General features: G+C 35.3%; 11 protein-coding genes, 1 long non-coding RNA gene and 4 other non-coding genes across 36 annotated transcripts; 9 read left to right on the top strand and 7 right to left on the bottom strand.

Moving 5' to 3' along the window:
- Window positions 1-1929: 1929 nt before the first annotated feature.
- On the bottom strand, window positions 1930-31189 carry LOC110617455 (importin-9). Of its 6 annotated transcripts, none has more exons than XM_043957289.1 (33): window positions 30758-31186; window positions 27804-27865; window positions 27407-27499; window positions 24699-24870; window positions 23573-23688; window positions 13180-13266; window positions 12964-13080; window positions 12811-12874; window positions 12568-12710; window positions 11491-11538; window positions 11331-11399; window positions 10906-10981; window positions 9965-10095; window positions 9172-9231; window positions 8994-9063; window positions 8810-8874; window positions 8666-8727; window positions 8460-8583; window positions 8322-8379; window positions 8115-8227; window positions 6741-6818; window positions 6568-6643; window positions 6368-6483; window positions 6174-6283; window positions 5382-5571; window positions 4816-4930; window positions 3996-4108; window positions 3837-3914; window positions 3384-3449; window positions 3176-3301; window positions 3005-3070; window positions 2843-2923; window positions 1930-2205 (listed from the first exon to the last, which is right to left on the bottom strand). In XM_043957289.1, exons 1-33 carry the CDS (start codon window positions 30879-30881, stop codon window positions 2155-2157), a joined length of 3120 nt encoding a protein of 1039 aa, XP_043813224.1. In that variant the 5' UTR covers window positions 30882-31186; the 3' UTR covers window positions 1930-2154. The 6 variants fall into 6 exon arrangements, 5 of the variants coding, with proteins under 5 accessions (XP_043813224.1, XP_021615915.1, XP_043813223.1 ...); XM_021760223.2 differs by having other exon boundaries at window positions 6368-6463; window positions 6581-6643; window positions 8810-8895; XM_043957288.1 differs by having other exon boundaries at window positions 8810-8895.
- Window positions 31190-31944: 755 nt separating this feature from the next.
- On the bottom strand, window positions 31945-33738 carry LOC110617499. Its single transcript, XM_021760325.2, has 2 exons — window positions 32948-33738; window positions 31945-32876 (listed from the first exon to the last, which is right to left on the bottom strand). Exons 1-2 carry the CDS (start codon window positions 33262-33264, stop codon window positions 32021-32023), a joined length of 1173 nt encoding a protein of 390 aa, XP_021616017.1. The 5' UTR covers window positions 33265-33738; the 3' UTR covers window positions 31945-32020.
- Window positions 33739-33890: 152 nt separating this feature from the next.
- On the bottom strand, window positions 33891-36012 carry LOC110617498. Of its 3 annotated transcripts, none has more exons than XM_021760324.2 (2): window positions 35174-36012; window positions 33891-35050 (listed from the first exon to the last, which is right to left on the bottom strand). In XM_021760324.2, exons 1-2 carry the CDS (start codon window positions 35408-35410, stop codon window positions 34235-34237), a joined length of 1053 nt encoding a protein of 350 aa, XP_021616016.1. In that variant the 5' UTR covers window positions 35411-36012; the 3' UTR covers window positions 33891-34234. The 3 variants fall into 3 exon arrangements, with proteins under 3 accessions (XP_021616016.1, XP_021616015.1, XP_021616013.1); XM_021760323.2 differs by having other exon boundaries at window positions 33891-35095; XM_021760321.2 differs by having other exon boundaries at window positions 33891-35451; window positions 35643-36008.
- A 3507-nt stretch (window positions 36013-39519) lies between these two features.
- On the bottom strand, window positions 39520-47995 carry LOC110617803 (choline/ethanolaminephosphotransferase 1). Of its 4 annotated transcripts, XM_021760810.2 has the most exons (21): window positions 47863-47984; window positions 47756-47781; window positions 47444-47582; window positions 46060-46069; window positions 45915-45965; window positions 45752-45829; window positions 45571-45646; window positions 45461-45483; window positions 45284-45384; window positions 45009-45103; window positions 44773-44841; window positions 43011-43080; window positions 42473-42536; window positions 42349-42389; window positions 42175-42259; window positions 41320-41382; window positions 40934-40992; window positions 40780-40832; window positions 40438-40510; window positions 40089-40136; window positions 39520-39973 (listed from the first exon to the last, which is right to left on the bottom strand). In XM_021760810.2, the coding sequence occupies exons 3-20, from the start codon at window positions 47578-47580 to the stop codon at window positions 40115-40117; spliced, it is 1170 nt and encodes a 389-aa protein (XP_021616502.1). In that variant the 5' UTR covers window positions 47581-47582; window positions 47756-47781; window positions 47863-47984; the 3' UTR covers window positions 39520-39973; window positions 40089-40114. The 4 variants fall into 4 exon arrangements, with proteins under 4 accessions (XP_021616502.1, XP_021616499.1, XP_021616503.1 ...); XM_021760807.2 differs by having other exon boundaries at window positions 47756-47995; XM_021760811.2 differs by having other exon boundaries at window positions 39520-39918; window positions 47756-47988.
- A 1872-nt stretch (window positions 47996-49867) lies between these two features.
- LOC122723875 (zinc finger protein 652-B-like) lies at window positions 49868-51988 on the top strand. The gene is made up of 2 exons (XM_043957776.1): window positions 49868-49924; window positions 51291-51988. Exons 1-2 carry the CDS (start codon window positions 49868-49870, stop codon window positions 51813-51815), a joined length of 582 nt encoding a protein of 193 aa, XP_043813711.1. The 3' UTR covers window positions 51816-51988.
- An 8846-nt stretch (window positions 51989-60834) lies between these two features.
- Window positions 60835-62671, bottom strand: LOC110616971 (protein STRICTOSIDINE SYNTHASE-LIKE 10). Its single transcript, XM_021759518.2, has 3 exons — window positions 62339-62671; window positions 61502-61771; window positions 60835-61398 (listed from the first exon to the last, which is right to left on the bottom strand). Exons 1-3 carry the CDS (start codon window positions 62608-62610, stop codon window positions 60897-60899), a joined length of 1044 nt encoding a protein of 347 aa, XP_021615210.1. The 5' UTR covers window positions 62611-62671; the 3' UTR covers window positions 60835-60896.
- Window positions 62672-76350: 13679 nt separating this feature from the next.
- On the top strand, window positions 76351-79049 carry LOC110617423 (S-adenosylmethionine decarboxylase proenzyme). The gene is made up of 3 exons (XM_021760177.2): window positions 76351-76676; window positions 77201-77346; window positions 77452-79049. Exon 3 carries the CDS (start codon window positions 77730-77732, stop codon window positions 78822-78824), a length of 1095 nt encoding a protein of 364 aa, XP_021615869.1. The 5' UTR covers window positions 76351-76676; window positions 77201-77346; window positions 77452-77729; the 3' UTR covers window positions 78825-79049.
- A 1202-nt stretch (window positions 79050-80251) lies between these two features.
- TRNAH-GUG lies at window positions 80252-80323 on the top strand. The gene has a single exon. It is a non-coding gene; the product is annotated as a tRNA-His (tRNA).
- Window positions 80324-80785: 462 nt separating this feature from the next.
- LOC110617060 lies at window positions 80786-82667 on the top strand. The gene is made up of 3 exons (XR_002488304.2): window positions 80786-81531; window positions 81620-81714; window positions 82401-82667. It is a non-coding gene; the product is annotated as an uncharacterized LOC110617060 (long non-coding RNA).
- Window positions 82668-87395: 4728 nt separating this feature from the next.
- LOC110617316 (protein NSP-INTERACTING KINASE 2) lies at window positions 87396-91395 on the top strand. The gene is made up of 11 exons (XM_021760036.2): window positions 87396-88153; window positions 88263-88392; window positions 88475-88546; window positions 88632-88775; window positions 88883-88954; window positions 89050-89109; window positions 89235-89326; window positions 89641-89790; window positions 89886-90227; window positions 90313-90692; window positions 90780-91395. The coding sequence occupies exons 1-11, from the start codon at window positions 88054-88056 to the stop codon at window positions 91098-91100; spliced, it is 1863 nt and encodes a 620-aa protein (XP_021615728.1). The 5' UTR covers window positions 87396-88053; the 3' UTR covers window positions 91101-91395.
- LOC110617317 (F-box/FBD/LRR-repeat protein At1g13570) lies at window positions 91142-94069 on the bottom strand. 4 transcript variants are annotated; one of them, XR_002488352.2, is made up of 5 exons: window positions 92859-94069; window positions 92582-92740; window positions 92161-92461; window positions 91771-91879; window positions 91142-91627 (listed from the first exon to the last, which is right to left on the bottom strand). XR_002488352.2 is itself a non-coding variant. In XM_043957445.1 (4 exons), the coding sequence occupies exons 1-3, from the start codon at window positions 93669-93671 to the stop codon at window positions 92168-92170; spliced, it is 1266 nt and encodes a 421-aa protein (XP_043813380.1). In that variant the 5' UTR covers window positions 93672-94069; the 3' UTR covers window positions 91142-91879; window positions 92161-92167. The 4 variants fall into 4 exon arrangements, 3 of the variants coding, with proteins under 3 accessions (XP_043813380.1, XP_021615729.1, XP_043813379.1); XM_043957445.1 differs by having other exon boundaries at window positions 91142-91879; XM_021760037.2 differs by lacking the exon at window positions 91771-91879 and having other exon boundaries at window positions 92859-94067.
- A 1525-nt stretch (window positions 94070-95594) lies between these two features.
- Window positions 95595-98060, top strand: LOC110616615 (pentatricopeptide repeat-containing protein At2g41080). The gene has a single exon (XM_021759045.2). It carries the CDS (start codon window positions 95997-95999, stop codon window positions 97977-97979), a length of 1983 nt encoding a protein of 660 aa, XP_021614737.1. The 5' UTR covers window positions 95595-95996; the 3' UTR covers window positions 97980-98060.
- On the top strand, window positions 95657-95775 carry LOC122723909. Its single transcript, XR_006351106.1, has one exon. It is a non-coding gene; the product is annotated as a U5 spliceosomal RNA (small nuclear RNA).
- A 1934-nt stretch (window positions 98061-99994) lies between the features above and the next one.
- Window positions 99995-100190, top strand: LOC122723907. Its single transcript, XR_006351104.1, has one exon. It is a non-coding gene; the product is annotated as a U2 spliceosomal RNA (small nuclear RNA).
- Window positions 100191-101748: 1558 nt separating this feature from the next.
- LOC122723938 lies at window positions 101749-101944 on the top strand. The gene has a single exon (XR_006351132.1). It is a non-coding gene; the product is annotated as a U2 spliceosomal RNA (small nuclear RNA).
- A 1606-nt stretch (window positions 101945-103550) lies between these two features.
- Window positions 103551-111762, bottom strand: LOC110617577 (inorganic pyrophosphatase TTM2). Of its 8 annotated transcripts, none has more exons than XM_021760459.2 (12): window positions 111640-111762; window positions 109596-109952; window positions 107531-107645; window positions 107182-107377; window positions 106988-107101; window positions 106604-106777; window positions 105840-106034; window positions 105173-105295; window positions 104983-105104; window positions 104747-104870; window positions 104357-104629; window positions 103551-104146 (listed from the first exon to the last, which is right to left on the bottom strand). In XM_021760459.2, the coding sequence occupies exons 2-12, from the start codon at window positions 109930-109932 to the stop codon at window positions 103937-103939; spliced, it is 1983 nt and encodes a 660-aa protein (XP_021616151.1). In that variant the 5' UTR covers window positions 109933-109952; window positions 111640-111762; the 3' UTR covers window positions 103551-103936. The 8 variants fall into 8 exon arrangements, with proteins under 8 accessions (XP_021616151.1, XP_021616150.1, XP_021616149.1 ...); XM_021760458.2 differs by having other exon boundaries at window positions 109596-109957; window positions 111640-111758; XM_021760457.2 differs by having other exon boundaries at window positions 111271-111754.
- Window positions 111763-142468: the final 30706 nt, after the last annotated feature.

Genomic DNA, 142468 nt, shown 5'->3' on the forward strand with positions numbered 1-142468 from the left:
ATTCAAAAAACCACAATCATTGATAATGTCAAGTGTATATTTGCATTGGCATAAGGAGATACCAGCTTTAGTTCTTACTACCTCCAGTCTTGAAAAGAATTTCAAATCATCGAAATCTTTTATCTTGAATTTATCATCAAGGACTTGTAAATCTATACCAGCCAAAATAATATCATTGACATAAACTAATTTCACAGAAATTTGAACTATCATATTTCTTAACAAAAAGAGAATAGTAAGAGATAAACTGCTTATATCCTAAGGAAACAAGAACAGTAGATAGTTTGGAATATTATTGTCAGCGTGCTTGTTTTAAACCGTAAATGGACTTTTTTAAATGACACACTTGGTTGGATTGAGAGACAATGAAACTTGGAGGAAGAGTCATACATACATCTTTCATGAATGCATTATTTACATCAAGCTGTTGTAAGAACCATCCATTAGCAGCGGTGAGAGCCAAAATAAGTTAAACAGTGGTCATCTTGGCAACAGTTAAAAAAGTATCAAAATAATCACCTCCTTCGGTTTTTAGTGGCTAAAAGAAAAGATAGGACAATCCTCAATCCTGTTTGTTTTCATCCACTTGCCAAGCAATTAGGGTTTCGCTCCTTTGTCTCTGACGTTTGCATAAAAGGAAAATAAAAGAGCTGGAAAGAAAAATAAATTTATTTTTATGATTTAAAAAAATGATGAGTGAAAAGAAAATAAATGAAACTTTGGATTTGTCTTTACCGTATAGATTATCATTCATACATGAAAACCTTGTTTTTTTTTATTTAGAATATATTATTATTTTAGTATCTATTACTTATAATTTTTTATTCAAATAAATTTTAATATCTTAATAAATTATTTATAACATAATAAATATAATTATAAAATAATTACATTAGCTATGATTTTTATTTTTATATGATAAAAATATTTGAAAATCATCCCAGCAATGAATAAAGGGCAGCGAATGAAAACATTACATGAAAAGAATTCAGTTCGAACCAAAGATCAATCCAAACCAAAAGTTCACACAAATAAAACAAGCAAGTCTCACAATACTAAATCAATCTAGAAGAAGAAAAAAAATCAAATCAATCAATGAAACCAGCGCCAAATTAAACCAAACGACACGACACGACAATACCGCCGCACCATCGATCCCACACATCAACCACCGAAGAGCACAACACAAAACTAAAACAAGCAACTTATCATAATTTTCTCTCTAAGTGGGGATAATATCAATAATTTTCTTTTTTCCTCTATTTTTTATTTTTTTTTCAAACGGAAAAAGGTGGAGATCCTTTTTTATGAAGATCGACAGTTTATGGAGCTTAGAGGCGATGATAGGTTAATAGGTGGTGACTGATTGAATATAGCCTTGAAAGATATGATTGGAACGCTGAAGAGTACATTATCTCCACCTTTGCTGTTATGCTTCGATCTACAGAAGTACCACGATCTGGAGGCTGGCTGTGTGATTTCAAGCTTTGTTGGTGTTCGGCTATCGTTGCAGCTTGATCTGGTGGTGAGAGCTGAGTCTCTTTGATTTAGTTGCAGGCAATTCCTTCTCTATGAGCGAGGGAGGGATTTGGAAAGATTGGTGGAGGCTCCTCCCATCGAATAGGATACTGGTCGACTCAGGGTTCCTCTAGGGCATGTATCTGAACTAGATTTTATCTTTGAGCGGAGCTTTTATCATATTCAAATTGGATGTAGGGCCTTGAGCCCTTTCTTTATATAAATAATTTCTCATATTTTTTAAATTTAAAGACTAAAAAATATTCAAAAATATTTTTTAAAAAATAACTTTATTAAAAAAAACACACTTTTAAAGTTTAAAAATCTTATTAATACTATTATATATTAATATTATTCTATTAGAAATATTTTTCCATGAACAAGTAAACCAAAATTAAATACAATGGATAATTCTAAAAAAAGATGAAGTAATAAATACAATCAAGAATGAAAATATATTTTCGCTTTACAAATTCATCTCACCATGTTCTTGTTCAACTTTTTGCCCCAATTCCACCAGAAAGCCAAGTAAATAATAATCAAATAATAAAAATAAATAAATAAAAATAAGGAGAAAATAGAAATAGCATCCAACATAGAAACCTCCATACTCACAAAGCACACCAAATCAACACCTCAACGATCTACTACTGTCCTAATGGCGTTTTGTTGAGCCTGAGTTAAACCCTGCAATTACAAATCAAAAGAAAGAAACTATAATTCCTTTTAATATCTGAAGGAAAAATTATTATTTAGTCCCTATGGTTAGTGAAACTAACTAATCACTCCCTCCACTTTCAAAAACACGCTAATTAAATCGTCTGTCTTTTCGAACTGTTAACTATTTATGTCCCCCCGTTAATTGCATGGATAAATAGTTGTTATTTTGGGAGTAGAATGACTAAATAGTTATGTCTTGAAATTATAAATATTAATTAAAAATAAGGGCATTTTAGCTATTTCACACATACTAACAGATTAAATAGATTAAATAGATGGAATGATGAAATAGTCGACTATCTGATAAAGAAGAGGACTATTTAGTTTGTTTTTAAAAATAGAGGAACTAACTAATTTTACTAAACTATATGGACTAAATAATAAATTTCCTAAACCGAAACTACTACAGAAACATGTGGTTGAAACCCTGCAACATTTTCCAGGGCTCTAAGCTTGCATTTGTATTAGACTATTTCACAAGGATTATCCTGGATAATCCTATTTATACCATACACAAAGGAGGACCTGTACGTCTATAACTGCCAAACTGTTATGCTCTTTAAGTATTGAATTGAAATACTTGAGACTGGGAACACTGCTTCACCTGACAAAGATGATCAAACAGCCCTCTGTCGCTGTGAGAAAACTTAGCAAAGAACTCTGCTAGATAACTTGCCAAATTAATCTGCAATGCATATTCAAGGAAGTAAACACATGTCTATTACTATAGGTGTCTTGAAGGCAAATAAATTGCATGAAACCCCACCTCATTCAGTGGATCAGCAACATGGAATAAGTCGTCATCGTCGTCCTCATCATCATCCTCTTGATTCTTGAAATTTATACAACATGAAAGTTTGTTTTGTTAGCATTGTTGGAGGTAGGAAAAAGGTGAAATACACATAGGGAAAGGGATGGGAATTTTGTGTCGACCAACCTCGCTAAAAGCTTGTGCCATTGCTTCAAGTTGATCATATGTGGTTCTGCCGCATGATGTACTGGCAGCAGAGAACAGATTTTTATCAGATTCCATGTCTCCTTGAATTTCTTCCCAGTCGCTCTCCTGCAAACAACTGTTGGTTCAGAGCTAAACCATTTCCGTAGCTATACTGACATGAAAAATAGATCTGTAAAGGAAAACCTACCTCCTCATCACCGACAGTCACTTGCTCTTGGATTTCAATTAATACATCAGCCAATAAAGCCATTATCTGCAAACATATGAGAAAAGAAAATACCTATAAATATTTGGTATCCAATATAACACGGAAATGATACATTAATAATTTGGAAAAACAGAACAAAACCCTGTAAAACACTAGCTGCAAGTAACTCGTGCACAAAATGTGAAGAACCATGAAACTATTCTGAGAGCAACAACCATATATTGTAACTGGGAGACAATAGCAATAACTTCTGCTTTACATTTTAAAAGTTTGTCCTATTTCAGGAGATCATCCATCTACTTCAATTAGCAAAATCGCGCACTATGCAAGTTGGCCTTGAAGAATATTGTTCCTACCACCATTTACTGCAAGATATCCTCTGCTCAATGATAGCACCTTCAAAATTCAAGACCGAAATTCATCTAGAAGTACCTTTTCAGGGAGTGGCACAACAGTCCACTGATCAGGAGCTAATTTAGCTTTTGAGCGAGTAGTTATCCCTGCATTAGACTACATGACAATGAGTAAATTCCTGAACAAAATAAAAAACATCCTTCACATGAATATTTTAAGCAAATGACCAACACCAACCTTCAACAAATGACCTCGCACATTAACTTTCCCCAGTTCAGCATGTCTTGTGGATAGCAGCAAGGCCAAGGCAGTGGTTGAAACCTTAATTTGATAGGCCCCTTGTATCTCCACTGAGCTCAAAAAGGATTTAGAGGTAAGTTGAGCTCACAATTGATTGCTTGGTGAACAAAGATGTAGGATAACAAAAACTATAAGATACTAATAAAGATAAAAGAAGAAAAAGAGGGCACCGAGAGACTGTTCAAAGTTCTTTGGCAACATTACAGCAGCAAAATACTTGATCCCTACTACAATATAAAAACAGAGTGATCTAAGATACTTAAGGCAATGTTGACGAAAGGCTCAGCATTACTACAGTGCTCATGAGAAGTCCATCTATTTTGTCACCCATACAAAATAACATAACTGAAATAGTTCTCATTAACCCCTTGTTTGGAATAGAAGATTTCACAAATATTCAATTCAATCCAATTCTTTTCTATCAATTTTGCTGCTTGGAATGGAATAATTCATTTCTCTTTTAACTTACAAAATTTTCATTTTTAAAAAAACAAAGAAATAATACATGATTTTGCAAGAATTCATTTGAACTCTTTTTTTGCAAAATAAATCATGTTAAACAGAGGGTAAAAGGAATCCTAAATTCTGATGAAGATCAGCTACAGCTAGTGCCAGTTCTTAGTATGAAGTGTGCTAAAACAACACAAATATTCTATATGGGGAAACAAAGGAAACTTCATACATAGAGCATTGGGGTGACAAAAGGCACAACATTGCCATCTTGGTAGTGTCAAGAGTATGCTAAGAAGGTGCTTACCTTGTTGTTTAGTCCATTCTGACAATACATAAACAAAGGAATTTTCATAGCCTTCAGCAGGGATACTGATCAGCATATCTATGAACTGTTCAATGTTAGGGACACTCATATGAACCTGTATTTTCAAGAAACAGAAACATTGGAGGTCAAGCCATGAAAACCACACGCAGTGAAAGCTTAACATTAACCCACAGCAGAAAATAGGAAATAAAAAGTGAAATTGGTAAATTTCACAATCAACTTGCAAGCATAAAAAGTACAAATTGCCAAAAGGGGGGAAAAAGGCAGTAATGCCCCTTTTATGCACTAAAAACATTGTCAATTCAGTTGAGAAAAACAGCTAGAGGTGTTTTCTATTTGATAGCCAGTTACAAATTCTCACGTTAAAAATAAATTTTCAGCCTCTAGTTTCATCAATTAATGCACAAGAAGACCATGCTACTAAAATAGTTACAATTTGAAATAAGGATGATTAACAGTATTATCCAGCATTGCTCCAGTTGAAAAAAGAAAATTGACAGTAGAAGTTTTTTGCACTGGAACTAATAAATAGTGAAGTACATTACCAATCTAGCAAAAATAAGTAACAAAGAGCTTCTCAATCCTGCTATTTGAGCTGACTGCATTCGCTTGACAAGAGCAGCAACAAGATCTCGGATATGCTGTGCCATTTGCAATGGCAGGTGTAAAATAAGTTGCAAAATGAAACGTCCAACAAAAAGAGATCCAGAGCTTTCCAGATCAGGGTCAAGAAGCCTGCATTTACCAGGAATTTGGTATCAAGAAACTACAATCTAAAAGAATTTTCAAGCAAAAACTTAGCAAGATGACCCATGATAATCACTTTCATTGTAAAATTTATTTGGGTTCTCGTCACAAACCATTTATTTCCAGTTATCATGAAAAATTGCACATGCATTATGCCACATAGCATTTGAATCTCTATCAACTTGCTGTCTATATATATCAGTGTCCAACAAAGAAGGTGAAGAAATGCTCTATATAAAAGAGTGAACACCTTCCACATTTACAAATAAGAAACCTCTCATCTTTGCTTGTGAAAACTAGCAGACAAATCAGCATCTTTATGACAGTAACTAGTGCTTCAATTTACATTTCATAATTTCAGTAGCAATTTTGTTTAACTATATTCAGAGATGGAGCACATTCATCAGCAAGAATGGTTTTAGGACAATTATGGTAGTAATTAAATTAAATATATTTCCAAGCATCACTATGATCCCTAAATACTCTCAACAAACTCCAAGTATTCATTCCCTTGCAAATTTGCAATATTGACAAGGATCAACACATCAGTAACTAGAAAAAAAAATTGTAGATTAAAAAAAAAAACCAACCTTGAAGCTGCATCAAGCAAACTTCTCATTGTGAATCCAGCATCTGCAGCCCAAGCAAGTATTTCTTGCCTTCCACTAGATACAAAAGCAGCCAAACATTCTGTGGCATTCTGATTAATGATGCAGAAGCAAGACAAATGAGTCATTTATCTATTCAACATATGCGAAAGCAAAGCATAAGTAAGAATATAAACCTGCATTTCGCTGTGATCTTCACTTTGAAGGACTATCCGTATGACATCATTAAAACAAACATCATATACAGCTTTTACTACATCATTTGGAGCATTCTGTACAATTCTATCATAAACTGTAATTAGCAAAGCAGGTATCACAATTATGGTGTTGCTTAAAGTTGGATGAGCAAAATTAATACAAAAAAAAAAAAAACAACCTTGATAACTTGCCTTTAAAAGCATAGTAACCAGATCCAACGATCCAGCTACCAGTCCATCAGGCTGTTGGTATGGCTGATAATTACCAACAACATTCATCAAGAACAATCCCTTAAATCACTATTAAGCAACTAAGACAAAATTTACTTCAACATCATTCTTATGACCATACGTTATTTAGGATTGGTCCAATATCCGGCAAAATTCGAGAAACCAATGGACGAATACAGCCAGGAGAATTTTTTATTGCCTACAGAGAATTTTAAGTGAAAATAATAAGCTACACAAGTAATATACAATCAAATTGCTAAAGAAAATAAACCATTTAAGTGAATGTATGCATGCATGCGTGTGCAGGCATGTCACAGATATGATCAATCCAGAAAAGTTAGATAAAATTCCACCACCAAAATATTATGTCCTTTTATTTTTCTCAAACTGATTCAAACAAGTATTTGAGGATGCTAAATATGAGGATCCAGCATTGCCATAAATTCTTTGGGTTTAAGTGGCTTTGAACAGGAATATTGATTGCTGAAGTAAGAACAACAAACAAAGAGTAGGAAGAAACTAAATATGAGGACAAATTTGCAACCTAGATTAGGTGCAACAACTGGAAGCAATAAAATAACGCCAGCTTTATCTTTGCAGAGAAGAAGCTCTAACACATGCATACGCCCACCTCTCTTCCCCCAGATCAAACACAAATATAATGAGGAATTTTAGTACTGAGTATGAATATTTGTTACAAAAGAACAGGGAAAATCACCAAACATTCCTCTACTTTTGATGTTTGCTGTGAGTTGTATGGCCAGAAAACCAATAGTGGTATTACTAATACCATACCAGCCAATGTCCTAATTTCTTGTGCTGCAGTTTTAAGTTATGCTATTTTCAGGTCAAATTAGTACACAGAATAATTGAACTTAATGCATAACTTCTAATTATTAAAAGAAAGAGCCTCAAAAATTCATAAACAAGTTGAAATGGAAAACAATGAATTAACGGAGCTCTGTTTGATTAGCTGAAAATGGATTGCCAGTGAAATTCATTCTGTATAAAACATTTGTTGTTTGGTTGTAATACATTCAACTATAAATTATTTCTCAAAATTTGAAACAGACAAGTAAAATAATTTTCAAACAGTTGTTCTGCTCCAATAAGAACTCTATATTAGGACACCTGCCCCAGGCTCCAACTATTGACACCTCATTATTTCAGAACAGGCTTAGAATACATAAAAGTAATAAAGCATGAAAATCACAGATTGAAGTACTTAAGATTTCACCACCGGCTTCAAGATATGTTCTCTCTTTGCATTTGGATATTAATTCAATTTTGATGACCTACCACAACAATCAATATAAAATATGTATTACACCCAAAGTAAATAATACTAGGTATAAAAATAATAACTCATTTAACTTATTGCGATCCAATCACCAACACAATTCATCCGATATGAATAGATGGCCCCTAATGTTGAAAGCAAGGAAATTATTACAGGAAGAAATAGAAAGCAGATGCAAAGAAGGGTATGTGTTACCTCCAGAACATCAATGGCATCAATACTAATAAAGGGATCAGAAATATGTAATGCCCATGTATGCAGGATTACAGGAGAGACAATGGACTCCACCACTGCTGATGCTTCGTGAGCTACAACCAGCAAATATAAACAGTGAGGCAGGCAACAGCAAAAATTAAATGAAGATACGATGATAGTAATGTTCACATTTATATCCATGCCCACCTGCCTTAATTGCTGCCTGCAGCGTTTCAAGTACCAGGTGTAAAGTTTCTTCAGATGCCTGTGAAGTAGAATTATAGAACAACTTATAAATGTCAGTATCAAACCTATAATTTCAGGAATATATTTGCAAAGCAGTACCTGACGAAGAAGATTCGCAAGGGATGTGAATAAACTCATCATATGAGGCTGGACAAGTCCTTTGTTAGCTTCAGGTAGGAGTTGGGAAAGTGCCCTGCAAGCACCTACTTTCACAGGTGGCGGCCTGTCAAGATAACAAATGTCACAAGATTCATACCAATCTCTATTGTAAAGATAAATATCACAATGTCATTAGGTTCACTAACACATCCATGTCAACTGCCCGGATTGCAGCAGAGAGATAGTGTTCAAGAACTCCATGGCTGATCTGTAAAATAATGATATTTAGTTGCAATTTTTTTCAAAATATTGATAGTTAGAGAAAGATAAGCAAACATCACAGCAGTTACCACGGTGGAGAGCTTAGCAACTGATGTAAAAATACGAGCGTAAAGAAAGGAATATTCATGCACCCCTGCACAACAAAACAATAGAACTAAATATTTTGTACCTATTAATATCCATGTCACTATTGGCAAAAAGAAAATAGTGGGAGGGAAAAACACAGAGAGAAAGAGAGAGATAGAGAAGCACCTGTTCCAACGTCTTCAGTAATCATTTGCTCTACAAGATTTCCTAAGCTGATATTTGTCAGACCTGAAGCCTATAAAGAAAAGCTTGGTACTTAGGAAACATGATGTCATATCACACATATAGGGGAAAAAAAAAAGAAAGAGATGTTACAACTAGAGATAGTGTCAAAACTACAAACCTCAGCTTCAAGCAATTGATCTGACAGAGAAGCCAAAGCAAAGAGAGTAGATTCCCTCATCTGCCAGATGTTACCGCACAAAAAGTTAATATGGCAATTTTTTTTAAAAAGGAATAATAAACAAAACAGTATAAACTTTTTTGATCAGTACAGTTTACTGAGTTGCTGCATCAAGCCACAAACAATTTCTCCAAGATGTTAAAAAAACATGTGAAAATAATAATAATAAAAATAATAATGAAACCCAAAAGCAATCCTATTTTATGTGCAAGCAATAGAGTACTGATGGAGAAAACAAAACAACGAAAAAAAAAAAAGATACCGAGAGATGGGTTGTTAAGAGTTCAGTGGGATGCTCTGTTACTTTATTTGGAGATTAAGGAAAAAATTCACCCAAAGAAACGGAACTTCACATGATACAGTAACTTTCAGAATAGTCGCAGTAATGACTAGGAGCTAATGAGGATGCCTATAAATTTAAAGTATCGTTTGACCAGTGTTTATGACCAAGGACTAGCATAGTTTATGGAAGACTTCCTTTTGAAAGCCATTAGTGCAGTAGCTAAATGACTGCTGCAGCTGCATTCCGCAATGTATTCACTGGAGAAACTCAAATCTTGAAAGGAGAAAACTACAAGGTGTACATTGCGTTTGACGCATTGTACATATACAGATAATGTCAAGAAGGAGAAAGTTGGCCAGAATTGAAGTGTCAAGGGACTAACTACAGGTACTCGGTTATATCCTTTTGCAACATTAATCCTTCACCAAGCAATAAAATTTCTTTGCTTACCCTCCACCAAACTAATGAACCAGCAGCTTTTTCTTGTCGAGACTCATTGAATCTCTCTCTCACAGCATCCATGATAGCATTTGTTCCTTCTCCACCAAAAGAATTCACCACCTCCTCTAGCAGAAGCACACCTGCCAGAAGCAATTTTGAGGAAAAACTCCATTATAATAGATGCAGCCAACAAAGTAATTATAGAACTCAGTAGAAACTCCAGACATACACACACCCATATACAATAATTATTGTTACACATCCACGTGCTGATAAAGGATCTACTATATATTGAATTAAATAAATTGTGTTATACAATTAACTTAATCCGTGGCATTTCAGAAGATAAATTTTATAATGATTAATGTTTCAGTGAAGGCATATATATTGGGCTTTACCTACTATCTCAAACACAATTCTATCCTGAAGACACATGCTTTTTTCCATTTTTCCAAATATTATCTAGAATCCAGAATCCTAGAACAGTGTCCCCAAACCCATTTTATTGGGACTAGAAACATATAGGCTAATCCTTCTCATTGGGCTGTTGAGTAAGTGAAGAAAATCAGCAACTGGAGAGAGAGAGAGAGATAGTGGCTTTAAAGACATAACTGACGGTAAAAGTGCATTGAACTATAAATTGAGATATTAAACTTTTCTAATATCGTTCTAGAACTCCTAAGCTAGTTTCCAACTTCCAATATTTTTATATAAGAATAAACATAACAATATCCCTATGAAGTAGGAAAAAAAAATAGTCAAAATCCAAACACTGAAACCGCCTTTGTAAAGACATTGCTTGTTTCCACACATTCTATAGTTATCATAACTTTGTTTTCAAATTAAGCAACTAAATCAATAAATTCATCCTCGTTTTCCAGTCAGTAATTTTGCAATTTATCATGAGGGGCACTAAATAACTAGTATCTAAGTGACATAAAGCTGCTTACCAGAAACACGACAGCTATAAGTGGCATCATCCTCATCAGCAACAAATTGATTAGCATCCCTTGACCATGTATGAACCTACTCATTCAACATCACAAATGAACCAAAGCAACCAATAGAAAAAAGATAGAAAAACCCACAGTTTCAAGGCCACAAATAAACGGAATATTTGCAGATTCAAACAAGTTGAATAAAATTGATAGACAAAGGAAAAAAGGAGGGGAAGGGAGGTCCCAAGCATTCAGCTTGATTAACAAATTGCAGAAAGCCCAAAAGTTCATCCCAAAAACAAATATAACACTCATCATGGAATTTGTACTTAATAGGAGAGGGCATCTATCCTAGAGTAAATGATCTTCCACAATGATCACTATATGATACACGTAAAATGGGGAAGAAGAGAACACTGAATTGAAATGTGCAATACCTGTTGTTCTGTCATTTGCAGAAAAGCAATGGTGTAATAAACCAACTCCTTAATATTGTTTCTAACAACCTACATAAAACAAGTATCATAGATCTAAATGTAATGTTTGAGGTAAAATGAAAACTGTAAGTGGAGGAAACAGTTGAAAGGTTGTATTAACCTTCATTAGTTTTGCACTGCCCACAACGGTCAGGAGAAACTCAAAAAGCTGCAAGTACAAAACACTAAGAAATCAATTATTTAAGAAAACAAAACACAGCATATGCAAATGTATTACCAATTTACCTAGAACATAGTCACACATAGGGAAAAAAAGATCTAGATTCTAAATTTACTTCTGTGTTCAGTATATCACATGTTTAGAGAACATGCTCTGCTTCCAATCTGTTTTTCCAGCATCAAATTGAAACGAAAAATGCCGTGTTAGAGAAAACATATCCTATGAACATGAGAACAATACGTTTGTTTCTATCTACTCTCAGATTCTTCAAGCTTTTGAGGAAAAATAATAGTAATCTTATCATAATTGTTCATAATCTAACCACCACCACCTTTGTGGTTCAGGTTAACCAAAATGATAACTTTTTTGCTCTAACATCTATTTCATTGAAGGAATATTTATTAAATTTGAATAACTAGCCCAAACTGCTCACCATTTGGGAAGAATTGACACGCGCGCGCACACACACACACATATAGAACCTTGAGGTTTAGCACTTTGATAGTTAAGGAAACAAAGAATTATTTGTCATTTTACTACCATTTTGACTAATATTATTAAAATTATGTTTGATTAGTATCACTAAATTGCATAAATAACTCACTACATGAAATTAAATGCTTTGTTAATGATATTTGTATCATGTCTAAGAAAGGTTGCCCGTCCAAAATTCCTAGCCCCATAACAGAGATTATAGTTCAAATTACAAGGAAGCTATAAAACAAACAAATGTTTGTCAAAAAATTAGAAGGAAAATGTAAATGTAGAAATATTTAGACATACAAAAGAAGACTGAAAAGAGGAAGCACCAGGAAGAAATATAATTGTTATGAAGAAATAAAACTGAGATGAATCTTCAGATATATATTCTACAACTAATATTGAGTGAATCAAATTAATCAAACAATACAATAGATCTCACAGCAGATAACATGAAACCAACTAAGAAAATTTATGATCTGATCTAATCGCTACTTAACAACATATGTAATATAAAAGTACCAGGAATATTATTACCTGGATGACAAACGAATCAAGACTTATCTCCACACCATCAGAATCATAACTACCCTCATAGGGATCTTCTGTACCTTCAACTGAGGACCGCACGTATACTCTTAGAGATGTCACAAAAGTTTGCCACAAAGGTCCCACAACAACTGCAACAACATGGACTGTTAGAGGGGCAAACTCTGAAACAGATAACTTCTAAACAATTGGGATGTAAGTTTACATGATAATACAAAATGACAAACCTACCTACAAATTCACTTTCAGTGAGGCTAGGAAAATTCTGAACAAATTGATTTAAGCACTTTAAAACCTAATGAACAAAGCAATAAAACCCATTGGAGCACTTATTCCAATCAATAACCAAGAGGACATAAAATTAGAACAAAAAACCATGCTAACCTCCATTCTCATGCTCCAATCATCAGGATCTTCAGGTTGCACAGACTGTCCTAAGATTGTAGAGAACTGATCCATCCATGGTTTAAGCATCGTTGTCATCAATGCACTGGTCTCTGTCTGAAGAATGTATTAGTTCTTTCAATCAATAATAGAAGAAACAAAAGTGAACCACACTCCAGAACCATTCAGAAATAAGATAAGTTGTGAAGAATATACCTTATACACACCACTCATAGTCCCAAGCATGGATGTGCAAGAATAAACAATTGAAAGGGCTTTTGCTCGCAAATAATTGTTGTATATCTGCTCCAAAAATGTCAAGAATGTAACAGTAAGTGAAGGATCATGTTGACCAACATAAAAGATTGCTATTTAGGAGGATTCAGATCTTTGGATCCTAATTACGCTTGATTATAGAGATTTTATTCTTATTGTAAATATTCCTAATTTAAGTTATTGACCAACATAAAAGGTTTCTAATTAGGAGAATTTAAATCTTTGGGATTCTAATTAGGCTGATTATAGGGATTTTATTTTTATTTTAAGTATTTCTAATTTAGGTTAATTTTTTGTGTATGAATCAATTCAATTGGAATAGAATTAAAAATTTCTCTCAAAATTCTGTGGCATAAGAGCTTTGTCAACATTATTTGGTATAAGGATTCTTGGCACTGATCATAAAATTAGGGTTTTTATAGGTCAAGCATCTAGGAGACTCTAGAGGGAGAGTTGGCTGTTACTGCATGTACCAGGAGAGAACCTATAAGATTTCCAGCCTATTCCCGGCATCGCACCACTGCTCCGGCCACATGCGTGACCTCACACGCCACCACCGTGCTCTTTCCGGCACTCCGTCCCATTGACTCTTCTTTCCGGAAGCCACCCCTTTATGTCATGCCTCTAACTAGCCCGTACCCATGTTTTTTCGACGGTGAACAACAGTTCTTTCTTTGGTGAACAGTAATTTTCCGCTATTTTTGTTTGACAAAAAAGGGTGTTCTTTTGTCAGTGACTTATATGAGTAATGTAAGGACTTCTGATAATACTCTTGTTTCGTCTCTTGATTATGCTCCATGGATTATTGATTTTTGTGCAAATATACACATAACGGGCTCTTCTAAAAGTTTCCTTGATTATCTTCCATGTTTACAAAAGGATACTGTTAGAATCGTAGATGGTTTTTCCCCTCTTATTTCTGCCACCAATTATATTATTTGAACTCCAAATATTAAGCTATCATCTATTCTTCATGTTCCTTGTTTCCCTATTAATCTTTTATCTGTTAGCGCTCTCAGTAAGGCATTTAACTGTAAAATTAATTTTTTTCCTGACCATTGTATTATTCAAGACCTTCAAACCAAGAAGAGGATTGGCAACAGTACACTGCATGATGGCTTATATATGTTGAAAGGAAATCTAAGTTTAAATTCACCTCGAGCTCTTTTTAGAAAAAATTAGGATATCACCCAGAAAATCATACAATGACATCAACGGTTATGACACTCATCGTTCTTGTTTTAGAAAAACTTTATACTAATTTATTTTTTGAAGAATTTTGGGGAAAATTTTGAGTATTCTTGTATTTCACTCTTAATCTTTACAATTGATCTATATGACTATTTATACACAGAGAATCATATCTAAACAGGAAGCAAATAATCAAATAATAATTACAGAGATAATTAAGGATCCTAATCAGATCAAATCAAATCTCTAGAATCAGCTAGGATTAGTAAATAAGTCAACACTCCCCCTCAAGTTGGTGCAAAGATGTCACACATGCCCAACTTGCAAATCAGATTATGGTAGATCTTGTTGTTAAGTCCTTTAGTAAACACATCCGCAAGTTGCCCCGTAGAAGTCACATGTACTAGGCTCAAAATACCATCTGTTAATTTTTCTTTAATGAAGCGCCGATCAATTTCAATGTGCTTGGTTCGGTCATGTTGGACTGGATTTTGTGCTATACTTATAGCAGCTTTATTGTCACAATACAAGGTTATCTTGTCTCTCTCGAACAATCTCAACTCTTCCATAAGAGTTCACATACTCCTTGGGCCATTGCTCTGTATTCTGCTTCCGCACTAGTTCAATCTTTGATATCTTCCAATATCCACGGACTCACTAGTTCCTGCTTTCAGCTTGTGATTGCTTTCAATGGGAGATTCTGCTGGTTTACACCCCATCATACCAGTTTCTTCCAAAAGATCCAGAATGTACTTTCTTTGGGAGATGAAAATTCCTTTTTCTAATCTAGCCACCTCGATACCTAGAAAATATTGCAGTTTTCCCAGATCTTTGATTTCAAATTCCTGGGCCAACAACCTCTTTAGTTGAGCCATTTCCTCTTTGTCATCACCTGTCACCACTATATCATCAACATACACAATAAGAAGGGTGACCTTACCCTTATGATGTTTGATAAACAGAGTATGATCAGCATTGCTTTGTTGGTAACCAAAGGACAGCATGGCTCTGCTAAACCTGTCAAACCAAGCTCTGGGAGATTGTTTTAGCCCATACAAAGCCTTTTTTAACCTGCACACCTTTCCTTGTGTCTTCTCATCAGCGAACCCAGGAGGAATTTCCATAAACACTTCTTCCTCTAAATCTCCATGGAGGAAAGCATTCTTCACATCAAACTGTTGCAAGTCCCAGTCCAAGTTGGCTGCGCAAGATAACAAAACTCTGATTGAGTTCATTTTTGCAACTGGGGCAAATGTCTCTTGGTAATCCACTCCATAGGTTTGGGTGAATCCTTTAGCAACCAATCTGGCCTTAAACCGTTCAATTGTGCCATCAGCTTTGTGTTTCACTATGAACACCCATTTACAGCCAACGAGTTTCTTCTCAGGTGGGAGAGTGACAAGCTCCCAAGTCTCATTTTTAGCCAATGCTTTCATCTCTTCAATTATTGCTTTCTTCCATTTAGGATCTGCAAAAGCTTTCTTCCAGTCCTGTGGAATAGACACAGAGGAAATAGACAAGGCAAAGGCTCTATAGGAAGGAGATAAAGATTCATAAGAAACAAAGTTAGAAATAGGGTGTTTAGTGCAAGATCTGACCCCTTTTCTTTGTGCAATAGGTTTATCTAAGTCATTGAAACATTCAAGAGTTGTGGGTAACTCACCAGAAGAAAGAGTTGTGGGTAACTCATCAGAAGAAGATTCATGACTGGGTAACTCACTAGGAGAAGATTCTTGACTCTGAGTAGACTGCATAATGGCTTCTTCTGCCTTGTCTCTCCTTGAATACCTTCTCAAATCTGGCTTGTCCAAACGACCAGTTCTCTCTCCCTGATTGGACATCTCCCCCTGTCTACTAGAACTCAAACTTTCTAGTTGGACCATATCATTCAGAATCACAGAATTCGGGATCACCTCTTCTTGCTCATTATTCTCCCCCTGAAGAGGTGAGTGGGTGGTGCTGAAGTAGGGTTCAGTTTCTCGGAAGGTAACATCCATACTAACGAAGTATTTCCTAGAGGGAGGATGATAACACTTGTATCCTTTCTGTGTTGGAGAATACCCAACAAACACACATTTAAGGGCCTTGGGATCCAGTTTTCCTGCCGTCTTAGTATGGACAAAGCAAACACACCCAAATACTTTTGGTGGAACAACATATGAATTCTTCCCTTGTAGAACCGCCAAAGGACTCATAAAGTCAAGGGTCTTGAGAGGCATTCTATTGATAAGATAAGCAGATGCAAGAATTGCATCTCCCTAATATGCTTTGGGTAGATTCATGGTGAACATAAGAGATCGAGCTACCTCCAATAGATGCCTATTTTTCCTCTCAGCAACGCCATTTTGAGCACTAGTATAAGGACAACTAGTCTGGTGTATTATCCCATTACTCTCCAAATAAGCAGAAAAGCTACTATTCATGTATTCTCTTCCATTGTCAGTTCTCAAAATTTTCACCTTAGTATCAAATTGAGTACAAACCATCTTATGAAAGGATTGAAAACAATAAAAGACATCACTTTTAGCTTTAATCAAATAGACCCAAGTCATTCGAGTACAACAATCAATAAAGGTGACAAACCATCGATTACCAGACAAGGAGACAGTTTGAGTAGGCCCCCAAACATCAGAATGAATAGTCGCAAAAGGAATTTGACTTTTATTATGACTCAAAGGATAGGATGTTCTAGTGTGTTTAACATACTCACAAGCATCACAAAATAGAGAATCAAACTGAGTTCTAGCAAACAAATTAGGATAAAGTTTTTCTAAGGCAAAGAATGATGGATGTCCTAACCGTCTGTGCCATTGTATTATTTCCTGATTGACATCCTTATTTTCTCCAAAACAGGCTTGAGATATCGAAGAACTTGGATCACCCTCCAACATATATAAGCTATCGTGCAGTCTACCATTGCCAATCCTCTTTCCTGTGTGAAGATCCTGAATAACACAATGATCAGGAAAGAATTCAATTTTACAATTAAGGGCATTGGTGATAGCACTAACAGATAAAAGGTTGACAGGAAAGTGGGAAACATGGAGGACAGATGATAATTTAATATTGGATGTGCAAATAACAGAACCTGTTCCAGATATGGGAGTAAGAGAGCCATCAGCAATTTTGACACTATCTTTGGTTAGGGAAGGAAAATAATTGAGAAAGCCTTTAGAAGAACCTGTCATGTGTCTATTCGCACCAGAATCGATAATCCATGGAATATTATGAAGAGATGAAGCATTACCTGACTTTACAAAGTCAGATGTGGCACTAAAGAATGAGGAATCAGAGTTAGGAATCGAGACTCTTTTACCTTCTGCTATTGACACCCTTTTTCCTTCTGTCATTGACACCCTTTTACCTTCTGCCATGGTAAAGGTTTATAAACTGTGACAGAATAGAAGGTATCCAAGGTTGTACACACAAGAGAGCCCAATTGATTCACCAAAAAGACCGGGTAGCAGCACGGGAAGGCCGAAAAGATGATCGGAATCGTCGCTGGAGTGATCGGAGCAGCAAAGCAGTGACAGATAATGGGTCACGCACCGGGAAGCAACGGGTCACGCGCCGGGAAGGGGTGGCGCGTGAGCCTCACGCGCAGGCTTTTCCGGCGTCGGAGCTGGTCGATCGGCCGGCGGCAGTCCGGCGGTTCTCCTGGTGTCGGCGGTGAGAGATTGAGAGGCTCCTAAATGGGTTAGTACCAAAAAGGTAGATCTAGGGTTTGAAAACCCTAAAGAGGAAAAATTGAATTTGGACCCAAAAAATCAGGAAAAGGCTCTGATACCATGAAGAATTTTGGGGAAAATTTTGAGTATTCTTGTATTTCACTCTTAATCTTTGCAATTGATCTACATGACTATTTATACACAGAGAATCATATCTAAACAGGAAGCAAATAATCAAATAATAATTACAGAGATAATTAAGGATCCTAATCAGATCAAATCAAATCTCTAGAATCAGCTAGGATTAGTAAATAAGTCAACATTTTTCAAGACTCAGTGTGATTCTTTAATATGTGATGCTTGTGAATACACTACATATACAAGAACCTCTTATCCATCAAGTATCAAGCAACAATAACAGTGTGATCCCTTTTGTGACCATCCATTCTGACGTTTGGGGACCTACTCAAATAATCTCATTATCTGATAATCGTTAATTTATTACTTTTATTGATTGCTGCACTTGTATGACTTGGGTTTATTTGATAAAGGCAAAGAGTGATGTGTTTTCTTGCTTTCAATCTTTTCACAAGATGGTTTATATTCAATTTGATGCTAAGATAAAAATTTTGAAAACTAATAATGGCATAGAATACATGGATGGACGTTTTACTTATCTGGAGTCTAATGGGATATTATATCAAATTAGTTGTCCTTACACCAGTGTGTGAAATGTATTGTTGAAAGAAAAAATAAGCACATGTTGAAAGTAGCCCGATCTCTCATCTTCACTATGAACCTTCTAAAAACCTATTAGGGAAATGTAGTCTTAGCCGCAATTAATCTCATTAATAGAATGTCTCTCAAAGCTCCTTACCTTTAAAAACCCTTTAGAAGTGCTACAAGGGAAAAATGTTTATACTGTTCCACCAAAGATGTTTGGGTGCACGTGTTTTGTTCATACTAGGACAAGTGAGAAGCTAGATCCGATGGCTCTTAAACATGTGTTTGTTGGTACTCTTCCATACAGAACAAGTGTTATCGCCCTTCATCAAGAAAATATTTTGTTAGTATGAATGTTACGTTTAGTGAGACTGAACCTTATTTCAGTACTACCCCATCACCTCTTTAGAGGGAGAACAATGAAAAAGAAAAGATGATTCCTAATCCTATAACTCTAGAGTATTTTACTCTAGAGGAGACTACTATATAGAAGGAGACTAATGGTGATCAGGAAAAAATAATTGAGCATTTGGACAAATCAGATTTAAGGAGATACTCAAGAAAAGACACAACAGAAGCAGAAAAAGCCATTGTGCAGCTTATTCAGTGTCATGAATCTTTCTTTTCTCCGTCTGGTGAGTCATCCCTAGACCTTGAACCCATTGATGATCTAGATAAATCAATTGCTCAAAGACAAAGAGTTAGGTCTTGTACAAAACACCCTATTTCTAATTTTCTCTCTTATGATTCTTTATCTCCATCCTATATAGTCTTTACTTTATTTACTTCTGTTATGTCTATCCCACAGGATTGAAAAGAAACTATTAAAAATTCTAATTGGAAGGGAGCAATGATTGAAGAAATGAAAGTCTTGGCTAAAAATGAGACTTGAGAGTTGATGTCTCTTCCACCTGAAAAAAAAAAAACAGTTGTTGTAAATGGGTGTTCACTGTGAAATACAAAGCAGATGGATCAATTGAAAGATTCAGGGCCAGACTAGTTGCTGAGGGATACACTCAAAAGTATGGAGTAAATTACCATAAGATATTTGCCCCTATTGCCAAAATGAACTCAAAGCAGAGTATTACTATCTTGCGCTGCCAATCTTGACTGGTACCTACAGTAATTTGATGTGAAAAATATATTCCTCCACGGAGACTTGGAGGAGGAAGTGTATATGAAAATCCCTCCTGAATTTGCCGATGAAAAAACACAAAAAAAAGTGTGCAAGCTAAAGAAGACTTTGTATGGGTTAAGTTTGGTTTGATCAATTTAGCATGATTTCCTTTGGCTATCAACAGTACAATGCTGACCATACTCTATTTATCAGACATCACAAGGGTAAAATTACTCTTCTCATAGTCTATAGTCTATACTGATGACATAGTAATGACAGGGGATGACACTGAAGAGATGACTCGACTGAAAAAGCTTTTAGCTCAGGAATTGAAAATTAAAAATCTAAGAGAACTTTAATATTTCTTGAGAATTGAGGTTGTCAGATTAAGAGAATCTTTATTTTTTTCCGAGAAAATACACTCTAAATCTTTTGAAAGAAAATGGTATATTAGGCTACAAAACCAGCAGAAATTCCCATTAAGAGCAATCACAAGCTATAAGTAAGGATTGGTGAATTAGTGGATATTGGCAGATATTAGAGGTTGATAGGCAGACTAATTTATCTTTCGCATATCCGACCAAACATACATATGCAGTCGGTTTAGTCAGTCAGTTTATGGCATGATCCTCGTGAGTCTCACATGCAAGTTGTTTTTCGCATTTTGTACTACTTGAAGTTTGCTCCTAGAAAATGTCTCCTATTCTCTAAACAAGATCATCTCCACATACACACATTCACAGATGCCGATTGAGCTGAATCCCTTGATGATAGGAGGTTGACTAATGGTTACTGCACACTTGTAGGAGATAACCTTGTCAAGTAAAAGGCAAAGTGTTGTTGCTTAATCAAATACTGAGACGAAATATAGAGTGATGGCACAAAGTGTTTGTGAACTCCTACGGTTGCAGAGATTGTTGGAGGAATTGAAACTGTTGGAGAGGGACAAACTCCTTTTATACTGTGACAATAAAAATGCCACCAGTATAGCTCACAATCCGATTTAACGTGACCGAATGAAACACATAGAAATTAATCGACACTTCATTGAAAAGAAGTTAATAAATGATGTTTTGAGATTAGATCATGTGACTTCCGATGAACTGCTAGTTGATGTGTTTACCAAAAAGCTCAGCAACAAGACCTACCACACCTTGGTTTGTAAGTTAGGCATGTGCAATATCTATGCACCAACTTGAGAGGAGTGTTGACTAACATAAAAGGTTCCTAATTAAAAGGTTGCAAATCTTTGAGATCTTAATTAAGCTTGATTATAGGGATTTTATTCTTATTGTAAATATTCCTAATTTAGGTTGTTAACCAATATAAAAGGTTCCTAATTAGGAGGATTCAGATATTTGGGATCCTAATCAGGCTTGATTATAGGGATTTTATTCTTATCGTAAATATTCCTAATTTATGTTGATTCTTTATGTATAAATACTCAAACCTTATAAAGATCAATTTAATTGGAATAGAATTAAAAATTCCTCCCAAAATTCTTCAAATTACAGTGTTAGTTTATTTGCAAAAGACCAAAAAACCTTAAAAAGATGATAACAAAAACTATGCATCAAGCATTCAAAATGCACTAGATTCGTTCACTCCAAGTCCAAACTATCAAATCAAAACAAAATCTCTAACAAATTTGTGTGAAGGAAAATAGAAAGTTAATTGGGGCTTCTCAAATTGCATGAATCTCCTTAGCATGTTGTTGATAGCCAACCAATTCACCTAGCCAGAGTCCTCCAAGAATTTTTGTCAAATCCTTCTTTTCCTTCTTTTCTCCTTGAGTTGTACATTGCTAAACTACTGAGTCATAGAAATAAGGATATTTGACATGATTGTTTACTTTGGGCAACATTATGTCTTTTTTATTTTCAAAGTTATTGTTCATAAGCCATGAAGCATAATTGCTCAAGTGTCTATGTCTAATACCCCTAACATAGACCAGTGCCTAATACACATCCGTATGCATGGGGATTTGGACAAGGCAAGGATGAAATGATTTTTTATCACATTAGATAATTTTTTTTGTACATGCCAACTATATGGTAGATTATCAGATCATTGTGAACCTTTTTAAAGGATATGGTTCCTAAATTCTATTTGATTGACAAATATGATGGCCAAATTTTCAATCTGTAAGTATGTGATGAATATCGTTAAAAATGAACTAAAACCATGTTTATGTGATATATAAATGCCTTTCACTTTAATCCCATCATTTAAATTTTAAGATATATATAATGTGTCGTATCCCAATTTTTTAAGTATATACCACGGTTTTAAATAACGATCGTTACGCTATGTAACGGTCGTTCTTTATAGGTTTTGGAGAAGGTTGTGGCCATTAAGTCTGTTGTTATTTAACTGCTATAAAATTTTGTTAGAATAACGGCCGTTACGGGCGTGAGTTAACGGCCGTAACGGGCGTTACTTTCTTTTCTCTACACGAATTTGCAGAGAATGTTGCCTTTTTGCTAGGACGGCCTTCTTCATGTGATGTTTGAATAATTGAAGGCTTGAAAACTCTCTTTTCAGCCTTATCACTTCATTTTCCCAAGCTAAATTGCCAAAACTTCTAAAAAAACATTAGATTTCTCTCAACACAAATAAGGATTGCAGATTCCTGTGTTCACTTCTTCAAGAATCAAGAACTCTATATTTTAGAGTGGTTTCAAAATCTATTGTGTTTTTATTTTTCTTTTTAACAAATGTTAAGATATTTTTTGAATCATTGTTGAAGTTAATGCAAAAATAAAAATAATTAGAAGTTAGAATGTTAGATAACTTTGATTACAAACTCAGAACTTAAGTTTTATTATTTTTCAATAATTTTTAGATTTTTTTTTAATCCCTTTAGTTTTTACTTTGTAATGAATGCATAAATAAAAATGATTAGAAATTAAAATATTAGATAACTTTTATTAGAAAATCAAAGTGGATCTACTCAACAACCCGCCAAACGCTCATTCTGATGGTAATTGAGGTTAATTATTATGCACAGTGTTTAAAAATTGTAAATTTTGTGTTTATTTGATATATTTATATTTATCATTAAGTTCTATAACTTAGTTTTGATTGCACTTTTAAATATTTGTCAATTTCAGGAACTTTGCAAATTTTTTTAAAAAAAATTTGTGTAGCGATAGGCTGTTACCATAACGTTATGGTTGTTACCGTTACGTTATGACCGTTACAGGCTTGTTTCCGTTACCCGTGATTGCGAACGTGACCGCGATTTAAAATCATGGTATATACATGTTAGAGTGTTGTGTCAAATGATAAACATGTGCCACATCTGTGTCAACATCCATAGCCAGGGCTCAAAGCTTCTATGTATACACCATAATAACTAACTCGAGTGTGGTAAATGTAACGTCTTTAACCATTCACTGACCAAGCTCTACACCATAGTCACCTAGCGGTGATACAAAAGGCAAATACAAGGGGATAACCCCACAAATATTTCTGAGGTCCCCATATTTACACATATGAGTTAACTAATGAAAACAGCAGTCACCCCACCTACAAATTACAACTAAATAACCAGCTTAAACAAGACAATGAAATATCAAACAAAAACCATCCTAGAAGCAGTAAACATCTAAATAATAAACCAGATGCTAACCTGAGGGGAAGACACAATTGTGTGTAAGCATGGAAACAAAACAGGGACTAGTGTCGGCACCATTGTATCATCCAAGTCTCCAGAAAGAAGAGCCAAGCACCTTAGAGCTCCATGTACTACAAGTTTTGATACAATTATCACATTTCATCTAAATAAATTGAAGCAGGATCCATCAAACACCTTATCAAAGGAAACACGAACACAGCTGAGATTAACCAAGTAGGTAACACCCACAATAACAAGAAAACACAAGCAGGAATTTGAAATTCTGATCTTTAGACTGGTCGAGATTCACAAAGCTCATACGTTGCTATTGTGGTTAGTAAAATTGGCATGATCCGGTCTTTCATTCAAAAACATATGTTCATCTCTTTACTAGTACTTATATGATTCAGGTCTTTAATTCAAAAACATGTGTTTATCTCTTGGTACTTTTAGAAACTCTTGAACATAGATCGAATAGTTAAAGAAATATATATCCTCAACCTCTTTTTTATTTTCCAAATCATGCAATGGCAACTAAAAGTTATATCTTTCTTCAGCTATTCTTTCCCACATTAAATTTGGAAAGGTTAATGCTTAAATATGAGCAGGATAAATACAAAGATCCTGGAATTAGGAATTCAGTTGGAAAAAGAGGAGCTCAAAGGATAATTCTTTTCCTACCCTCGAATTGACATGAAATTCAAATAAGAACACAACTATCACATTACAAGGGCTTAGAACATCAGGCTTTCTTAACCAAGCATGTGTAAGTTCTGAAGTTCTTAGAAATATTTTGGATGATGTGAAACTTAATTTTATTTGTTGGAGAGAATTTAGACGAAGATAAGACAATTATGTCGTAGGCTACTGCAAAGAAATTCTCCTAATAGTTGTGCAAAGTCCCCACCAAGCTACTTTCTATAAATTGTTTCTTCTATTCTACCTACTCACAGGTTTTAGTTTAGCATTTCTAGGCTCAAGCTTTACGTCCTAGTTGTGCCGAACTTGTATTCTTCGTAGTATATTGCTGCTCATACCACTCAAGTAAGTGTATTGAAATTAATTCTTACGATTTGTTAAAAAGAATATGATGAAAGGAAAGAAAAAGATTCAACTGAAGAGGAACATTCCAAAGGTTTACCTCTATTCATATTGGTTTGATCAGTAATCAACTTCAGAAGAGAAGGCAACAGGTCAGGCCAACCCTCTGGCCATTCATATGTAGCAATTGATGCTATAGCCATACTAATGGCTGTGCAGATTTTCCTGTGAGAATCATCCAACGAAGCTAAAAGAAGTCTTCGTATAACTTCCTGATAACACAACAATGATCCACATGTGAGAGGTTACAATGTATAATAAACAGTAAGGCCTAAATAGAAGTGGAAATGAGCTGAAAAAGATTATCAAAGCAAAAGTGAAAAAGCATAAGCTAAATACAAGTTATTTCAACTAAACTAACATAGTTTTCAGATTTGTTCTTTAAGCCATAAAACTTCCAAAAAAATTCAATATGCACCTTTCCTTAAAACTCGAGGAAAGGGAGAAGGGATGTAACTGATGCACGACAGCCTTCAGGTCTTAGACCTAATGTTGAAATTTGAGGCTTTATGATGGCTAAGATGAGCTGGAATTTAGGTGGAGAATGAGGGTTTGTGAAAGAATGGAATTGAGAAGTGAATTTAAACAAGAGGAGAAAATTTGTGGTCTGTGAACAGTAAAAGAAAAGGTTTAGGCATCATACCAACCGTTCCATAGGCATCACGGGTGGTGTTGAATCACATCACACAAGTTAAAGCATAATCTAGAATTCATATTGATCAAAAACTTCAAAACAACGTATGTAATGTCCTATCAAATTGTGTTTTGCAGATTTGGTTTCCCAAGTGATACTTTCAGTACAATATTAGAAGTGCTACCGCTCACCAATAGGGTTTCAGGAAATGGAATTGCATCCCATATTTTGGCCATAAAAAAAAAGGTGGGCCCCATATTTTTAAATTTTAAAGATTGCCATCTAGGGGAAAAATAACAATAGAACTCTTTATTTCAATTGTCCGAAAGGTTGAAAAAAGACAAGATTTCAATTTCAACCTTCCAAAAGTCATATCTCCAAATAACAATATTTGAACACTAATATGCCTGATTGTTGAAATTCAGGGGTGAAAACTTAGCAAAATAAGTTATTATTTTGGCTTTATTGATGTTCCTTACGATAGTTGTCAATCTAGATTCGAGTCTAGAATCGAAATCTTCATTTCACGAATCGAGAATCAAATCGAATTGAATCGCAAGATTCACTAGAAAATCCAAAAATCAATTTAAAATAACATATGTCTAAAAGTAAGTGAAAAATGTATCATAATGACATATTTCGATAAATATAGAATTATAATTTATCTAATTAGAAATATTCTTAATAATAGAATAATATGTATGTACGTATTATGTATGTAAATATTATGTTATATAGTTTTATATTATAAATTATGAACTTTAGAAGTTTAGACAATAGTTATCATGATACATACACTGAGACTAATTTAAATTTAATTAAATAGTAAAAAAAGGATATCAGATTATAATATTATTAATACAAATTGTTATAACTTGACAACTATAATTAGTTAAGTAAATTAACTAAAAAGAAAAAGAAAGAAAGAAGAGGGAGAGGGAATAGAATGATTGGTTGAAGAAAAATAACTAACAAAGGGTTTTATATACACTTTTTTATAGCAAAAACGAATCAGACCTTAGATTTTGAAAATATAATATCTAACAAACTCTTTATACATAATTAATTGAATCAGGTGAAAATTTAATTGGTTCATATTGATTCACCTAATTCAGATTGAGTCACAACTCATGTATCCTATAGATTTAAATTGCTAGTATGTAGAATCAAATCAAGAATTATAAGGTTCAAATCAAGTATCGTAAGATAAAAGATACATTTAAAATTCACCCTATAGATTCGAATTGATTTGTTGAAAAATAGATTCGAAACAAAAATCGTAAGATTCTAACAACAGTGCCCTTTACATATTTGTCTAAAATATCAACAAGTGTTAGATGCACAAGATTATGATTTTATTTAAGAAACATGGTTTCACCGACTCAGTGTAGTGTAAACATGTAACAATTTACCTTTATTATAATATTTGATTAAATAAATCAAGAGTATACAAAAACAACACCTATTGCAAAGAATATGAGTTGAAAACATTGAATAGATTATTCATAACATGGGAAGCGACTTAATATATTTCAAGTATAAGTACAAAAAATTATTAAATTTTCTTAATTGCAGCATACTTAATTTTATTATTTTACAAATAAATTTAATAAACATTTTTTCACATAAATATTTATAGAGCTGAAGTATATTTTAGGCCAAGCCTACATTGAGCTAATCTTAAGCTTTGCTACATATTTATCAATAATTTTTATTTGGATTTTATTCAAGTATTTAATTTTATAAATTAATCTAATAGATATTTCTTATCTATATTTGTGGAATAATTTAAGTTAACATATTGTTTTAATATTGATTTAAAACATTTATGGACTTCCAAAAAGAATTCATGTTAGCTTGGCACAACAACATGACACCAAAACTGATACAGTATATCAAATAACTGCAGGTGATATAATTTAAGGGGTGCAATTGAAGGCAGAATTTTGACCTCACAAGTTGTTTAAGAGTAGATAGAAGATTAAGTCTGCATGTTTGCAGCTTCTTTTTCATAGGAGGCAGCATGTTTGTATTAAAGGATAGGGCTGAAGAAAATGTCTTATATGCACTTTTCTAAAGAGGAAAAGGAGGAGGGAAAAAAAGATCACAGGTACCTTTTCTTCCATTGACACAACAGGATGTTCAAAAGTGTCTTCACCTTCTTGCCAGTGTTTCTTAATGAATTGCTTTAGAAGAACAGCTGCTAAGTATACTATGTTAAGTCTCACAAGAGACAGAAGTTCCTCACTTGTGCCACGTACAGGAATTATTTACTAGTGGAAAACATGCAATTTGTACAACTATTAAATCAGAGAGAGAGAGAGTGAGAGAGAAGACAGCAATATGCCACCAAAGAAAATATTGTCCTTCTCATCAAATAAGATAATAGGCACATCACCATATATTTCTGGAAGGCGATTATATGAAGAATAAGAGGGAGAAAAGAAGAGGAGATTATCATAAAAAACAAAGCAGCATAATATAACATAGAACAGTAGTGAAAAAGGATATCTGTCGCAATCCCAAAGAAAGCTCCCTGTTTGCAGCAACCTTGGATAGTGCACCTCCAAAACCTTCAGGAAAAATAAGTAATTGTAAATTACAGAAAGGCGGAAATTTTAACTAAAGAGAACAGGGAGTGATATGATGTACAAAAGCATAATAAAGACACAACATGAACCATTTACATGACAAAATCAATTAAGCCTATTACAACATGTTTATCTATAAAAAAGCGATGAGCAGTAGATTGTAACTGTGAAACTGAAAACTACATTGCTTACAGTCTAAAAATAGTGAGTGGGATAACTGAAAAAAAAATTATCATTCCCATACAAAATTAAGTGCCCTTCAAGTCCGAAACTCTTCCACCACTTAAAAAGCAACGACCTATTAGGTGCCTGTGGATGTATAATTTAAGCTGACCATATGTAATTTATAATTTCACATAAAATGATGATTGATTTAGTCCCTGTTTTAAATAAAGCATCCACTGACCACAGGGTTTTACCAGTTTTAAAGATTATAAATGGTGAATTTCCTTCCAAGCAAAAAGAAACTTCAGAATTTGTTGCAAATTTGTCCACTTAGAAAGTTCAGGGTTTTTACTCCTATTAAGAAATTTTTGCTTTCATCATGAATATGTTAGTTGTTGAGCAAGTCAGTAGGCAGTTAGAGAATTAGAGGGAATTGTGTATAAAAGTATGCTTCCATCTTCTCTCTCTAAATTCTCTCTTCCTACTCTCTTTCTAAATCTTTCTTTATATTCCATCTCCTTCTCTCTCTAATTCTTTTTCTTCCTCTTCATATCAAGATAACTGCATGTTAGTATCAAGACAGCAAATTTCAAAAGTAGTTGGCTTCCTATTTATTACTGGGTTAAAACCTTCCTATGTAGAGACCCTCTTCCTAGTAAGAAGTAAGATTAGTTATTAAATCTTTAGAATATGTATGAAGCAAGAATAGTTATTAAATCTTTATGAAGATACACTTGTAGCTAGCTAGTTTCTTAGGTTTCTGGAAATGCAATTTCAGATATTTTAATCTCGTAAGGCCCATGAGCCCAATTTCCTCTGTTCCACTCTTCTTTCTCCCTTCTGCCATAGTAGCTCAGAAATTGTTTTCTCGCTTTAATCAGCTTTATTTCAAATTCTAAACCTAATCAATGCTACTACTACTTGAGTACTTCCCACACAAGAAAGCATTAAATCCAGCAACTTGAAATTCAATCTTAATTTTGATCCAAAGGTGGAGGGGGAAGGATAAAATACCAATTGATATATATATTGAAACAGGATCTAAAAATGAAAGCTGGGACATGCTTCTTTTGTGCTAAAGTCACATTTCAAAGAAAGATGTAGTTCCCTCAACCACTAGGAGTTGAGGCAGAGATATCTTACAATGAAATGCAATTACGAGTGGGCTTGAGACAGAGATCGTGCAGTATCTTTTTGCGAATGGAAATTAGTAATATATCTATGTCTTATGAAAAAATATATATAATTAATCAGCCAAGGTACTTAGAACTTCTATCCATTAATCCATCCATGTCATAACTTTGATTATATGAATAATAGGCTGTCACGTCTTTCCAAGGTATTTTAGTCCAATCTTTTCCTTCCATTCTGCCTTCTCTAACAGACTTCATATCACACTTAATCATGTCCTCTTATAGATTCAGATTAAAAGAAAGAAAAAAATACTCCTTAAGCACTAATAGGTCTATGTTGCACCAAATCCAACCAAATGAGAAATCTGTCCTTCCTACTTGATAGAACCATCTTCATCTTCTTCTCTCTTTATGTCTAGGGTGGAAAGATAACAGCAAACAACAAATGTACATAAAAGAAAAGCCTAAAGCAAATGCATAAAATTAAATAGAGAAAATTACAATTAGATCCCTGAGTTTTTAAAAAATTTATTAATTCGTCCCTATTTCAAGATTAGACAATTAACATCCTTGTATTTTATATATTTCAAACTATTTAGTCATTCTGTCAAAAAAACTGTTAACCACCTTGAATTTTTATACTGTTTGAGTCCTCATAATTTTAATTATACATATTATTTAGTCCTGGTAATTTTAAATATCCACACTATTTAGTCCCTCTGACTAATGCTGAAACAAGTTGACTAATGTTTCTTGACAGAAAGAATAAAGTATTTGATTCTTCAAAATATAAGGACGTTTTAATTGAGAGATTTTGAAATAGGAATGAACTAGTAATTTCTTAAAAACTGAGGGACCTAATAGTAATTCTCACAATAAAAATAACCACATAAAAATTTTGAAATGCCAAACGATCTTCTAAGTAGAAGAATTAGGGAGTAAAGCATTCCAAGAAACCATTAGGAACAAAGTTCTCATAAGAGGCTCCACTTTATATCATATCTACGTTTTTTCATGTCTGAGTACAAACTCTTCTAGTGTTCCAACTATAAACCACATTAAAAATGTAGGTTCAGTTCTCCTACCTCTCTGGCTTTTCCAATATCCCTTGGTTCAATGCCACCAGCCTCCTAATCCTTCATTATCTTTTTCATTTTTCACCTTACCAACATACTTAACATGTTATATTTTACAACCTATAGCACATAGCATCGAATCTGTGATGCCTATTGGTAATGTTGTTTCTGCGGATTGAACTATTCCATTTTTCCTGATCACAAATGGAGATATAAAGAAGACCACTTTGAAGTGAGCCAATGTTGAACAGCGGCCAATTCGACCAGCATTATAAACTTCAATACAAAGAACTCCCAAGTAAGACGCCTCCAAATCCAAGTTCATTTCAAGCTAAAGTCGCTAACTTTGCACACTATGTGACCATGGACTCAATTTTAAGGAAACCCACAAATAAAAGCATCACCTCAAAATACAATAGCATGCATCTTTTGAATCAAAGCCCAAAAAAAGGGAAAAAAAGAAAAAAGGATGATTTAAGAGAAAGAGAGGATGAAGGAACCTGGTTGAAGAGAGGCCTCATTAAGAGAAGCTTCAGCGAAAGAACGGACTTCCTGGTTGGGGTCAAGAGTGGCAGTCAAGCAGTTGAGAAGCCATTGCTGATCTTGATCAACAATGTTTGCCATGAATTTCCAAAAGTAAGGTATCTGTTGGGGTTTAGAAAGCAGAAGATTATTTGAATTGCTTTTGAAATTCCTTCCCCGCTCTAAAAAGAGATTCTCAGAGGACAGGTTCTGGAAGTAAGATGAGCATTTATACAAGTGAGAGAGAGAGAGAGAGAGAGAAGGTAGTGGTATAAAATAATAAGCTTTCCTATGAATTTGCGTTGGCTGCTCTGGCCTCAGGTTCTAGGGTTTTGCTTTGCTTTGCTGCAATTGTCCTAAAACCCCACAGCCACAGGTGCAGCCTGACAGGGAGTCCGGTACCAATTAATTTTTTTTTTTTAATTAACCATCTGAAAATGTCACTAGTCTACTCGATGGATTTCCCAAAAAAACTCGATGGATACAAAATAATAACAATATTCACTTTTAATTTAAAGTAATTTGCACTCAGATTCTTAATTCGTTAATAAATATATTTTAGTAAATTTAAAAAAATTTATATTCGATTATCTCAATTTTTAATTTTTATTAAAAAAAATTAATAATTATTTTTAATAATTATTTTTTAATAAAAAATGAAAATTGAGGTAGTAATTTTATCTACATTACACTTGGAAGTAGCTAAATTTATGTTACACTATATATATTTTCAATGATAATGAGAAATTTGCGTTTACATTCGGTAATAAACTAATGAATGCAGGCATGCAGCTACTGTAAATTCTTTTTAATTTTGAGAATTGACCATGTAAAGTTTAGTTTCATCAGCCTTCCAGACTCCAGAAAATCATCTTTCTTTGGTAAGGGAACAATCTTCTTCTGGATTTGCTTTGTGGAGTTTCGTCTGGAGGTTGCTTAAATCCTACTGAGGAGGCCACTCTTTTGCCCAAAGCTCTGGTGGGTTAAGCCTAGCCACGTTTGGATAGGCTGGTTACATGAGAGTTTCTGGGTTGGATTTGATTTATATGTTTTTGGGATTCAAAATATGCATTTGGGCCTAAAAAATTTAAACAATCACGGATTTAGTCCAAAATAATAAATATTTTTAGTAACATTTTGATTTTATTATTCTATTAAAGAAATCAACATAGAAGGAGTGAATTAATAAATAAAATAAAAACATTTATGGACATAAAAAGAAAAAAAAAAAAAGAAAGTTCTCATTCCCATTTGCTCCTAATTTGGTGACTGTGCATGAAGTCCCAAATGAGCACCAAGCTTCCATTCATTCTCTTCAGTACAAATCTCTCAACCATCACGTAACATCCAAATTTTTTCCACCCACCAATCCCTCCAAATTCCTCCACTCTTTTCACCCTCACTCTCCTCTCTCCCTCACCATCCCATCCCCCTCTTTCTTCCTCCCACTTCATTCTCTCAACAACTCCCAAACTCAATCCCACACTCACTTCTCTGCCCTCATCATCACTGCTCCTAAGCCACACCACCCCACCATCTCCCACGTGATTTTCATCCACCGCAGCTTCCCTTCCAGCAACTGCAACCACTTCTTTCTCGCCAACAACATCCACAGCCACAGAGCTTTTGCCTTCAACATTATCACACTCAAAAATTCGTTCCCATCTTTGCTCCAGTGTCATCTTATAATACCTTGAACAGCTCATCTGATCTTTCAGCTTTCCTAATTCTTTGATGAACATGAACGGAATATACCATTTTCCTACTACCAAAGGTGCAGAAGTTTTTTCTGATAATGGGAAATTGAAATCCGGTAGGCGAGCACGGAGGTTTCTGTCAATCCCTGGTGCTTCATTCAATGTGAAATCATGCGGGGTTGAGGTTGACACTCGCCATCCTTTTCTCCTTAAGAATCCTGGAGGGTTGCCATCTGCAGCTACAGACTTGGCAACATAGCCTCCCCAATCTCTTTTGTGGACCTCAAATTGTTGATATATGTCACTGGGATCCAAAGCCTGTGGCTCCATGTCAGGAATACAGCAACCAAAGCAGCACATCTCCATGTTGTCCTCATCATTTGAGCTTGAATACGCTTTCCTGAATTAAAACATGTATAGATTGTCAACTTTGGACTGACAACGAGTTCATATTAGTGAATATAAGCATACCCTTTATCCGATCCCTTTCGCTCTATCACGTAGTACCGATTGGAAGAAAGTGGGAGATTAAGAACAGGAATAAAAAGAACACGGTTAACTGAAACATGGTTGTTCTGTCCACCAGATTCATAGCGAACTTGAAGATTCTTGTTTTGAGGGAAAGGCAGATTCTTGAGTTGATGGCTCTTGAGCAATCCAAAAAAACAGGTAGGCTCAGCTTCTTCATCTTGGATGACCAGTATACCAGAATTTGGGCCTTCAGGAGGTGGTAGTGAAAGAGCTGAAGGATCTCTTTTGTACATAGAAAGAGGCCTTGTCACATACATTTTTCTTTCTGCTATGGTTGTATCCTGTTTTAGCCATGTATTGATCTCAATATGTATGTATGGATATAAAAGAAGATAAGATACGAAAAGTCAAATGATGAGATGAACAAGTTGGACGGGGTTCTTCGAGGATTAAAAGTCAAAGAGGTCTATTATTATCGGTTTGATCTTTGCGTACCCAGACAGAAACCTTTTGACATTGATCTATTCTAAAATCGATTTTGAATCAAAACCAAATCAAATAGGAAGCAGCTGATTTGACTTCAGACCAAAACCATTTCAACGTTGGATTTTATTAAAATCTGGCCAAAGTGGATTGAATCAGAACTTGAACTGGAATTGGGCTTAAAGTGGAATCTTGGGAGTTTATACGGACCGATTCAGGTTCAATCCTTCAATGAACCGAAGCCAATGGTCATGTCTCCTTTTATCAATACTCCTTTTTCGAACAACTGCAACTGATTCTGCTTCCACAGCAACATCCAGGGTCACAGCATTATTTTCATTTTATAAGCCACAAAATTTCTAGCCATTGCTGGGTGTCATCTCTTAATAACTTGAAATATCCATCTGATCTTTAATTTCTCAAAACCTGATCAATATGAAAGCGCAGTGCCACTTGCCTTGAAAATCAAAGAGGATCCGAGATATACTCAACAACTAATCCCTACAGTTTAAAGTACATCCGAGGTATAATCAAGTTGGAAATCAAAGAAGAAGAGAGCACTTTCATCAGTTCACTTGTTCAATTGTGACTGAATAGGGCTAGCTGACCCCTAATTTCTTGCCTTTTTTGTTGCCCTAATCTTGATTCTTGAAGTGAAAGTCAAGCAATCAACTCATGCCTGTTAGCTACTTTTCTTTTGTTTTAACTTAAATCAAAATAACTACAGATAACAGAGACTTTGTGACCAAAGTAATACACATAAAAATACCCAAATTAAAAAAAAAAAACACAGAATAATCAAGTCTAAGCTAAGGAGTTGACCACAAGTTCCTCATCTTTCTTCCTTGCATTAAGATTGTGCCTGAAAATCCATCTCCAACTCTTGAAACTTTTCCTGCTCCTTTTGATTCCTCTGTCACTTACTGTGATCCTACATGAACCTCCATTTGTGAACACCCCATCTCCCACAAGACTCCCAAAAGGGCCTGCACATTGATCATGTGTCAGAAAATCACTGCTCCTCATGCTACCAAAAGCAGAATTTGAATCTGACCAAGCACCGCCAATCCTCGCACTGGGTAAATCTGCTTTGGACTCTGAAGAGAAATCAAACTTGAGGTCAATGAATCCTGAATCATCCATGGTTGTAAAGTTGCCTTCTTTAAGTGAAAACACACGTCTAGTGTTTGCTCCATTAAAACCAGGATCGACCTTTTCGGGATCTGAAACAATATTGGCGTCTTTCTTTTCACCGTCGAAGCCACTTCTTCTTGGCTCTGCTTCACTGAAGCCACTTTTTCTATCAGGATCAAAGAGCAGACCACCATTGACACCGGAGTTCCTTGCGGCTGAAATGGAACTCCTAGCGGCAGAAATAGAACTTCTGGCACCAGAAAAGGTTCCATCTTCAGAACCAAAAAAGCCACCGCCTCTGAAACTGCATAGAGACCTGGACCTGGAAACGCCCATGTAATCAACAACCCAGAGATCACTTTTTTCTTCGAAACCACCAACGCTGCTTCTCTCACAAGTACCCTTTTCCTTTTTCTTTCCAAACAGCTTGCCAATCCTCCAAAACCCACCTTTCCTCTTGATCTCAACACAGCTACTACTGCTTCTCTTCAGCAAGAACACTTCATCAGCTTTCTCTCCATTATTTTTGGGCTTAGAATTAGAATGGGAAAAAACTTCACTTTTTTTATCGTTTTCTATCAAGAATGAAATGCGACCAACACTACCTACCTCAACAGTGCAAGAATTGCGATTGGAAGAGATCTCAGAGCAAGAGCAAGAAGAAAGTCTTTGCTCTCCACAATCTGAACAGACCAGCTTGACTAAACGATCTTTGAGACAATAAGCACAAATACCAACTGAAGAAGATGACGGGTGTTTCTTGCATGGAAGATCAGATGATGAGATGCTGTAATCTTGGAACATGTCATTGTCGTACATCTCCACAGCTTTGCCTCTCTCTTTCATAGCTTCCCAAAACTCCAACACAACAATTCCAATACCAGAATCTGAAAGAAACAAGATGCAAAACGATCTGATTAAATAACTGAGCAATGAGCATAGAAAGAAAAAACTGTGGCCTTCTCCGGTGAGCAAAAATGGAAAGAAAAGAAAAGCGGGAACGTGGGGAAGTAGAGTTCAACTTAAAGAAGTAGAGAAAGAGACGAGAGACGAAGTAAACGAAGGTACAATGACACACTTTTTTGCAGTGATAGACAGACAGAGGCAGTAATAGAAAGAAGCGTTAGCTTTACGCTTTTGTTGGCAGAGAAGATCAAGCCAAGTGTAGGAAAAAAGAAAGAAAAGAAGAGAAAGAGTGATGAAGCAAAGCACTAGTTGTTTTGCAAGTGCAAGGTATAATTGTGTAGGGAAGTAAACGCAACAACAAATTGAGTAAAGCAGCAGGAGAAAATTATACACCATGATTCATTTGAATTTTTTTTTTTTTTTTCTTTAATGGAAGTTAAGATCAAATTAAACAGAAGAAGGGTTAACTAAATTTCAAGAAGCAGCAAAGCAAGAAAACTAGAACAGTGACAGTGGAGTGCGATAATTCAATTGCGGTGTCTTACATTCGAGATAATATTGAGCTTTCAGGTAATATTCGATTGTTGATTTTGTCTATTAAAAAGCTGTTATGAACTTATGATTGAAATATAAGCTTAATTTTTTTCTTACCCTCTTATCATTTGAGACATTCTGAAAAAATAGTTAAAAAATTTGTTAATAAAATTCAGTTCCTCTTTTCAAAGAAAGATAATATTATTAATGCTATTAAATTTTTTATATATAAATTTTATTTACGCTCTTTTTCTAATTAAATAAAAAAATAAAATATTTTTGGTATATGAATCATTTGTATTAGATAAGTGGAGCCGTAAAAATTTATTTGCAGTGCTAAAAGCATCCATCAATTGATGGATTGGTATCTAATTTGTCAAACTTTTTCGAAGATTTTCCACTTTGAGTATTGACTTTTCTTTACAAAACGACATGAATTTGCTTCCAAAATCCCAATTGTTAGGTCTCACTTTTTAATTACATTAAATGGTACATTTTTTTAAAAGTAACCATTCATAATTTTATTTTATAAAAAAAATAAAAAAGTTAAAGCTAAATATACTTGTGGTCCGTATATATAAATATTATTTTTTAATAAAAAAATAATAAATTGATAAAAGAAATTAATATACATGTTCAACTTTCAATTCTCTTATAGGTCGATTTTTCAAAATTTTATATTAATTATGGATGGATATATATAAATTTATATATTATCGAATAATTTTATAAAAATATTATAATTTTAATTTAAATTTAATGCTTACGATCACACATATAAATTTTATTTTTTAAAAAAATTCTCATAATTTTCACTGTTAATTATTCAATATATATAAATATCTATATCTATACTTCTGTAGTATATATAAAAATGGGAAGAGGGAGAATAATAGAATTTTTCATAATTTCCTTAAATTTTTAAATTATTTATAAATTAATTAATTTAATTATTTAAGTAGTTAATAATTTTATTATTTAAAATTAATTTTTAAAATATATGATAATTATATTTTTTAAAATTAATTTTAGTTAATAAATAAAATTTTGAAAGATATATAAAAATATAATAAGATTATTTTTTTTAAATAAGGATATATATTAAAATTTAATTTTATTATTTTAAATTAATTTTAAAGTTTATTAAAAAAAATCTAAAGTAAAATTATATCCTCGAGTAACATTAAAATATTTAAAAATTAAAATTTAAGGTATTTATTTAAATAAAAATTAAATATGAAACAAATTTCTCTAGGTTGTTTTTATTTATATTTATATTTAATTTAATTTTTTGAATATTTTATATAATATTCACAGAAACTGTGGTTAGAAAAAAAAAAGTGATTTTTGAGCTAAATATTATATTAATGAAAAAATAATATAATAATAACATAGCTTTACTATAAAAAAATTGACTATACCTTCATATATTTATTATATATAATATGATTATAATAATTTTTTAACATATATATATATAATAAAATATAGTTTAAAATTTTTTATTGAAAATTAATAATAATATTATAATATACAAAAAATTTAAAAATAAATTGAATATTTTAATGAATAAAAAAATAAGTAATACACATTGAATAAATGTGTGAAGGGAGAAAATACTCCAAATTTATTTAAATTAATTTTTAATTTTATTGATGAGTTTAAGTCATTTAAAAAAAATAAAGTTTCCTTTTGAGAAAATATTTTTTCACTTTAAAAATTATATTAATACTTATATATAAATTGATTAATGTATTTTATTTTTTAAATTAAAATTAAACCATAATTTTTTTTAAAACAAATAGATATAATTTTTTTCAAACAAATAAAATCCAAATTGTTGAGTTTTTTTTTTTTTTTTTTTTGTAAAAATGAATGTTAATGTCTCAATGATGTAAACTACTTTTATTCAAAAAAAAATTATGAAAAAGTCAAAGATTTTTGCTTTAGGGAAAGATTTAGGGATGGAAAGGGTTAGGCAGCATCGGCAATCATGTTGATGAGAAGTCTGATTACAGCCCTTTATGAAGGCATGCAGTAGCACTCGATCCCTCTAAATCTGGAACAGGTAACAGGGTGATGTTTACATGTGTCACATCCTATCTTTAATTCTATACACCCTTTAACGTGTCGTGGTGGAGTTTCCAACTCTCCCTCCCTTCTGTCTTTTAGTGTTTAATTATAGGACCCCATAAATTTTCCTAATGGTCCTTAAATTTAAGTGGTTAGGTCAATGTCATCCATAATAAAAATTAATTGTGGAAATATATAATAAAAAAAGGGTGTTAGTAATTTTTTTTCAAAATTCATAAGATGCCTTAATATTATTAAATTAATGTAATTTTGCATGGCTAAAGTAAGGATTTAAAAGTTTTTTTTTTGGTTCTTTTTCTTCTAATTGAGTAATTAAGAGGATGAGTAATAATTAGTTTGCATATCTAATCTTTATGGACAAAGCACAATTTTCTTTTTGGTGTAAAGCCATAATTAGCAATAACATGTCCCTTAAGCTTGCTGGGTATAGGCTACATGGGGAAATGATATTTGATTGGTAACTTAGTGTTGTGAAGCTCAAATTTAGGGCATAATAATGATTATTCCAGCAAATGATGACCATTGATTTAGTTCTGCTAAAACAAAGCCAAATTTATAATTAAACCATAATTTTACTTTTATCATATTTACTGCTTCAATTTTTCAATTATAAATTAATTTAATTTTTAAAAAGCTCAAATTTTTATAAAAAGGTCAATTATGCATTCGGCTTTAAAAAACAAATGAATTTTACATGTTGAGTACTAACAAGATATTAAAGTGAATTAATAACAGAAGAAAATGAAAAAGAGAAAAGGGAAAGCTCCTACAGAGTCCCACTGAGGGTCTAATTAGCCGCCTTGAAACCTTATTTTCAGAAAATTCAAGCAGCCCACTCTTAGTTATTGCTCAACTTTATATAATTTTTTCAGAGCTACGGCTTCAAAATTTGAATTAAATTGAAATTTGTGAATTCAAATTCAGAGGTTATATACCCACTTGAACTTGATATATTTAAATTTGAGTCTCCATACTATCAGTTTCCTATTAAAAAAATCAATTGAATCTATATTTTTCTTTAAAAACATTAAAGTTTTTAATTATTTGATTGACTTAAACCTATCAGAGTGAAATCGAATTAGAGGATGAACAAAACTTGCAATCAAGAAATTTGTTATTCAATTTAGAAGCCAATTTTACATAATATACAATTCAAATACTTTACCTTCAGTGTAAATAAATAAATAAATAACAATAACATTATTGTAATATATAATTTGTATTATTTTTCATGCTGTTTAATGAAGATAAACACTAGCTAGAAAATGGAGACCACGAGCCTGTACTCGGATCATCATGCATGCTTGTAAAAAACCATGTGAATTTGAGGGAGAAAAATAGGAATGACATGACTATGAGAGTAATTTCTGATAATTAAACACATATCTACTGATTCAAATCTCCAACAAAGCCCAAAAACCTAATAAAAAATGCAAGTCGTATAGAAGAAGCTCGTATAAGATCTGACTTGGCTGTTGCCATTAACCCAGTTGCTGTAAACAATTAGATGCTTTTAACTATTATAATCATACCCAATCCCTGCTACCATCAGTTCCTAAACTCATCCTACCACGCATCACACAGCAATCCTACCTCCAACCCAAAGAGAAAGGAAAAAAAAAAGAAAAACATAGATTATCATAAAATTTATGCATGCCTCAAATTGCCCCCTCTACTGTGATACTAAATAAACAATATGGTTGAACCAGATGTGGTGGCCTGAATCCAGTAACAACCCCTTCAATGTTATCAATGTTAAACCAACAAAGATAGATGTGCCAAATCATCAATTTTTGGCTGCATCGCTCCTGGCTTGCCAACTGAATCATTAATTGTGAATACAGAATTCCCATTAATCAAAAGCAGCCCAAACCACTGAAATATAGAACAAAGGCAAAGCCACACTTAAAACATAACAAATTAACTCCAAAAATTTGATAATTTATACAGCAAATCACAGGCACAGATCAAGAACAAGGTAATTGCGTACCCAAAATCAGAACCTGCAATCTTTTTTCAAGCTTCCTTCCTAGTTATCCTGACAATTTTGGCAGAACAGAACAGTGAGTAATAAGGGTACTGTCTTTGGGAAGAAGGAAATTCAGATGAGACTTGACCATTAACTCGGTGATAAATATACACGTCCCAGAAGTAGTAGGGCAACGGAACACCCAATCCAATTGATATATAATCTTAGCCAAATTGTAACAGCTAACTGAACAACCTCAAACATTCTTTTGAACATTCAAATGCCAAAGCCACCCAAAATAACAGTAGAAAGCCTGAACATTTGACCAGAGGCAACATTTTTAGAACATCCCAAAGAAGCAAATTCTCACCTGAAGCAATTAATGCCCAAGGCTGTTGTGATTTCATGAATGACTGATGTGGCAAAGTGTAAATAGAGTCCCGCTGGGGTCAGATAAAAAAAGAGGTGAGAAAAAAAATATAAGGATATAAAAGCATGCAATAAGAGCAATTAAAATTATTACAAGCATAACTCATAAAAGAGAGAGAGAGAGAGAGAGAGAGAGAGAGAAGAGAAGAGGAGAGGTCTAAAATAAGAAACAAAAAAGAATCCTTTAACATGTCAAGAGGATTTTTCAATAGCCAAACAAATTCACTCCATACTCCCAATATGGATAAATTCAAAAAAAAAAAGAGGGAAAAAGTTAACATGCCTGTGAATAAGCAGTAACCAAGAAGAACCCAGAACTCATCAACCAAAGGAACTCTGCAACAAGAAGGTGATTATAAATATTGCCATGACAGCCAATTGATTAAAAGAGATGTCCATTATGAACAAACAGCAGCTATAACTAAATCAACACATACCCATCATTCAGTTTGGCAGTGAGTGCATTTGCAATGGCAAATGGTAGATATAATAATGACTGCAGAAATTCAAAAACAAACTTTAACTCTTCAGTTAATTTAACTTAAAATATGTTAATATCTACCTCCAACAAATGGAACAAAAATTAAAAATGTAGTGTGTGAGTATATATATATATAAATAAAGTTCCTTGATGCTAAGGGACTGCCACAAACATTCATCAGAAAGCTCCCACAAGTACTATATACATAGACACTTTACCAAGAATAATTCTGTACTACCTAATTACAAGGAAGCACATATAAGGTGGACTTTAGACTAATGCATATGAATAGACAGTCACATTACTGAATATTTTTGGAGTTGAGAATTTAAAGATGCATACCATGCACATGTTAGTTTTCAATCCCTTTGGCTCATCACACAAGTGGGCCAGAATCATCCTTCCCTGCCAAATCAAACTCCATTCAGCAATAATATGGGAAATTTAATGGCTTGTGCTAATTTAGAAAATAAGTTAAAATTTTGACAACAGTAATTATGTGAAAAATGCACTATGATTATACTCCTATTTTGAGCAAACAAAAGTAAAGTTGGTCTACCATTACGCATCACAATATCATATGGAACTACAAGTATCATTTTTTAACCTTTCTTCAGTTTTCATTCCTATAACAGAAAAAGGTAGCAGTCACAATCAGAACACCTTACACAGTGGGACGCACACCCATGTACATAATACTCGTGATCATGTAAAAAAAGCTTCAGTTAGATGTATTTACGGTAATACTCTATTTGATAATAAGGACAAAATTCACAAAGTAACTGTTAAGAGAGGATGTATCAGGTTAAACATGGAATGATGAAACTAATTATCACCATTATATTGCTGCACAGTTCAGAAACATAGTGATCAAGTAGGACAACATTTTTCCTACAGTGTTCTGCTAGAATTGATCTGACATCAACAAACAAGGTCACCTAAATTGCAAAGTGATTGTCTTTTATAGATTAAAAGTGCCTATTACACAAAGTCAGCCTATTTGGAACAACTCAACAGGCCCGCCACCCACGTCAAGCAACATCTCCTTAACATGAATAAGTAAATGGAATTTCTACTTCATGATGTCAAGGAAATAGCACCTCGGAGACCATCAAATACATTACACCCAAAACTGCTGAAGTTAAAAAAATAAATAAACAAATATAAACAATAAATAAAAACACAAACACATCTTACCACAAGAAATCCAAATGCGAGTCCAGTCCCCAGAATAACTAAATGAGGATAGTTTCCCATTATATCAGATGGAGACAGATAATCCCTGAACAAGAAGTAAGATCCTCAATAAAGACCACAATGCACATAAAAAAATTGATTACGCACAAGATAATGTTGCAGGTTACATCGTACCACACCAAGACACCTCCCATGAGCACAATAAAAGGGTAAAGCTGACAATAAGAGAACAGAATAAGAAATCTTTCAAGAACAATAATAATTAAGAAATGCATGTCCCAAGAAGTTACAGATTTACCATGGCTAATGCCAGTAACATGTTGCCTTTTCTTGCCTGAACAACCTTGTGGACATTGCACACACTGCAAAAGAATACATCATATTACACAAGGAGATTCAAGAACGGCCCTAATAGTGTATGCATGACCTTCAGTCAAACCTCATAGGAAAAATGTCATAGGACATCACATGCTAATCATCTAAACATGAAGAAATCACACTAATTAAATTCAGACCCATAATGCAACAGCAAATGCCTCCCCACCAAACCCGCCACCGCACTAGAGAGAGGAGAGAGAAGAAAGGAAGAAAAAGGTAAAAAAAGAATATCATTTTCACGTGGACAAGTGAATAATACAGCAAATTGAACTATGCAACACAATTTAGTCGCATAATTGAATGGGTACACAATCAATTTAAGGAGGAGAATAATGTGCGAGTGGTCAAATAAGAGCAGGAAATATCATAAATATGAGTGTCAAAGTAAATCACTACAAATTAAATATGCAAAAGGGACTTGAAAGTTTCAATCATTTCAGAAGCATTTAAGTGCTTACTTGAATGCAATTGTCGGAATAACACCAAAAGCTATCATTAGAAACAGCACAGCTCTGAAAGTTGGGATTTCTGAGTCAAAAGAAATAAAAAAGGGTAAAACTTCATTTCTGACAACTGTTAAACATAAGACAGCAGCACAAAGGAAAGGGGATATAACAGCACATGTGAAAGACAATGTAATTAGGAAGCATAATTGCCAATTTTAATATGAAGTTCAGCAATCAGGATAGAGATGAATCACCAATCAAATAGAATTGTACATTATAGTAATGCTTATTTCAAAGCAATCAATAGAAACGCCAAAAATAAATTGCAGTGGAGCATTTGTAAAATAAATGCCAGTAACTTACTGAGCACCTACTTCAAATTCTCATGTGATGAAAAACAAAAGGGTTAATATTCAAAAAGAAAATCTAAAGCTTTCGTCAAATTTGAAAGCCAGTCCTGTTAAAAGTTGTAAGTCAATCCTTTCTTCAAAAAAATCTACTTCAATACACAACTTTTCAAATTGGTGTCAATCGTAGCGAAATTTAGAGGGCACATGCCAGAACTCCCAAATTACTAACCTGGCCTATATTTAATTCAAAAAAAAAAAAAACTTCAAGTAAGCATATTGAAGAGGAAAGTGGGGGGAGGAGAAAAAAAACCCTTAGAAAAAGAGTTCATACTTTTTAAACTTTTTTAATTTTCATGTTAAATAATTAATACTTAATTATTTTTTCTTATAGGTCTTCCACTCAAGTATGTTGTACAGATGCCAACATTAAAAGATTCTTCAATAAAAAAATATGTTATGTTTAGAAATTTGAGAGTTTTATCACAATGACCTTTCAAATTTGGCTACAATTAACACCAATTCAAAATGACAGTATATGATCGACAAAATGAAAAGAATTGCTCAGTAGTTACAAATTTGAACAAAAGGTTTAGTTTGGTCATTAACGCACAAGAAAATTATATAAGATTGAACCATAGAAACCCCATTACATATAGGAAAATACCAATAAATGACACAAAATGCAGGTCAGATCTTGTGATATATGTATATACAGCAAACAAAGAAACACAGGAGAAGTGCTCTTTCCAGAGTGCATCATGTAACAAGTATAAAGTGTAGAACTGTATGTTACATAGTATTTCACTATCATAGTGACTAGCCGGGGAAAAAATAAGTAAACCGTATTTTGGCAATGTGATTACTGTCTTCAATCTTCATGTATAGAAACTCAACCCAACTATCCCTTAGTCCCAAACAAGTTGGAGTTTTCAAGTATCGGAAATAACTAAAATGAATAATAAAAGTGAATCAACTGTAAGAATATTGCAGATATGCACAAATTATTTAAGCTTCCATGATGAAGTAACTACAGCATATATGTATAAAATTTAGAAAAAAAAAAAGGACAACATACATGACTATCATAATCCATCCATTCAAAAATAGTAAACAAACAAAAATCACACAAAAAGAGAAGACATTTTTTATGTTAAACATCACACAACTTCAAAAAGCAGTCAAAGAACAATACATGGAAAACCACATTCTTAAATTTAAGCACATGTTAAGACACAATTACAAGAAAATTTTCAGCTAAAAACTTCCAAAAGATTTCACTTCAGGGGTTCAACAGTAGACAAGAAACCTAATACAGTAAAATGTACATGAACAAGAGGATTGGAGGATGGTAAGGAGATGAAAAGGAGCAAGTAGTACATCATTAAATGGAGTGTCAAACATAGCAAGGGTTTCATAATTCTCACCACTGATAATTGGAACCCAACTTAGAAAGGGCAAAGACTTCCCAAATTGCTGAGCCCACCACTCAGCACCTAAAAAAGAAAACAACTCAAGTTAAATATCAAAGTGAAAATGGAAAATTGGAGAAAGAGGCAGAGAAAGGAACATTTAAGAAATAATTAACTATATGTAGTAAAGAAACTTCTAAAAATCCATATGTGAATTTTTGCAAGGGCAACAAAGGAACAGAAGGACTTACCAACTAGTCCTGTGAAAAAATGAGCTACATATATTAGCATCAGACCCTCAGTTGGTCCATTAATTGCAGGAAGAATAAGAGTATTTGTGAAAAAGCTGGATCAATGGAAGCAAAAATTCAAGCTATCAGTACAATATCAAATAGCTACTGCAATCAAAACCTAAGCTATATAGCATTTTAAAACAAAAATCAACATCTGAGAAAATTCTGTGCAGTAAAATATCATGTCATTCAACTTATACAAAATAAAGAACAAGCACATTAAGATCACTTACTGTTCCCATGTTGCGCTGTAAAATGGAACAGCAGAAATAACCCAAAACCAGAAAGTGTCCCTTCCACACATTGCAGTGCTACCAAAAGCCATGCTTTCAAACTGGGGAAAACCGAGATTAAATGTTGAAGAAACAGCACTCACTATAGTTAAAGAACCAAAGGTGGAAAATACATACTGCACATGCAAGCGCATCACATCCTGCAATACATTGGGGAAGCCAAAAAGATATACTTAAGAAATATTAACTATTAAAAAATGGAAAATCATGTAACAAAAGAAAATCACCATGGTCAAAAAGTTCTCCCAATGGGCTTGAGGAATTTGTCCGTCGTGCTTGTTTCCCATCAACAGCATCAAAAGTCTGTAAAATTAACAAGAAATTGGTAAGAGCCATAGTAAAAACACAGTTTGTCTACCAATGAAACAACAAAGAAAAGATTACTGCATGTGAGAATTTAACTCACACCTGATATAAAAATAAAAGTAATCCATGTGCAAAGTGAACCCATCTTGGTGGAGCCATATCCAAGTGAGGCGAATATATCTGAGATGCAAAAAGCAAATTAGGAACTGAAAAAATTGTCAGACCAACCTTCAGAAAACATAACCACAGAAAAATTCCTACTCACATAGCCAAGCAGTGCTGAAGTAACCAAGAACATGAATCCTGTAAGGGTGATCTAAGAAATCAAAGCACAACCAGTTAGTAGTCAAAAGCAAGAAAGTATCATTAACAAACTTAATGCTGCAAAAATACAAAGCATTTCATCTTACCATGTTGGGTCTGGAGAAGATCAGGAATCAGATAGTTTCGGAAAACCAAAAAAAAAACACATTAGGAAATATTAGCAAATCAATATAAAACTTTACATGAGAAAATTCAACATGAAAAATAAACAAAGCATGCCACTTAAGCACAAAGTCCAAACTGAAGGGTTTGCCAACAATGTAAAACTTTTATAGAATTTTACATAGAGGATGCTGATTAAGAGAGTTCCATCTTTTACCACCACCTGAGGCCTGCTCTAAGGTTTATAAAACTGACAGAAGTTGAATAGACTTATCAATGAGGAAATGACTCTGCCAATTGGTCATTATAAGGTACTCAATTGACTACTTGGATTACCTTCAAAGCTGACCACAATAAATAGTAAAATCCCAAGAAACCTAATACCAAGAACTTCCTGAAATAGCATCAAGCAATATCCAAAGAATAAAGTAAAACCACGTCCAACCATAATGGGGGTTTAAAAGAAACCAATTTTAGTGGGCATATGCCCAAGTTCAAAGATGACAATGATAAATAGTAAAATCCCAAGGAACCTAATATTGAGAGCTACCTCAAATAGTATCAAGAGCAATATCCAAAGAATAATGTCAAAGAAAATGTCCAACCATAATGGGGGTTTAAGATGAAAGCGAATTTAGGGGACATATAGCCAAGTTCAAAGATACTACAATAAATAGTAAAATCCCAAGGAACCTAATAACAAGAGCTTCCTATAATAGTATCAAGCAATATCCTAATAATAAAGTAAAAGAAAAAAATCCAACCATAATGGGGGTGTAAGCAGAAAACGAAATTAGGGAGCATATACCAAATTCAAGTAGGTGGTTCCAACACTAGAAGAAGGTACTAGACAATATTAAACAACTGCTACTATAACAGCCAGGACCAAGCAGTGCCTGGACTCACAATGAGAACCAACTGATCAGCACTCAACAGCTATTGTTATCATACTATGGGAGGCTACTATTGCATTCCTGAATTTTGGAACCCTTCAACTGCTACACCAAATATGCACAGTTTAAGCTTAGGGTCAAGTAGCATGTGGCTTTACAACCATATTTTCAACTTCATTCAACAGTCAGAAACTGGGTAATGACCACATCTAATGTATCATCAAATAAAGCACCCGCACAGTACAATTCACAATTAATTACACTGAGATTAATTTACAACTAATTAAAGCAAAATCAGCCTAAATTCCTCATTCCATCCAAAACCATTCTCCCATTATTCTCCATTTTCCAAAGCGATTAACAGACCATGAAAATTGAAAATATCTTAACCAATTAAAGCCACCAAATCGAACAGATATTGCAGAATACACAAAAGGAACTAAAAAATCCCAAAACAATAAAAAAAAATACTCACGGCATCCAAAGAGGGAAGAAGTTAACAAATTGACTCCAAAAGGGTTGCAACACATATTTAGCAACGTAAGAGTGATCAACTCCACTGTACTTATATCTGTGAAGTGCTGCTACTCCATGTGATCCTATATACCCCATTCCTTACTCAAAAAATAAAAAAGGAAAAAAAAAAAATCAGAAATATTGTTTAAAGAACCTGATTAGTCTCAGCAAAACTTGCTAGAAACTTGCGAATTTCAGATTATGTACTCTATTTTAACTGATTTTAAGCAAGTGAGTGAAAATGAAGTAATGGAGATAAGAGCATGCAAACCTGGATTGGCTAGAATAGAAGAGGGTCTGAAAATGAAAACAAGCCCAGATCTAAGGAGCAGAGAAGAGAGACTCTACGGAAACCAAAATGAAGTAATAAAAAGAAACCTTCACTTCACCGATTAAAATCGAGATAGAGTTGAGGGAATTTCTGGAAGAAAGAGCCTTTTGGTGCAGACAGAAAACGGAGAGAGAAAAAGCAAGAAATTTTTTTATCTCCCGCTCTAAGCTAGAGAATTAGGTTCTTTTTATTGGTTTTAAAAATATATATATAAATATAAAAAAAAAAAAAGAGATTCGTAGGAATATCTATATATAATAATAATATAATATTTAGACATTTATTTATAATTTTTTTTCATTTATAATATTTAATTTATTTTAATATGTGTTATTAAATTTATATTAGTCACGTATCTGAAATGATAAATTAATTGAGAGAAATTTAATTAAATTTTTAAAGTAAAATATTTTTAATATGTCAATATCTTAAAGATAAAATAAATTGTAACTTTTTATTTTTATTTTATTTACTTTATTTTTTCTTCAATTCAAAATTCAAATAAAAGAAAATATTTTTTTTTATTTTCCTTTGTTTTCCTCCAATACAATCTGGTAAGGTTAGGTTAAGCTACCCCAATTTTGGTCCATTTTTTTGGCATGTACTTATTGCTTGGTTGGTATTTAAAAGGAAGAAAAAAAATCCCTTCCGGGATAGAAACAGAAACAAAGCACACGCTAATTCATAAATTTTCCAATAACCGAATAATTTTGGATTTTTCTGTAAATAAAAAATTAAAAATTAAAAAAATAAAATTTTCAAATTCACTCAAATCCATTTTTATGAGATTAATATTGAGAATGCAATCCTAGTTATCAATATTAAAATTTAAATAACAATTTTGCCTGCATGAGAACCTTCATTAAATAAGAATCTTTAGAAACGAGTATAAGATTCCATATCAGATTGGCACTTTTTCCAATAAAAAATAAATGAATTGGCGTCACTTTGAATTTTCAAGCGTGTCGTTGAAGTTGAAAACGAAGAAGCATATTCTTCTTTATCTTTTGCTTATGCGCCTTTCTTTTCCTTTTATTTGGGACAAACGTGGAAACTACATTTTTCTTCAAAGACATTTTCTATTTCAAGTCCACAAAAAACTTTTTCAAACGCACCATTGGACGAAATGGAGACGTTCCTTTCATTAATTCATTAAAAATCTTTCCACCCCGTATTATTTAAGTTGGCAACTGCCAATGACCATTGACCCGTATTCACACCAAATGGCAAGTCACTGATTGGGGTTCGCACCACGTGAACATGAAGATGAATGTGTACAACTCTTGGTATATTGTATTTTATATATGTATATACGTACATGAATTGCATTAACCTAGTCTATTATAACAAAGGATTTTAGAAGTCCAGGAGAAAAGTATTACTGATTATTTATTCGGTTTAAATTAAAAAAATTATTTAAATTAAATTAATTTTAAATTTTAGTTTAATTTTTTATTATTTTATTTTATTTTAATTTTTAATTTTAAATTTTAAAAATTAATTATTTTATTTAATTTGATTTTTATTAAAAAATTAAAAAATTAAATCAAAATAATTATATTATTTTTAATAATATAAAAAATTAGACTATAATTAAAATTAAATTATTTTAATTAAATTTTTAAATATTAAAAATTTTATTAAATGGCTCAACTGATCAATTTGAATTAAATTAAATCGAATCGAATTATATTTAATTCAATTTAATTTTTAGATTTAATTTAATTTTATAAATATTAAAATTTTAATTTTAATTTATTTAATTTTAAATGAAATTAATAACCATGTAAAACTAGTAAGTAAATCAAATCATAAATCAAATCACTAATAAACTCCATTACACTAAAATCTATGAGTATTTTGGTTTTATTACCAGCACACTAGCCGAGAAGAGCCTTCAGTTTGCCACGGCTAAAATTGAGAAAATTGAAGCCTTTCTTGATTGACCTAGTAGCCCAACAAAGACTACAACTCCTAGCACTGTCAAAAACTATGTAGAAACTATCTCTTGACTTTTAATATTGTAAGCATGCTTTAAGGAGGTCGAGGTCGATGGACAAAGCTCACTTCTCAGTCTCATTTCAGCTTGAGTATCTCATTGTTAACGAGGTCCATCGACCCAAATATGTTTCATTAAATACCAGGTTGAGCTGTCCGAGTCCTACAGTTCTAATTCTCTCTTATTTTATTATGTGTTAGATCCTAAACTATTTTCTATGGGCCTTTTGAATGTGGCTTGAACTTATGTGTAAAAAGTTTAAACCTTTCTTTGCTTGTAAACTATAAGCCTTTTTTCATCTAAAAGCCCAGGGACCAGTTAGCAAATCAGACTCCGATAGAATGGCTCAATTTTAAAAAGTATTTTTAATTTGATTTCTTAATTAATAACATCTCTTTTAAAAATTCTCTAACTCTAATTTGAATATAGTATTTATTTGTCTATCTTTACATATATTTTTATATTTTCTACTCATAATTTAATAAATTTTAACTCTTTATACTAAAAATAAATCATTTACACTAATCACATCACATATAAAATTCATTTTCATTATTTTTAATTATTAAATATAAACTTCTCTCTTTTAAATAGTGTTAAAATATGTTTACTCCTTTTTTATCCGTATTTTTTTTATAAAATTGAATATTAAAAATAAATATTAAATTATAATAATTAGTAATGATGATTGCAAAAAATTTAAGTTAAAATAATTTAATTTTATACCTTTTCAATGATAATTTTAATTTTATTTACTTTTAAAAAAATTTTCTAAGCGCATATTAAAAAAAAAAATTTTAAGTTGAGATTTAAATTTATATAGAACAACTAAAAAATTTTCAATAGATAAATTAATTTATGAATATAAAATATTGGATATAAGTATTTAAAATCTTTTTTTTTTTTGAACTAAAAATGTAATTGCATTCAAATTTGGAAGTCCAACATCAAAGTATGAACAATCAATTGTGGAGGTGTGCTCAGCCACTCCATCCTGTCTGAAATAGTAGAGGCAGCTCTAGCTATAAGATATGCCACACTATTGGCAGATCGAGGAACAAAACTCACAGATAGGGCTGAGCAATTCTCGGTCTAAATCGAAAAACCGAACCGAACCGATTAAATTCGGTTTATCGGTTCGGTTAGTCGCAAAAATCGGTTTGGTTCGGTTAGTAGATTTAAAATTATTCGGTTTTCGGTTCGGTTCGGTTTAAACATGTTAAATAACCGATCAAACCGAAAAACCGAACCGAACCCAACCCAACCCAACCCAGCAGGCCAGCACCCCAACCCCCTCCATACCTTTCGCCGAACCCCTCCATCCCATTTTCCACATTCTCCAAACTCCAATCTCCCGATTCCCCCACCCCTATTCTCCCGAAAGATGAGGACGACGAAGACTACGAAGACGATGATGACTGATGAGGGGGGCGAGGACGACGAAGACGACGAGGTTCAGGTCTTACAATCCTCCAGAGGGCCACCGGTTCAGTTGGCGGACGAAGTGAAGGCGGAGACGACGATGACGATGGTGAAGGCGGAGACGACGATGACGATGACGATGACGACGACGACGAGGAGGAAAACGATGACGAGGATGAAGACGGTGAAGAAGAGGTAATATATGTCCAAATTTATATAATTTTCTGCATATACTTCATTTCTCTCATCTGGGACTGGGTTGCGTTCTCTGTTGGTGCCGGAGATATGGGTCCCACTTCATCGTCCGGTGTCAGTAACATGCAAGATCTCAGATGTTATAGCGCCTCCTATGCATCCTCCGTCTACCCAACACAATCCCAAGCCCAAACCCAGGTCGGCAACAATGATGTTCGGTTCAAAAAGGGCAAGTCTGCAAGTGGGTCTGTTTCTAAGAGCTGGAGTTTCAATGATCGGGAGCTGCAACGAAAGAAGCGAGTCGCTAGCTATAAGGTTTACAGTGTAGAAGGGAAAGTTAAAGGCTCTTTCAGAAAGAGTTTCAGGTGGCTCAAGGACAGGTGAACGCTTCTCTCATCTGGGACTGGGTTGCGAGGAGTTTCTCTCATCTGCGACTTCTGGCCATGGATTTTAATAGAATATTTATTAAATTATTTTGTTGAAATTAGAAATAAAAAATTAAAAAAAAATACAGATTTCGGTTTGAATCGAACCGAACCGAACCGAACCGATTTTTATCGGTTCGGTTCGGTTATACCTTCATAATCGGTTTTTTCGGTTTTATAAATTTTAACAAATCGGTTTTCGGTTTTATCGATTCAAAACCGAACCGACCGATTGCACAGCCCTACTCACAGATACTGAATTCATCTCTGCTATTAGAGATTTACAATCATCAACAAGGGACCCAAAACTAGAAAAATCAGAAGTTGAAGAAGAAAGCAAAGCCTTCACTACCGTAAGAGCATCTGATTCCAACACTATCTGATCATAACCCAGCCTCTTAATCCAACTCAGAACTTCTCTAATGGCAATTAGCTCAGCTGTTTTAGGAGAGAAGTAACCAAGGAGTCTATGTTGACAAGCGCCAACAAAAGAGCCATCATATGAGCGAAGCACTCCACCAACTCCAATGAAGCCATCAGGGAAGACTGCTGCATCTACATTAGCTTTCAAGAATCCTTGAAGCGGTGGAACCCAGAAATGTAACGGTGGAGGAGCTGGCACAGCATCAGAAGAACTGTCATCAACGTGTCGCGCATTACACCAATCGTAGAGGATTGTCCTAGCCCGATACACCACAGCAGCAGGGCTCGACCACTTCGAAGACCAGACCACATCATTCCGTGCCTGCCAAAGAGCCCAGCATATCATTACCACCATAGCTTGGTCTTCCTTTCTCACCAGCTGCAAAATTGAGCACAACCATGCCAAAAATGACGCCGACTGAGGAAAAAGCCATCCAATCGAAGACGCAAGCCATACCCTCTTGGCAAAAGGGCATGTAACCAGCACATGGAGCACAGATTCACTAACAGAATTACATAAAGGACATGAATTATGCACAGGAACATGTCGCTGTTGAAGCAGCTGCAAAACTGGTATGGCATTATTGGCTGCCCTCCACACTAAGTCGCGACACTTAGGAGGAGCCCTGACGTTCCATAATTTCCGCCACATCGCACTAATATGACCTCCCACAACTCCATCCCCAATATTAGTTAGGAATTTATAAACTGATTTAACTGAATATTGACCCTTTGGCTCCAACTTCCAGATCAATCTGTCACTAGCAACAAATCGAGGGAGGGGAATAGACAGTATGGCCTGCTGCTCTTCCGTACTAAAAATTGAACGTAACAATGGCAAATTCCAAAAACCATTAATCATCAAATCATGAACAAAGTTTACCTGTGAGTTAACAGGCTGCGATGTTTGCACCCAGGAGGAAGGCAAATTTGGGATCCAAGGATCTTCCTAGACTCGAATTTGCTGTCCATTTCCAACTTTCCAACACATACCGGCCTTAATAACAGATTGTGCTTCCCAAATGCTTCGCCAAAAATAGCTCGGATTGGACCCCAGACGAGCCGTGATAAAATTAGCATCAGGAAAATAACGAGCTTTAATTAACCTTGCCACCAAAGAAGAAGGATTAGTCACAATATTTCAAGCTTGCTTTCCAACCATAGCCAAGTTGAACTCCCTGAACTTCTTGAAGCCCAACCCTCCAACAAATTTTGGTTGACTCATCCTATCCCAACTCATCCAATGGATTCCCCTTTCATAGTTAATACCTTTACCCCACCAAAACATATTCATCATCTGTTGGAGGTCGTGACAAAGAGTCTTAGGGATTAGGAACATGTTCATCACATAATTAGGAAGTGCTTGGAGCACTGTTCTTAGTAAGATTTCTTTACCTGCACGGGACAAGCAACGACGTTTCCAGGAGTTAAGTTTCTGCCACACCTTGTCCTTTAAAAAACCAAATATTTCCCTTTTGTTTATGCCCACCACTGATGGAAGACCCAAATATTTGCCCAAACTTGAATGCTCTTCCACGCCTAACACAGAGCACACACCAGCCCGATCATTCTGTCTCGTGTTCTTAGAGAAGCATATGGCAGATTTAGTGAAATTTATGAGCTGCCCAGATGCCTGTGCATAAGTAGAAACCACCTCCTTCACAACCTGAGCTTCAGCAGCAGTGCTATGGAAGAAAATCAAGCTATCATCGGCAAAGAAGAGATGAGTTATCTCGGGGCATCTCCTAGCCACCCGACAACCATGTAAAGCCGAACTAGCCACCTTGTGCGATATAAGCTGTGAAAGTCCCTCAGTACACAAGATAAATATATATCGGGACAAGGAATCTCCTTGCCGCAATCCTCGTGTAGGCATAATTGGACCCAATTCCTTCCCATCATGAACACTATGATAGCTGACTGAAGTAATACAGTGCATGATCACACTCGTCCACTGTGTTGAGAAACCCATTTTATCCAAGACATCCGAAACATAATTCCACTCCATACGATCATATGCCTTGCTAATGTCCATCTTTAAGGCACCATAACTCTCACGACCATAGCGCTTGCCTTTGAAAAAGTGCATAAGCTCGAAGGCAATTATAGTATTATCATGGATGCTTCTCCCGGCAACAAATGCCGACTGTGATGGAGAAATAATCCGAGGCAGTAGCCTTTTAAGTCGATTTGCAACCATCTTGGACATTATTTTATAAAAGACATTACACAAAGCTATTGGCCGCAAATCCCCCATCGTCCCAGGAATTGTCTTCTTTGGAATCAAAACTAATGCTGTTTCATTTATCTCTACCGGGAATGTACCGACAGCCAACATTGAAATACAAGTAGATGAAACATCAGACCCAATAATATCCCAGTGATATTGGAAAAAACCTGGGTTGAACCCATCGAGACCAGGTGCCTTGTCCGCCTGCATGCTAAACACTGCTGCACGGGCTTCCTCAGGTGAATAAGGAGCAAGAAGAAAAGCATTATCTTCCTCAGTAATACAGTGAGGGATATGATCAATAATAGGCTGAGTATCACCCGAATTTGCCTGGAAGATATCCTGAAAATAATCAACAATAAGAGTGTCGAGAGCTGGCCCCCTCTCACACCAAACCCCATTGCTGTCTTGGAGCCGATGAATCAGATTCTTCTTTTTTCTGTTTGTAGCCATTGCATGAAAGAATCTAGTGTTAGAATCTCCTTCTTTCAACCAAAAGACTTTGGCACGTTGCTTCCATTGTATTTCTTTATCCCTCAACAAGTCATGGTATCTCTTCTTAGCCTCCTCAAACTTGCGAACATCAGCCAACGAACGAGAACCCCGCAAGTGCTGCATATCTAACTTACACTGTACCAACTCCTGCTTATGTAGATTTCGAATGTCCAACCCCCATCTATACAACAATTCTCCACACCGAAGTAATTTATTAAACACATCCACAGAGGCACTCGAATTCCAAACATTGGAGATCAACTCACGGCACTGCGGCTCTCTTCTCCAACTGTTCTCAAATTTAAATCTCCTGGCCAACTGGGTCGGAATAAAGAGACGTATCTCCAACAGTATTGGAAGATGATCAGATGAAGAAGCTTCCAACGAAGCCGCTCTAACATGGGAAAACAAAGAATTAAATGATGGAGAGGTAAGAACTCTATCTAATTTTTCTTCAACCCACCGATCTGAGCCCCTACCAGTTTCCCAAGTAAATTTATATCCGCTCATGGGAAAATCACAGATTCCCGCTGCCATTACAGCATTGCGAAACCCCTGAATCAATGCATTCGGTTGTCGTCTGCCTCCTTTCTTCTCATGATTAGCTAGAATGTCATTGAAGTCCCCCATACAGACCCAGGGACGTGTGCTCATAGTTGCTAAATTCTGTAGTAAAGCCCAAGACTCCTGATGATGATTACGGTTAGGATGTCCATAAAAGCCAGTTAGTCGCCAACTACCCACCGAATCTAAGTCAACCTCCACATCAATACATCTAGCCGATTGAAATAGAACATGCACAGAGTCAATAGCACGCCAAAGTAAAGCCAGACCACCACTATGCCCCACACAGTCCACAGAAACAAAATCATCATAACCCAATAAATTTTTTATTTCTTCAATCCTATTACGATAACAAAGAGTTTCAATTAAAAAAATAAAACTTGGCCTCTTTTCCCTAACAATTTGTTTTAGGAAACTAACTGCCGTGGGTTGCCAAGCCCACGACAGTTCCAGCTAAGGCAACTCATTTCTCTCGACGGGCCTGGTCCCCAGAACCCGCCGATAACATATTTTTTGGTGCAGCCCTTAAAAGTGTAGAATCAGGTCCTGCATTGGTACCACCATCTTGGGCCCTCTCCTCATTTAATGCCTCCTCCATACGACGCCGCTTCAGGTCCACAATAGTAAGCCCAGTAGGAGATTGCATTGCTGGGTGTACATGGGAATTAACAGCATGTTGAGACAAAATAGGAGACTTAGCTAAAGCAGCTCCAGTAACCACTCCCTTATCTTTTTCAAAATTTGAATTTAAATTAGGCTCGTGATAAGCGGCATAATCTTGATCAGTTTCCATAGCTGAACCACTACTACCTTCTGATCGGAAAGACCTCCCCGGCGTACGGAGCCACCGTGAGCTCTTGTTCACCATTCCCCCTCTGCGAGGTTTAGCACGGATGTCCAGAGAATAGTTGCGAGGGGCCTGTCCTATAGGATAATGAATCAGTTGAGGGCAGAATCTATTTGTGTGGCCAAGGATACCGCAGATCAAGCAGAACGTGGGCAAACGTTCATATTCAAACCTCGCCCAAAACCAACCTGCACCTGTTCTTCTCAAGTTGATGCCTTACATCAGCGGTTTCCGAACATTCAATCTAACACGGATTCGAACAAATGAGTCAAACTCCCCAGTAAAATTGCGCTCATCTGAAGCAATAAACTGACCGACCTGATTGCCAATATCTTTAGCTACCCTTTCAGAATGAAACACAGTCTGTAAATCAAAGATCTTGAGCCAAATATAGATGTGATTAAGAGGGACCTCTGTAGGAGTAGAAAAACCTGACATACGTTCTATAATCAGAATCTGATTATCAAAGGTGCAAGGGCACATTTCCAGGGCACGGTGAATATCTACCTCATGAAAAAATTGAAACACATAAAGACCACCACCCAACTCCCTAACAGTCATCCCTTCACGAGGTTGCCACAGCTCGGCTAATGAAAAAGACATAGCATTATAGTTGATAATCCTCTCCGAAAGAAATCTGCCCACCAAACATAGCTCAAGATTGTCTCCTGCCCCCAACTCCTCTTGTTGATATTCAAGACCCATCTGACCACCGCCGTCCACCGATAAACCAGCCATCTCTACTGATAAAGCATCTCGATCCTCCATGACCTCCCCTTCCATAATATCGAAGTAGAAAGAACGAAAGAGAAAAAGGCTAAAACGGTGATGAAAAGAAAGAGAAGAGAATCAAAAATCAACAAACTCCTCACTGAGGAGACAAACCCTAACTCCTCACCGAGGAGACCTTTTGACTTCCCCCATGTTACCGACAGAAGATTTAAAATCTTTTAATATGAATAGTCTAATTTATTATGCATAAAATATTATTAAATGGAATTTAAAGAGGGATTAACTATTGACTTTGTTAAAAATTAAAAACTTTAATAATAATTTTTCCTTTATGGTTAAGAGAAACTTACCTAAATAACTCCAGATGACTTATAAAATTTTGAGGGGCCCATGTCCCTTGACACAACATAATTTCGCCGGTGATAAGCAGGAAATATCAGAATATCAGCCTATTTAATAAGAAAATTCTACCATACACGTGTACAAATTCACCGGTACCACATTTTAAATAATTTTTTTAATTTTAAATTACATATCAAAATTATAAATTCCATTTAATAATATTTTAACGTATATTATACTAGAGAAAATTCCTAGCACTGCGTGCGGCAAACAAAGAAGTTTTTACTCTGTTGCATTTTTTATTTAATTCTCTTATATATAGTTTTATTAATTTTTCAAATATATTATAATTTTTTCTAACAGAAATAAGTTTTTTTAAATGTTCTAAATTATATTGATCTAATCTAATTTAACTGCAAAGATTATAACTCATAAAACAATCTCATATAAAAATAATATTAAAATTATGATAATTTTTAAAATTAAAACAATCATGATAAAGAAAAATCTGTCCGCACTCCAATATTTAACCTGGTGGAAAATGCATCCTGATGGACCTAAGAGGTCTAAGGTTCGACTCCCCCAACCCCCTATTTCAAAAAAAAAAAAAAAAAAATCTCTCAATAATGTTGATTGCATAAATCTTAACATACCTTTTGTCGATAATTCTTGGTATAAAAGAAAGAACGAAAAGTGAAAAAAAACGGATGCTTTTTCTTTCAAACACTTCGCCCACAGCTCGGACATAATTTATTTCAAATCTAAAAAATTTAATTTAATTTAAAAAAAATAAATTAAATTTATTAGTAATAATAATATATTATTTTTAATAATATAAAAATATTATATTATATTAAAATTAAAATATCAATTAAATTTTAAAATATTAAAAATAAAATATAAAAAATTTATTAAAAATTTAAACCAATTAAATCGAATCGAATCAAATTGATTCAATTTAATTTGATTTTTATCAAAATTAATTCAATTTGATTTATATAAATACTAAAATTTTAATTTTTAATTTATTTAATTTAATTTAATTTTAAATTAAATCGATCCAATATACACCTATGGTTTTAGATATGTGACGTGATTGATTTTTTTTTTTATACGGAATGTGCGAGACTTTTTACGTGATTGATTTTCACAGTTGATGTGTTGAGCCAACAAGACAATAGTTATAAATTGTTATTTCAAGTATTTTAGTTATAGCTTAGAATGGGATTAAGATAATAATTTTTTTTTATAATGGATTAAAAAATATATTATATATACAATAAAAAAATATTTTTTTATTATAATTTTAAAAAATATTAAAATAACAGTTCCACACCCAATAATAATTTAAAAAATGTAATAATGATTGTTATAAGCATAAATTTCTTGCAATGTATTACATATCTAAATAATATTAAGGAAAAATTATTTTTTAGTCCCTGAGATTTAACATAATTAACACTTCTGTCCCTCTATTTTGGCGACCCAACACTTAAGTCCCTCATTTTCTCTTCCGTCTAAATTCATAGTCCTTCCGTCCAAAATAGCCGTTTGGTCAAAGAGTTAAAGGTGAGAGGTGAAATTTTTTATCAAAAGTACCCTTAATGAAATTGTTAAACCCTTCTTCTACTTCATATCTTCTTTGTTTCTTCATTCCATCCTTCTTCTCTCTCGTATCTTCTCTGTTTCTTCCCTCCATCTTTCTTCTCCCTCATATCTTTTCTATTTCTTCCCTCCATCCTTCTTCCCTCCATCCTTTTCTCCCTCATATCATCTCTATTTCTTTTATCCTCTCCGCGCATCTCTCTTTCTTCTCCTTCCTCTCAATCCTTCCCTCTCTCTTTTTTTCTCTCCATTTCTTGAAATTCTCAGTGAGTTCTAGAAATTATTAAATAATTCTTGAAATTTCCATGGAAACTTGATGAAAGTTCCATGGAAACTTGATGAAAGTTCCATGGAAACTTGATGAAAGTTCCATGGAAACTTGATGAAAGTTCCATGGAAACTTGATGAAAGTTCCATGGAAACTTGATTTCTTTTATAATTTTCTTTCTGATTTAGGAAATTGTGAGTGCGGGATGGCAGATAGTGTGAGGAGACCCAGCAGAAGTTGGAAAAGCTGTGAGTGCGGGATGGCGAGATTGCAACCTCGCCAATATAGCTTCTCTGTTGCAGGATTGACCTTGATTCTCTCTTCCTTGGGAAAGGAAAATGATAACTCTCTTTGATTTTCAAGTAATTTCTTGTGTCAACTCTATTTTTCAATTTATTTTCCTTTAAGCTTCTAGCACTTTTTTTTCCCAATTTTGGGTCTCTGTGATTGCTGTTTTTTTTTCTCTTTTGTTTGTAACTTTTGAGTTTGGATTTTGGTGTTTGATTATTTTTGTGATGTGGGTTTTAATGTAACAGCTCACGGCCCAGGGCTAGAAATTATTTATTTTTGTGATCCCCGGCACTGTTACCGCTCACGGCCCAGGGCTATCCCTCGCCTGGCCTCTTGCCACCTCGGGCTTTCCACTGGCGTCGTGAGCAGCTCTTAATTTGAACAATTGGTACTCACTCTCACCAGACTATTCCCTTAAAGTGGGAGGTCAAGGGTTCGAGCAGTGGGGGAGGCGACCTAATTCCCAGAGGAAGGAATTGGGCCAAATCCACTCGGGCTAGGGCGGGCCGTAATGGCTCCCCCGAGGGACAAATCCTGCCTGGAACCCGTGAGGGTGAAGGGATGTTAAGAGCTGCTCACAGTGGCTGGGCCCAGAGGAAGGTCACGGGCTGTGAGCGGTAACAGGGCCGGTCGTACGGGCCGGGCTGTTACATTTAATATTAGAACGAGAATTTTTCAGTTTTGTGTTAGATCCAAGCTGTTTGACATCTTTTCATTTGCATCTTATTGTCTGAATAATTTTCTCTGCTCAACGTTGAAAATTTTCTTTCCAAGTCTTTCTCCACCTGTAATCCATGGTGAGATCTGGGTGGTTTACTTGATTTTCTTGATAGTTGACAAGATTTAATTTCATATATAATTACTGTGCTACAAAATATCAAATTCGTGATGGAGAAAAAGATGGAAAAGAGAGGAAAAAAAAAAAGAGAATCAGCAATGGGCAAAAAGAAAGGAGAGAATGTGAAAGAGAAGAAAGATCGAGAGATTTCAGGTTGAGGGGGTTTTAATAAGTTCATTAAGGGCATTTTTGAAAAAAATTTTCACCTCTCACCTTTGACTCTTTGACCAAACGGTTATTTTGGATGTAAGGACTACGGATTTGGACGGAAGAGAAAGTGAGGGACTTAAATGTTGGGTTGCCAAAATAGAGGGATAGAAGTGTTAATTACGTTAAACCTCAGGGACTAAAAAGTAATTTTCCCATTAATAATATATATAACTTCTTAATTTCAATCAATTGCTGCTAATTCTTCATGCAGCCAACATAAGGCTGCACAGCAGATCCTAACCACAACCTTCCATAATGCTCTTCAACTTCACTAACCGAGTCAAGTATTTTCCCACCATTTCCATCCAAAGCCCTAACTATTTTTCCATCCTCACTGAACTTGATTCCTACAGGATCATTCACAAACCATTCACCACCCATTCTCTGAATCCTTCCTCTTCCAGTATTTAATGCCACCCAAAACTCTCCATTTTCATTCCTCTTGATGTTATCTGGCAATCTTCCAAGTTCAGCAAACACTTCTCCTGGGGAATGAATTTCAGAATTCACGAGCACAAACTTCAGGATTCTTGATCTGCCTGATTCTGCAACTACAATAAACGAATTGTCTTTGCTCAGCGCCACCCCATTTGGAAATGCTAAGCCTCTGAACAATACTGTCACTTTCTTGCTCCTTGGATCATATTTCAATAGCCTTCCACTTTTGTCAGAGCTTATGATCGCCAAAATATAAACCCTAAATGATCAAGCAACGAGTTCTGTCAGTACTAAACCACAAGTTCATTATATATGGAATCTTATTAAAGCTTGTGAATTTTAAGGAACTGAAATGAACTGACCTTCTCTGGAAGTAAATGCTGCTGTCTGTGAAATAAACCACTCCTGTTCTGGGATCAATGTCTAAACCATTGGTGAATCTGAAAGGGACTCCTTCAGCTGAAGTAGCAAGCTGTGTGGGAACACCTCCTTTTGGTCCTACAACTAGAAGTCCATAGTAGGCATCTGCAATGTAGAGATCACAAGTTGCAGGATTGAATTTGAGGCCTAGTGGTCTTCCACAAATAGGTTCCTTGTCTGGGTCTGTTGAGCCATCACAGGCTTTCCTGTCCCTAATTTATCAAATCATACAAAATTTTTAATCTGCTCGGTTGCAGATGGGGAAAAATACGAAGTGTATGCTTAGCCTTCATAAACCATTTTGTTGAAGAAACAGGTAATCATTTCAACCATTTTGATTCAATTTTTGGATTGAAATGTATCGTAGCTAGATCTGAGTTTCAATTGATGAAGGTGGAATGTTTTTTTTTTTTTTTTAATCTCACCCTAACAAAATAAAGAAGTTCAGCTAACCTATAAAGTATAAATATCCACTGACACTGTGGGGCGCTGGGAAATTAATTTTGATCAGAGAAATATTTAAGAAGATGCAGTATATAGTATCAGGACATTTAAACTCACTCCACCTACCCTTCTCTTTCACTTGATCCAACTCCTCTCTATTCTTCAAATAATTTACCTAGAGTGACGACCATGTCCTCCCATGCAATGCAGATTCAAAAAGGAGAGATACATCATACATAGAATAATTAAGAAAACAATTTTCATGCACGTATGTGTTTGTAACGGGTTAATTTTTATGTTTACAATTATTATATGTCGGAACAATTAGGTCTTGCCTGTTGGATGAAGAAACAGCAAACTCAGCCCAACCAAGTTCTTGCCATTTGAGGATTCTGCCATCGGAAACACCAACATATGGCCCTTTGCCGTTGCAATCAAAGGCAATGCTTTCTGGGCCAACCACTCCAGGGAGATCAAGTTGAGAGTAGCTCTTGAGGTCATCTTCAGAACGCATTTTACCAGACAGCAGCTTATGACCCTCTGCTGAAGAAATTACAAAGAAGAAGAAGAAACAAGACAAAAACGTGGTAGCCAACAGATTATCCATGGCGACAGAGATTATCTCTAATCTCTATGTGACCACTTCTGCAGAGAGAGCAAAGACGTTGCAGCGTTTGCTTTCATTTATAGCCAAAAAATTGAGAAGTCAATAAATATTTTAGGTATGCATACATATCTGCTAACAACACAATAACCTAATTAAATATCTTTAGAATAGTAATTTTGATACAAACTATTACCACCACCGTCAATTAGTTGTCGTATATTTCATAATTAGAATATTTCAAATTTATATTAAATTAAATACCTTTAATAAATTATTTTTCAATGAGAATTGATGATTGAGAATTGAATAAAATATAAGATTTTTCATATTTATTTAAATACACTTATTAAATATACTTATTAAATAGGGATTGATGTTTAAAAATCGAATAAAATATGAGATTTGGCATGTTTATTGAGATATAATTATCGAGAACTATGATTGTTTTAATAAATTATTCTTTGAAATATAATATCAGGCCGGCAATAATGCGCTGTGAAGTTGCTTTCATGAAAGGTCCAAAATGGACCTCAAGAATATATTCCATGAGATCATTTACTAAGTGTTCGTTAGATATTCAAGCGGTTGGTAAAATTTAAATAAGCTGTTAATATGATATTCTATTTATAGATATTTAAATAATTAAATTAATTATTTAATAAAATTTTAAAAAACCAAAAATATCTATCAACTGTGGTTCTCCGTAGAAAAATATTTTCATAATTTTTTTAAAAAACGAAACACTTTAAAGATTAATTAAAATATTTTATTGATTGATGAAATAAAAAACTTTTTTAAAGAGAAAAATTATAATTTAAAACAAAAAAAAATGTATTTATATTGTTAATTTTGTTTCACCAATAATAAGAGATAATAATAATAAACCCACCTATATATATATATATAGAGAATGGTTGGTTGATGGAATTTAATGAGGGAGACATCAAATTAAATTTGATTATCTGGTATGATTTGATAGCTTAATTTCGTGCCATACATACACTACATGGATTCAGTTCAGAATTCCATTTATTTATTTATTTATTTTCATTTGAGAGATCCAATATTTATATAACAAATTTCTCCTAATTAAATTTAAGTATGAATATAACCAGTAGATCCATTCTGTAATCTCTGTTAAATATAAAAATATAATACTCTATTTTCTCTAATTTTTTTAATTATAATTTATTTTTAATATAGGTTTATTTTCCTTTCTATCTATTTAAATTATGGGTTATTTTCTATTTTCATATGTTAATTTATGTATTAGCTTCCTATGTACTATTATTTAATATGTTGGGTGTAGGTTATCCTTAAACAGACTCAAATAAAGAAAAAAATACAATTGTTAGTTGGATTAATTAATCTGACTTTTTTTTTTAAATTAGGCCATCTCCAACCCTATGCACTATTTTTTGCACCATTTTGGTGCTTTGCACTAAAATGGTGCAATATTTACTCCAACCTTCTGCACCAATTTTAACACCAAAAAGAATATTCTATTTATATTCTTCTCTCTCTTTAATATTATATTATTTATTTTACTTTAATTTTATTTATATATTTTACTCAAAAAATTTATATAATTTTATATATTCATTCTAAATACTTATATATTTTATATTTTCATTTAATATTCAAATATTTAATTATTTTATAAATAAACAAATAAAAATATATTAATTATAAAAATATATTAATTAAATAATAATTATAAAAATATAAAATAAATTAAAAATATAAATTAAATTTTAATAATTATAAAAATATAAAATAAATTAAAAATATAATAAATTATAAGAGTAAAAAAATTAAATTTAATTAAAAATATATATAAATTTTAAATTATATTATAAATTATAAAAAATATAAAATTTAAATTATATTATAAATTAAAAAAAAAAAAAAGAAGAGAGGAAATGGCGCTGCTACAGTGCCACGCCATATTTGGCGTGGCACTGTAGCTCAGCGCCAAAATCCCGTGGATTTTGGCGCTGCGTTGGAGGGCCATCTCCAACGCCAAAATGGGATTTGGCGCAGCGTTGGAGATGGCCTTACTAACCACATCCTTAAATGCCTCAATTATGGGTGGATTTAACAAACAATTAATGTTTGTCCCCACGTGTTAAGAAAATTCGAATTTCGAATTAACGATTGAATCTGAATTTTATTGATATTGTCATTGAAAATTAGAGTGATGAATCCTCCTTTGTGGTGATATTAGAGTAATTTGAAGCCAAAGTTATTATGGATGTGGTTTTGTCTACACATGATGATTAGTCCGAGTATTTAGTCAAGATGATCTTGATCGTACGAGTTTATTAAAGTAATTTATAATATAATCCTTCAAATTTAATAAAATTTATATAATTTAGTCTCTATTCAAACGACTAAATTATTATAATTTAATAATAAATTTTAATAAAAAGACTGATTTATTTTAATAAAAAGACTGATTTAATGGTAATTAATTGTTATGGGAGTGATTAGTTAATAATTAAAAAAAAAAAAAACTTTTCACTAGCAATTTCCACAATTTTAAAATATGAATATTTTAACTAAATTAAAACATTAAATATTATCAAAGGGTTGGTGCGGAACATGACCTTAGATACACCATAGACTGAATGTAGAGAATAATCACCCTGAAAACAATCTTAGAATTTCATAAAACTTCCCTATTCCTCTATTGGGTCAACGAATTTAGAACGTGTAATGTGTGTTGGGCTTTGGGCCTTTAGCTACCAGATTATTGAACGGGTTTTGCTGATTAAGTGCCAAAGACTATGTTTATAAATTTTTTTTATTTTGAAAATATTAATTTACTATTTATTTTTTAAAAAAAAATACTAAGTTCTTAATTTCTTAATTTATTAAATTTTATTATACAAGTTTTTTTTATATATAAATTATATTTATTGAGATTTTATTGTAAATTAAAATATTTTTTAAAAAAATAATTAATTAAAAAAATCATATATAAAATTGAAAAATAATTTTAAATTAATAGTTCATCTAAATTATTATGTTTTTAAAAATGCCACTACATAATTAAATAAATTTATATTATTATTTTTAATTAATATAAAAAATTTATTAATATATCACTGGATATTAAATTTAAAAGTGTATTTTTATTTATTTAAAAAATATTAAATTATTTTTAGAATTGACTTAATTTTAAAATTCTTAACTCTATTTGTGGTTAAATTATATTTTTAATGTAAGTTTAAATAAATATATAACATAATAAGTTTAAAAATAATATATTTAATTAAGTGAATTTTTTATTTAATTTTAAATTTCATTCCATTAACGGATAGTACTTTTATTATTTTTATTTTAAATTTTAATTATAAATTAAAAATTATTTTAATTAAATGAATTTCCTATTTTAACTTCAAATTTTAAATTTTGCGGTGAATATAATTTTATTATGATTTTCAATTTAATTATAATTATAAATTTGCATTTAAAAATATTAAAATTAAAGTTATAGGATAAATTATTTTTGTTAATTTTTTCATTATAATTAAAATTGTTAAAAAAAAATTAAAACCGCTTAAAAACTTTCAAGTTGCTGTAAATTTAATCTCCTTTTAATAAAAAAAATAGATTTTAATATTAAATTGAGTAATATTTATAATATTTCTGTACTTCTCCTGTTTTGATTTAATATTTTTGTAATTTTTGAAATTTTTAAAAATTAAGTAATTTTCTTTATTATTAAATTTATTTTATTTTTATCTGTATTTAATTTAGTTTTTTAGATATTTTATGTAATATTCAATAATTTAAAAAAATACATATAATTTTTTTTTTCATATAAGTATCCTATTAGACGAAAAAGATAACAAAAGAAAATTATAAAATTTAATATTTTTTAATTATGATAGTAATTTATTAAATTTGAATGAATACTAACCTTTAAGAATTTTAATTGGACTACTATTTATTAACAATAATAAATTTAATAATGTCAAAATTATCTTTTATTATCATGCAAAGTATTTTGAAATATAATTATATAATAGATAATAATTGAAAATTGTTAAAATGATAAATTAATTTAAAATAATTACATTTATGTTAATTTTTATTTTGATAAATGGATGAAATGAGTACATAAAATTAAAATTGATATAAAATTTTTAAAAAATATTTAAATAAATATTTACCAAAATTAAAATTGAACTAATAATAATGTAATGATATACATTTTTCAAATGATAAAAATTTTAAAATAATATTCTATTAGTTCTACGTAGACTGTCTAAAGGCTAGTAATTTTTAATTCTTAATCAATTTAGCATATAATTTTAAATTAAAAATTAAATTATTACGAAAAATATAAATAATTTGATAATATAAAATTATTAGATAATATACTGTTTTTTTAATTATTGATTATTATATATGAATATTAAAGTGAAAAATTAATATTTATTATAAATAAATATTTATATTTTGATTATATACATTAATAAATAAAAATATCAAAATTAAGATAATATTATTAAAATATATTTAATTTTAATAATATTAAATATTAAATAAATATTTTAAATTAAAAAAATGGAGAGTTATAATTTAATCTCTAGGTATTGCCATTATTAACAAGTCAGTGCCTGTATTTTTAGAAATCTATTAAAACGTGCTTATATTTTTTTTCCGTCAACGAAATAGTCTTTCCATTTATTTTTGCCGTTAAAAATATAGGAAAAGACTAAATTACCCCCATTATTTTCCTCCTCCTCCTCCTTCCTTTTCTTGTTCATCAATTCCTCCTCCTCCTCCTCCTCCTCCTCCTCCTTCTTCTTCTTCTTCTTCTTTCTTCTTTCTCTTCTTCTTCTCCTTCTTCTCCTCCTCCTTTTTCTTCTTTTTCTTCTTTTTTTCTTCTTTTTCTTCTTTCTCTTCTTCTTCTCCTTCTTCTTCTTCTTCTTCTTCTTCTCCTTCTTCTTCTTCTTCTTCTTCTTCTTCTTTTTCTTCTTTTTCTTCTTTTTCTTCTTTTTCTTCTTTTGAGGAGGAGGAGGAGGAGGAGGAGGAGGAGGAGGAGGAGGAGGAGGAGGAGGAGGAGGAGGAGGAAAGAAAAGACAGAGACTATTTCGTTGACAAAAAGAAATAATAAGGACGTTTTAATAGATTTGAAAAAAAAGTAGGGACTATTTCGTTGACAAAAAGAAACAATAAGGACGTTTTAATATATTTCTAAAAATATAGGGAGGGATGATTTCTTTGACAGAAAAAAACGATGAGGAGGGACTATTTCGTTGACGGAAAGAAACGATAAGGACGTTTTAATAGATATGAGAAAAGATATAAACTATTTTATTGATCGAAAAAAACGATAAGGACGTTTTAATAGATATGAAAAAAAATAAAAATATTTTAATAGATTTTTAAAATTGTAAGGACTAACTTGTTAATAATGACAATATCCAAAGGCTAAATAAATGGTTTTATTTGAGGGTAAAATCAGATTTTAAAAATTTTCTCTCTCCTCCTTTATCTAATTTTAACGGAAAAGAGAACGGAATGACTATTTCGTTGATGGAAAGAAAATATATAGACGTTTTAATAAGTTTCTAAAAATACAGGAATTGACTTGTTAATAATGGCAATACCCAGGAACTAAATTGTAAATCTCCCTTAAAAAAAATGATTGTAGGATAATGAACGATAATATAATTAAGTTATTGAATAATAATAATTTAATTTTTAATTAAAATATTATTATAATTTTAATTATTTAATAAAACATTTAAATTTATGAAATTAAAATTATATAATATACATAGATATTGCTTTTAAAATCATTAAAAACTTATAAAACTTATAAATTATTAAAGTGATAATTTAGTAATATAAAATTATTAGATAATGTTATAAATAATTTGATAATAAAAAAATAAATAATTTGATAATATAACATTTTTAAATAATATAGTGTTATTTTAATTATTAATAATATATTTAATTTCAAAGTTAAAAATTATAAATCATAATATTGAAAAACTAAAAAATATGAATAAAATAATTTTTTAGTAAATAATTTTTTTAAATTAAAATTATAGATTGTATTAATAAAATTTTATCAAATAAATAGAAATATCATTTCAATTAAATAGACGATTATATATGATAGATTCTTTAGTCAAAATATGAGCAGTTAGAGTAATATTACGATGAATTATTCTAACAGAAATATCAATTAAGTCTAATAAATATTTATAATCATTTAAAATCAAATTCCTACATAAAATAATTTGGCAAAAATGCTCCTCAAATACCTGTCTAAATCCCTACATAAGATAATTTGATAAAGATACTTCACATTCTTTTCATCTCTCGAGTATAAATCATTAAAGTTTCCCAGATAGAGTCACAAAAGAGAGTTTCTACGAGATAATGCTCGAATAAGGTTTAAAGACTGACGTCATTGTTGCGATTCAAAAAATCTATAATAACTAGTAAATCTCTATTCAACATTACCTTACAAAATAATCTAATCAATAAAATTTGAAGAAAAGCCAACCACAGAAACAGATCCATAACTCTTCTATATTAACGAAAGACCTATTCACAATCTTTGTCTATTGACTGAGAAACAATTATCAAAATGTAAAAACTACCAAAAAATTCCATAAGAAAACTAAAAATTTTTGTTTTCATAAAAAATAAAATTTCCGCCTTGTAATTAAGAATCAAACTCTTCGATGCATTAACTGTTCGAGAATTACCGCCATAAATCTGCCAAAAAATTATGCATATTCTGAAAAATTGATTGAATTGTAGGTGAGAAATATTCCCACCATACAGAAATCATAAGTGACGATCAGAATATTTCTAGAGTTTTGCATAGGGACAACAATATTTTTTTTCATAAATAGTCAATTGACGCAAATCGTTTTTTCATATAATGAAAAAGAAAAAATTAAATTTAAAGAAAGAAAAATACGAGAGTATTGATTACAAAGAGATCATAGAAGAAAATTTGTGTCGAAAGTTATGATATTTATATATTTTTTTTTATATATTTTTCTTTTCATTCATTATTATATTTATAAATTATAAAAAATTAAAAATACTACATATTTTAGATTATATATATTTTGATATTTATTATTTAAAAATTTATACCCATTTATTCTCTTATTATGAAATTCTAATTTTTCATTTTAAATTTTAAAATTGTTTTCATGTTTTTAGAGTTTTTCCTTGCTTTTTAAATTTTCTTCATTTGGCTTTTTATTTATAAAACTAACTAGATCATAAATTGAATATAAAACACATTTTACATATTTTCTTTTCATAAATGAATAAAATAAAATAAAATAAAATAAACTATTTATGGAATTTAAGTGTGAATATATTACCAAAAATATTTAAATTACGTGGATAATGATAGAATTTAATGCCAATATATTTATAGTAATTTGTGTATATTATTTTATTTAAATTATTAATATTAATGTTTAATTTTGTGTTTGATATCCAAACAAAGTTCCATTTGGTATTATTAACATTATTATTATTTTGTTAAAAAAACATTATTATCAAAAAATTTAAAATTTTATTAATATTTTATCTACATAAAAATTTTAAAAATTAATAGGTGATACAATTATATTTTAAAAAATAATTTTAATTTAAACACTATAATGAACCTGTTTATATTGAATTAAGTAGATTTATTACAAAAATGTAAAAAAAAAAATTAATATATATATATAATTGAATATGATGTTATGTAATTTTACATTAATAATGTATTATATTATTTTTTAGAATTTTTATTAATATAAAATGATTTGCAATATAATATTATATAAAAAATAAATTATAAATATTCATAACAAATAAACTAATAGAAAATAAAACTAATTAGATGGCTTTTGCAATAAATTATAAATACTAATGAAGTATTATAAAATTTGAATAATAAAAAATTATAGTTGCAGCATATCGCGAATATTATAAATATTTATTTGATTCAGTTTAAATCAATTCTATTCAATTTAAATTGATTCGATTTGATGAATTTAAATTTTTAACAAATTTTTTATTGTATTTTAAAATTTAATTAAAATATTTTAATTTGATTTAATTTTTCTATATTATTGAACTATTATCACTAATTGGTTCGATTTGATTTTTTAATTTTATTTTATCAAAATCAAACCGAATTAAAATAATTAAAAATTTTAAAATTAAAAAATTAAATCGAATAAAAAATAAATAAATTTAATTAAATTAATTTTCTCAAATTAAATTGAATATAATTGAATTCTAATTTACCTTAAAGTTTTTCTTTTCAGAACAGTATCAATCACTAACAGCCAATGGTCAGAAACAGGAGTTGAAACCACGTTACAAACAGCAGTACTAAACAATTGAGCCCACTCGTCTATTGAAACCAAACGATCAAGCCTTTCTCTGATCCTATCGCCCATTGTCCCAAGTAAAAAGAGGTCCAACTGTTGGTACCTGGTTCAGGTTACAATCTTCTAATGCTTCACAAAAACCGTCAATCAAATAATTAGATTGCGGAACACCACACTCTTTCTCATCTGAAGCAACAATATCATTGAAATTACCCGTACAATTCCAACTAAGGAGAATCATTGTCTTTGGCTCTCCCTACTACTGGGAAGAGTCGTTCCATTTTTTCCTGACAAAATCGAATTTGCAGGTGTGTTGTTAATAGCATCCTTATGCTGTGAGGAAAAACCACCTCCAACTGAGTTTTTAGAATTTCTGAGCCTTTTCTTTCCATCATCCCAAGTACGAGTGGCCTCATCTTCATCCAGCCCACTAGAGATACCTGGCCCATAGATGCACTGTCTGTCTCCATCTGTCCATCGTCCACCGTCCACCTCATTCTCTTTATTACATTGATTAGCACCAAAAAGGGAAGATTTGAAATTCTTCGTAATCAAATGAGCTCCTAAAATCCCGCGCTTGGAGGGCTTGAAGGAAGGTGTTATCTGCTCCAGATCATATCAAACGGAGGAGTATCGATGTGAAAGTACATATTTATAAGAAGTTTAAGGAAAAGTTATGATACCTGCTAAATTTAAATCATAACTAATTCAATTTAAAAATAGTTCAAGAGCGAGGAGCCCTTATAATTTATATAAGGGCACATTACTCCTTTCCACTTTCCGCACAATCGATCTTGATAATTTGAGATCCAAAAAATAGGGTTTTACAATAATTTTTAAACTTAAAAAAAACTTAGACTCAAGAGGAGAGTATTTTTCCTTTTTATCTGTTTCATTTTATCTGCTAGTGACATGTAACAATATTGCTGCCATTGGAACACGTGTCCCTGCCACGCTGATACGGGCGTACGAGGATATCAGATTCCTGACCCATGCGTTACTGCCATCGATTCCTTCTGAAACGCATGTGATGGGTCCTTCCAAGTGAAAGGGCTGACTGCTCTTTCCCTTCCGGGCTAGGCCGGACGACGAGATTAAAGCCAGAGCTCAAGGGAGATCTGATCTCTGGGCCGCTTAAAGCTGGGCCGGCTTGACAGGAGATCTTAATAGGAGTCCGGTCTGGAGGAAGACGGGCTAGACCAAGTTTATTGGGGAAGCCTGGGAGCCCCCACACGATGGGCTTTTAACATGGGCCGGACTCCAGTTCAAGGTGGAGAAATCCATCAGTCATCAAATCTGAATTCAATATACCCATTTACGCTCAAAATTTTATTGGTGCATAATATATTTATAAGAGGTTGAATATCAAATGGAACCTCTGATACAATATTAAATTTAACCAAATTTAACTTACTCCAAAAATTAATTCAAGAGAAAGAGTGTCTACAGTTCGTATAAAGGGCACATTATCCCTTTTCATAATAACGTGGAATTCAACATAATTATTTAAACACTGAATTATATCTTTTCATAATTATGTAGAATTCGATATAATTATTTAAATACTGAATTATATAAAAATTTATGAGTAAATTTTAAAGTTTTATAAAATATAATTTTTTAATTTTTAAAATTGAGTGCGTATTATGTTTATATTTAAAAATTTATAAATATTAATTATAAAGAAATTAAAATATTAACTGATTTTTTATTTAAAAATTAGGCAGTGTATATATAAAATTAATAAAATCACATAAAAAATAGAATGTATGTATTTAATACTTATTGATTAATAAAAAATTATATTTACGCAAGAATTGTCGTTAACCTACCAGTAGGATAAGGTTTGGTAGAGTTGGAAAGCAACACATCAGTGGAAGAATAAAGTCCTCAATTATGATAACCCTACAAATAACAAATAATAAAGTTTCATTGAGATAAGGAAGGTTCAAGAGCCTACATATTAATTACAAAGAAGCCTTCAGGGCCAAAAGAATCAAGGAACAGTCAAGCCCAACACTAAAAGCAAGCGCTGACTCGGATCCGACCTGATAGCGTAAGCTTCCAGAATCATAAATATTGTTTTTTTCTAGATCACCGCCACCCAAGAGCTGTGCTGATCTGGGTAATATTTTAATATTTTTTTAAAATAATGTATTGTTTTTATGACATTATTTTCATAAAATTTTTTATAAAATATTATACATATCTTCAAATTTGAAATTTAAATTTTCTCCAATCAATTTAAAATTTTGTGTTAAAATAATATCGATCAGAATTCAGAAACTTCATCAATAATAACCATGAAGACTATAACTCAATTCACTGGTCCGTGAAAGTTATAAGGGGCACATGTAAATTTAATAAAATCATGAAAAGACTAGATTAAAAGCAAAAATTAAGACTCCCAACACCATCTAGTTAATCTGGTGCCATTGCAAACATAAATTATTTATGTAAAATATAACAGTATCGAGATTAAGAATACTCTATATCGAGAATATAACGATAAAGGGGATGGAAATGAATTATTTAACAAGATATTTGCATTTATGAGATTCAGCTGTATAAGCGATTAATGCTAGACTAACATCGAACCTAAATAATAAAGCAAATAATAAAACATGGATAATCTTGGAGAAAAAACAATTTACGCACATAAAAATCTCAATTCATAAACTAAATATAAAAAGAAAATACAGTATAAAATATGAATCCATCACAAATGTTTATTAATATGCCATTTCAACTTAAAATGAAAGAAGAATAGAAAAAAAATAAAAAACATAAAAAAAAATCACGAGGAGGTAGAAGAGAACTCATTCTTAAATAAGTCTCTCTTTACTCGGATAATACATGAGAAAAATGATGTCAAGTGACAATTGATGACTGACTAGTTTCTAGACATTAAAGTGAAAGTTGATGATCAACTAGCTTCCGGACGAAAACAAAAACAAAACAAAAAACACTATTTCTAAAACAACTATAGTGGGAGAGAAAGAAAGAAGAACAGAAAAAACATAAAAATAATCACTGAAATATGAAAAAAAACTCATTTTCGGTACTTAAAAGAAACAAGATCTCTTCTTATTTAGAAAAATGACAAAATAATAATTAACGAGTGATTATGTTCCAACTAAAAGCGAAAACCAAAAAAACCATTCTCTCTAAAGGATCTCTGTAGCGAGAAATCCAAGCTCCCAGACATTCATGAATTGGCTTGCCAAATAGTATGTGATGATGGGAGAATTGCAGAACTCTCCAATAAATTGCTTAGGGTTTTGTTAGGTTTTGATCAAATTCCAGTAAATTGAGGTTTTTTTTTAACAAATGGTCATATTGAAATTTGAATTTAAAATTTATATTTTTAAAGGTAATTTTAGTATTAATAAATTAAAATATAATATAATAAATTTATGCAATTTTTTTATAAAAAATATTATGTGATTTTATTTATTTTTACTTTAAATTTATACTTTAATTTATATTAAAATAACATCTCATATAATATGGTGGGGCTAATAAATATTAATATTTTTAATTAAATGTCATCAAAAAATAATCACATGATATATAAAATATAATAATTAATTAATATTTTTTAAATAAAAATATCATATGATTTTATTTATTTTTTACTTAAAATATTTTATTTAATTTATATTAAAATATTATTTATAATGATTTTCTGCATTAATATTTTTTATAATATTTAAAAATTATCAATGTTTATTAATAATATAATATTATAAAATATTATTTAATATAAATTAAATTATAGCAACTAAAATAAGAAAAAAATCAAAACACATGATTTTGCTTTTTTTTTTTTAATGTCGCGTAGCTGCAACTGGCCTATCCTCTTTCGGTGTCTTATCAACAACAAAGTGCCAACACAAGATCTACGCAATGGCCTTTTCCGGCATAGAATCAAATCTTAATCTTCATTTTTTCCTCCTTTCTTTCATTGAAAAAACCTCCACCGTGAAATTCCCTCTAGGCCAGCACTTGAATTGTCCCAATTATCCTTTTGCTTCTCCCAGTGATGATTTTCGTCGAACATGTAAGGAGCATAAAATTATTTTTATTTATTTTTATCTCTTTTATGAATTTAAATTTTCTAAAAAATTAATTTTCATTATTCATGCATATGATATATATTACACAATTTATAAACGTTAAGTTATTTGATAATTTATTCATGAGTAATTTGACTAAAAAAATTGAGACGAGAAAATTACTTTTTTGAAAAATATTAGATAAATTATATATTTTTATTATTTAAAAAAAATAATAAAAAAAGCTAAGAGTTATGAATGTAAAATTATATTTTATTACTAAGACAATCAATATTTAAGTTATATGAAAAATTATATTTTAATTAATTATATATTTACATATTACATTCTAACAACAATTTTATTTCACATATGTAAACATTGTAATTTGAAAATTTTCATGTGAGTTAAAATTTTATATTTTAGTATATAACTCAAATAAACAATTTGTAATATATTTATAAAAATTAATCTAGATTATATTTTTAATAGAATTTAAATAAAATTTTTTTATATGTTTTATTCATTAATATAGATTTTTTTATTAAGTTAATTATTTATAATATTATTAAAGAATTATGTCGCTAAAAATTATTAGTGACTAATATATATGTATTATGATAAATATATTATCTCTAAACTAACCTTGTAATTAAAATTTTGTAGTTAAAATACTTTTTTTGAAAAAATTATGGTTTATTATTTATTTTTTTATAAAATTTTATTTTAAATTACAATAAAATTTAATTAAATAGAATTTATATATTTCAAGAATGCTTTAATCAATTTAAATTTAAATGGAAATTTATGTTTTGACCAATTTAAATTTAAGCAGATATATCTATTTAATCAATCAAATTAACTATTTTAAATATATATATATATATATCTACTAAATGCTTCATCCGTTTTTATAGTTTTGTTTATTTTATTTATTTATTAATTTTTTAATTATTATCATATTAACTATATTAAATTTTATTAAATATTAAAAATATAATAATAATTAATAAAAAATTATTTTAAAAATAAATAAAATTATAATAATCAATTTATATATTATTATAATGTAAAAAAATAATTTTAAGATAATTAAATAAAATTATAAAATAAAAAAGTATTTTTTTAAATCACAAAAAAATTATTTTTCTTTTTCTTAATTTTTATACATTAAAATATTGGCTTAAAATGATTAAAATGATTTTCTCACCAACCCTTAAAAAAAAAAAAAAACAATTTTCGCACCAAAGGACCCTGGATCAGAATAAATTTTTTTTCTTTTTTTTGAAAATATCGGAATAAGTTCATCCAACGCTCCCAGCCACAGCGAGGGCATGTTAGTCAAATCAACCATGAAGTGCGGAGAATTCGAAGAAGCAACGGAGGGGCAAAAATGTAGTTTGCAAGAAGGAACAGTGGCATAAATTTTCTATACCTATCTATTTATACCTCCACTTTCATGTAGATTGGCCGCCACCATCACAACTCACAAGAGCAATTTCGTAAAGCCAAAAAGGAGAAGCACGCAACGCAACCTCATCATTTATCGATCAATTTCTGGGGTTTCTTTTCTCTTTCTCATCATTCCTTAATCAAAACCTCACGTTTCTCTTGGTATTTGGTGAGTGCGTTTCTTTATTGTTATTATTATTGTTTTTTTTTTTTCTAATTTCTGTATGTTTGATCTCCAAGAACTTATTTTATTTGCATTTCTTTTAATGTTTGATATTTATTGTTTTTTTTTCGTGAGACAATATCTGTGCCTTTGTTCTGGAATTATGTATAAAATTTGTAATTTTGATTAGGAATTATAAGGCCTGTAATATTGGTTTCGTTATTGGATTTGCTTTTGCTTGCTCTTCTGGAGTTGGATTGCTATTTGTTTGCGTAAAATGCGTTTTCTATGCAATTCAAATATTATTTTCTTTTACCAATACTTGTTTTTGTTTTTGCATCTTGTTGAGTATAATGGCTTCGTGAATCGTGGTGCCTGTGAATATATTTTATTTATTTTTTGCTACTTGGATATGTGATCGAGCTAGTTTGTTGTTTTTTTTTTTATGGCAGTTTGCAGTTTTTATTTCTTCTACATTGATCTTCTGAATTTTGATTAGGTTTCTTATTAACTGATTTTTGCTTTTACAGGACTGGATGATCTAATGGAGTCTAAAGGTGGGAAGAAGAAGTCTAGTAGTAAATCCTTATTCTACGAAGCTCCCCTTGGTTACAGCATTGAAGACGTTCGACCCAACGGAGGCATCAAGAAGTTCCGATCTGCTGCTTACTCCAACGTAAGTGTCCCTTCTTTTAAACTGTAATTTTGATGGTTTTCATGGTGGAATTTCTTCAGAAGATCAAGTAATTCTGACTACTAATGCATTTTTCCCCTTTTGCAGTGCGCTCGCAAACCATCCTGATATCCTCAGCTAGACTGCCTGCTCAAATAAAGTAGTTAAATAAAATTTATAATTGCTGTAGTTAGTTTTTAGCTGCTTATTCAACCGATCTCTTCCCCTCTCTTCTCTCTCTCTGCGACTGCGATTTCCTGGCAACTGTGACATCTTCATCTGTGATCTTTGAAACGCATTTTCCTTGCAACTGTCATTGCATTCGACTGTGGTCTATTTTGCATCTTGCAAACACTTCCTCACTGTAACTATTTCTGTTGGTCAATATGACCATGGCTGTCTCTGCAATTGGTTTTGAAGGTTACGAGAAGAGGCTGGAAATAACATTTTTTGAGCTTGGCATTTTTGTTGATCCTGAAGGAAAAGGGCTTCGATCTCTGTCCAAGGCTCAGTTGGATGAGATTCTTGGAGCAGCGGAGTGCACTATTGTTGATTCACTGTCAAATGATCACGTCGACTCTTATGTCCTTTCTGAGTCTAGCCTCTTTGTATACCCTTATAAGATCATCATCAAAACCTGTGGGACAACAAAGCTGCTTCTTGCAATCCCACCTATCTTGAGGCTGGCTGATTCCCTTTCTCTTAATGTGAAATCTGTGAGGTACACTCGTGGGAGCTTCAATTTCCCTGGAGCTCAGTCATATCCTCACCGCAGTTTCACTGAAGAAGTTACTGTCTTGGATAGTTATTTTGGGAAGCTTGGTTCAGGGAGCAAGGCTTATATAATGGGTGGGTTTGAAAGCCCACAGAAATGGCATATTTACTCTGTATCAGCAGCAGATTCTGCAATCTCTTGTGATCATGTTTACACTATAGAGATGTGCATGACTGGTTTGGACCAAGAAAAGGCTTCTGTTTTTTACAAAACTCAATCGGCTTCTGCATCTAGCATGACTATTGATTCTGGTATAAGAAAGATTCTTCCAGACTCCAAGATATGTGATTTTGATTTTGATCCGTGTGGTTATTCAATGAATGCTATTGAAGGAGCAGCTATTTCTACAATCCATGTTACACCAGAAGATGGTTTCAGCTATGCTAGCTTTGAAGCAGTAGGATATGATCCTGAAGAAGTGAGCCTGAACCAGTTGGTTGATAGGGTGTTGGTTTGTTTCCAGCCGAGCCAGTTTTCACTTGCCGTACATGCCAGTGTCACAGGTGAAAAACTAGTGAGGACTTGTTCACTGGATGTTAAGGGATACTGTCGTGGAGAGAGGAGCCTTGAAGAGCTTGGAATGGGTGGTTCCATTGTTTACCAGAAGTTTGTTGGGACTGTGGACTCTGGTTCTCCTAGGTCAACTCTGAAATGCTGCTGGAAAGAGAAAGAAGAGGAAGATGAGGAAGAAGAGGATTCGTTTTAATATTCTATTTCTTTGTGGTTTGCGTCTATGTTTTAAATAAAATAACTGCTCTCAGGCTATGCCTGATGACAGCAATCTTAAGTAGTGATGTCTGTTATCTTGGATTTTATATGGCATTACCTGTGTGGCTCTCGTGTCTGAAATGTGAGAGCTCTAGTATTCTGAATGTTGAGTCAGACTTGTTTGGTGGATTTATTCTAAATATATGTTCGTGGTTATTGATTAGTTGGTGTTACATTTTCTTCTTGTGGCGACTGTTTGTTGATTCTTACTTTGCCATGATATATTTGCCGAGTATTCTTCTCAACACATTTTCATTTCTTAATATTCTGATCATGGTTTTAAATTGCAGTTGTGACTGAGTTTGTACATAACGAAAATAGACTTGTATCGCAACGGTAGATTTGGTGCTACACAAATTTATAAATGAAATAATATTAATTAAATTTAATTTAGAATAATATATATAATATATACTATTTAACTTAAAATTAAATATTGTATAGTTTAAAATAAGAAGAATTAATATAATTTTTATAAATTGGATAAATTAATAGTTTAAAATATAATTTTAATTTAAAATTAATATTTTAATTTATAATTTTTTTAAAAAGAAAAATATGAAAAATATGTAAAAAAAATTGAAATTTAGAAAAGAAAAAATATAAATTTCTTTTTAAAAATATAGCCTTTAAAATTTAAAAGTGTAGAAGTTAATAAAAATAAAAATGAAAAGCAAAAAAAGAAAATTATAAAAGAATTTTAATTATTCATGACGCTCATTATCATTATTTTATGATTGATATTACTACAGTAAATTAAAGGGCCAGTATATAATGGGATAAAGCGTAACCGCCATCCCAAAACTTATTACCCATAATAGCCATTACTTTACATTTAAAATCATAATTTCAATAGTACTTTGAAAAATCCATCATTAAAAATATAAAAATAAATTTATTGAGGTAAATAATTATTCAAAATGTATACATATTATCCCTTTATTTAAAATAAAAGTGTTAAATTTTTTTATTTCAAATAAAAAAAATTATTAAAAAAGAAAATAATTAAATTAAATTTTTATAACATCCTTCATTCCAAACTTCATAATATTATGTCTTCATCTTAATGTATTCAATAATATTTTTTCTCTTTTTAATTTTGAAGGGCTTAGCAAAGTACATGCGCATATAAATAATTAATTTTTTGGTTATTAATTGTACCTGAGATGATTCTATTAAAAAAAAAAAACACTATTTTTATGTATAATCAATGGCAGAAAAAAAAAAAAATTAAATATTCATAACCAGAAAAGGGCCAGAGGCCTACAAACAATTGAACAATTGAGGATGGTTATTACTTTATTCACAATTGTTTATGTTTATTTGTCTTTGTAAGTATTTTATTATCTTACTAAGTATTCGTTCGTGGCTGTAGTTTAGTGGTTAGAATTCTACGTTGTGGCCGTAGAGACCTGGGCTCGAATCCCAGCAGCCACATAATTAATTCTTTTTTCGATTATGAGGTATTATTATAAATAATAATTAAATTACCTAAATACCCCTATTCATTTTCATATTCAGTTTATCACTAATTTCTCACTTTTAATAATTTAATATATATTTTATATTTATTCTATTTTATAAAGAGTTGTCCAATTTTTTTCTTAAAAATTATGTTTAATAAATATTATTAAATCTTTAATAATAACATAACATTCATAAAAAAATATATTAATTACAGTGATTATTAGGTTATAAAAATTGATTTAATTTGTTAAAGTAAATAATTGTTGTAAGGGCAAATTGAAAAAATAAAATTTTCATAACAATACAAAACATTAATTTGATAGTTAAAAAATCTATAAGTTTTTATAATTTTACAACCATGAAATTTAACAAAAAAAAACAATACAATACACGTCACAGTGTTCCCAAACATGATTATCTATTAAACAATCCATCTAAACAAGGCCTGAAAGTTAGGGTGTCGAGCTTTTGGTAGGACACACAGAGGGAGGAGGGAGATAGCAAGTGATAGCGTGGCGAAGCAGAGAAGTCGAACATCAAAGAGAAAAAGATAAGAATGGTCCTGTCTACCATTGCTAACCCTTTGGTTGGCAAAAGTCTTTACAAGCTAATTCTCAAGCTTGTTCCTAAAGATATGTACTATGTACTAGTCTTTTACGAAGTTGGGTTCTTGAAATTTTCTGCATTTTCGACAAATTCTTGTAATTAATAATTTTACCGAGTTGAGAATTTCAATTTCTATTGGGTTGATTCTTTTATGCGTTTTCAATGCTTGAGGAGAGGATTCAAGGAGGAGGTAAAGACCATTCGCCGCGCCCACAAAGGGTTTATCTTTAATTTCCCATAATCTCTTTAATTGTCATGGTAAAGGTTAGCATAGTAGCAGGTAATGTTTTCACCAAATGAATGTCATCACTCATGTATGTTCCATCAAAATAAGTGAATTTGAAGCTTGATTCTCACTATTTAAAGATTAGTATGGCGAATGCTTGCTTGTATTCTTGTTTGTCATTGATTAGTTACCCATTATTCTGTAATTACTAGTATTCCATGTATCGTTTCTATCAGGACCTAGCCACTGCTGGAGCTACTGAGAGGCCTACATGCTGTGTTCTAGTTTTTGACCAAGCCTACCAAAGGGGAAATGAACCAGGATGAATAGGAAAAGCTGAAGGCAGGTTATGCACAAGTTGCATCTGAAGTATTTGAAAAAAAGTGTAGCTGCGGTACTTTTTTCTTTTATTGATTTTCTTATACATACTGCAGGTAAAGTGCGATTTGTTGCATGATGTAAACCTAATCTAAGAGCCTTTTAAGCATCAAGCGTGATTGATTTTTCAAGAATTCAGATATAATCCAAGGTATTGTGTCCCATTTCCATTGTAGGGGTAATTGTTAACATCAACCCATTAACAAGTAGGCAACAGCTGGTGATTACTGATATTGATGGATGAGATGTACTTAAACCCCAAGATAGCTCAAGTCCCTACTAGTTTTATTACTTATATTTAGGTTATGCTTTAGAACAGAACTAGAGAAAAATGTTTTGGGTCCTAAAAATTTTATGTGGCCCACTGAAAATGATATCTTTTGCCAATTTCTGAAACAATAAAATCCTCTTACCAAATTTTCACATTTTTCATGTCATGTGAAATGGGTGAGAATGATTCATGAAGCCTATGGATGTAGGTTCAAAGAACTTTGCACAAAAACAAGTAGCATTTTCTGCCGAATGTTCCTTCTAAAGTACTTCCAGATGGCAGGGGGCTTGCTTGGGCTATCACAAACCCTTCATTTTTTTTTTTTTATAAAATTGTTATTTAAACAAACATTGGCTAATATCAATTGCATCCAACTTTTCTTAGAAGTCAGGAAGCCGAAAGTATGAAAAGGAGAAATTAGGCATTCTCCCTTTTGTTTATATTAAGAGTAATTTATTATTTAGTTCATATTGTTTTATATTATTCAGTTCACACACATTTCTATAGAGTATATATATCAGTGGCCCCAAAGAACAAAATAAAATCTTTCAGTATTTTCATTTTAGAACATCATCAAGGATCACCTTTGAAGAGTGAAAAAACAGCCTGAGACTGAAACTAGGTGCAAGTTTGCCGCAGTGGGGAGCTTGGGTGCATAAGTCTCGTGGCTCCCAAAACGTAGTTGGGGCAAGAAGCTGCAGAACAGGGCCCAAGAAAGATTTCCATTATGTGTTAATTTCAAGATAAAATAGTCATTATTTATTTGGCTTTGTTGATTATAGAAATTTGTCTATATATTTAATATTACTATTGGATTATCCTTCTGCGTTTAACATGTTTTTAATATTCTCTCTTATTTTCCGCATGATATATGCAAAGGATAGCCTATTCCCTTTGCGAAGCAGTGATTTAACTTTGGATTTCAAAGAATTTTTTTATTTGAATGACATAAAAAAATCGAGTAGGTAAATACATCTCTTATAAATATTTCAAAATAGATAAAATAAAAGACTCAAATTTAAAATTTTATCCACTTTATAAATTTTTTTTATCGGTGATTTTAAAAAATCTTTAGTAGGTTAATTTTTATTTTATACTAATTTTTTTTTCTTTTGCTTTAATGGGTGCTCACTTTATTTTTCTTAGATTCGTTTTCTTTAACATGTTAAATCACATAATTGAAGTAGAAGAATTCTAACAAGACATATTTGAAATGTGATAGTATTGATTTTGTGAGGCTAATCCTTGTACAAGACACCCCTAACCTAAAGATGCTTAAGACAGGTAAAAAGCTTAAATTACTGTTAGATATTCTTCTTTAGCAAGTGATTAAACCCAAGTGACTTCCAGCAAATAAAGATGCAAACTAAGTGACTAATGGGTAAAGAAACCAAAATCTTTTTAGACTAAAATAGTGTAATAAGTTCTGTTGGGTCTCTTCAAGTATCAAAATGAAAATTATTCCATCAAAAAAGAATGTAATTACTAGGACCCATGTCCCCCAAAACTGGCTACTTTCACACCATCTTGGCACTACATGTATGGCTATAATTCGCCGGATTCATGTACTTTTAATCTTGATTTTACTAATTTAAATAGAATTAACTATAATTTTCCATTTGTAAGCAATAAGAGAGAAGGAAAAAGAAGAGGGGTGCATGTGAGTGTTGTCTGCTTATAGTCTTTGAATGGGGAGGTAGAAGGAGATCAGAGAGAATGTAAAAGCTCATGTATGATCTATTAAAGGAAAGAAAAAGCATGGGGTTACGTGCGTGGTATCCTAAGCTTTTGTTATAGAATTTGTTCCATACATGGCTGGCCCTTGTAAAAAGGAGTAGCTATCCTTACTAAACTATCAACTCCACTTCTCTTGATGACGCCATTTGTACAGTCACTATTACAACATGGTAGTTATGGTATTTTTTTCATTTTTCATTTTTTTAATTTACAGATTTAATTTTGTAATAAAAATAAATTCGAGAGATTTTGAGTTTAATTTCTTAAAAATTTTAATTTTATACATAAGATTTGTACTTAAATGCAAAATTTAGCATTTAATTTAATAAAAAGGCTAAATCAATATGGGCTTATTAGAATTTGATAAAAAGTTAGAGATTTATCTAGATTTTTTTAATAGAGTGGATTGCACTTGTCTGTCATGCATGGCTTTAAGATTTAAAATTATAGAGGGAATATCTTTCTTTTCTTTTAGATTAAATAAAAATTTTTATTTATTCATTTTATTTCTTTGTCTCTTGTCTTTATGAAAAATATCAATTTTCAATTACTTAGTATGAACATTATGCATCCAAAGATGAAGCTTTCCAAGTATTACTAAATTTTGCAAAATAAAAAATTAATTGCTTTATGAACTACACAAAACAACATATATTTTCACAAATCCCTTGAATGAAGATGTAATATTTGTTATATAGTGTATAATCCCATATGTAGATAAAATTAATACACCTATAATATATGATAGACTTGAAAAATTAATTAGTAAAATTTATAATTTTTTAATAATTAGAATTAATCGATACAAGTTAAGATAAATTGAATTAAAAAATTTTTAAATCTATTTATTAATCAATTCAAAATGATTAATTTAAATTATTTTAATAATTTAATTTCATCCGACAAATGGTAAGATGTTATACAAGAGAAGATAGAATCATACATACATATACGAGTAGGTTGATATAATGATTGGCTTCTCTTACATTAGATACAAAAACATAATGGGTGGTGGAAGAAATTGTGAGGTGAAGAGGATGCACGGTGGGGTTAGTGAATGCCAACTAGTTTGGAGGCTTTATAATGTCTTGTTTTAGTTTCTAAGGGACAAATGACACTGCCATTATCATGTGAAATTGGTACAAATTCTTCAAAACAATAGTGCCTTATTCTTCATCTCCTCTACCTTCTCCTTCCCATTCAAACAAACCAATTGCTTCAAAAAAGAAACAATTATTTCCTACTCATTTGATGAGGGCATCTCCATGGTGCATAGCTTCTTCATTACTATCATTAGTCAACTTCTCTTTACAACCCCACTTGCTTTGACTCTCTTTTGACTCCAACAAGCTCCTGCTTCTCAAATGGTAATTAGCTGTGTTAGATCAAGATCATGGAAGCTAAAAGAATCGATGTTAATGGAGCCAAATAAAGAACTGATGAGTTGATTTGAAAAGACATCGTATCTTTGTCTGAATTCCTAAGAGAAAGAAAAGAATCCACCAAATGGGTTGCTGATTGGCTGTGGGTGGTTGATGGAGGAGACATATGGTACCCAAAGTCCATTGGCCTTGAGTTTTACTTTACTGGCAAAGTTAATCCACGAGCATATCCACTGGCAAATGGCCCTACGCTGCTCCAATAATTATATGAGATGTCTCAATCACAAGAGAGATTAGTGGTGTGTTTTATAAGTGGATGAATTTGGGACCCAAATTTCTTCATCTTAAATGCTCCCCTAATTGCTTAACTTTGATTTTAGTGGTTGGAAGAAATTTTCATGCATTTTAAAGATGGTACATGAAACTAACAGCTTTCTTTCTTTTAGAAAAGAGAAAAGAAAAAGGCTAGGCTGATTGATATTTGTGGGGTTTTTATCTCAATCAAACACCAAATGAAATGAACATTTGGGTTTGTTTGGATTCGTTAATTCTCTGTTAGTTGATTAATACTTATCCCATATTGAGAAAATAATCATTTTGACTATTGATGATTTCTTCACAGTTTGTTTGAATTTCTTGGATGGTTTATCAACCGATTGATTTCTTGATAAAAAAATCTAAACTTCAGCTTCTCCATACTTGCACAAAATAATTCCTTTAAATGGAAAAATTATACTGCAAAATGGCGATTTGTTTCACCAAATGACAAACCTATAAGAATTTAACATGTAATAAAATGTAGTTATTTAAATGGGTATAAACAGTTAATTATGTTATTTAAATTTTGAGTATATTTTTTATGAGTAGAATCGTGATACTATCTTAAAAGTATATTTTTATGAGCGGAGAGATTGTATTACTCTCTTTTTATTATAATAAAATTTTATTTTTGTTTTACCTGTAGACATAAATTTTATAATTTTTTTTTGTTTTTGAAATAGGGGATTGGGGATTAGGGATCGGGGATTGAGGGAGTAGAACGGGGGATTGGGATTGGGGAAGTATAACATGAGATTTCACAGATTTACTCATATGCACCCGCTACTAATCTAAATCTATGAGTGCGATATAGATTTTATAATTAAACTATGTTAAATTTTTTATTTTTTTATTTAATATTATGATTGAAAGTGCATGTAAATATAAAATTCCATAAATATGTAATTATTTTCGATATAAACATTATTCTGAAAATAGAAAAGAAAGCACATTCTTTAGGTACCATTTATATAAACCCTAAAGTCAACTTGGGAGATGAAGATGAAGTTAGGAGCTACCTACAACAAGACTTAATTTCCCACTTGAGAGAGACACTTGAAGCTAATGTCTCTATCTAGTTCTACACCAATACCAAGACTTGCTAGCCATGACATGGGAACAAAAGTGTATTTACATCAAGACCCAAAATCCCATTTCATTTGTATTTGAAGCTAATGTCTCTTTCAAGTCCTGAATTGCACTTGAAGTTATTGTCTGTTTCAAATGCTAACCCTGTCTTGGTAAATACTTTTGTCTGATCATAACATCTGATGCAGATGTTTTGCTTCCAATTGATGATCATCACATATGGCATTCAAGAAATTTGTCAACGGTGGCAATGTGAGGCCTGCATTGCACATTCATCTGTACATACTACAAGGTAAGGATCCCAACACCTACAAGGCAAGGGACCCCAACACATACTCAACAAGCATATTTATTAATATGATTCAGTATTTGCTCATCAGATTTGACCAGTTGACCATTCGTTATTAGGTTCTAATGATGACGTGCCTATGTAACTCACTCTTCACCCAATGACTGGGTTAATGGGTATTTGATGTCACGGGTCATTGCTCCTCGGGTGACCGGTACCGGATCTTTAAGTCTCGGCTTTATCTGGCTAAGGACCTCACACCTACTCAACCTGCATGCTTATAAGTACTGTTTTCTTGCAAGACGATAGCCATCTGTTCTTTATCAGACCGTAACAAATGAAGACATACACATCAGGGTTCGATAGGACCCACAGAGTAATTTGTAGAGACACATGTATGTATGTATAGAGAGAGAGAGGGCAGGTGGGCAGCTTTTGCTTTTTAAAGTTGGCTGCTTTTGGATATATAGTTTATGGGGATATTTTGTTGACTATGGAGACAGTGTGAGTATAATAGAATCAGTAAAGCAAATCAGTTAACGATAAAGAAAAAATATAAAAAGAAAAAGAAAGAGAAAAAGCAAATTTGAAATAATTCACATAACAAAGATCTCACGAGAAGCAATTGCATCACCAATCTCCAAGCTCAGTGCCTCGAGATTCTCACCTTTTACTCATAACAAAGATGGAGAAGAAAGGAATTTTAGAATTTAGAGCTTAAACAAAAATGCTAAAAAATGGCCAACCTCAGGGAATGTTGGATTCCTAGAGTTCACAGTAGAAGCTTAGCAAATCCCAAACACATGTCCTCTCTCTTTCTCTGTATAAGTGACAGCAACAAACTGTTTGACCCAGATAGAGATTTTGATTAAATCTTCTTAATTATAATATTTTACATTGGTTAACAGTTAATGCAGCACTTGCTTTTCACATTTTTATATAACCAGGGAATATAATAGGGGAATTCCCCTGCAATCTTTTTCTCTAAACAAATGCATGATTGAAGGAATTTTTCTTTTTCTTAATTATTTTTATATTATCAAGATTTGGTTAGGGTGGTCACATAGCTTTCTTTTATATATTCTTTTTCTCATATATTCTTTTTTCTCTTACTTAGCTGAAGCAGTGGCAGCCATGTTACTTACCTTTATAGAGCCAAACCTTCTGTTTTTCTTGGCTCTTGGGTTCTGACACAAGCTATGAGTGAGTGAGTGCAGTTGCTGGAGAGAATGAGATTAGGTTTTATGTGAAACTTGCACATGACAAAACAACACAAAACTGGTTGAAATTTTCAAAACTTTCAGATCATTCCCAATTCCTATCTACCCTTTGCTAGCTTTTTTCAGAGTTTGTAATCTGCAGCTGTTTTTGGCAATTGGGTATTTGATTTGTTCATTGGATTCAATGGAAGCAAGGGAAAGGAATGGCCTTTTTTGTGTGGTCTTGTCTTGCTTATGGACATCTGTTTGCGGATTATTATCGCCAAAAGGTGTTAACTATGAAGGTAATGGAGTTTTGGCTTACATTCTGGGACAATGGATGTCTTCTATCTTTGAAGTTTTTAACAAAGAGGTGATTTATACAAATTTTTCAAAAAATTTCTTCTTTTACAGTGGTGGCTTTGATGAACATTAAGGGTTCATTGAATGATCCTCATAATGTCCTTAACTGGGATGCAACTGCTGTGGATCCATGCAGCTGGACTATGATTACTTGTTCTCCTGATGGTCTGGTTACTGGCCTGTAAGAAGCTAAAATACATATGCGACCCAACATAAAATATCCCATGTTGATAAAATCTCATTTTACAATTGTTTTGTTGCAGAGGAGCTCCAAGCCAAAGTTTATCAGGAACTCTTTCACCAAGCATAGGAAACTTGACAAATCTCCAGCTCGTGTGAGTATATATTTAATCTTCAACGGAAGCCAGGTTTTACGATTCTGTTCAGCTTATTTAATCAGAAAAAAATGGTGTTTTGCAGGCTTCTGCAGAATAACAACATTACAGGACCTTTGCCCTCTGAGCTTGGGAGGCTTTCAAAACTCAAAACACTTGATCTTTCTAATAACTTTTTCAATGGTGAAATTCCCAGTACTCTATCCAATCTAAAAAACCTTCAATATTTGTAAGTGTAAAGAGTTTACGATACAGCATTACCATATTTGGCCTCTGTTCTTCCTCCTTCCCCTATTTTAATGAGGTAGTTTATTTGAATTTTTTTTCTGGAATCAGGAGGCTAAACAATAACAGTCTATACGGACAAATTCCTACCTCTTTGGCCAACATGGCCCAGCTTTCGTTTCTGTAATTCTCTTCAAACTTTACCCTTCAGTATGATTTGTTAATTTCTGCTGATAAAAGTTAATTGAGATCTAAGTGGATTACGTTTAATGTTCTAGGGACTTGTCTTATAACAATCTGAGAGCTCCTGTACCTAATTTTCATGCTAAAACATCCAAGTAAGTCCATTCTGAAAATTTTCCTTTTCCTCTGCCTCTCCTTCCAGATCAAAACATGAAGTTGAATTACTATATAATCTTTTGTCCATTTATTTGTTTACTTACTGGTGTGTGGATTAACGCAGTATTGTAGGAAATCCTCTGATATGTGGAACTGCAAAAGACTGTCCTGGATCCATACCAACTCCACAATCTTTGTTCTTGAACAATTCTCAAAGTAATTACATTTCCCACCTTGAAAGCTCATCTGCTTGGAAGTTCAAATTTTTTCAGCTCCAAAATCTTTTTCTTTTTTTTGGTTCCCTTTGTTTAAGTTATACTTTCTTTTTTAGCTATACTTATTCTGACTTTGACATTGTATTCAAGTTCATGATTGTTTTTATCCTGTTTATGTTTTTGAGATAAAAAGAAAAAAAGCTTTTCTTTGGCAATTTCAAATTTCAAATATTACTAGTCTATATTATTCTGCTTTTTTTTTTTTTTAAATTTTATTTTTTGGTTTAATACTCACATGTTTTCCTTGGCCTCAAGACTCTCAACCTTCTGCAAGTGGACAGGGACACAAAATTGCCTTGGCCTTTGGTTCAAGCCTGGGCTGCGTCTGCCTGTTGATTCTTGGACTTGGTTTTCTGCTATGGTGGAGACGAAGAAAACACCAGCAAATATTCTTTGATGTTAATGGTTAGTAAGGCATAATCTTGACTTTAACAAACAAAGCACTAGCAGCATCTAACTAGTTGTTAGTTATGAGTAACGTTCTGTTTTCAATACTTCAGAACAGCGTCAGGAACAGCTAAACCTTGGAAACCTGAAAAGGTTTCAATTCAAAGAACTTCAGGTAGCTACAAACAACTTCAGCAGGAAGAACCTGGTAGGAGAAGGTGGTTTTGGAAATGTTTACAAAGGGTATCTCCAAGATGGAACAGTTGTAGCTGTTAAAAGGCTCAAAGATGGCAATGCAATTGCTGGTGAGATCCAATTTCAAAGGGAACTAGAGATGATCAGCCTAGCAGTTCATCGAAATCTCCTCCGTCTCTACGGATTTTGCATGACAGCAACTGAACGGCTGTTGATTTACCCTTACATGTCCCATGGAAGTGTTGCCACTCGTCTCAAGGGTAAGGTTTCCATCAACATAGCTTCATTATTCTGCTATATATCTCTCCTTTAAGGTGAAAAATTCTCCTACTATTTCTCTTGCAGCCAAGCCAGTGTTGGACTGGGGCACAAGGAAAAGAATTGCCATTGGAGCTGCGAGAGGTTTATTATACTTGCACGAGCAGTGCGATCCCAAGATAATTCACAGGGATGTTAAGGCTGCAAATATATTGCTTGATGACTACTGTGAAGCTGTTGTAGGAGATTTTGGGTTGGCAAAGCTATTGGATCACCGGGACTCTCATGTGACCACAACTGTGAGAGGCACCATGGGACACATAGCTCCAGAGTATCTCTCAACAGGTCAATCATCTGAGAAAACAGATGTTTTCGGGTTTGGGATCCTCTTACTTGAATTAATATCTGGCTTAAGAGCTGTGGAATTTGGCAAGTCAGCCAACCGCAAAGGAGCCATACTTGACTGGGTAGGGTAAATGGCAAAAGCTTGATGTTTTTCTAGTTCACAAAATTATATTACCATTCCATGCCTGAATTCATGATGCAAATTGCAGGTGAAGAAGATTCATCAGGAAAACAAGCTTGAGTTGTTAGTTGACAAGGATCTGAAAAGCAACTATGATAGAATCGAGCTTGAAGAAATGGTTCGAGTTGCCCTGCTATGCACCCAATACCTTCCAAGTCACAGACCTAAAATGTCGGAGGTAGTTCGGATGTTAGAAGGGGATGGACTTGCTGAGAAATGGGAAGCATCTCAGAAAGCTGAATCAACCAGATCAAGAGCCAATGACTTCTCATCTTCGGAGCGCTATTCTGATCTTACTGATGACTCTTCCTTGCTCGTCCAAGCGATGGAGCTCTCTGGACCCAGGTGATAACATTCTCAAAAAAAGGGCTGGGAAAGCATTTTACACAGTTTTAAATGAAAAGAATCTAAGATAACATTCCCGTTAAAACAAACTTCTTGTACATTAGCAAAAGATATTGAAACTCTAAAGCTTTGTTCAAATTTTCTTACTGTACATATCGGATTTGAAAATGACATATAGTTGAGTGATACATGTCATACTGTTCCTGTGAGTGAAGATTTTTCTTCTCTTGGGAGATTATCAGCTGGGTTTGCTTGTAATAACTGTCCTTCAATAAAAATTTCTGTTTCTTCTGCTTAAACTCCATAGTATCTCACTTTTTGAGGAGAAATCTTGTATATTACTATAAGAAGTCAGATATTTGTCCTCCTGAAACTCATCAAGGTTATGTAATGGGCATATAATTTCATAGAATAGATACTTTCACAGAGATAAGGATGGGTTATAATATTGTTTCCCAACAGGGGAGTCATTCATCACCCTAGAAATTACAGATGGTTACTAAATTGGTGTCTTGATCCTGTCCACTTAACCTGAAATGTCATAGAAAGAGACAAACTTTAAGATGTGGACTACCAAAGCTGTATAGCATAGATTGATATGACAATTGAAATTGAAATCACGAAATTCAATAGAAAATTTGAATTCTAGTGTGAAGGAGAATAATGCAGACTACCACGCCAAGCAGATCCTTGTTCAACATGCAGTAATATTGCAGTAACTAAACAATGTACTTGGAAGGATTTTAACGTTGCAGGACGCATGCAACATTCGTTAAGCATTTACTGAAATTGAAAAGGAATACAATAAGTAAGAGTTGAAAAAAACGAAGACATGGTTAGTATATAAAAAAAATGATTAGTTTTGTCCTTTTGAAATTTCAAAGACTTCGCAATGCATCCATGACAAGGTATGGCAGAAGATCTCATTGTTTTGTGTCCATAATCAATCTTGTAAGTACTATTGATGTTCTTCTCATTATACAATTATCTTTATCAGATCCAAACAAATGCACACAAAGAATAGAAGGAAATCAACTGAGCAGGAGAAACTTTTCATGACATACACAATTGTTAATCTCGGATGAATAGAATTTCAGCTTGGGCAGATGCTCGACGAAACCTCAATAACTCAATCAGCATACTCAATCTTCCATCCATAACATATACACAAGGTGTAATACTCATCATCTCGAGCACAGGTGAATTTGCAAGCAAAAATTTGATAAATTCCATCTCATGTGGCACACCAGACATATCTGTCATCTTTACAATTTGAAGTTTTTCAAAAGTGCAATCTTTGGGACACTCTTCGATCCAAAAATCCAAATCAGGTGCTTCCATAGCAGCCAAAGTGTTTGAGGAGCCCTACATGGCAATCAAGGATGAGAAAGGATTTGTCTCAATTTCTAATGAGGTAAATACAATACGATCTACAAGAAACCTAATTGCTTCACCAAATCACAAAACAAGTCCAAGATGACTGACCGAAATTTGAAGTTCCTTCAGATTAGGAGAGTTTGTGATCAAACGGAGAACAACAAGTATCTCTTTCATATCTTCAAAGCTAACTTGATATAATTCGATTATTTTCAGGTAGCTATAAGTAATTGGAAGTCTTCTAGGATAATCACCTATACTCAAATACTTGTAACCACAAAGAATAAACTTAGCTTAAAAGAAAAGGTTTAAATGAGATATATAATCACCCATATATAACTAAGATCCCTCCTAAAAACTTGGAACAAGAAAAACATGCTGTTACCTTTGTGAAGTAGATATGCCCAATAAGCCTCTCAAGACGAGGAACGCCACCAAGAAACTTGATAAAATTGCAACTTGAACTTTGCTCGAAATGTTCAGCAATGTCGTCAGTGATATACATAGCAACTGACATGGCAACTAAAAGTGGGGTATTTTCAAGACAAATATCCTTGAACTCACCCTCCAAGCACAAGTACTTTAGATTTGGAGCTCGGATGTTTAGAACTAAACTATCAAAATATGACAATGAAAGACTCTCAAGAAGAGGACAACCAGAAATCAAATTCTCAATAGCCTCAGGCGCAACCAAAACTTGATAAAGATTGAGGCTCTTCAAGCACAAGAATCCTTTAAAACCAAGAGGAGGATCAAATTCGCAACGGGTTAACTCCAAACGGGTTAGTTTCTTGCAATTGAAAAGACATGAAGGCACCCTGAACCACTCTCCTTCTCCTAATTCAAGAACCAATTCTTTGATATCAGTCCGAGAAAGGAAAAGTATCCACTGATCAATATCTGGGCAACTCTGCAAATACGAAGTAGAAAGCTGGAACTTGTGAATAGGTCCTTGGTGAAGAAAGAGTGCTCTTGTGATAAATTTGATGAGATTGATCTCAAGAAGCCCTTTATCATAATACATTGGGACACATTTGTCATCGAAAACAAGATGAGTAACGGAAGCCCATCGGTACCTCCATTTGGTGGACAGGACGCTCGTTCTCACAGCATCTCTTATGGGCAATCGGGTGAGAATGCTTTCTATTATGCTTTGAGGCAGATCACTAATCAAATCTTGAGTTTCAACATCACCCATTAATACTCTCTCTTTATTCTCTCTTCGTCGGCTTTAAACCCAACTTTTCTTCGTTTAAAATTTCCTCTTTCTCGGCAACCAAACATAAACGCCCAAATATGAAATTTCACAGTTTGATCAAGGGAAGAACCAAATTTGGAAAAAAAAATAAATTTCTTGAATATTGAAGATAAAAGTTCGAATAAATTCTCTGATAGAGTAAAAGTTAAAGGAACTATACCTCGATGAAGAGAAAGATCGGAGAAACAATAAGTGTAAATCGCAGGACTTGGGCGTGGTGTTGGTTTGCTCTTTCGGTGGACAGTGCTGTTTAAGTTTCGTCTCTTTTTCTTTTGGAGTGAGGAATGAAGTCGAGCAAAATCTAAAACGTCTTGCCGTTTCCCCTTGTAAAAATATTTACCTTGATTTTTTTTCAAATTTATTTATCGTGCCAAAGATAGATTTATTAATTTTATGGGCTAGTTAGTGAAGACAATTCTACCTAAGCAACATCCTGGCCAAAACAAAAGGCCAAGGCCCACACAAATGGAAACCTTAGGTAGATTGAGTTCGAGCCGAGGCAACAAACCTGACATCGCAAGACAAAAGCAGCTCAAGCACTGCTATTTGATGCGTTACCACACAATCGAAGCCTGAGAAACCTTAGGACTTAGGAGCACTTTTTGTCAAAGGTAAGAATGGCATTAAACGAAATAAAAGGTGCAAGGCTAAAACAACAACTACAAAGTTAAGTCCATGCAGAAAAGCCCAAGGCTCACAAGAAATCTGGGGCTAACATCTTTAACTGGTCACCCTCCCGTAACAACCTTGATTCAGTGACAGCACGCAGCGTGGTTCCACCCCAGCTTCCACGATGAAGAACAAAGATAATGAGGGAGTTTCTTGTCTGCATAAAAACCAAGATACGAAGAAGAAAACCACCACACAACACCTAGGAGCACTTTGATAAGCTCAGATTTGGAAGTTCTTCTAATGAATTTATGCATTAATTAAAAAATAGACTTATAAAACCATGGTAACTTATGCAAATAATACATTAGAAAAATACATACATTTCCGTTTATAACATAAAATTCCTTCAATTTTTATTTAACATAAAAACTCAGTTCATTTAATTTGCTAATTATTGTATTTGTTAAATTATATATATATATAAATATAATTACGTATTAATTTAATTCAAGTGAAATGAATTTTTATGTTACACAAGAGTAAGATTTAAAAAGTAAGTTAATTTATTTAAGGATAAAGTGCAAAGATAAAGAAAAGCAAATATTTTGAAATTATTTTTTCATTAAGCAATCCCCACAAAATAATATTACTGATTATAATTGACCTAAATGGGAAATTCTTGTAAGTGAAGGGGAACTCAGCCAAGAACATATGATACTTCCCCACTTTCCTTAATCACAGTCTAATATATGTAAGAAAATAATTTAAATAAATTTCTTACAAAATTCTATATGATTTTTTTTTAAAATAAAAATTTTATAAATTAAAAAAATCAATTTTTAAAAAAAAAATTGAAGAAAAAAAATTGAGTTAAATTGAATTATTGTAAAAATTTTAATTTTAATTTTAAACAAGGAATGTAAGAATATTTAGGTGTATTAGAAAGTTGATAGAGTTTTCTCTACAAGGATAACAGAGGGACTCCCAAATTCAACAATATGCAGCTACACTAAATTAAGTTCACAATTCGAGTTTGGAAGCTCCTTTAATGGATCAAGAAAAGCGAACGTCTCATACCAAGCACAAGGTCAAGAACTTAACAGACAATGACTGCCAAACAAATGCACAACATAGATGGCAAAATACTGCATTACCTCTTTAAAAAAAATAATAATTTACAGTCGGTTGTTTTAAGGCACGCAACAGGCTGCTTAATACTGCATGTCTCTAGAATCCCACATCGAATGCAGCAAGAATTGGGGAGTCAACAAGCGCCTCTTAAAATGTTAAGCAAACAGGTGAAAGAATAACGCAGCCGCGCAGTGGGCACATAGCGAACTATTCTTTCGCCTTTTACTAAAGAATACCGTGTGCTCGCTGCAGATAGCGGCATACGCCAATTTTTTGAGGGCTCTTATCCTTTTGATGAGGTCCACCAAATTTAAGTTTAGAAGAAAGATTCATAGGCTTACTTTAAAATTAAGGATGCGTTGAAACAGGCTTGTTTATCTGGGTAAATGGTTCGGAAGAAATGGTAATTAATGGAAGATATAGACCTGTATTGTATAAGCTTCGTTTCTTGCCCCTCAATGGTGATTACTGTGATATAAATACGAGCTGCAAACCTCAGGGGTATAGTGTTTAGTTACGGCTATGAGTGTATGGAGTCAGCTATGCATGTGCACCCGGTGTTTTATCTCTACAAGCACGGTAGAAGCTGCGTCTTCTTTATCCCTAGAAGAATTCAGAAACCTCTGTTCTAAAGGACTACTAAAAGACGCTCTTGAGAGCTACAAATCTGAGATATGGAAAAATCCACATTTCTTCTCTTGCCTTCTCCAGTCATCCATTTCCCAGAAGTCATTGCTTGTGGGAAAACAGCTCCATTCATTGGTAATTACTTCCGGGTATTTCAGAGACAAGTTCGTGGGAAATCACCTTCTAAATATGTACTCCAAGATTGGACAACTACAAACAGCTCTTTCGTTGTTCAACTCTTTGCCTAGGAGAAACATCATGTCTTGTAACATTTTGATTAATGGGTATGTGAAGTGTGGAGATTTGGAGGGTGCGCGTAAAGTGTTTGACGAAATGCCTGAGAGAAATGTTGCTACCTGGAATGCTATGGTCGCTGCCATGACCCAGTTTGAGCTAAATGAAGACGCTTTAGATTTGTTCAGTGAAATGTATGAGTTGGGATTTTCCCCAGATGAGTTCACCCTTAGCAGTCTTCTTAGGGGTTGCGCTGGTTTGAGAGCTCTCTATGCAGGAAGGCAGCTTCATGCTTATGTGATGAAATGTGGGTTTGAACTCAATTTGGTTGTTGGGAGCTCCTTGGCTCACATGTATATGAAATGTGGAAGTATAGGAGATGGGGAGAAAATTATTGGTTCTATGCCAAGTCGTAATATTGTGGCTTGGAACACACTTATTGCAGGGAAGGCTCAAAATGGCTTCTCAGAGGAAGTTATGGATCAGTACAATATGATGAGAATTGCAGGTTTTAGACCAGACAAAATAACTTTTGTGAGTGTAATTAGTTCATGTTCAGAATTGGCAACTCTTGGTCAAGGTCAGCAAATTCATGCTGAACTGATCAAAGCTGGTGCTAGTTCTGTTGTTGCAGTGTCTAGTTCGTTAATTAGCATGTATTCAAAGTGTGGATGTTTGGAAGATTCTGTTAAAGTTTACTTGGAATGCAAAGATGCTGACGTTGTTTTGTGGAGCTCCATGATTGCTGCTTATGGTTTTCATGGAAGAGTTAAGGACGCAATCAATCTGTTTCAGCAGATGGAGCAGCAAGATTTGGAGGCAAATGATGTTACTTTCTTGAGCTTACTTTATGCATGTAGTCACTGTGGATTAAAGGACGAAGGGATGGAATTTTTTGAGTTGATGGTATCAAAGTACGGAGTGAAGCCAAGGCTAGAACATTATACTTGCGTGGTTGACTTACTTGGTAGGTCAGGGTGTTTGAACGAGGCAGAGGCTATGATAAGATCAATGCCTGTAAAAGCAGATGCTATCATTTGGAAGACTTTGTTATCTGCATGTAAACTTCACAAGAATGCAGACATGGCAATAAGAGTTGCTAAAGAAGTTCTTAGAATTGATCCTCAGGATTCAGCCTCTTATGTGCTTCTCGCTAATATTCATGCTTATGCTAAGAGTTGGCAGGTTGTTTCGGAAGTGAGGAAAACTATGAGAGATAGGAATGTGAAAAAGGAACCAGGCATAAGTTGGTTGGAAGTAAAGAATCAGGTTCATCAGTTTTGCATGGGCGATAAATCCCATCCGAGATTAAGGGAAATTAATTTATACTTGAAAGAGTTGATGGAAGAGATGAAACTGCTTGGTTATGTGCCTGATACTGCCTCTGTTTTGCATGATATGGACAACGAAGAGAAAGAATACAGCTTGGTGCATCACAGTGAAAAATTGGCTATTGCTTTTGCTCTAATGAACACTCCACCAGGTTTGCCAATAAGAATAATGAAGAACTTGCGTGTCTGCGGTGACTGTCATGTAGCCATCAAATATATCTCTAAAATAAAAAAGAGAGAAATCATTGTTCGAGACACTAGTAGATTTCACCATTTCAAAAATGGTCTATGTTCTTGCGGAGATTACTGGTAAAAGCTTAACTGCTATTACAGGTGAAACAGTTATTTAGTTTTCTTATTCAAATGATATTATATTTTTTCCCTGGAATTATTCATAGTTGGAATTGTGTTAACAATAATATCAAAACTCACTAAATTAATATCTATAATAAATTTTATGCTATATAATATAACGACATTTGCTTAAATTAAATTAAAATAACAAAATTAAAGAAAATATTTTAAAGAGAAGAAGTAAAGGGAATATCAAGCTCATAAATTGGAACTCAAGTCATTTTGATGCATTGAGAGTGACAGGGAGGAAGCTAATATCAGAATGCCCAAAAACCATCCAAAGAGAGAAGTTGTAGGCCAGAAAACGACTATTGGGATGGAGGCGATAAAACTCTTTAAAGTCTCATTCGTGCCTTTTAAATTGGCTTTGTATCCAACAAGATGTCATTAGCAAGCATTTTACACATTGACAGCCAATCTACCAAGTAAACAAAGATATAAGCCTCTCAACAGAAATTTGTAAGAAAAACACAAAGCAATCCAAACAAACACAAAAAAGATAACCGCCCATTAAGTATAGGGGCTTTTCTCGTACCCCATTAATTGTAGGAAAATTTTGTTAGTTTGAATCTTAATTAAAATATCCCTGCGCAAACAATTTCTCATTATATATATAAATCAAGAAAATATTTGTATTGTTACCATATGACATTACTTTTTGATGATGTTATCATATGTGGCAATGCTTTTCTGAGGTGCCTGCCGGGACATCCTCCAGTAAGGTTTACTTAGCTAACTGAACGCCAAAATCTAATTATCTTTTTTATTATAAAGGGATTAATAATTGAATTAAATAAAATTGAAAAAAAAATTGAGGATTCCTAATTATTATTATTATTTTTTATCAAAAAATGGTGATTTCATTAATCATGAACTGATATCAGCATCTTTGTAAATAAGGCTTTTGCAACTATTGAGGGGATAGCTAGCCAACCCTGGCCTACTAAACTTTATCTTGTCTGCCTTAACACCCAATCTGCTGAAGAGTTAGCAGATGTATGATCATAAACTAAAAACACATTGGGATATTCATTAAGTATACAAATCAGATCATGATGAATAGCATCTAACTCCCACACAGGGAATGAGAAAGCTCTTATGGCCTCCACTAAGCCCAATGAATCTGTCTCTATTATAATTGGCACAATATTCTCATTTAAAATATATGATGAATATATACTCACGCCCGAGTTTTTCGTCTGCCACATAAAATTATAAATATGTGCAAAGTAATAATTTATTTTATTAAATATAATTTATTTAATTTCATTAAACTTTATTTATTTTTAATTAATGAATTATTTAATTTCTTTCATTTATGATTAACTATTTTAATTTCTCAATTATATAAATATAAATTATTTAATAATTGGCCTCTTATAATAATACTAAAATATGGAGCCATGCATTATTATTGGATAAATTTAAAATATATTAACATATATTTATTCTATAAACCTGTAATTTATATAGAAGCTACATATAATTTCATTTTTTTTACAACACTTATCCTTTTCAAATTATTTATATTATTTTAAAATAATATTAATATAACTATTAAAAAGATAATATTTTATATTTTCAATATATTATGCTAGAAGTGTGTACAATTCATTTAGACTGAATTATAACATTTGAAATCAAATTTATAAAAGCTGATAGAATAAAACAAAAACTATAAATAACATTAATGGTTTGATAGCAAGAATGTAGGCTTAGCATAAAATTTAGAAAATTGGGATATTTACGATTTGAGTTTTTTTTTTTTTTTTTTTTTTTTTTGAGAAAAAGTTTAATGAATACAGCAAAATGCTATGCCATGGATCATCCTTCTACTTCTGCTTGCAGAAAAGCGGATCAGTGATAAAGCCATTTGAATAGTGTTAATGCGGAAAGAGTCCCATATCGCTTACACGAGACTCAACCTTGGAAGCATGTCATTATAAAATAATAGCTTACTGAAATAGACGCTTCATACCTTTCTCGGCCTTTTGGCTAAGATCAAGTGTAGTATCTGTTCTTATCAGTTTAATATCTGATACGTGAGCCATTGGCTCACATGATATTAAATTAATATTTTTATGGGGAGTGTCCACAGCAGTAGCTTGCTACTGGGACTCTTAGACGTCGCCCTTGTGTTGCACTACAGCTCGGGCCTGGCGCACCCGCCAATACAAGGATTAAGTTTTTGTTGAGTAGCCGGTTGTTGGTTTCGCCACAGGTTCAATCAGAATGACTTCTTCAACTGTTGTTCAGTTATCATAAGCTGAAGAAATGGTGATTTTGCAAAGGGATCAAACCACATAGATTTCAATTTTACTGATACTTGATCTTGAATTTCTACTGACCAAAACTTTACAGGTTCTATACCAGCAAGAAGTTGGCAGCCTGTCAAAGATAAAATCAATTTTCAACAAATTGAAAATAAAACCAGATGTCTTCTTCAGTCTTAGCTCAGTTGATCAAAGCATAGAACCAAGAATCATTCTGGCTGAACTCACTGTCCAAGATTTCCATGACGCTTAAATCCTTTTATGGCTTATTAATCTTCTTCTGATTAATCGAATATTGAGTAAAAGAAAACATGGAATTCTAATTTTCTCCCCTTAAAGGCTCATTTGCTGAAATGCATAATTAAATGTATCTATTTCTTTTCTCAAAAAACTATTTTTAAAAATATAAATGTCAAACATTATGATAAAATTTACAAATATAAGCTTATATAAACGGGAGCGCAAAATTTATAAATCTCTTTTTGATGTGTGGAAAATAAGGCTAAATCTTTGTTTGGATTTGTGTAAAATAGGGGAAAGAAAAATAAATCTAAAAAATAAAAATTGATTAAAACTTTCTCTTTGTTGGAAAGGGAGGAAAATATAAGAGAATTTTACTTTGCCTTTGTTTTTTTCTCTTCAGGAGAAAATACTAAGCCCACTATTTTATAATTTTTGTCCACTTATTTTTTAAATATATTAAAAAATATATTTTTTTATTAACTTTCTAATTATATCAATTTTAAAAATATTAAAATTTATTAAATTTATACTTCACTAGTAATATAAAAAAAGAGAATGAATAATAATTTTTAAATAATAATAAAAAAAATAAACCAAAATTATAAGATGAATATAGTATATTTAAAAAAAAAGGATAATTTATATATCAAAATAATAAAATTATCTTTTAATTTTTTTTACCTTTTTAACATATAGAATAGTATTGTAAATTAGCTATAATTGTTTCCCTCCTTTTATTTTCTATCTTCTCAAACAAAGTAAAATAACTTTATTTTCATTTATTTTTTCTCTATCCAAATAAAAAAAATAACAAAGAGAATTTTTTTTATGTTCTACTATTAATTTTCTTTTCTCCTTAAATTTTTCCTCAAACAGAGTGCAAATGTAGATCTTCCATCAGATCATCTTAAGGCACTGTTTGGTATATGATTGAGAGAGCTAACATAAACATAGGAGTGGTTATATTATTTAAATTTGGTTTTAATTCGTGAAATCTGAAATGTCATAACAAAGGATGTCATAGGTTGAGCAGCGCACTATGAGAATGTTTGACAAAAGATGAAGAATCGATTGTTGAAAAAGAGAGATGAGGAACAGAAGGAATGGTGTAGTGATCAGTATAGCGCGGAGAAGAATCCCACATCGCTAACACAAGATCTGACCTTCGGAATATCGTTAGTATAAAAAGCAGGTTAAGTTACTTATCAAAGCATACCTTTCTCGGCCTTTTGGCTAAGATCAAGTGTAGTATCTGTTCTTATCAGTTTAATATCTGATACGTGGGCCAATGGCCCACACGATATTAAATTAATTTTTTTATGGGGAGAGTTCATTACAGTAGCTTGCTACTGGACCTCTCGCGCGTCGCCCATGCGTTGCACTAAAGCTAGGGCCTGGCGCACCCACCAATGCTTAGTAAGATATATTTTGTGTATAAGTTCATATCTAGTCTGATCCAAATTGTAAGATGCGTAGGCAACAGGACGTCATGGTGAATGGAAGTGTTAATATATTTAATGTTGCGGATATAAGGAGTTGCGTCGTTTTTGGTAACTAATCGACTTTGATAAAATCTGAACGATGCAGTTTTTAATTTGAATAATTTATTTGATTTTTTAACTCATTTAACTGGTTTTAAATTATATACTTACTAAGTTTTAAAAAATATTAATTAATTTTAAGAGTTAAATATTTTATTATTTAATTTTTATAATTTTAATAAATTTATAAAATAGTTCTTAATTAATTTTTAATATTTTAATATTTAATGATTAAAATTAATGAAACAACTTAGTAAATTTTTTAATATATTTTTAAAAATCAATAAATAAATTTTCTTATATTATAAAATTTACGTAATAAATTTGTTTATTAAAATTAAATTTTATATAAAAAAAAATCTTTTACTCTAAAATATAATTAATTTTATTTTGATCTTAATTTAAATATAACTTCAAGTCATCTAAACTTTTTAAGGATTTATTATTGAAATAATATAAGTTCAAAATAATTTATAATGAAAAATATTTTTGAAATTATTTATAAAATTCACGTTTGCTTTTAAAAAAAAGCTAAAAGAATTTTTTTTTTTTTTTAAAAAGTTGTTGAAAGTATTTTCAGAATTGATGTGATCAAGGTGAGTCCAAAATTGATCTTTGAATACTCTGGTTAAAATGACGCTTTTAAGAATAGTCAAATATTTCTGAAAATATTATTTTAATTGACATTTTAAAAAGCAAATCATACCATTATGTTTTCTTTTTCAGCTTCTGAAAAATAGAGTCCAAAATTTAAAAATATTTTATTACTCTTAAAAATATCACTTTAATCAACACTTTTTAGAGTAGTTCTTTGCTTATTGTCGCAATAAACCTAAAAATATTTCTTAAACGTTATGCATTAAACCTAAAAATATTTTTTATTAACGTTTCTAGAGCATTAATTTAAAAGAGATGGAATTGAAATGATAAAGCTGAGAATTCTCAAATTCCGACTTAAAACATTTATTTTCAAACAAAGTTTCTGACTGTACACTCAATCTTCATTATTAAAATTTTACTAAACATTAATTCAATATCTTGTATATAATTTTATTATCATGAACAGTATTAAACAATGACAAATAAATTATTTCTTAGAAAATATTTTATAATATAAATTATTTTTATGATATAAATTGAATTTAAAATTAAATTAACTTTAATTTGAGTTTTGAATCAAGGGCCCTAACGAATTCTAATGTAAAGAATTTCATGTGCACATGACCAACCAAGAAAAAAGAGAATGTCTAAGATTAGGGAAACTTCCAACCATTGAACAGGATACTTGTCCCTTGCTTCACATAATTAGTGCACAATCTACTTATTTAATCTTAACGTTAGATCAATTAATTTATATGATTTTGTTTTTAAATGGGTTCAATTCATATATTGAATTACAGATTTTGTCGAAACAAATTCAGTAATTTAATCAACTTACAACTTGATCTGAACATGGTAAGCGTCCAATTCATATGCTCAGGCGAAATGAATTCTTGTGCATTAAAATTTGTATATATATTTGAAAGGATAAATGATGTATTGATTACCTGACGGACCCTAGAAATTAAATGTAAATGCTACTTCTGATCATAGGACTATTAAGAAGCATCCCAACAAGAAAAGAAAAGAAAAGAAAAGAAAAGAAAAGATACCCTTCTTACAAAACGACACAAACTTGAAACTCGAAAGCACTTGGTTGCCTCCAAGGCTCAAACACCTCCAGACAAGATTCTCTGAGTGATCAGTTCATTTTTTGTTAGCCGAGCAGAAGGGGAGCATCACTGGGACCCTAGAGAAAAATATGAAACAAAATTCTGAAGACAAGAACAAAAATGTGAATCTTCTGGAACAGTTCTGCACTAGAAAATCCTTCTTAACGTACTGAATCCTATAACACCAACTGACAAAATAAGAGCAAGTTTTGTAATTTCGAGATCAGCAATCATACTTCTTCTTCTGTTTGTTCTTACTTGCTGAGATCTCTGTCCTAAGCTCTCACGAAGTATATTACTTAAAGTATCTAACTGATGCATAACCTGTCGTTGCCCCCGAGCAATGCCAGATACCTGCTTCACATGTGAAGAAGATAAATAAGAAAATTATTAGGATAAGTAAAAACTCCAAAAACCTAAGTGTAAGCTAAACATGGTTTTAAATAACGTAAGGACTGATATTTATAGGTTTTTTATCCTAAAATAAATTTATATGACAATAGTTATTTACCGTTAACGGTCCGATAGCTAATTTTTTAAAGCCATATGGGGGCCTAACTTTAGTACCTCTTCCATTAATGGTGACTCCTTGGCCAACTGAGAGAAAGATGAGGAATTACGCAACTTGCATCCGGTCAAGGAACCATTGCTTAAACCAGAGAGGAAGTGAGACGTGGGAGCAGAGCCATTACATGCATCAGCTTGGAGAACCAAGTTTTGTTGGCTGGAAGAACTGCTGGTGATGTTTAATTTGGAATTTAGATCTTCAATACGGGCTGCAAACTCATCCATTCTATCGTTCAGAGAGGATATCTGTTCCGAAAGTTGAGTGAGGATGCCCTGTAGAGAAGGGAAGTAGAAAAAAGATAACAGATAAGACTTCTTGAGTTCTACTTCTATAGCTTCATTATAGAGAAAAATGATCTAACAGATGATACAAAATGATCCTGGAAATACCTGATTTGCTAGCACTGCCATTGACACTGTGTTTCTCTCAGTATAGCCTCCGTTACTTGCAGCGAGTACAGCAAGTTTGGAAAAGTTGCTCTCCCTTTGGTTTGAATATGAATGTGACATACCACTGCTTGCAGAAATTACACCTCTATTAGTTAAGGCAGCCAGCTTTCGAATAATATTTCAGCAAATAATGATGATACAGAAGCAACAGAACGACATGGCTTTTTGAGCTGCACCTTTTGAGATTCTTGTTTCTCATAGCAACCCTATCGGCAGAGGCTCGCAGAAGTGCTTCTTTGGGGCTTGAAACCAAATCCTCATCTAGGCTGAGCTTTGTCTTCAAATCATCTGGTAAAGCCTGCAGAATGATCAAATCAGGACTATCTAAGCAGGAGAAGTCATCATGAGTATTGGATATCGCCGTACCATAACATCATCTACAAGCTTTTCCAGTTGAATCTGTTCTATATAGGTACGCGGAACATATGAGCCTTCCAAACCTAGCTGCTCTGCGACATATCTCACAACCAAGCGATCTTTTCCTTGCACCTTTTTGAACAATCAACCAAGATTGTGTGGTTTAGACAGCTTTCATACAAATTAGCAATGAGGCTTTTGGTAATAATAAAATAAGCAATTAACAGTTATCCTGATTATTATAATTAATGAGTGAAAAAAATTCCGTGTTCCAGACAATTGATACTATAAGATGATTATAATCAAGTGGTCCTTTCTGTCATTGGCAATGCTAAACAATTATATTTAACATCACCTCTAATACTTACTGCCATGTACTAGTAACTTAACACAACATCTGAGAAACAAGTGGATTTAAGGAGGATATAGTTTTAAAAAAAGTGAGAAACATCTTAACCTATATCTTTATTCAAATATTTACAGGGAAACAAAAAGCAATAAAATCAACAAATACAATAAACTGTAACTAGGCATAAGAAAATCCACTTGCTTTGATGAAGTCACCTATCTATAATAGCACAAGTATCAGTTGTTTCCAACCTAAAGGAATTTAATTTACAGGAAAGCACTATGCAACTGTGCATTCCATGAATTCATAGAAATTATTTAGTTGTACCTGAACATATTGACGGTTTAGTTGTTCAAGCCAATCAATTTTAACGCAAACATTGTCATTAAGGAACACGTGGCTGCTTCTTTTAAGGATAGTTGCTATTGTATACCCCAAGGCCATTAGCCCACCAAGAAGTCGCACACTCACTTCAAAAGAGATCCTTGGTGATATAACAAAAGGAGCATCTGTTACCCATTCCTGAAATTGAGAGTTATAACTGGTCATATCAGATAAAGATGTGGAAATAAGATTTAAAAATAAATAAATAAATAAAACAACAAAAAGCCATTTAATTGTACTTTGTTAGTAGTGATATTAATAATATGCATACATGGGACATTTAAGGTTTCCTTAAACTATTATCCTAGCATAATTTTATTCATGATCACCAGTCATAAGTAATTCAATGCAGCCAATAACTTTAACTTGTTACACACACAAATTTTAATTTGTTTTCAATAGACCTATGCCAATTTCATTCAATATAAACTCCACAAGGTTTTTTTTTTGGTGGTCAAATAAGATTTTTTTAATACAACTATACAACTAAAAGTGGGCCACAAGACTTTCTTACTTAGTTGCCATGTAAAAAAGAACATGTAAAAATTTGATTTTTGTGCTGTTCAGAAACACATAGAGGCACATTGTTTCCAACAGGACCTAATATGTTTCTTCACACATATTTCTAAAATTTGTCAAAGTACACAAGGTATTCAAGTCTACCAGAACCAATAATTCTCACACCAAGGAAAATAAAATGGGCAAACCTCAAACATAAGATTATACTTTCCATCTTTATTCCTCATTCTCAGATATGACTGACAAGATTCAGGATCTTCACCAGGTGGTAAAAGAAAAATATCATAAGTCTGCTCTGTCATCTCTGTATGTTCCTCAGAGAGAACAGCCTTGATCTGATCCACCATCACCTTCTTCGCTGACTACAATAAGAATTAAGTACTCGAACATCACTATAAACAAAAATATAGTAACAAATACTCTTATGAATTGGCACGGTAGGGAGATTCTGAAAATCCTCAATGCTTAAGGAATAAACTAGGAAGCACATTAACTGGCCTCACCGCGTGTATGAGTGAAAAACTAAAACTAAATAGCTCAACAGAAATCAAAGTGGAAAATAGTTAAACAACCTTCAATACATAAGTAGGATTCTGGAAACCAGAGAATGGGTTGAATTTGTTTATAATTTTTATATGTGCTGTTTGGAGATCTGGCTCAATAAAAGCTTTGTACATTGGATACACCTGCAACAAAAGTTAAGCTGAGTACTTGAAAAGCAGTATTGTGCAACAATGGTTTTAAAACACATTTAACAAAAGCAAACCGTCTCAGATATCTGCTGGATAATTTCCTCTGGCGCTTGGCCAGCTCGTTGGATGTCACGTAGGACCCGTTTTACCAGATCAAAATGAACTCCCCCAGTCACTGATACTTGAAGGTCTAGCATAGGTCGCAGCTTTGTGCTCAAGGCATAAATTCCTTCAATAATCACTATGCGAGAAGTTGGGACTTCAACCATCCTATCACATGTGCATGCCTTAGTTAGGTTTAACATAAAAGCTGCATAAGGAAAAGTATATATGATAGTAAAATTGATCACTCTTAGGAGAGAAATAACATGATCTTCTGGAAGTTAAAACTATTTGTACAAGCCAAAGTAAGCAGTGGTTAACCTGTATCCAACACGAGAACTAGACTTGAAATCATAGATTGGAGTCTCAGCTGATTTTCCTGCCTTTAAATCATGGATATTTTTGAGAAGCGTGTCATAATCTGTCAAGCGTGGATCTGTTCAAAACAAAACAGTATTAAAGCCAATAGCTTGAATGTATGCTTTGTCTCAATTTCAAACCATTGGCTGCTCCCAGTAATGGTTCAGTGGGTCATAATCAAATTTCCATTGTATGAGAACTAATGGATACTCCAAATTTTAGCAGAGATTTTCACTTGACTTCAACACAAGATGAAAATTTGGATGAGTAAACAGTAATTATTCTGGTCCATGAGATGAAATTTGATGGATCAAAAACAAGGAGAAGCTTCACTTCTTTGTCGTGGTTAGGAATTAAGTATATATCATATTCTAAAATATAAGTCATAGTAGAAACCATGTTTAAAACAATCAAATAAAAAGTTCCCCTAGTCTCAAAACATCTCATATTTCTTTTAAGTAAACTCTTCCTAATTCCTTCCAGAGTAATATGCTCCAGCAACACCAACAACCAATAAATCAAATCTTGTCTCATCACAACACCAAGAATAGAGAATCACTCTATTTAGCAGTTAATCCTCCCCTTTCCCAGAGTATTGCATTCTCCCAAGCAGTCGATAGATCTGCAATTGCTGAATGCTCAAACCCTATTAAGCATCCTCAGCTTACCACAACATACATATCAGCAGCCAAATCTCACATCCATATATTCATACATTTAGAAAGATTTATAGCGAGTGAAAAGGAACTTGAGGACTAAAATATATTACAAAAATAATTTGAGACAAGTTAAGCTTTATTGTACAGCATAGCAATTGAGGCACTGATCGTAACAGCTAAAAGCACATAAAAGTCTAAACTTTCATAACAACATGTTCACAGATGCCAAAACATTCATATATTCGATCTGTATTGAGTAACTCAGATATTAACTAATATTATGTCCCAGAAGTCAAGAAAGGTTGCATTATAAAAACTATAACCAGTTATCCATTATGACAAATCAGGATTAGTGCAAAAAGAAATCAAAGACATAGTTGTAAGTTCATGTTATCAGATGTCAGAAATCCACAAACAGTAGAGGCAAGAAAAGGTAAATCTCAGAATTCTAAACACCCCAAGCCTCCATAAATTGGCCAGTGTTACAATTTAAAAAAAGATGCAGAAAATTCTGCAGGTTATTGAAACTGATAGAAGAATGACCAGAGTTGACGTAGACACTGTGGAATCGAGGCTCAAGACTCAAGACACATTCTGAAATCTGAGTAGGAGATGTGGAGTCAGCAGAACAGATGCAATCTGATCAAAGCAAGGAAAGGTCAGTGAAGGCCAACAGCTGAGGCACATATCTGGAGGAGGGAAAGGACTTTAAGTTGAAAGTATTACTTCATGATTAAGAAATTATTGGAAATTAACATTTCTTTTTGTCTCAGACAAAATGTCCACATTAATCAATATCTCTGACAGTTAAAAGTTAGTGACCTTAATTCCCCCAAAGCATAAACACCATACCCTTCTTCTTAGTGAAGAGATCAAACTGCACTCTTATGCCATCAACAAAAATAACTCCTTAAGCAAACTAAAACAAAAAGCCTACATAATAGCAGACTACCAGTTTATAAGCCTTGAGCATAATTTTGTGCTGAACACAAGCCTACATTGTTACTAAGGCTTCTGAAGAACACCAAGGAATTTAGAGTGAAGTCACTGCAATGATTTCACTAAATGGTCTTCAAAGCATCTATACAGTTACAGGTAGTCTTACACCAGTGAATGGTACGCATCACACTGAGGTAGCATCTTAAGTGGATAAATAATTTTATCCTCCAAGCAAGTAATCACAGTAGTATTATCATAGTATTCTCAGAAATACCACAACAGAGATCTTTCCAGCAAATTTATCAAACAGATAATGATAAAATGTTTGCAAAATCTGTCCGAAAAGTCATTAAGATCCATCTTTGACATTATATAAACAAAACTGTTCAAAAGAATAGAAAGCTTAAATGAGTTCAAAGATAAATCACCATCAAAATTGCCGTCAATAATTCGGCTAGAATCATTGTAGTTGTCCATTGAAATGACAGCGACACTGGGCATGAAGTTGAGTACCTTCTCTGTGAAAACAGTCTTCCCTGCCCCTGAAGGACCTGCTAAGCCTACCAGTATTATTCCATCATTGTTTTGGGCTAACAATTGGCACGCACGAATAAATAAAAAGAATCCTTTCTCAAATGTATATGTCTGTTGAATTGGAACAATCTCATAGCGACCACAGTCCTTTCTCTTAGACAATCTCACTTGGTCTTTCAACAGGCCATGCCTTTTCTTCTGTAATTCAGCACTAGAATTATCTTGAGCCATCAGAAGAATACGCTAACTCCCTATGCTTGAAAGAAAAGAAAATGAAGCAAAATAACTAGAGTCAATAAGAGAGAGCACAACAACATTTAAGAAGAAGTGGGTAGACGTTGGTTGAATGAATTGATGAAATTTAACCCAGAAAATAAAAATGAACATACAAAAGCAATGCATAACTAAAGAACGTAAATAACATTAAGAATTTAAAAAAAGAAAGAACTATAAAAAAAAAAAAAAGATGGTTTATATCAAAACAATATACTTAACAAAAACATAAGTCCCTAAGAGCAATAAATAGCAAAAAGTAATTGGAGTACAAGAATATCCAGTTGAAATAATTAAATATTTTATCCAGGCTGGTCATTCAAATTGGAAAGATTAATAATCATACAAATCATGAAACATAATGGGCCCATCTCTATTCTATGAATAACAAAACAGAATGATCCAATATAGATTCTTAAACCATCCATTGAAGCAAATCTTGTCAACTACTCCAGTATTCATGAGCAGTGCAATGATGATCTAGGCCTTGCTGATGTTAGGGCCTTAAGGGATCTAGATAATTAAATAGTGGTCGGCTTGATTCTACGCTTTGTTTTCTTTTCCTTTTTTTACCCCCTTTACACTACAGTATTCATCTATCTTCCTCAATGTATGGACACAGAAGTAGCAATTCCATAACAATAAAAACATTTCCAAATTGCCTCTCTCATATAAAACAAAGTTACTTATGAATCGTCTGCTACAAGAACATGGAACTCTATTCAGACCTTGTCATTTGATTGCTAAAACTAAAACATCATTATCAACATCCCAACCACAAATTACAAAATTACATCGCATTTCTGCCATATTTAGCATTAGATATTCCAACACTCGTCTTAAAACAGGTGACTCAGAGGAGGAAAAAGAAGCGCTACTTCAACTTCGTCACCTCACGTAAATTAAAAATACAAACCTGATGATTTAGGTCTCAGGAAAAAAAATAAAAAAATGAACTGTCTGCCTGCTGACAAAAATAAGAAGAATTTTGATCCAAAACACCCACCATGTGTGATTAAAGCCAAAAACAGAAGGCAAGGCGAAATCAAAACACAGAAAACACCCTGATCAGAAAATCATTGAAACCCCACGAAATAACGCTAAAACCTCAGTCCAACAACTAAAACGGCCAAAATATGATATCACATAAAAGCAACCGCCTTATCCAAACCATAAATCAAATTATCAAAACAACTATAATGAGATAATAAAAAGGGAAAACCAACAATACCCAGAAAGCAAAATGGATCAAAATCAGCGAAGCAAGCAAAGGGATTGAACGGTAAGAGCACTAACCGAATCAGAGTGAGTTCAGTTTATTTTAATGGCAATGAGTCAGAGCAAGTTCTAGCAAAATACCAATAATCCAGAAAGAAGTATACGGCCGATTTATCGATATAAAGAAAGATATTATTTTTCCAGAATAGAAAGTGCCTGATATTTTTGCAGAATATTTTTTTAAAAGGAAAAAAAGGTGTTTGTTTCCCAGATAGTTTGCAATTACACTCAAGAAAGGCGCAGAAACAGAGAACGAGACGAGGCCAGGTGATAGACAGATAACAGGAGATGTGTTTATATAGGGCTCTAATTTATAATTTAATTAATAAATTCAACAATGGATTTTTGTAGTTTCCTCCATAATCAGCGGTCACAGTCAATATCGACCTGGGATTCTTCCACTCGTATCAAAACCCCATGATACTTTGCACTTGCTTCCGCCTTCAGAGGTCGGCTCAGCTTCGCCAGTCATGCTTCCCAAGCATGGATATAGATTTTTTTTTTTTTTTATAAGTAACAAAAATACACAATATTTAGTCATATAACTTATATTTTCATTAATAAGTTTTTTCATATAATTAAAAGTTATAATATAATTTAATTTGTATAATAATAATTTTTTAATTCGATTCAAAATTCAGAAACCATAAACGAACCTAATTTCAAGCATCTATCAAAATCAGGATTGGAACATTGTAATTGTTGCTTTCAAATTAGAGGTTTGCTGTAAATTGGAGGGTTCAATTTCATCAAAAAGCAATTAGTAGACGAGTCCAAAAACTACAAGGAAGCTCTGCCCTTCACTCGTTATCCAGGGTACATGTGTCCCTTCCCTTTGCCTTTTTGCTTTTTTTTTTTTTTTTTTTTTTTTTTTTTTTTTGTTTTTTTACACTCACTATCCTATCAATTAAAAAATATAATAATTAATATCAGTAAAAATAATAATAATAAATATTTTTAAAATATAATCTAATAATAAAGAAATTAAATTTTTATTTTTATTTTTAGTTGATCACTGGTAGAATAGCCTGTAACTATTAAAACTTGAATTGGGCTTATTATTTCCACATGCATCACATTATTAATATCGTCCTCACCACTCAATTCCAACACCTATTACATTATTAAACATGCAAAAGTCTTGAGAAAAGTTGTGTACAAGTACTTGCCATTAAGGTTTTGGGGAAACTTTCAATTTCTCTTCACTGTATCAAATACCAAAACATATGATTATCAACGCACTGTTTGCTTGATAAAAATATATTTCCACAAAAAAATTATTACAACTTTTAACTCATTAACGACAATTTCAGGAAAACTGTTAACTTTGAAGATGAATTTATTTGATATTAACGCACTGTTTGTTTGATAAAAAGTTTTTTTTTTTGAAAAAATAATTTATTTTTAAAAAATACTTCTCTGTGAAATAAATTATAATTTTATCATATTTTAAGGTATATCGAAGAAGAATCTGTTGAGCTCATAAATTTGGCATTTTTACCTTATTCTCTGACCAGTTCAAAGATTATATTTTCAAATGATTGTTAGGCAAGTGTGATACCGGTACCAGTGTCGGTGATCGTGATTCACAAGGAATCTATTCATCAACTACACGTCTGCAACCAGACAAGCTTGACTTCATATTCATTGAATCGTTTCAGTTAAAAAAAATTAATTAATTGGAATAAAAGGTATTAAATTTCATTAAAAACTAACATTTTACCAACAAGTAGTGATTAATATAATGATAAAATTCACTGTGTTCTAAATTAAAAAACTAAATTTGAATATTGAAAAGAATATTAGTGAGTGGGATCTAATTGAATTTAAATAAATTAAATTATTTATTAAATGAGTTAAATAAATTTAAAAAAATTTTAATAAATTAAATTTAAAATTTTAAAATTCAACTCGATTTATTTACATAATTAATTCAAAGAAATTAATTTTATTATATTGAATCAACTAAATAAAACAATAACTTTAATTTTTATTTTGAAGATTGAACATATGCTACAATCAAAGTCATCACAAGGTAGATAGGTAACTGTAGTTCCTTTGAATAAGAGGACAGCTTTAATGATTTGTTCTATGCTTTGAATAGCGTAACTGTGAAGAAATAATTAAAATCAAACTCATCAAAATCTAATGTGTAGGAGATATATATTAGTCAATTATACATTAATAAAAAATTTAATTATTTAATTTGTACAAGCTAATATAAGAATATTTCTAACCATAAATTATACATTAGAAGAAAAAAAGAAAATTGATCCTTTTTTTTTTTTAATTTAACCACTTAGTTTGAAAGTAATTTCTAATATTCTAGAACAATTTCAATGGATTTATTACTTAAAATGAGGTAAAGTTTTATTGACTTTAAATTTCTTGAAAAGAAGATAAAATTAAAAGGGTTATAATAGTTAATTTTTTATTATAAAAAAATAAACAAATAATTTGGAATAAAAATATTATTTATGAGCATATATGATATAATTTATTCATTGACATTTAATTATATTATAAATCTTATTTTATTTTATAAAAAATATATTTGGAAGAAATATATTTTCTAAAGTACGCTGGAATAAAACAAAATTTAGAGAAAAAGATAGATTATTTTGAAAAACATTGCAACGGAGACCACAATAGTCAAAGTCATCTAAGGTTTGGAAAAATAAAGACATAATAGACATTTTTTCAGCTGTTTGCATTTCTTCCGGTCCTTGTTTCTCTCTCTTTTTTTTTTTTTAAATAAATAATCATGATGATCTGAGATCCAGATAATAGAGTTTACAAGGATTGAGTAAGCTCTGGTGAGGGGAATGTGCCCTCTCTCCTTTATTCCTTTTCTTTTGTCTGCTAGTGATGCCTAACGGCCTCTCCGCTACAGTGTCACTTGTCTCTGTCATACAGGTCTATACGTATGAAATCGTCAGATGCCATCTCTACGCCAGGCGGCTATTTAATTTTCCCCAGCGCGTGTGTAGACAGGGCTGCGAGGTGGCTGGGCCTGCTGTCTTTTTCCCTGTCACGTCCCGGGCTGGGCTTGGTGTGAAAGGACGGGTCCGCGGGAGGCTCGACCTCAAGGCTGGGTGGTTCAGGCCGGCTCGTTGAAGAGGCCCCGGGACCTTTGGATCAGGGTCACTATCATAGGCTAGGCCTTATACTGGAGTGGTGAGGCCCAGTGATCATCAATTGCCCCTTTACCTTCTCATCAGTTATTACATGAATGATGAGGGGGTAAATATCAAGAATCATTATGACTGCGCAGTCCGAGGACTGTCTTCCTTAAAATGTCTCTTCTTCTTTCTTCTTATCTTTACTGTTTCAAAATTCGAATTCTCTCAATCTTCCCAAAACTCTCCCTCTTCTTTGCTCTCTGCTCGTTTCACCTGTTCTGTCTTCCTGCCCCCATCGTTTTCAAGGTACGCTTCTCATTTTTCATGGATGGTCCAAAGCTTTCCGACGTTGTTAACCTAGAGTCCAGTATCACTCCATCCTCCCTAAAAAATTTCTTTTCACGGGAGTATCAGGATACTCCCCTTTACCACATCTGAGCTCCCTATCGCAACGAGAGGATCGTCCTTCCCGATCCTCCTCCTTCCGGTTTGATAGATCCCCAGAAAAACCTTAGTCTGGTCTTCTTTGTCAAACAACGGGAGTATAGTTTAACTTTTCTCTTCTCCCCTTTTTTCATCGAAGTCTTTCGATATTTCGGGATAACCCCCCAAATGCTGGCTCCCAACTCCATCCTATTCATGTGTTCCTTCGAGTCAGTTTGCCTGAGCTGGGGGTTAAAGTCCACAGCGCATCTATTTATCACCTTCTTCCGGCTCGTCAGGGCGAGCCAGTGTTTTTACTATTTTGCTCCTCGCAGGGGTTGTCTCTTTTTTCGAGTCACAAGGACTCAATAAAAGGCTGGGTAGAGGGATTCGCGGTGGTGGAGTTGAAGAAAGACTCTGGGTTGTCCTTGGAGGTGGAGCTCTCTTGGGAGGATGTTCCTCTGGGCTGCAACAACCTGCCCCAGCTGAGCCTTTCCGAACAGGTTGGCTATCTTCGACTGACTTCTGTTGATCGGAAGTATGACGTCGAAAAGTGTATGTTTGTGTCCAGTCTCCAAGACTACCGGGCAGCGGGTATTTTGCTTCCTTTTAGTTGTTTTGCTTTTCTTTGTGATTTCCTTGAGTGTCTTTCTAATTCATTTTGGTTTTGGGTTTTTGCAGCTTCTGAAGCTCCCATGGACAAAATCAAGCCTCCGAAGAATTTTACCTTGTCTCGGGAGAGCATGAATGCCGCGTTAGATGCCTTCCGAGCTGGGAGATCGATGGGCGAGGCTACTCAGGAGGTGGCCCAAGTCATTTCCTCCAGGTCGGCTGGCCGATCTGCTGCTCCAGCCCTGGTCCCTCCTCGAGCTTCTAGGCCGAGCTCCAAAGGCCCATCCTCGAGGGTTCCCAAGCCTTCTGGCCTCGGCAAGCCTAGGGCTGCCTCTCGTCCTCCCGTGGCTTCTAGGTCCCGACAATCTTCTGCTCCGATTTCGATAGAGCTTTCTGCTATCAGGGAACAATCCGAGGTCACCCCTGCCTCCACGGATGCTCCCCCGAAGAATGCTGAGGCCATCCCCCCTGAGGGTGCGGTGTCCGGGGATGAAGGCGTGATTGCTTTGGTGAGCGAGGTTGCTCCCATTATGGAGGACGAGGCAGGGCCTACTAGTGGGGTCATGTCAAAAGACAAGGCCAAGTCCGGACCAGCCCCTGGTGCTTCTCTCCCCCGGGAGGCCGCCGTTGGTACTGCTGCTACCTCTAAAGGGGTCGTTGGCAAGCGAGCCCCTCCACCCGATGCTCCTACTATAGCTCCTGCCCCTAAAAGGTCTCGGGCTTCAAAGCAGCTAGCTCCAGCTCTGCCTCCTCTTGAGAAGGAGAAGACTTCTGTAGTGCCTCTGTTGTCTGCCCTTGACAACGATATTTTGAACGCGGAGGATATCATTCACCAGTCTCCAGTGAGCGTCGTTGCAGAGATCCTACGGGAGCAGACGTTTGGCGGGGACACAGAAGCTTCGGACCCTCGTTTGCTTGCTTTCACCGGCCTTTTGGCTAGTTCCACTTGAGAGCAAGTAGCGTTCCGATCTCGGACTCGGGGGGAGCTCGAAGATACAATCAGGGAGATGCTTCTCATGGTAAGTTGTTCTTCTTATTTTTGGGTTTTTCTTTTTGGTTTCTGTTGTCTTTTATTCTAATATTTTTCTCTCCGTGCTAGTTGATGGGCCTTTTTATGGAGGTAGACTCCTGTGACGAGTCCATCCGGAGTACAGTGGACCGCCGGATTGAGGAGGCGCACCTTGAGGAGAACCTGGCTGTAACTAGTGATTCCCGGGATCACCTGGCTGCCGCCCAGGAGCATCTGAAGACTTTACGAGAAGAGCTGTCCTTCACTCGGGATGCTTTGAAGAGGGCTGACGAGAGGGCAGCTGCTGCGGAGATTCGTCGTGATGAGGCATTAGAGCAGCTGTCCTCCCTTGAAGAAGCCCGGCGGGAGAGGGATGAGGCTGTGGGCCAAAGGAATGAGGTCTGGCGCCAGCATGAGGCCTTGAAGGCAGATTACGAGGGAGCTCAAGCTTGCTATGAGGTCTTGCTGGCTCAGAGGGATGAGGCCCTAGCTCGGATAGTGGTTCTCGAGCAGGAGTTGAGCAAGCGTGCTGATAGCCTAAAGGGCCTGACTTTGGTGGCAGAGGAGTCTAAACGTCAAAATCAACAACTCTGCCAAGAAGTTAAGGCTTTGGAGAAGAGGTGCTCAGCCTTGCTCGAGGACGCTAAACTTGCTGAAGACAGGGTTTAGTTGGCCTGTGAGGAGCGCCTTCAGGAATACAAGGGGTCTGCAAAGTTGAAAGCAGAGATCGATCAGGCCTGTCAGAGACATTTACAGGAATATAAGAACTCCTCGGAGTTGAAGACTGAGATCGAGCAGGCCTGTGAAGATCGTCTCCAACGCTATAAGGATTCCCTCGAGCTGAAAATCAGGATAGAGGAGGCCTGTGAGGCGCGGCTTGCGGATTTTAAAGCTTCTGACGAGCTGAAGAAGGAGATATGGAGCAGGGGCTTCCGCATGTTTGCGTCCGGGTTTAATCGAGGCCTGAGGGAAGCCAGGGCTGCCCCCTCCACCCCACTAGGTCAACTCCGAGCTCCAGAAGTGGATTTGGACGGCGAGGAGATGATCTATGGAGAGGATGATAACCCCCTTCCTAAAAGGACTTCTCATACTGCCGCTGCATCTGTGGGAGGGCTAGAGGAAGAGAGTGAGTAAGAAAGAAGCCAGTCTTCAGAGGGCGACGTCAGGCCTCAAGGAGAAGGCACCGGGAGGGAGATAGTGCCCTTTGTGGGTTCTGAGGGGCCAAAGCAAGAGGGTGTTGGGCTCCCTAAGGGTGGTAGTGTAGATGGTAGTATAATTAGCAATGTAAGTCCTTTACGGATAATTTTTCCTCTTATAATTATAGATGATTAGGTGAAATTGTAACTTTCTTTCTTTTTAATTAATGATATATAGTTCTCATTTTTATTCATACTTGAATTATTTTTATTGCGTTTTATTTTTTTTGATTTTATCGAGCTGCTCACCTTATTAAAAGTCTAAACTGCTAAAGGCCTAATTTGCTTAATCTGTCAATATGTTAAGGATGAACAACTTTTAAGCCATATGTTTATTCTGTAATTTTCTAAGGAAATCAGCCATATTAAACTGACCAACCCGGTTATCAATTTTCTCATCCTCGAGTTAATCCGAGCTGAAACTCTAGCGATTGATTGAACTTCTAACTTAAGAATTTTCTATCCTTGGGAAAGCATTCCTGTTTTTATCTTGTCGGTTTATCAAGGACGCAAGCTCAGACGCATAATTTTTGTATAACTAAAGCAAGTTAGGTAATGTACCTTCTTAGAATGATGAACCCGTCTTTCTGGATTTGTTTCCTGTTCTGTGTTTAGTGGAATTAAGTTTGTAGCATTGTTCGTCTGCTCATGCCTTTGATTTGTCCCTTGGTTTAAGGGGATAGACTTGAAATTTGTTGGGCTCCCTGAGTTTGGCTCTCTTTTCGCTTGGTTTTTCTGAGCTCAGATTTATATATCGTAGTTTTGGATTCACCCTTCATTATCCTCAGTCAGATTCGGGGCACTTTTGGCCTTACTGTTGCTTCGTCCTTTGGGGTGCCGGGGTCGCTTAGGGAGTCCGGTCACCTACTTTATTGAGGTCTTCTAGCAAGATTCAGGCTCTATGGCCTTACTGTCGCTTCATCATCTCAGCCGGTTTTATGGTGCCGGGGGCGCTTGGGGAGCTCGGTCACCTACCTCACTGAGATCTTAAACTAGATTTAGGCTCTATGGCCTTACTGTTGCTTCATCATCTCAGCCGGTTTTATGGTGCCGGGGGCACTTGGGGAGCCCGGTCACCTACCTCACTGAGTTCTTGAACTAGATTCAGGCTCTATGGCCTTACTGTCGCTTCATCATCTCAGCCGATTTTATAGTGCCGGAGGCGCTTGGAGAGCCCGGTCACCTACCTCACTGAGGTCTTGAACTTTCGCACCTATTTTCTTTTTCTTTTTCCTTTTAAAGAGGGCGAAAATCATAATGGAAAACGACATAATTTGATAATGATACTTATTTTATTTGCATTTTTCAAAATACAACTGTTCCTTTTACATGTGTTGAAATTTTAAGGGAAGTACCTCTTCAAGTGCTGGATATTCCAAGCATGAGGCTCTGGGTTCCCCTGCATATCTTCAATCCGATACACCCCTGGTTTGACCACTTTGGTTATTCTGAATGGGCCTTCCCTGGTCGGTGCCAGCTTTCCCACGACAGCTCTTTTTTCAGTGACTTCCAGGTTTCTCAATGCTAGGTCTCCCACCTTTAGATTCCTTTCCCTGACTCGTTGGTTGTAGTAACGAGCTGTCCTCTATTGATATGCGGCCGTGCGGACTTGAGCTTCTTCTCTTACTTCTTCCAGGGCATCTAAGTTACTTCTCAACTTATCGTCGTTGGTGCTCTCGCTATTGAATTGGACTCGATGGGTAGGGATTTGCAGCTCTATTGGAACTACCGCTTCGGTGCCAAATGCAAATGCAAAAGGTGTCTCTTTGGTTGGTGTAACAGCCCGGAAATCCGGACCGCTACCGGCGCTAGGATCCAGATCGGCGTAAGGCCACCGGGACCCGTAGCAAGCCTGACATATATCCTGTAAACCTGTAAATCCCATACATGATCAACAAAACTCATGAACCTGTAAACATTCTCATATAACAACCAAGCTCAACCTGTACATAAACATAAACATATCATAAACCTCCACTGGAGTCCTCATCAAATGCTCCAATGGGGTAACTCATCATACATAAGCTTGGTTGAAACATAACCTCATATCTCATATCATAGAGACCATGTACATACAAGTGGGATTAACAATCTGTATTGGTCAAGCACAACTCTATCCTCAATATTCAAATTACATAATCATAACTTAAAACTCTTTTACATTACATCATAAAACAATTGTCATGTCCACAATCTAACTATTACATAACGTCACTTCATACTCTGGCTAACCTCCTGGTCTACCCTGTACCTGCACATCTGGGGTTAGAGGAGAGGGGTGAGCTATAAAGCCCAGTGAGCAGAATAGAGAAAACATATATTAAAATATTTCATGCTTCCATGAAATGCAACACATCACAAGCATATCACATAAGGATGGTATTGTCACCTATAGTCCTCAACATAGTCCAATCGTGCCAGGGGCGTAGAATGGGCCTCACTGGTCTTTCTCTTACATACATAACATAACATAACATTCCAATATGCCAGGGGCGTAGAATGGGCCTCACTGGTCTTTCTCTTAACATAGTCTAGGGGCGTAGAATGGGCCTCACTGGCAATCCATACCGTATCATCATCATATCATACCATAGGAGGACTAGAGGATCATCCAATAGCCAATCCGCATCCACATCATATTATGCAATGCAACATATTCGTGAATACTAATGCAAACAACCTAGAATATCACATGGCATATATGATGCATGAACATGCTCCAAAAAGTTATATTTCATTTATTTAAAAAAAACTTAAGGTTCATTCCACTCACCTCTTAGCTGAAGCTCAACAGACTCTGAAGCAGCTATCTCACTGCTGGGGTCCCTGATTTCTCGGGTCCGAACCTACACATGTGGACTCAAATGAGGGACCGAACATACATAAACATGACTCTAAAATACTCCCCAAAAACCCCCTAGAACATCATGAAAACATCACATAGAAATATGCATGAAATGGCTGAACAGGGCACTTTCGGCGGCACCTTCGGCGGCCGAAAGTCCTGAACAGATCCGAAAGTCAGGTACTTTCGGCGGCACCTTCGGCGGCCGAAAGTCCCAGACAGAGACGAAAGTCTCGTTTCGGGGGCAACTTCGGCAGCCGAATGCTGCCTCCACAAAAGAGGGTTCGGCGGCCGAAAGTCACTTCGGCGGCCGAACCTGAGCTTCTCCCGAAGGGCAGAAACTCAGCTCCTCTATGCACATTTTGCCTCCCAAGCTCATATCATGTAAAAACTAGTTCTAAAACATGCATACCTCACATACATTACACCTAGGGGTCTCAAGCTATCATATACCCCATCTACAACACTTCCAACAACACATAAACAAGCTACATTGTTCATCAAAGCATCAAAACCCATAAACTCAACATATACCCTAACATGCATTTCTACCCATAGATCTTGCATAAAACTTAGTTAAAAACACATAAGGAGCTTAAGATCGGCTCTTACCTCTTGAAGATCGAGAGGGAGACGACCTAAACTTGGAGATCCACGAAAATGAGCTCCTGAGTTCCCAAAGCTCCAAAACTTGTTTCAAAAGCTTAGATCTTCAAAACCAAGGGAAAACAAATGAAAATCTTGAAAGATTTAGAGGAAGAACATCAAAAATGGGTGAGGGGCGGCGGAAAGCTCACCTTGGCCGAAAATGGGGAAAAGCTCGCCCGTTTTCGGCTAAGGGACCCTTTTATAGTGGCTGGCCAGACCACGTTCGGGGGCCGAATGTGCCTCCGCATGCATGCTATTTTCGGCGGCCGAACATGAGGTTCGGCGGCCGAATCTGGACTTCCCTCACTCATGCTTTCGGGGGCCTAACGTGCCTCCAAAACGCATGCATGTTCGGCGGCCGAACTTGCCTTTCGGCGGCCGAACCTGAGTTTTCCTCCAATGCTATTTTCATGTAAAAACTCATTTTCTTTTATACTTAAAACATTAAAATACATGAAAACATTTTATAAAATGTGTTCTTACCCTTCTAGAGATTTCCGACGTTCGAGATCCCACCGGACGGTAGGGATTTCGATACCGGAGTCTAGCCGGGTATTACATTCTCCCCCCCTTAAGAACATTCGTCCCCGAATGTTCCTCGACTAGTACATAGCATAACCAACATCATAACATACATACATACATATAAAACACATAGGGACTAACCTTAAAAGAGGTGGGGATATTGCTGGAGCATAGACTCCCGTGTCTCCCAAGTGCATTCTTCTATGTTGTGGTGGTTCCAAAGGACTTTCACCATTGGGATTTCCTTATTTCTCAACTTTCTGATCTGAGTGTCAAGAATCCGCACTGGCTGCTCTACATAGGTGAGATCCTCTTGGATCTCTACATCAGGCTCACTAAGAACCTTGCTCGGATCTGACACGTACTTTCTTAACATGGAAACATGGAAAACCGGATGGATTCTGTCCATAGATGCAGGCAAGTCCAGCTTGTACGATACACTCCCAATCTTTTGCAAGACTTCAAAGGGTCCGATGTATCGTGGGGCTAGTTTACCTTTCTTTCCGAAGCGAACCACTCCCTTCATTGGAGACACCTTGAGCAATACCAGATCCCCCTCCTGAAACTCTAACTGTCTCCTGCGGACGTCTGCATAACTCTTCTGTCTGCTTGCAGCAGTCTTGATTCTCTCTCTGATGATGGGTACCACCCTGCTGGTGATCTCAACTAACTCAGGCCCTACTAAAGCCTTCTCTCCAACTTCCTCTCAGCAAACAGGGGACCTGCACTTCCTTCCATACAAAGCTTCATATGGAGCCATCCCGATGCTAGCATGATGGCTGTTATTGTAGGCAAACTCCACCAAAGGTAGATGCTGCCTCCAAGAACCGCCAAAGTCCAACACACACATTCTGAGCATATCCTCTATGGTCTGGATGGTCCTTTCTGACTGTCCGTCCGTCTGTGGATGGAAGGCAGTACTGAAATCCAACCTGGTACCCATGGCATCCTGCAGACTCCGCCAAAACCTGGAGGTGAACTGGGGCCCTCTATCTGACACTATAGAAACGGGAACCCCATGCAGTCTGACAATCTCGTTTATATACACCTGCGCTAACTTGTCCACAGAATAGCCACTCCTGACAGGGATGAAGTGAGCGGATTTGGTGAGTCTGTCCACAATCACCCATATGGAGTCCAATCTGTTGGACGCTGCCGGTAACCCCACTACGAAGTCCATAGCTATATTCTCCCATTTCCACTCTGGAATAGGTAGCGGGTTAAGCATTCCAGCCGGCTTCTGATGTTCCAGCTTCACCCTCTGACATACTTCGCAGGCGGACACAAACTGTGCCACTTCTTTCTTCATCGCTGGCCACCAATAAACCTTCTTTAAATCTTGATACATCTTGGTGGCTCCGGGGTGAACGCTGTATCTTGCATTATGAGCTTCTCTCATAATGTCTCCCTTAAGCCCTATGTCATCTGGTACACATAATCTGCTCCCATAGCGGAGGATCCCCTTACTGTCAAATCTGAACTCATTATCTTTGCCCGACTGAACAGTCCTGGCAATCTTCACAACTCTGGGTCCTCATGCTGTTTCTGAGCCACCTGCTCCAGAAACACGGGTGTCACCTTCATCTGTGCAATCAAAGTACCTGTACCAGACAACTCCAACTGTAGACCTTCATTCATGAGCTTGTAAAACTCCTTCACCACCGGTCTTCTCTCCGCCGTGATGTGGGATAAACTGCCAAGTGATTTCCGGCTTAGGGCGTCTGCCACAACATTCGCCTTACCCGGATGGTACTGAATCTTGCAATCATAGTCACTCAGCAGTTCTACCCATCTCCTCTGTCTCAAATTCAAATCTCTCTGACTCAAGATGTGCTGCAGGCTCTTATGATCTGTGAAGATCTCACATTTTACCCCATAGAGGTAATGCCTCCACATCTTGAGTGCAAAGATGACTGCTGCCATCTCAAGATCGTGTGTGGGGTAATTCAACTCATGCCTCTTCAGCTGTCTAGAAGCATAAGCGATCACCTTGCCATTCTGCATCAACACACAACCCAAACCTACTCTGGATGCATCACAGAACACTGTGAAGTCCTCATTGCTAGTTGGCAGAGCTAACACTGGTGCTGAAGTCAACCTCTTCTTAAGCTCTTCGAAACTCTCTTCACACTGGTCGGTCCATATGAACCTCTGGTTCTTTCTGGTCAATCTGGTTAGAGGAGCTGCAATCTTTGAGAAGTCCTGAACGAACCTCCTGTAATAACCAGCCAAACCCAAGAAACTTCTGATCTCAGTCATTGTGGTGGGTCTAGGCCAGTTAGTCACAGCCTCCACTTTCTTGGGGTCTACCTCTATTCCATTCTCTGACACTTCATGCCCCAAGAATGAGATGCTCCTCAACCAGAACTCACACTTGGAGAACTTGGCATACAAGCCATGTTCCCTCAAGGTCTGCAGAACTATCCTCAGATGATGGGCATGCTCCTCTGCATTCCTGGAATACACTAAGATATCATCTATGAAGACAATAACAAAGTGGTCCAGGTACTGTCTAAACACTCTGTTCATGAGGTCCATGAATGCTGCAGGGGCGTTGGTTAACCCGAACGGCATCACAAGGAACTCATAGTGCCCATATCTGGTCCTGAAAGCTGTCTTTGGTGTGTCTTCTTCCCTTATTCTCAGCTGATGGTACCCTGATCTCAGATCTATCTTGGAGAAACAACCCGCTCCTGCTAGCTGGTCAAATAGATCGTCGATCCTTGGCAATGGGTACTTGTTCTTAGTAGTGACTTTGTTCAACTGTCTGTAGTCGATACAAAGTCTGAGGGATCCATCCTTCTTTCTTACAAACAGCACTGGAGCACCCCAAGGTGAGGTACTCGGTCGGATGAAGCCCTTATCTATCAGATCTTGCAACTGTTCTTTCAACTCTTTCAACTCAGCTGGGGCCATCCTGTAGGGAGGGATAGAGATCGGTCTCGTTCCAGGCATTAACTCTATCTCGAACTCTATCTCCCTAACAGGTGGTAAACCTGGAAGCTCGTCTGGGAACACATCTAGAAACTCATTAACCACTGGCACTGCGGCGGGCTCTCTAATCTGACTATCTAGCTCTCTCACATGAGCCAAATACCCCTGACATCCCCTCCTAAGCAACCTACGAGCCTGAAGAGATGAGATCAAACCTCTAGGTGTACCCCTCCTGTCTCCTCTGAAGACTACCTCTGATCCATCCTGACCTCTGAACCTGACTACCTTGTCCCTGCAGTCCAAGGTAGCACCATGGGTAGATAACCAGTCCATCCCTAGAATGACGTCAAAATCTGTCAACTCTAGAACCACAAGGTCGGCGGACATGCATCTCCCCTCAACAAACACTGGACTACATTGGCAGACTGACTCTGCCACTGATGGATCACACTTGGGTCCACTGACCCAGAGAGGACACTCTAACCCCGAAGTCATCAATCCCAACTTCTCTACGGCCCTCGGAGCAATAAAAGAATGAGATGCACCAGGGTCCATCAATACATACACATCAGAACAACCAATGATGAGATTACCTGCCACCACGGTGTTGGATGTGTTAGCCTCTTGCTGTGTCATTGTGAAGATCCTTGCTGGAGCTGACGGACCTTCACCTCTGAAGCCCGCTGAAGAAGAGGCTGCTCCTCTCCCTCTACCTCTGCCACTGGCTTGAGTTGGTGCTGGAGCTACTGGCTGAGCTACACTGCCTGAACCTGTCTGCTGGGACTGTGCCATAACAGCTGCTCTAGGACAATCCCGAGCCATATGTCCCTCTTGCCCACATCTGAAGCAGGCTCTGGACCCATAGAGGCACACTCCCCTGTGTGGCTTACCACACTTCACACATGCTACATTGTCTGCTCCTGAGCTCGAGCCACTTCCTAATCCCAGACCTGACTTGATCTTGCTCCAGAACTTGTTCTTCTTCTGCTTCTTGGTGGTACTGCTCCACCTCTTACTACCTGAACTTAAAGAAGAAGGATCCACTTTTCCCCTACCTGGGGTTTTGGAACCGGAAGGCTGTGCTGCTGTCTGTTTGACATTTCCCTCGATGATAGCACTAGCCTCCATCCTCCTAGCCATATCCACTATGGCATGAAAACTCTCTCTATCTGCTGACTGTACCAAGGAGGAATACCTGGGATGGAGCTTCATGATATACCTCCTTGACTTCTTCTGATCTGTATCAAGGTTCTGCCCAGCAAATGGCAGCAACTCCATAAACCTGTCAGTATATTCATCTACACTCATGTCATCAGTTTGCCTCAATTGCTCGAATTCTATCATCTTCAATTCCCTTGAACTATCAGGGAAAGCCCATCCTGCAAACTCATTTGCGAAATCCTCCCATGGAAGACTGTCCACCCTCGGTTTGATGTAGTTCTTGAACCACTCACGGGCCTTCTTGTATTTTAATGTGAACCCAGCCATCTGAATGGCTCTACTGTCATCCGCCCCTATCTCGTCTGTTATCATTTTGACCCTTTCCAGATACGCAAATGGGTCATCACCACTATCATATTGGGGAGCACCCAGCTTCATGTAGTCGGTCATCTTGACCTTGCTCCCTCTGGATGAGCTAGGGTTAGGAGGTTGAGTAACTGGGGCTGCTGGTTCTGTAGGTGGTGGAGGTGGTGCAACATTTTCTGAGGTAGGGTTTTCTGGATTTGGGTGATAGGGTGGTGGTGGATACATAGGATACTGTGGGTATGGTGGGTATTATGGTGGGTATGGCATCTGTGTGGGGTAAGGGCTAAAACTAGGGTAATCCGACGTGCCTCCCATCGAATACCCGGGGTGTTGCGAGAAATGTGGGTAGTGAGGTGGCTGAACAAAACCCGAGGCCTGAGTGCCTCCTTGGGACTCTCCCATGCCTTCCTCTGACATACTCATCCCCAAACTGCCATCCCTCCTCTGCTCTACATCCATACTGTCCTCCACATCCACTGACATTCTCCCTTGTACTGTTCCCCTCACAGATCTGCTTCTGTCCAAATCCAAAGACCTTCTAGGGTCTCTCATTGCTCGGTCCCTGCTGGACCTGCTAGACATTGCCCTAGGCAACGCTGGAGGACGGGCGCTCATGCCCTCATCCTCAGGTGGCACTCCAGTCAATCGTGCAGATCGACGAGTTCCTCTCATCCTGTTTTCTGAAAAACCACACATAGCACAAACATCAGCATCATTTGGTTCATGTGGGCACACATGAACCCTCATCACATACATACATATCAATTATGCACATGCATATAATCATGGCATATCACATAATCATGTAAGACAGGACTCCACATCCTATCCTAGTGGACATGACCTTTCCTATTGTGCTTGACCTTCTAGAACATCCATGAGCCCGACACTCTAGGTCCGACCATATGAACCTAGGGCTCTGATACCATTCTGTAACAGCCTGGAAATCCGGACCGCTACCGGCGCTAGGATCCAGATCGGCGTAAGGCCGCCGGGACCCGTAGCAAGCCTGACATATATCCTGTAAACCTGTAAATCCCATACATGATCAACAAAACTCATGAACCTGTAAACATTCTCATATAACAACCAAGCTCAACCTGTACATAAACATAAACATATCATAAACCTCCACTGGAGTCCTCATCAAATGCTCCAATGGGGTAACTCATCATATATAAGCTTGGTTGAAACATAACCTCATATCTCATATCATAGAGACCATGTACATACAAGTGGGATTAACAATCTGTATTGGTCAAGCACAACTCTATCCTCAATATTCAAATTACATAATCATAACTTAAAACTCTTTTACATTACATCATAAAACAATTGTCATGTCCACAATCTAACTATTACATAACGTCACTTCATCCTCTGGCTAACCTCCTGGTCTACCCTGTACCTGCACATTTGGGGTTAGGGGAGAGGGGTGAGCTATAAAGCCCAGTGAGCAGAATAGAGAAAACATATATTAAAATATTTCATGCTTCCATGAAATGCAACACATCACAAGCATATCACATAAGGATGGTATTGTCACCTATAGTCCTCAACATAGTCCAATCGTGCCAGGGGCGTAGAATGGGCCTCACTGGTCTTTCTCTTACATACATAACATAACATAACATTCCAATATGCCAGGGGCGTAGAATGGGCCTCACTGGTCTTTCTCTTAACATAGTCCAGGGGCGTAGAATGGGCCTCACTGGCAATCCATACCGTATCATCATCATATCATACCATAGGAGGACTAGAGGATCATCCAATAGCCAATCCGCATCCACATCATATTATGCAATGCAACATATTCGTGAATACTAATGCAAACAACCTAGAATATCACATGGCATATATGATGCATGAACATGCTCCAAAAAGTTATATTTCATTTATTTAAAAAAAACTTAAGGTTCATTCCACTCACCTCTTAGCTGAAGCTCAACAGACTCTGAAGCAGCTATCTCACTGCTGGGGTCCCTGATTTCTCGGGTCCGAACCTACACAGGTGGACTCAAATGAGGGACCGAACATACATAAACATGACTCTAAAATACTCCCCAAAAACCCCCTAGAACATCATGAAAACATCACATAGAAATATGCATGAAATGGCTGAACAGGGCACTTTCGGCGGCACCTTCGGCGGCCGAAAGTCCTGGACAGATCCGAAAGTCAGGTACTTTCGGCGGCACCTTCGGCGGCCGAAAGTCCCAGACAGAGACGAAAGTCTCGTTTCGGGGGCAACTTCGGCAGCCGAATGCTGCCTCCACAAAAGAGGGTTCGGCGGCCGAAAGTCACTTCGGCGGCCGAACCTGAGCTTCTCCCGAAGGGCAGAAACTCAGCTCCTCTATGCACATTTTGCCTCCCAAGCTCATATCATGTAAAAACTAGTTCTAAAACATGCATACCTCACATACATTACACCTAGGGGTCTCAAGCTATCATATACCCCATCTACAACACTTCCAACAACACATAAACAAGCTACATTGTTCATCAAAGCATCAAAACCCATAAACTCAACATATACCCTAACATGCATTTCTACCCATAGATCTTGCATAAAACTTAGTTAAAAACACATAAGGAGCTTAAGATCGGCTCTTACCTCTTGAAGATCGAGAGGGAGACGACCTAAACTTGGAGATCCACGAAAATGAGCTCCTGAGTTCCCAAAGCTCCAAAACTTGTTTCAAAAGCTTAGATCTTCAAAACCAAGGGAAAACAAATGAAAATCTTGAAAGATTTAGAGGAAGAACATCAAAAATGGGTGAGGGGCGGCGGAAAGCTCACCTTGGCCGAAAATGGGGAAAAGCTCGCCCGTTTTCGGCTAAGGGACCCTTTTATAGTGGCTGGCCAGACCACGTTCGGGGGCCGAATGTGCCTCCGCATGCATGCCATTTTCGGTGGCCGAACATGAGGTTCGGCGGCCGAACCTGGACTTCCCTCACTCATGCTTTCGGGGGCCTAACGTGCCTCCAAAACGCATGCATGTTCGGCGGCCGAACTTGCCTTTCGGCGGCCGAACCTGAGTTTTCCTCCAATGCTATTTTCATGTAAAAACTCATTTTCTTTTATACTTAAAACATTAAAATACATGAAAACATTTTATAAAACGTGTTCTTAGCCTTCTAGAGATTTTCGACGTTCGAGATCCCACCGGACGGTAGGGATTTCGATACCGGAGTCTAGCCGGGTATTACAGTTGGTGTCCTGGGTACCATTCTGAAGGCCCACAAGATGCCGTTGAGCTCGTTTGCCCAATTTCCCTTCGCCCCATCTAATCGCTTCTTCAGGCCCTGGAGAATAGCTCTGTTGGTGACTTCTGTTTGACCATTGGTTTGGGGATGGGCCACCGAAGAGAATTTATGCTATATGCCCATGTTTTTTGTGAACTCCTTAAAAATATTGCAGTCGAACTGTCTGCCATTATCTGATATGAGTACCCTCGGTATGCCAAACCTGCATATAATGTTCCCCTAGACAAAATCTATCATTTTTCTGGCTATGATTGTAGGGACTGCCTCTGCCTCTTGCCACTTTAAAAAGTACTCCACAGCTACTATTACGAACTTCTTCTGTCCTATGGTTTTGGGAAAGGGCCCCAGGATGTCTATGCCCCACTGTGAGAACAGGCATGAGCTGGATATACTAGATTAAGGTGTGGCCGGGACATTGATGGTGTTGGCAAATCTTTGGCACACATCACATCTTTGTACGAACTCCTCGGCCTCCTTTTTTACGGTGGGCCAGTAGTACACCTGCCTGAAGACTTTGTTTGCCAATGTTCTTGCCCCCTTATGGGTCCCATAGATTCCCTGATGTATTTCTTCTATCACCCTATAGCTTCTTCTGGGCTCACGCATCGGAGCCATGGGCTAGACTTCCCTCTTCTATATAGGATCCCTCTCACTGCTTGGTAATTAGCAGCTCGGGCTGCAATTTTCCTTACCTCGGCTTTGTCTTTGGGGAGCTTTCCCTTCTCAAGATATTCCAGGTATGGAGTCATCCAATTCTGAGCTTCTTCGACTTCCATCACGGTATTGGCTTTATCGAAGGCAGGAATGTTAATGTGTTGTATGTACACCTCATCTGGGAGCTGCTCAACTCTTCTCTGGTCAATCGGCTTAGCATGTCTGCCTCCTCGTTTTCTTCCCGAGGTATTCTCTGGCATTTTACCATGATCCCCTGGTTCTTGAGTTCGGCCTCTATGGCCTTTTCTTTCGTCAAATAGTTCTGCATGGTCAAATCTCTTGCTTGGTATGCCCCCTTTATCTGGTTGATCACTAGCTGAGAGTCACTATTTACCTCGAGGTCAGTTGTCCCTACCTCCATCGCAATCAGTATCCCGTTTATTAGGGCCTCGTATTATGCTACGTTGTTGGAGGCATTGAATTCCAGGCATAAGGCATAACAAACTTTGAACCCTTCCGGTCCTTTCAGTATTATCCCAGCATCGCTGCCCCCAGCCCCGGATGCCCCGTCCACATACAACTTCCAATTGAATTCACATGGGGGCGGCCTCTCTCTTTTGCCCTCTATCGTTTCCGCGGGTGTCTCATCCGGTTCTAATTATTTTTCGTTGAAAGAGCACTCCACTATGAAGTCAGCGAGGGCTTGAGATTTGATGGTGGTCCGAGGTCGGTATTCTAAGCAGTAAGGGCTAATCTCAATGGACCAAGCAAGCATCCGACCTGAAGTTTCTGGTCTGTGGAGGATCTTCTTCAATGGCTGGTCTGTCATCACTACTCCTTGGTGGCTTTCTAAATAAACTCTGAATTTTCTGACAGCCAGCAATAGAGCATATGCTATTTTTTCAATGTTTAGGTATCTTACCTCAGCGTCTTTGAGCACTTTACTGACATAGAAAACTGGTTTCTGCTCTCCTCCTTCCGCCCTCACCAGTACGGCACTGACAGCTTGCTTTGAGGCTGATAAGTAGATCAAGAGCTCTTCTCCTTCCAACGGACTACTGAGCACATGTGGCAAGCTAAGATAGCTTTTGAGCTCTTTGAAAGCTTCTCGATAGTCCTCGGTCCATTCGAAGGTCGGGACTTTCCTCAACTTCCTAAAAAACGGCAAGCATCTCTCTGCCGACCTCGACATGAAGCGATTGAGTGCTACCACCCTTCCAGTAAGTCTCTGGACGTCCCTCACATAGGTCGGCTTGGGCATTTTCAGGATGGCTTCCACCTTCTCGGGATTGGGCTCGATGCCTTTTCCACTCACCATGTATCCCAGGAACTTTCCTCCCCTGATGAAGAAAGCACACTTTGTTGGATTTAGCCTCATTCTATATTGTTCCAATACCTCAAACACCTCCCTCAGGTCTATCAAGTGTTGCTGAAAAGTTGGCCTTTTCACCACCATGTCGTCCACGTACACTTCGACATTCCTACCAATCTGGTCTTTGAAAATTTTATTCTTTAGTCTCTGGTATGTCGCCCTGGCATTCTTTAGCCCAAAAGGCATGGCTCTATAACAATAGGTCCCATCTTCTGTTATGAATGAGGTCTTCTCCTCATCTGACCTGTCCATTGGAATTTGGTGATAACCCGACATTGCATCCAAAGATGACATATAATCAAAACCGACTGTAGAATCAACCATTTTATTAATATCAGGGAGGGGATAACAATCTTTGGGGCATGCCTGGTTGAGGTCAGTAAAATCTATACACATCCTATATTTGCCATTGGCTTTTTTGACTAATACAGGATTTGCTAGCCATTTTGGATACATTACTTCCCTGATAAGCCCTGCTTCCTCAAGCTTTTGTACCTCCTCCCTGGTGGCTTGTTGCTTCTCTCTTCTCACCACTCTCTTCTTTTATTTTATCGGCTTGGCTTCTGGGAGGACGTTCAACTTATGAGTCATCACCTTCGGGTCTATCCCAGGCATGTCAGACGGCTTCCAGGCGGAGCTTGATGCATGACCTCAGATCAGGGCCATTACTTTAATTTTTTGTCCTTCAGTTAGGCCGGCATTGAGACTGAAAACCTTATCTGCCTCTGCTTCTGATAAGGGAAAATTTTCTAGTTCTCCAACTGGTTCCGTTCTGGCCTCTTTCTTCTCATCTCGGACTTCTAGGACTTCTGAGTCAAACTTCTCTCCTGCCAACCCCGAATCTGATACTGTAGCCAAGTATACTGCTCTCGCCTCTTCCTGACACCCTCTGACTACTCCCACTCCTGCTTCAGTCGGAAACTTCATGGCCAAGTACCTTATGCTGGTTACAATCTCAAAGTCGTTGATAGAGCCAAATTTAGACCCATTTTTCATATTGATATTTATGTTAATTTACACATTTTCTGCCTAATTTTGTGGTTTTGATCTTATTTTGCAGAAAATGGAGTAAAATGGTAATTTGGCGAAAATGGCCTTAAATCTGCCCAAAAGAGAGCAAAACTGCACAAGTATGGTTTGCCCAAACCAAAGTAAAGCTGAAATAAAGAGGAAAAGTGATAACTAACTGACCAGACTGTTTGCTCAAGACTGTTTGGGCAAACAGCGGAGCAAGACAGAAACAAGGACCAGGCATGCAGGCAGTAGTGACGCCAGACAGCCTACACAGCCTGTTTGCCCAAACAACACCGGGCAAACAGCACCAGCAACCAGAAAACCAGCAAATCTGCCAAACTTGGAGACCAAGTCAACACGAGTCTTTTTGCACTCCAATCACGTGGGACAGCTCAGCAACACATAATTCCACCTCAGCACTCTCTCCTACATATTTGGGAAGCCAAAAATTAAAAAGACAAAAATGCCCTCCAAGAATCCAAGTCCAAATAGGAAAAGGAGTCCCAACTCAACAAGGAAACCCTAGGGCAGCCACTCCAACCTATAAAAGGACCAGCAAACCAGCAGAAGAATTATCTTTACATCTTGGGATCATCACTCATCCACGGCAGAAGCTGCACCAGCAGCCGCACCACACCAGCAGGCCAATTGGCCTTTTTTCTTCTTCTTTTTGCTTTCTTTCTTTTCTTTTACGTTAGTTTCAGCCATGAGTGGCTGAAACCCTTTTTCTAGTTGAAGAATAAGGTGAAACTTTAGTTGTTTATAGATTGGGAGATCTAAACCTATATGTTCTTCTTTTATTTATCAATATTTATGCAATTTCATGCTTAAAGTCATTGTTGCTTTGTTATTTTAGATCAATAGGGCCCATTGAATCTTGATTGCAAGGTAATAATTTGTTACTTTGGATAGTTTTTAGTCCGTAATTACTGAAATTATTCAAACACAAGAACACTTGGTGTAAAAACTAAGGAAATTGCATAATCTAGCAATATCACCATGCGTTTGGGTAGCTAGAATTAGGTCTCTCTATCTCTTAATGCAATTGACAGTTGTTTGTTGCCTAAGGCCTAAGGACGTTCCTTGACAACTTGTTGATTAGTGATTAATTAGAGGACGTTCCCTAATTAATCTATGCTTAAGGAGGGATTTGGTTGGTGAGAAGCGTCTTCCACCTCCATAACTAATTTATTGAATCAAATAAAAGAATCTTTGTGTCAATGATCAATTCCAACAACTAAAGTGGACCCAATTCTTCAACTAGGATTTTCTCTTTCTTGATTTCTCTTTACTTTAATCTATACTTTACTTGCTTGCTTTCAATTCTAGTTTAACTCAACAATCTCAAAACTCCCTTTTTATATTATTGTCTTTTTATTTACTTGGTCTTGACAAGAAAACTAAGTAAGTATCAATTCTCTGTGGATTCGATCCTTTTGCCACTGTCTACAGTTGTAAAACTGTTGATAACCAAAAAGGTTATTTTTGACTGGCTTCGACAACCGCGAGTCAGTCGTACAACACCGGCCTTCCCAGTATTGCATTGTAGTTCAAGGGAAGCTTCACCACCAAAAATACCGCGTAGTGAGTACGAGCTAACAGTGTCTCTCCGAGGATCAGCGCCAATTTCACCTTTCCCTCCACCAGCACTGGGACTCCTCCGATCCCCTTCACTGGGGCCTGATCCCGAACTAGCTGTTCTTCGAGGATTCTCATTTGCTGGAAGACTCTATACGGCAGTAAGTTCACCTTGCTTCAATTGTCGATAAGGATCTTTCTAACCCGATAGTTGTGAATGACGGCTTCGATAACGAGGGCATCATCGTGAGGCATCTGAATGCCCTGGGCATCCTCTGGAGAGAAAGAGATGACCGCTAGAGAATGTTCAGCTACTTGCATGACCTCGGCGCTACTACCTTCTCCGTCTCAGCCTCTCTTTTTTCCTCTTCTGCTCATCTGACCTCCCGTTCCCCCTACAATCATGTTGATGGTTCCACTGGAGCCATCATTCACCGGTCCTGTTCCTGGCCTCCGAGGCCTTTCTGCAATAGGGTTTTGCTGAGGCCTTTCTTCTTCTGGCTTCTTCACAAAGTTTCGCAAGTGTCCCCTTTTAATCAGCCTTTCAATCTCACTGATCAGCTGGTAGCAGTTATTAGTGTCATGGCCATGTGTTCGATGGTACTGGCAGTACTTGTCAGGATCTCGCTGGTTTGCTTCAGCCCTCATTGGTTTCGGCCATTGGAGGAATTCTTTGTTTTGAACCGCCATGAGCACTTCGGCTCGGGAGGCATTGAGAGGGGTCAGGGTCTCTGGGATTCGTGGGGGGAATGGTTTTCGTTCTGGAACTTGAGGGGGAATTGGTCTTTGGTCCCTTCAATCCCAAGGTTGTCTATACGCCTCAGGCCTTTTGTTCTGCCTTTTTTCGTGCCTTTCTGGCCTCCTTTCCTCTGGGGTTTTCCCCCTGTCTGCCACTTCCTTGGCGAACCTACTCGTCATTAAGGCATCGTCCTGCCTTATGCACTTTTTCGCCATTTTCATCAGTTCCGCCAGCGAGGTGGGGGGTTTTCTACTTAACGAGCCAAAAAACTCTGGAGAGGTCGTCCCTTTCTGTATGGCTTCTATTGCCCTACCTTCGTGTAACAGCCCGGAAACCGGTACCCTTATGTAACGGCTCGAACCATCACTGGCACTAGGATCCAGATCGGCTTAAGGCCGCCGGGACCCGTAGTTAGCCGACGATACTCTCTGTGTACCTGATAAATCCCATACATGATAAAAAATACTCAACAATCCTGTAAAACTCTCCAGGCTTAACTACTGCTACTCAGATATGCAAATCTGAAATGGCCCTCAGGGCTTATACCAGTGACTACTATCTGCTGTGGGTCAAGGGATTGAAACCCTTTTACTCTGTAACACAATCCACTGGTAGCTCATCAAAGCCATACATTAAGCCTGATACACACATTTCTCAGCAAGAAACGTAAAACAGGATTCATGTACAAGGGATTAATCATACATCACACTAAAGTAAAGACACTAGGGAAAGCACAAGTCTATCCAGTATATGACAGTACATATCTACACATTACATTACAACTAATCTGTTAATTACATCATGTCCACTATGCTATTACAAACATACATTCATGCATATCTTCCTTTACTCTTGCTGACTCTGACTTCCCATAGCTATCTCAGAACCTGCAAAACTGGGGTTAAGGGAGTGGGATGAGCTCTATAGCCCAGTGAGGAGGAAAAATAAAACAGTTCATTCAATACATGCTCTCATGGAATGCATCACATCACAAACATAGCATCTCACGGATGAACTTGTCACCAATAGCCCTCTACTACATGTCATAATATGTCCTGTTGTACCAAGGAGACTAGGTCATCACCTGGACTTCTCTTATCTGTCTCATATCATAACATGTCCCACTGTGCCAAGGAGACTAGGTCATCACCTGGACTTCTCTTATCTATGATCTGACAGGCTGTCTGTCTAACTCATAGTACCAGGAGCGACCTGGACTATCCAGGAGCGACCTGGTATGGCTATCTCATGCCATAACTCATCTCATAGTATCATATCTCTATCAAGGGCTAAGGATCATCCAACATTCATCCACAGTAACAACATCTTATGCAATGCATCATATTCGTGAATTCTAATGCAACACAACCTAATACATAACATGGCATTTTATGATGCATGGATCATGCTAGAAACGTGTCATTTCTCAAGGAAAATATGAAGTTTAGTTTCACTCACCTGTAGCCACTGCTTGGCTAACTCTGGGCTACCTCTAACTCTGAAGCAGCTACTACTGCTAAACACTTCAGTTCCTCGGGTCCACTCCTACAATGGAGGACGCAAATGAGGCACCAAACATACTCTATGCAACTGATAAACAACTCCCCAAAATCCCTCTAGAACAACTCAAAACATGCATGCAAAACAGGCAAAGGAAGGTTGGACAGGGCACCTTCGGCAGCACCTTCGGCGGCCGAATGTCTCCTCCAGAGACGAAAGTCGGGCATGTTCGGCGGCCGAATCCTCCTTCGGCTGCCGAACCTGAGTTCATCCAGAACTCAGCTTCGTGCAGAAACACGCCTCCCACACCTTCCAATCCTTCCCAACATGCATCCAACCTCTCTAACTCATCCATACCTCAAAACAACAAGTATATAGGAGCTTAAGACAACTTAAACTCCAACAAACAAGCTCAGCAAGCAAACATAAAGCATAAAGGGTCCATAAATCCTAATATGCACAACTCATGCAAACTCAAGCATTAACTCCCATTCCCTTCATAAAACTCATAGAAAACAGTATAAAAACCAAGGATCTCCACTTACCTCTTGAAGAACAAAAGCTGGTGTGATCCAAACTCGAAGATATGGAGATCCAAGCTCCAAACGTCTCCAAACTTTCAAACTCGTCAAAAACACATAAAACTACTTAAAACTTATTTAACTTTGAAAGATTTGATGAAAGACCATGAAAACAATCCAAGGAGATCAAGAACTCACCTAGGCCAGAAAGAGAGAAGAATCCTCCTCCGTTTTTTTCTGGACTCGGTGCCCTTTATAGATGACCAACCGCCTCAGCTTCGGCAGCCGAATCGCATGCAAAACCATGCAACGTTCGGCGGCCGAACTCAGACTTTCGGGGGCTGAATCTTGGGCATTTTCGGCGGCCGAACTTTACTTTCAGCGGCCGAACCCGCACTTTGTTCCCTTAGTCTTTTCTCTTCAAAACTCAAATCCTTTTCCATGCTAAACCTTTAAAAACACTCGAAAACATTTTCAACCTTTCTCTTACCCTTCTAGAAACCTCTGACATCCTCGCATTCCATCGGACGGTAGGAATTCCGATGTCTGAATCTAGCCGGGTATTACATTCTTCCCCCCTTTAAGAACATTCATCCCGAATGTTAACAAACATACAAATAAACAAACGAAGCGAAAATCTGCTCTCTAAAGAGATACACAGATATCGCTGGAGTAAGAACTTTCGGGTCTCCTGTAATACCCGGCTCGAGTCCGGCATCGGAATTCCTATAGTCCGGTGGAATCTCGGGTGTCAGAACCCTCGAGAAGGGTAAGACATATGTTTTGTAACTTGTTTTAAGGTTTTACGTGTAAAGGAAAGTGAGTGTTTGAAAGGAAAGCAACAAGGGAGAAATGCAAAGGTTCGGCGGCCGAAGGTCACTTTCGGCCGCCGAACATTGCATGGTTTCGGATTCACATTCGGCTGCCGAAGGTGGTCTGGCCAGCCACCTATAAAAGGGCCAAGGGTCGGTGGAGAGAAGATATTTCTCTTCCACTTGCAGCCAGAGGTGAGCCCAAGCCTTCTCCAAGTTGACTTTCATGTTTTTCATGTTTTTCACCAAATCTTTCAAGGTTTTTAAGGGTTTTAGTGTGTTTTGAAGGTTTTGAGCAAAAGACCTAAGTTTTGAAGCTTGGAGCTTTGGAAGAGGTTTTCTCCCTATCTCCACGTTAGGATCACTTATCCTCAAGTTCTTCAGGAGGTAAGGGTGGATCCTGAACTTCTTTGTTGATTTTAGAAGGTTTTTTGGAAGTTTGATGGGTAGTATGCATGATTAGGTTTAGGTGAGGTTTTTGGGAGATTTTATGTGTAAGCATGTTAAGTGTTGTTTGTTGGAGGTTTTAGGATAGTTTTGGACCTCTTTATGCATGTTTTTATGGTATGTGCTAGTTGGGAGTAGTTGATATGCATGTTGGGTACGTTTGGTGTTGAGTTTGCATGAAATAGAGCAGGGTTCTGACCTCTGGACAAAGCCAGGTTCGGCCGCCGAACCCCTTGTGGAGGCAGTATCGGCTGCCAAAGCTTGCCCCCGAACATTTGGACTTTCGTCTCTGGAGGCAAGGTTCGGCCGCCGAAAGTGCCGCCGAAGGTTGAGGTTCGTCTCTGGACGAGACTTTCGGCTGCCGAAGGTGCCGCCGAACATGCATGAGTTTCGTCTCTGGAGAGGGGTTTCGGCCGCCGAACATGCCGCCAAAAGTGCCCTGTCCAGCTTTCTTTTACATGTTTTATGTGATTATTTTAGGATCTTTTAGAGGTCTTTTGGGGAGTTTCTTAGAGATGTTCTTGCGTTAGGTTGGTCCCTCATTTGAGTCCACCTGTGTAGGAACGGACCAGAGGAATCAGGGAAGTCAGTAGTGAGTACTGCATCAGGAACCTGCAGAGTTAGTTCAGAGTTTACCAGAGGTGAGTGGAACTTCTCTTTTCAGAACTAAAATGCTTTTAGCATGTTGCATGCATCATGATGACTACAGTAGGTTTATTGCACTAGTTTCACGAATATGGCGCATTGCATTGCATAATACAATGTATATGATGAGATGGATGGACCAAGGCGACCCCAATAGCCCTAGCTCTGTGTAAGACCTGGCCGGGCCAGGCAGCCTTCTGTAGGTAAGACCTGGCTAGGCCAGGCAGCAGATTATCGTAAGACCTGGCTGGGCCAGGCGAGCAGAGTTTGTAAGACCTGGCTGGGCCAGGCAAATTGAGGATGTAAGACCTGGCTGGGCCAAGCATCCTCCCAGTGGGAATTTTGGTGGTCATGTCTATCCTTGAGATGAAATGTCTGTGATATGATGCATTCCATGAGATCATGTTTTACTACCATGTTTTATAGTTCTACTCATTGGGCTTGTATAGCTCATCCCTCTCCCCTAATCCCAGTTGTGCAGGTTCAGAGTTCCGAGGGGAGTTCAGCAGAGTATGGAAGAAGAAGAGTTATGTAATAGATAGTGTGGACATGTAATTGTAAAGAGATAGTGTACAGTGTATAGACTTGTGCTTGACTTATAAGAGTTGTAATCCCTTTGTGTGTACACATGAGCAGTCTTTTATTTGCAGTGTATGTTTATGAGTTGTATGTTTATGAGAAAACTAGGCTTAACAATATGAGGAATATCAGCCTAGAGTGGGGATATAATAGCAGAGATACAGTGCATGCACAGGTTAAGCCCTGGAGGAAAGAACAGTTTTATGTTTTAATCGAAACAATATGATCATGTATGGGATTTCTCAGGTACACAGACCGTATAGCAGGCTTACTACGGGTGTCGGCGACCTTAAGTCGATTTGGATCCTAGTGCCGGTAGCAGTTCGGTTTTCGGGCTGTTACAGATTGGTATCAGAGCCCTAGGTTCACATGATCGGACCTATAGAGAGTGAGTTGGTCTCAGAGAGGTTTCGTGGGTCAAGCATAATAGGAAAACATGTCCACTAGGATAGGATGTTAGTCCTGTCTATATGCTGTTGTGTCATGCTATGCTTTATGCAGGTACCTTCTTTTTTATGTGTTGCTTATGTGTTATGTTATGTGCTGTTTTCCAGAACGTTAAGATGCGAGGAACTCGTCGATCCGCGAGATTGACTGGAGTCCCACTTGTCAGTGAGGGAACAGCTGCTCGTCCTCCTGCATTGCCAAGGGCAAGATCTCATAGGTCAAGTAGGGAGGGAACATCAAGAGACCCTAGAAGGTCTTCTGACGAGAGCAGAAGAGGCGTAGGCAGAGGGGAAAGAGCAGAAGAAGAGAGAGTGGCTGGGGAGGAGGCTCAGAGTAGAGATGAAAGTATGGGTATCGGACGGTCAGAAGAAGGTATGGGGGAGTCTCAGGGAGGCGTACAGGCCTCGGGGTTTGGCTATCCACCCTTTCAACAGGGCCCAGGGTATCCGATGGGAGGCACGTCGGATTACTCCAGCTTTGCCCCATATCCACCCTACATGCCTTATATGCCTTATCCTTCCTTCTATCCACCATATCACATGTATCCACCCCCACCTGTTCATCCAAGTTCAGCATCGCCTGAATCTAGAGAAACAGTACCCCCACCACCACCTGAACCAGTAGCCCCTGTTGTTGAAGCACAACCCAGTTCGTCAGGGGGAAGTAAGGTGAAGATGACGGAGTACTTAAAGTTGGATGCTCCTAAATTCAACATGGGAGATGATCCCTTTGAGTATCTCAGTGCAGTCAGAATGATAACAAGTGAGTTGGGAGCAGATGAGAGTAGAGCCATTGAGATGGCAGGGTTCACATTAAAATGCAAGAAAGCCAGAGAATGGTTCAAGAACTATGTGGAGCCCAGAAGAGATAGTATGACATGGGAAGAGTTCGCCAACGAATTTGCTGGGTGGGCTTTTCCTGACAGTTCCAGGGAGCTAAAGGTTGTGGAGTTCGAACAGTTGAGACAGACGGAGGAGATGAGTGTTGATGAATATACCGATAAGTTCCTGGAATTGTTACCATACGTGGGTCAGGCGTATGATACGGATCAGAAGAAAGCAAAGAGGTATGCCACGAGGCTACATCCCAGGTATTTCTCCTTGATCCTCCATGCAGAGAAAGAGAGTTTCCACTCGATTGTGGATGCTGCTCGAAAGATGGAGGCCAGTGCCATCAGTCAGGGAGTAGTCAAGCAATCAAAGGCACAGTCTTCTGGTGTTAAACCAGGTTCCTCCTCACAGAGTATGGTCAGTGCGAGCAAGAAGAGATGGGATAAACTCAGAGGAAAGAGAGGCAAGTTCTGGAGCAGGATTAAGACGGGTCTGGGAATGAGTAGCGGCTCCAGCGCTGGCACAGATATTCCAGTATGCAATAGGTGTGGGAGACCGCACAAAGGAGCTTGTTTGTTGGGATCTACAGCCTGCTATAGATGTGGGCAGGAGGGACATTATGCACGGGAATGTCCTCAGGCGACTTTGGTTACACCATCCCAGCAGATGACCTCAGGCAGTGTAGTACAATCAGCAGCTTCAGCCCGACCACCAAGCAGTGGCAGAGGTAGAGGAAGAGGGGCAGCCTCTTCATCAGGGATGGGTTCCCGAGGTGCAGGTCCGTCAGCCCCCGCACGGATTTTCACCATGACTCAGCAAGAGGCAGACACTTCGAACACAGTGGTGTCAGGTAATCTCATCATTGGGTGTTCCGAGGTGTATGCTTTGATGGACCCCGGTGCTTCTCACTCTTTCATTGCTTCTAGAGCCGCAGAGAGGTTGGGTTTGATAGTCTCCGAGTTAGAGTGTCCTCTCTGGGTCAGTGGACCTAGATGTGACCCATCATTGGTAGAGTCAGTCTGTCAAGTCAGTCCAGTGTGTATAGAGGGTAGATACCTTCCAGTTGACCTTGTAGTTCTAGAGTTGGCAGATTTTGATGTCATTCTAGGGATGGATTGGTTATCTACCTATAATGCTACTTTGAACTGCAGAGACAAAGTAGTCAGTGTCAGAGACCAGGATGGGTCGGAGTGTGTCTTCAGAGGAGACAGGAGAGGGACACCTAAGGGTTTGATATCAGCCCTCCAGGCTCGTAGATTGTTGAGGAAGAGTTGTCAGGGGTTCCTAGCTCATGTGAGAGAGCTAGAGAAACAGGTTAGGGAACCATCCTCAGTACCAGTGGTTTGCGAGTTCCCAGATGTGTTTCCTAAAGAGCTTCCAGGACTACCACCTGATAGGGAAATAGAGTTTGAGATCGAATTGATACCTGGTACCAGACCGATCTCTCTTCCTCCCTACAGGATGGCACCAGCTGAGCTGAGAGAATTGAAAGAGCAGTTGCAAGATTTGGTAGACAAGGGTTTCATCCGCCCAAGTACCTCACCTTGGGGTGCTCCCGTACTATTTGTCAAGAAGAAGGATGGACCTCTTAGACTTTGTGTTGACTATCGGCAGTTGAACAAAGTCACTACCAAGAATAAGTATCCATTACCCAGGATCGATGATCTATTCGACCAGCTGGCAGGAGCAAGTTGTTTCTCGAAGATAGATCTGAGATCTGGATACCACCAGTTAAAGATCAGGGAAGGAGATGTAGCCAAGACCGCTTTCAGAACCAGATATGGGCATTATGAGTTCCTGGTAATGCCGTTCGGGTTAACTAACGCCCCTGCAGCATTCATGGATCTCATGAACAGGGTTTTCAGGGAGTACCTGGATCGTTTTGTGATCGTCTTTATAGATGATATCTTGGTGTACTCCAAAAATGCAGAAGAACATGCCCAGCATCTGCGGATAGTTCTCCAGACCTTG

The sequence above is a fragment of the Manihot esculenta genome, chromosome 6, assembly GCF_001659605.2.
Source record: "Manihot esculenta cultivar AM560-2 chromosome 6, M.esculenta_v8, whole genome shotgun sequence".
Taxonomy (NCBI): Eukaryota; Viridiplantae; Streptophyta; class Magnoliopsida; order Malpighiales; family Euphorbiaceae; genus Manihot; species Manihot esculenta.

Excerpts from the sequence above, each read along its gene's own strand:
- LOC110616615 (XM_021759045.2), top strand. The coding sequence starts at position 95,997 with ATGAGTGTATGGAGTCAGCTATGCATGTGCACCCGGTGTTTTATCTCT.
- LOC110617423 (XM_021760177.2), top strand. The coding sequence starts at position 77,730 with ATGACCATGGCTGTCTCTGCAATTGGTTTTGAAGGTTACGAGAAGAGG.
- LOC110617499 (XM_021760325.2), bottom strand. The coding sequence starts at position 33,264 with ATGTATGTGACAAGGCCTCTTTCTATGTACAAAAGAGATCCTTCAGCT. Across the intron at positions 32,877-32,947 it reads CGAAAGGGATCGGATAAAGG|GAAAGCGTATTCAAGCTCAA; the intron begins GTATGCTTATAT and ends GTTTTAATTCAG.
- LOC110617317 (XM_043957445.1), bottom strand. The coding sequence starts at position 93,671 with ATGGGTGATGTTGAAACTCAAGATTTGATTAGTGATCTGCCTCAAAGC. Across the intron at positions 92,741-92,858 it reads GGCATATCTACTTCACAAAG|TATTTGAGTATAGGTGATTA; the intron begins GTAACAGCATGT and ends TGTGGTTACAAG. Across the intron at positions 92,462-92,581 it reads TGAAGGAACTTCAAATTTCG|GGCTCCTCAAACACTTTGGC; the intron begins GTCAGTCATCTT and ends ATTGCCATGTAG.
- LOC110617316 (XM_021760036.2), top strand. The coding sequence starts at position 88,054 with ATGGAAGCAAGGGAAAGGAATGGCCTTTTTTGTGTGGTCTTGTCTTGC. Across the intron at positions 90,228-90,312 it reads TGTTGCCACTCGTCTCAAGG|CCAAGCCAGTGTTGGACTGG; the intron begins GTAAGGTTTCCA and ends TTTCTCTTGCAG. Across the intron at positions 90,693-90,779 it reads AAGGAGCCATACTTGACTGG|GTGAAGAAGATTCATCAGGA; the intron begins GTAGGGTAAATG and ends TGCAAATTGCAG.
- LOC110617498 (XM_021760321.2), bottom strand. The coding sequence starts at position 35,410 with ATGAAAGAGAGAGGCAAAGCTGTGGAGATGTACGACAATGACATGTTC.
- LOC110616971 (XM_021759518.2), bottom strand. The coding sequence starts at position 62,610 with ATGGATAATCTGTTGGCTACCACGTTTTTGTCTTGTTTCTTCTTCTTC. Across the intron at positions 61,772-62,338 it reads GCTGTTTCTTCATCCAACAG|GGACAGGAAAGCCTGTGATG; the intron begins GCAAGACCTAAT and ends TTGATAAATTAG. Across the intron at positions 61,399-61,501 it reads AGCATTTACTTCCAGAGAAG|GGTTTATATTTTGGCGATCA; the intron begins GTCAGTTCATTT and ends TTGATCATTTAG.
- LOC122723875 (XM_043957776.1), top strand. The coding sequence starts at position 49,868 with ATGGACAAAGCTCACTTCTCAGTCTCATTTCAGCTTGAGTATCTCATT. Across the intron at positions 49,925-51,290 it reads AGTATCTCATTGTTAACGAG|AGGGCCACCGGTTCAGTTGG; the intron begins GTCCATCGACCC and ends ACAATCCTCCAG.
- LOC110617803 (XM_021760807.2), bottom strand. The coding sequence starts at position 47,580 with ATGGGGTATATAGGATCACATGGAGTAGCAGCACTTCACAGATATAAG. Across the intron at positions 45,385-45,460 it reads GTGATGCGCTTGCATGTGCA|TTTGAAAGCATGGCTTTTGG; the intron begins GTATGTATTTTC and ends GGTTTTCCCCAG. Across the intron at positions 40,993-41,319 it reads TGAAAACTAACATGTGCATG|TCATTATTATATCTACCATT; the intron begins GTATGCATCTTT and ends GAATTTCTGCAG.
- LOC110617577 (XM_021760459.2), bottom strand. The coding sequence starts at position 109,932 with ATGGCTCAAGATAATTCTAGTGCTGAATTACAGAAGAAAAGGCATGGC. Across the intron at positions 104,630-104,746 it reads TGGCAGTGCTAGCAAATCAG|GGCATCCTCACTCAACTTTC; the intron begins GTATTTCCAGGA and ends CCTTCTCTACAG. Across the intron at positions 104,147-104,356 it reads AGTCACCATTAATGGAAGAG|CAGGTATCTGGCATTGCTCG; the intron begins GTACTAAAGTTA and ends TCACATGTGAAG.
- LOC110617455 (XM_043957288.1), bottom strand. The coding sequence starts at position 30,881 with ATGGCAAACATTGTTGATCAAGATCAGCAATGGCTTCTCAACTGCTTG. Across the intron at positions 10,982-11,330 it reads TGCAAATGACAGAACAACAG|GTTCATACATGGTCAAGGGA; the intron begins GTATTGCACATT and ends TTGAATGAGTAG. Across the intron at positions 6,484-6,567 it reads TTTAAAGGCAAGTTATCAAG|TTTATGATAGAATTGTACAG; the intron begins GTTGTTTTTTTT and ends TGCTAATTACAG.